This window comes from Ascaphus truei, chromosome 1 (genome assembly GCF_040206685.1).
Source record: "Ascaphus truei isolate aAscTru1 chromosome 1, aAscTru1.hap1, whole genome shotgun sequence".
Lineage (NCBI taxonomy): Eukaryota > Metazoa > Chordata > Amphibia > Anura > Ascaphidae > Ascaphus > Ascaphus truei.
Window position 1 is genome coordinate 113,836,061 of NC_134483.1, and position 144,179 is coordinate 113,980,239.

General features: G+C 43.9%; 1 protein-coding gene across 1 annotated transcript; it reads right to left on the reverse strand.

Annotated features, from left to right (window-relative positions):
- Window positions 1-24,474: 24,474 nt before the first annotated feature.
- Window positions 24,475-90,926, reverse strand: LOC142486795 (uncharacterized). Its single transcript, XM_075585291.1, has 7 exons — window positions 90,875-90,926; window positions 90,411-90,521; window positions 65,118-65,423; window positions 63,647-63,724; window positions 62,549-63,283; window positions 38,068-38,151; window positions 24,475-24,695 (listed from the first exon to the last, which is right to left on the reverse strand). Exons 1-7 carry the CDS (start codon window positions 90,924-90,926, stop codon window positions 24,475-24,477), a joined length of 1,587 nt encoding a protein of 528 aa, XP_075441406.1.
- Between the last annotated feature and the right edge of the window lie 53,253 nt (window positions 90,927-144,179).

Here is a 144,179-nt window from a genome sequence, read left to right on the forward strand (position 1 = left end):
GGTCACAACCTGAATAACGAAGAGCAAAGGAAGAGCCAGAAAAGACGTCCGTAAGCAGAGGCTATGTCGAGCGATGTGGGAATGGCAAGACAGGCATTTTATAGTGCGGCTGGCGAATAGGAAGAGGAGGCAGACCTGGAGGAGTTTATGGAGCTGTTCTGGATAGGCTGCCTATATAACAATGCAGGTGAGCAGTCTTAGGGCATGATTGTAGGCTGTGTGTGTGTTGGGGGCGGGTCCTCACTGCAGGAGCAGTGAATAAATTAACTAGATCCGGCGCGCGCTCCGTAACGAGGGGAAGCGCGCGCCCGTGAGCAGCAGCAGCCGTCATAGCCCAAGCCGCCTGCGCAACAGCTGCCGCCCGCCGGGAATGAGGAGGGAGTCCCCTAACCACGGGGATCAGATGGGACCGGCGAGGGGGACGCCCTGCAGCAGCGAGTGCAACATGAGGTTAGGGGAGGTCACGCTGCGGCCATCGTGACCCCCGAATCCTCACAGTCCCGCTGTCACGGCAACAGGTTATCATTTAAGAGAAGGTGGCAACCCTGTTGGTGCCGCTGTGTTTTGCTTTTTTTTTTTTTGTTACTCAGGGGACAGTTAGTCTGACTACGTGTGTGTATATGTATTACTGTTACATCTATAGCTGAACAGAACCTCCTACTGCATGCATGTCAAACTCCAGTCCTCGAGGGCCACAAACAGGCCAGATTTTCTGGATATGCCTACTTCAAGATACTCTGTATTTAACAACTATTGACATAACATCTGTCTAAAGTCACCTAGAACTAGGATCTATCCACCTAAACATTAAGGGCCTCATGCAGTAAGCCCCGATACAAAATTTTCGGCACGAATTGCGAAAATGTTTTTTTTGGGCGATTTGCCCTCGCAGTATTCAGTAAGGGCCGAATCCTTCCGATCCCTGCTGAAGCACTGCGATAGCAAAGCTGCCGATGAGCTGTGGCGATACAGCCTGGCTCCCGATAAGGCTCCCGATAAGCCTTTGGTGCCGATAGATGTTTGCAGCTGAGAGAGACAAGCCGCTCTCTCAGCGCAAACTTCGGCACCAAAAAAAGTATTTAAAAACAAATTTTATTTATACTGTACATGTGCAGGGGGTCTTCGGAGCTGAACCGCGTTGGTTTGAGGTCCGGGGACCCCCTGCCCCCCGAGATACAGGCCCCTTTATGAGGTGCCGGTATCCCTCTGCGTTTAAAGGTCCCGATCACGTGACCGCGACCTGTAAACAAACCAGAGGGATACCGGCACCCCATAAAGGGGCCTGTATCTCGGGGGGCAGGGGGTCCCCGGACCTCAAACCAACGCTGTTCTGCTCCGGAGACCCTCTGCACATGTACAGTATAAATAAAACACACACACATCAATAAAGACTCGTTCCTTACCTTGGCGGCTATGTGCAACGGTAATGAAGCAGCATGAATGTCTTTTTAATTATACTGTACAGTGAGCAGGGGGTCCCCTGAGCTGAACCGCATTGCTTTGTGGAGCAGGGACCCCCTGCTTCCCGAGTTACAGGCCCCGGTATGTGTCATCGGGTGGCAGTGTCGCCGCCATGTTTATAGCGTCCCCGCAATAAACATGGCCTCCACACTGTAACCGATGGCCCAAACCGGGGCCTGTAACTCGGGAGGCAGGGGGTCTCTGAGCCACAAATAAATGCGCTTCAGCTCAGGGGGCCTCTTGCTTCCGCACAATAATATTAAAATACATTAATGCTGCTTCATTACCATAGCGGATAGCCGCTAAGGCAATGAAGGGGTTAACGCATAGTAGCATGTTTATTGGGGACAAATGCCCCCAATAAACATAGCATCAATACACAACATACAGTATAGTAATGGGCAGAATGACTATTATCCACAAATGGATAATAGTGCAGTTGTCCATTTACAATACATACACAACAATAAAGACTTTAAATACATATAGCACTCACCCATGTCCCACTGCCACGATGAAGGCCATCCTCATCTTCATCCTGCCCATGCCCCATCCGCTTCTGCAAAACAAACACAAGAATTACAACATCCAAATTAATGTCCCCTAACCCCTTAATCACCATAGCGGTTATTAACCGCTACAGTTATTAAGGGGTTAAGCCACCATCACCCACATACCCTCCCCCACAAAGCCCCCCAACCACCCTCACCCAATACCCACAGGGGAGTCCTACCAAATACCCTTGGGCCTAATACCCCCTCCCCCAGCACATACAGTACAATAATGTGCCAAATAACTATTATCCACATAGGGATAATACATTATTTGGCCATTATTAAACACATTCAATAACGTTAAAATGTAAAGAAACTTGTACTAACCTCATCAATAAGAAGTCTCCGTCGCCAGCATCATCCTTGGGGTCCGTTGCCAACATTAGAAATAGCCACAACATTTCAATATCATTTACATAACACTGAACCCCTTAATCACCTTATCGGGTACTAACCTGAAAGGTAATTAAGGGGTGAAGCCATCCTGCAATGCCTACAACAGTTATGCATAACATCCTCAGTGAAATAAAAACCAATTGCCTAACCAAATTCCATTTAATCATTCAATCTGTAAGCTCACATGCCTCATAAAACATTGCATTTACAGTGTATACATGTAGCATAACATGTAAACTGCATGTACACGCTGCAAATCAATGTTAACAATACAATAATGCCACTCAAATCGCCATACATCACAAGAAGTATATTATTTAATACAATAAACTCACCATCAATGAATTACCACACATCAATTACATCCCTAAACAATTAAAATACCATCCATACCAATTACACAATGAACTAAAGCTATCCTAACAGAGAACAACTTCAAAACATAGTCAAAAGTACACCAACAATTACAATATAATAAAGCAAGGCTTTCCATATCCTACTGTACGGCCTGGAAGCCCAAAACTTACATCTGTCTAAAAATACAATACATTTAGCACACATCAATGCATAGCCACAATGATTAACAATACAGAATTAGAAGCTTTAACAACACTATCATTTCTTACCCTGTATATATATCTGTACACATACATACAGACATACATACAGTGGGAAGAAATGATATGCATTGTAAAAAATGAAAACATGAAAAAGCAACACAAAAAACAGTTACATTAAGAACATTTCTTTATTTAACTTACCATTACTTGCCCCCACCGACTCCCGTTGATCAGCTTACTCACGAACCAATCCACGACACCATCCACGACACCATCCAGGAACAAATCCACGACACAATCCAGGAACAAATCCACGAACCAAACCAGGAACCAATCCAAGAACAAGTGCAGGAACCAATCCAGGAAGCAAGCCACGAAGAAATCCAAGAAACAATCCACGACACGATCCAGGAACAGGAACCCATAAAAGAAAAAAACATAACAAATTAAACATTAAAATAATAAAACATGACAATCAAGGGTTGTACTAGTTTTATTCTTAGTGAATCTGTATTACAATACCTTGTTCCGGGGTCTTCTTGACGTCCGGTGCCACGCCCTGGTCTTCAATCTTCAGGAGGAGGTCCGTCCTCCTCGGCATCTGCCTTCAAAATGAGACGACATAGGCTTTTATAGGCCTATGACGTCACATTTGTCGTCATATGGTTCCCACGGCCCTGATTGGGCCGTGAAAACCATGTGTTTTGGCCGATGTAAAAAAATTGATGACGTCACTTAAAGGCAATGCCAGCACAGCCAATCAGAATGGCTTTGCTGCTATTGCCTTTAAGAAAACGTCATGAAATGACACATGGCCGGACTCACATGGTAAGCCAGCCAATCAGAGCGTGGGAACTCCATCCCTACTCTGATTGGTTCAAGTACCATGTGAGTCCGGCCATGTGTCATTTCATGACGTTTTCTTAAAGGCAATAGCAGCAAAGCCATTCTGATTGGCTGTGCTGGCATTGCCTTTAAGTGACGTCATCAATTTTTTTACATCGGCCAAAACACATGGTTTTCACGGCCCAATCAGGGCCGTGGGAACCATATGACGACAAATGTGACGTCATAGGCCTATAAAAGCCTATGTCGTCTCATTTTGAAGGCAGATGCCGAGGAGGACGGACCTCCTCCTGAAGATTGAAGACCAGGGCGTGGCACCGGACGTCAAGAAGACCCCGGAACAAGGTATTGTAATACAGATTCACTAAGAATAAAACTAGTACAACCCTTGATTGTCATGTTTTATTATTTTAATGTTTAATTTGTTATGTTTTTTTCTTTTATGGGTTCCTGTTCCTGGATCGTGTCGTGGATTGTTTCTTGTATTTCTTCGTGCCTTGCTTCCTGGATTGGTTCCTGCACTTGTTCTTGGATTGGTTCCTGGTTTGGTTCGTGGATTTGTTCCTGGATTGTGTCGTGGATTTGTTCCTGGATGGTGTCGTGGATGGTGTCGTGGATTGGTTCGTGAGTAAGCTGATCAACGGGAGTCGGTGGGGGCAAGTAATGGTAAGTTAAATAAAGAAATGTTCTTAATGTAACTGTTTTTTGTGTTGCTTTTTCATGTTTTCATTTTTTACAATGCATATCATTTCTTCCCACTGTATGTATGTCTGTATGTATGTGTACAGATATATATACAGGGTAAGAAATGATAGTGTTGTTAAAGCTTCTAATTCTGTATTGTTAATCATTGTGGCTATGCATTGATGTGTGCTAAATGTATTGTATTTTTAGACAGATGTAAGTTTTGGGCTTCCAGGCCGTAAAGTAGGATATGGAAAGCCTTGCTTTATTATATTGTAATTGTTGGTGTACTTTTGACTATGTTTTGAAGTTGTTCTCTGTTAGGATAGCTTTAGTTCATTGTGTAATTGGTATGGATGGTATTTTAATTGTTTAGGGATGTAATTGATGTGTGGTAATTCATTGATGGTGAGTTTATTGTATTAAATAATATACTTCTTGTGATGTATGGCGATTTGAGTGGCATTATTGTATTGTTAACATTGATTTGCAGCGTGTACATGCAGTTTACATGTTATGCTACATGTATACACTGTAAATGCAATGTTTTATGAGGCATGTGAGCCTACAGATTGAATGATTAAATGGAATTTGGTTAGGCAATTGGTTTTTATTTCACTGAGGATGTTATGCATAACTGTTGTAGGCATTGCAGGATGGCTTCACCCCTTAATTACCTTTCAGGTTAGTACCCGATAAGGTGATTAAGGGGTTCAGTGTTATGTAAATGATATTGAAATGTTGTGGCTATTTCTAATGTTGGCAACGGACCCCAAGGATGATGCTGGCGACGGAGACTTCTTATTGATGAGGTTAGTACAAGTTTCTTTACATTTTAACGTTATTGAATGTGTTTAATAATGGCCAAATAATGTATTATCCCTATGTGGATAATAGTTATTTGGCACATTATTGTACTGTATGTGCTGGGGGAGGGGGTATTAGGCCCAAGGGTATTTGGTAGGACTCCCCTGTGGGTATTGGGTGAGGGTGGTTGGGGGGCTTTGTGGGGGAGGGTATGTGGGTGATGGTGGCTTAACCCCTTAATAACTGTAGCGGTTAATAACCGCTATGGTGATTAAGGGGTTAGGGGACATTAATTTGGATGTTGTAATTCTTGTGTTTGTTTTGCAGAAGCGGATGGGGCATGGGCAGGATGAAGATGAGGATGGCCTTCATCGTGGCAGTGGGACATGGGTGAGTGCTATATGTATTTAAAGTCTTTATTGTTGTGTATGTATTGTAAATGGACAACTGCACTATTATCCATTTGTGGATAATAGTCATTCTGCCCATTACTATACTGTATGTTAGGGGGGTATAGGTGTTGTTGGGTATATATATATATATATATATATAATTATTTAATTATTTATTTAATTCGTTATTGTGGGGCTGGGGTGTGTTTTTTTTATTATTGTGGGTAGTGGGGGTGTGTGAAGGGGGCATTAGCCCCAACGGTGGTTGTTTAGGACTTGCGGGTGGGTAGCGGGAGGCCTTAACCCCTTCAGGACCGTAGCGGTATTAACCGCTACGGTCGTGAAGGGGTTAAGTGCCCCCGCATCCCCCCCGCAAGTCCTAAACTCACACCCAGGGCCAAATACCCCCCTCACCCATCCCCGCTACCCACAATAACGCTGGCACGGTGGGTTAACCCCTTCATTGCCTTAGCGGTTAGCCGCTAAGGTAATGAAGTGGCTTTTAAATGCCTTTTTCCTGCCTCGGATGCATGCCGGGGGGCTCCGGTGCGGGTATCAGCTCCGGAGACCCCCGGCATCAATCACAGGCAGGAAAAAGGGCTGATTTTTCCTAAGTGTCGCCCTTGCCGATGCTTCTCCTTCAGCAAGTTGCCAACTTTAGTTGGCGGGCTGGATTGGCCATAAAATCTCCAATCTGGCCTGCCGATCAGCACCAAAAAGCTGATCGGGGCTTACTGAATTCAGGCGGGAAAAAAAAGTCCCGATAAGTGGCTTATCGGCAGCCGGGTGGCGAAAAATTTTTTTTCGGAAGAAAAGTTGCCGATAATTCCCACTTATCGGGGCTTACTGAATCAGGAGGGCAAAAAACGGCTATAAAATGCCGAAAAAGCCTTATCGGGGCTTACTGCATGAGGCCCTAAGTGTTTTGATCAGTGACCATATAAATTATGAGGAACTGATATAAACTCTCCCCTGTCTTTACCTTACTCCCGATTCATTATGAAATCAATCACTATATGAATACTGTGCGTGAAGCACACCTTGGCTGTACTTCACTTTAATCAGTGAATAAGTACATTTTAATTGAACCGCCCACCACTGGGTATATAACCAACGGGTTCTAACCTAATTTCCACCTCCTACCTTGAGAAAGCGCCAGTCCCGTAGCGCGAAACGTACGTCAGGTATGACGTCATCGCATTGACGTCGTGGAGGTCACGAGTTACGGGTGAGTCTGTTCCGGCTTGCTAGGGGGTAGATGTGTCGGATGGGTGGTGGGTGTTTGTAGTGCCGATGTGAATCGCGGCGATCAGACAGGAATTGGCTACGACCATAGAAGGTATTGCTGTATATTGCTATATACCACCAATAACACTGTGATCACTGCACACTACCCATAACATTGTGATAACTGTAATTTACTGTGATTTACTGTGACACACTGCCGCGTAGTGACTTACCTAGGTATATATACACTGATATACACTGACAACTGTGGAAGTAGGAAGAAAGTGTATTATGCCTGGTTATCCTATATCCTTATATCTGGGTCTGAGATATATGTGATTACATCCACCGTGATATCGAGGCTATGGGAATATATACCAATGTTCAATTACTTATATTGCATTCTGTATGATCTGATACTTCCACATGACTGAATGTGAATCTACATACTCTATATGCACCCACTACCTACATGCAAAGTGAGGATAACTTTTTAGTGATACCAAAGTTACTCCTATTTTTCGATACATCTCCTAATCTTTGCATCTAAAGGGTTCAATAGAACACCCACATTAACATTCACATACTTACCTCCCTAGTGAGTAATTCATATGGAACGTCCTAGTATCTATTAACAGGATTACATATATGGCTACTTGGAGACTTCTCCTTGCTCCCTGTTGAAGTTACTACATCACCCATTTTTTAACTGAATTTTATGAGTTTGCGCCGTTGTTTTTGGTTTAATAAAACTTTATTATTTTCGACCTATTTAGGTTTTTAGTGGTACTGTCCTCCCACAGTGTTGGGAGCAATTACTTTATGTACTTATACAAGCCAACTTGACATTATGTTGAGGAGTATTTGAAACTCTCTCTATTATAGCAGCTACAGAGTGCAATTATTAGGGATCTTTGGGAGACCCTGTGATCTTTTGACTTGTGTTTATCCCTACTTCAGCACAGCTGGCTCAATTAGTGGCTCAGTATGACTGTGCTGAAGTAGGGATATCCAGAAAATCTGGCCAGTTTGCGGCCCTCAAGGACTGGAGTTTGACATGCATGTCCTACTGCTTTAGTGAGAAAAAGCTAAATATAGCACATTTAATAAGAACAAATGTTATTGGTCAGTTTACGTCTCAGAAACAGGACAGATATAGAGACATAAATAAGTTGGGATGAATTGGAGTAGTTATAAATATAATTTTGAAAGTGCTAATCAGTGCAAATTCTTTCTCCTGCCTCTCCTTGCAAATTATGGTGAAGGTGCCTTGCCTTTTCCTAACTGATTTCGGGAACTGGGGAAGGGAAAATTGCTTTGGTATAGGTACATTACGCCCTGCTTTATGTTGCTTACAATCTTAAAGAAGTTATGCAGGGTCACATAATGTACCATCAATATATAGTGGACATGATATACTATGATGTAATCAGAAATCAAATGTAGCCTAGTGCCCCATGCTACAGTAGAGGCAACGTTTATTCTAACATTTGCTGTAAACTAGACGGGTTACATTCTGGGTATGTGCTGGGTATGTGCTGGGTATGTTCTGGGCTAGTTTGAGGCACGTTTAAGGCATTTCTGCATTGACTAACGACCCATAGGATTAACACAGCAGGGATCCCTGGCAGTCCAATTCAGTTTGAATGGGACTGCCAGGGACCCCCGCTGTTAATCTGATAGGCCATTAATCAATGCAGAAATGCTGGGGCTAGTTTAAGGAAAGTTTAAGGCATGTATTCAGAATGTACCTGGGTGTTTCCTGGGTCTTTTGGGGAATTGCCACTGGTTTTTGTTAGAATAAGAGTTGCCTCTACTGTATGTGTTTCCTGGCCCTAGCATTGTAAGTCATGGTAAGGTGCAGGCAGTGTTAGGGTTAAATCCCTCTCACATGGGCCAACATGTGAGTTCCTTAGGCCTCTGGTTAATTTGTTGCTGCATCCAGGTGCAGGCCTTAACGGCAGTTGGAAGTGTCATGCCTGGGAGGTTGCTAAATGGGTCACATATAGCATGGTGTGATGCCTGTCAATCATTTAAACCTATATACAACAGTAACTGTGGCGCTCCCAGGATATATATGTTATCCACACTACTCGTGGTATGGACAAATATCCAAATACAATAAAGCGAGAGATAAAACCAGAAACAATATTTGATGTACTGGCCCCTCTGTTGATATGCTGCTCGGCCAGATTGAGGATCTTCCCTGGATCCTTATTGGGCAGTGGAATTGGAGTGTTTGTGGTCAGTGCAAGAAGATATCATGTATATGCGAATAATATATCAAATAAAAAAATAATTAATACCATATATATATGGCTGAATCTGTTTAAACATACATACTGTAAGCACACAATACATAGGTTATGGGGGAAGATGTGGGATACAATATAATAAACAACTACTCACACGGCCATGTAAGTTCTTCGTCAGCTGTTCCTGTCTGACGTGCATCACCAGGATCCTAAACAGCCACCGTAGCCCAGAAAGGTCTCAGACGAGCAGGCCCACCGACGGACGTGGAAGTGGGAGCAACCTGCAGCCGACGACCAGAAAGGGCTACAAGAGAGCTGCAGCTGCCTTTTTTATATGTGAGTCACTATAATCTATGTTTGTTATTACATTAAAGCACCTTTTTCTTATACATTGCCTATGACTGTCATCCTAACCGGGTCACGGGAGAGGAGCAGGCTCACCATCAAGATACAGAGGGTATTCCATATACATGCTACGGAGGAGAAACACTAGGTGCCTAGCTGTCTAAAGATAACTGTGCTGGGATTCTTACTCACACATGGCCGTGTGAGTAGTTGTTTATTATATTGTATCCCACATCTTCCCCCATGTAATCTATGTATTGTGTGTTTGTGTGTTTAAACAGATTCAGCCATATATATGTATTAATTATTTTTTTATTTTATATATTATTTGCATATGTAGCCCTTTTTGTGAATCCCTGCTTTAAAGGAACTACGGGTGTTGTGTATACCTGTGGGTTCAGGAGCTCTGAGCCTCCGCTGTTGGGGAGCCTGGGGTCATACCCTTACTTATCATGGTGCAGCGCGTCCACTTACCCAGGATCCCCGTGTTAGAGAATCTACCCTGAGCAAGAAACATAACAACGGTATTGTGCAACAGGCAACCTTTTACTATTGAGATTAACTAACGGAAGCTTGCAAAGCATATATGACATGTATAAGATCCTTATACTCTACATAACATAACGTAACACACACACAGTGGCTCGGCCACACCTTGCTAGGAATAATGTTCTGTACACATGTGGCTCTGCCACTCTCCCAAGGAGTATGTCCTGCTCTATTAGCTGTATGGAATAGTGTGATGGCACACTAGTGACCCCAATTAGTTAGTGGGAGGCGGGATCAGCGCCTGATGACCGGTGTAGGTGCACTTGTTGACTACCGATACCTTCCGGTCACTACGGTGACCACACCACTTCACACACAGGGTTCCTAGGGTTGCTCCAGCCTTGCGCCGACACTCCGCTATGCTGCGCGGTCTGTTCTCCAGACCAAGATGGCGTCCGCAATTCCGCAGCTGAACCCGCACTAAAGGGATACGTCCCTAACTGCTACGGCCGTCCCTACAAAAGCTGCACCCTACGATGACAGGGGTAATGCTCCTCGGGGCTGGGGAATGTCTCTCACCTAAGCGGAAGGGTCACTGACCCTCCGCTCGCGCACACGAGGTTCCGCCACCTTCCTCCTTCACCTCTCACTCGTGTGCCCCACCGCCCACACGCATCCTGTCTCTCCATCCAGAGTCTCGCACCCTATTGGTCCTCAGCCTCAGCTGACTCTCCCCCAGTTCAGAGTTCAGAGTGCAATCCCCAAAGTCCCTCCAGATTGGTTGCCTTTCGCGCGCTTCCCTCGCACATGCGCAGCCTGACTAATCACACAGTGACCTTACTGGCAAAAGAACAGTATGGTGCTTCCTTTATTAGTGACAGCGCAGAACCCTTATATATATGTATACACATCCTTACACATATAAAGTACATGATATCTTCTTGCGCTGACCACAAACACTCCAATTCCAATCATCTAAACCTGCCCAGTTTTCGGGCAGGGTTACTAACCCCTCCCGAGGTATAAAAGATGGCTCCCTACCCAAATTGTGTGCTAGTTCCAGTGTAGCCTGCTCCTTATGGAGTAGGGCAATATTTCTACCCTACTCCATCAGGGGGTGGGGGGCGTTGGGACTAGCCTCAGGGGCCACAAGCCCCTGGGGGTCCTAGTCAGGGAAGATGACCATGCAAGCTGTGAGGGAAGCGTTCCATGAATGCTGTGTGTAAAGTACCTCTCTTGCATGAGAAGGAAGGATCAGGACTGGCCTGCCAATACACGGGGAACTGTTCCTTGCCTGAGTGTATATTACTGGAAGGGGTTCCTGTAGATACTACTTCCTGCCTCTGGCAGAGCCTTGCAGGATGGAGGCGCTGTACCAATGAACCCACAAGCCTGTCCTGTTGATGCTCCCTCTACCATCTGCGGAGATTCAGGCCTCCTGGAAGACCACAGGTGAACTATACAGCACCACAACCATACCATGTAACTACAGATGTCCCTTAGGGAGCCATTTAAAGGATAATTTATCAGAATAAAATCAAGAATTAGCAGTAGCTGGGTGGTTTCCCTCAGGGGATACTTTGCCAGACAATAGTGAACAATTATACCGTAGTATAATAAGTAGGACAAATTGACAATATCACTGCACAGTATAACATGCACGCCAGGTTTTAATGGGGCATATAAAGAAAACAGCACGAGTCACTGAAGTAATCTAACAAAAAATGTAGATAGTCTTATATTTTACTTGTAGAATTAGAAATTAAGTTAACCAGAATCTTACAAAAATGCACTGAAACAAATCTATGAGCATAAGTCATTAGGATAACAGTTCTTTTTCTCACTAGGTCAGCTGAAATCCATCTGTTCATACAGTACATTGTAGAGTTTGTGACTTACGTCTCAGTGGAAGAATTTCTGGTTTGTCACAGCTGCATATGGATAGATAAATCTTTGTGTGGTTTTGTGAGAGAAGCCTTGCTATGGGCATCCACAGCTGTGCAGTAGTGAGTGGGTGTAGTTGGACACAGGGGACCCTGTTCTCTTTCTCTCTTGTGCTGAAACAGGGTTAGAATGGAATTGAGCATTAAGTTCAAAGGCTACCATTTTCCCACTGAAATTAGGACAGAAAATATAGCTACAGTGTTAAATAAAATAATGTACATGTACCTGTAATTTTATACCTTATTAAGAAGAATATTGTCATGGTTATAATGGCACAAATTAATTTTGTTGTAAATATATTTTCTCGTTATTACCTGCTGTTTGCAAATGAAGACATCTAGCTAATGCTATGCATAGGAATAGAAAAAGCAATTGCATATAAAATTGCTGCATAGTGATATGGAAGTCTCAAAAGCAGTGAAGCAGATGGCAAAACATCAAAAGTGAGGCCATAATGAGCAAAGCAATAGCAATCATAAAGTTATTCACTTCCATCTGCAGGAAATGAACATAACTCCACATTGTTCATTATGCCTGTTCCATGACTTTACATTATACTGCCATGCAGTGCTGAATGGCACTTTCCCTCTACATCTGGAGCTGTGACAATTGGTTTGATCTAATATGGCTTTTCCTTAACATGGCTCATCTCAACATAAATAGTGTTAGCCAAGCCACAATAAAAACATGACATTGACCCAGATTTCAAATTAAACAGGCTTGTCCACCTTCAGTTCATACTATGGTGACCATGACTTTATTACTGCATGTAGTGATAGCATTGAAATAAAGGAGTGCCTGTGTAATGTCATTCTGCTATAACCAACATACTTAACCTTTTAAGCTATTCTGTAAATTAATTGTACTGGTTCATTCTGTAGGTATAATTAAAACTGTGCATTAAATTATTGATGCAACATCAGCAACATCTACTAATGCATGACTTGTATAATGCTGTTTGTACTGTAAAAAGTATGTTGTGGTCTGATAATAAATACAGATGTAGCAGGTGTAATTTCTCCTGCTGGTACACGCCAGCAGGTGCAGTAGCATGTTAGCCCCACCCCTTTTCCACACACATGTCAATGCCATTACAATGGCAGCTGCTCCCGTGGGTGCTTTGTGTGCATCCTGCTTCAATGCACCAGTGGGATTAATTAACTGCTGCTACATCTGTATAGGTAAAGTTGTTTACACTGGACTCTAGACTACTTATAATTGTGACTGCATTTTGCTGCTAATTAAAATGTTAGGCTGCAGTCCCAGTACCTTCTACAGCACACGCCGAGGCCGAGGTGTGCGCTGTGCGTACAAAAACGCCCCCCAATCAGACTGGGCCCAGTATTTACCTTGGCGCGCATTTAGCAGCCGTGCTCTACGACGAGTTTTTGTAAATACAACAAAATTGTATTTACAAGTGAGGGAGGGGTGGTTCAGCCAATGAGGGCGAAGCAGCTGCGCGAGGTCATGGCCACGCCCCTGGAAAACCCCAGCCACATCCACCCATCGCAAACTCCTTCATCTTCTCCCAGACGGCAGATTGCGGTGAAGCGCTGGGCACGCGACTCCCCTCTCCCCCCCGCCGGGCGCGCGTACTACAGTGCACACTGAGACCGCGGCCTTATCATGCTGCTTTTACTACATACAGGCTCATTATCTGTAATACTAATATGCACCTACAGTATTTTAACAGAAAGACAGTCAGTTAGGAAATACACTCTCAAATATTAGCTGCTGGACAGATACACTTTTAGTATACAGGCTGCAAAAACTGTCTTCTAAACATTTTCAAATAAGCCACATATGCCATGTTCATGCATCAGTTCAATACAATAAGCGTGTGAACAAAGGAATACATAAGTAAATATATGCAGTTCTGTTCAATTCAACAATATGGTTCATTCCATTCCATAGCTGATACAGAGCTTCCTGATAACTGAGACAGAGACGGGGAGAACTCTGATGGGAATTATTGTGATTATCTGGAAAGGCCTCTTGGTGTGCAAGGGTACCAGCAGAAGTAGAAGTTTCCGTGTCAGACTCGGAGTCAGAAACATTTTCCTCATGAAGAATTTGCAAGGATGGATAATAAACTGACTTTAGCTCTTATATTTCAAGACTCAGGAGATGGACGAGGAAGAGAAGGATGTTTGCGGGAAGAATTGAGGCAGAGATGGAGGAGTTAGGTCAATGTTCTCCAAATTGTGGACGGGCACAGAATTTTGACGGGTCCACGGAAGACCCCCGATTGCACACACCTGGCCAGGGACAAACATTTTAAGCAGGGCCCCCACATTTCACACCTCACGAGCCCCCCTCTCCTCCAGCAGGAGTTTGTGCTATGTTTATTTTTGAATACAAGTTTTCTTACTTACCTTTGAGTGCTGTCTTGTGTCTGCTCCTGCTGGAGTGGATTACTGTTCTCTTACTATTAGTATAGGACATGCACCGCAAACTGTTTATGGTATTGGGAGTGCCGGCTGCCCCCATTTGTTATATATATATATCGGGTTTCTTGATGTACCACTAATTTCACCAATACACTTTGTGAAGTTTTCTACAATTGAGTGCTGTCTCTTGCTTTACCAGACCTTGGAACGGTAACGTATGTGTATATTATCCATATGGGGCAAGCACCTACAGCTTATCAGCACCTAAGGAGTGCCAACTATTCTATTTGACTATATATATATATATATATATATATATATATATATATATATATATATATATATATATATATATATATATTATATACACACACATATACACACCAAAAAAATACTCAACCCCCCCAATACATATAAAAAATACCCCAACCCCCCCAATACATCTAAAAAATACCACAACCCCCACACTAATACATATAAAAAATACCCCAACCCCCACACCAATACATATAAAAAATACCCCGACCCCCCATATATATATATATATGCAAATATAACTGTATGCTCATCTGCATGTCTTAGGCAGGTCTGCAACCCCCCCATCATATATATATATATCAGACAATCAGACTTACCTTGGGGATAATCGGTCAGGCCTGTGGCTGCAGGGGGTGGGCGCGGCGTGCTGGTGGTGCTGCGGGGGAGGGGGCGCGATGGCTGCGGGGCGCCCCGATGCTGTGGGGGCTGGGGGGCACGGCCCGGTGCAGCGTGGGGTGGGGACGGGATGTCCTTGTGCTGCGGGGGAGTGGCAGGAGTCGCAGGATGACCCTGCGTTGCGGCCGGGGGGCATTCCTGCGGGCAGAGCGGGGGGCCCTGTTCTGCGGCGGGGGGGGCGGTCTTACGGAGGGGAGGTGGGGGGATCCTGTCCTGCGGGGGGCTGGCGGGGGGATCCTGTCCTGCGGGGGGTGGCTGGGGGGATCCTGTCCTGTGGGGGGGTGGCATGAGGGTCCGGTACTGCGAGGGGGGTTGGTGGAGGTGCTGGGGGAGCCTGGCGGCTGATCACAGCAGTTGCCGCTGACCCCGCTGCAGGCACCTGTGCCACCACAATGCTTATCCCGCACGTGCCTGGCCAATGCCGGTGCAGTTTTTAAAAAATATATATATATTAAATTAACGGCCGCGCAGGGGGCCCAGGTGGCCGGGCCCCCCTGACCTACGGGGCCCGGGACGCCAGTGCCATTTGTCCCTCCCTGATGGCGGCCCTGCACCTGGCTGCTCCAGTCCTGGGACAATTCCTTCTGCCCTGCCTGTTTCCCTGGTTGGCTTCGGAAGTTGGGCTCAATTCTGCCCAGCTCTGCAGTACTGCAGCTTCCGACGAGGCAGGGGCCCAGTCGAGCGGGCCTATTCCCCCGCCCCCCAAGGTAAAATTCTTAGTTTGTGTCATTGAGTGTGTGTGTATGGGGGGGTTGATTGTGTGTGTGAGGGGGGGGGGGTGAAGTCATGGCGGGGAAGGGGTTAATTGAGCATGTGTGTGGGAGATGATTTAAAGTGTGCTTGTGGGCAGATTGAGTGCATGTGGGCAGATTGAGTACGTGTAAGGGGGGATTGAGTGTGTGTGGGGGAGAATTAAGAATTGAGTGTGAGATTGGAGGGTTAAGTGAGAGGGAGGCAGATTGAATGTGAGGAGACGGGTTGCGTGAGAGTGAGAGACTGAGTGTGAGGAGGAGCTGGGGTTGAGTGAGAGGAGGCGGGTTAAGTGAGAGGGATGGGGATTGTGTGATAGAGGGTGTTTCGGTGAATGTAAAACTTTCTTTATTTGATTGTAATAAAAATGTATGATTTATTTTACCTTTTTTATCTGGGGAAGCCAACATTTGTAGTTATGCCACTGTATCCAAAACTGCTTCTGTAACCACGTGGCTCGGACCTACAGTGCAGTCCGATCTGGATCAGACTGCTGGGGAGTCTCGGCGGAGAGATACAGGAACCAGAGCCATGATTCAGTGGGATCAGCTTGAAAGATATGATCGATGGACAGCTAAACCCTGAAACCCCAACGAATACAAATGGGGCCGAGGGAGAGGGCTAGAGAGAAGAAAGAAGAGGAAAGCTTTGTTAAACCCAGCTTGATGTCATCCAAGTGAGGGGAGTGCAGGATGTTCACAGCGTGGATATGAAAAAATAAGATAAACAAATACAATAGTGTGACCAATATGATGATGAGGTCCAATGTAAATCAGTTCCACTCACAAATTCTCCTTAGGGATATGGCATTTCAGAGACTCATTCTCTCTCTGATTGGACCAAATGATGGGAAGGACCTCAGTATGTGTTCCACGGGAATAGTGCAGAAGTATTCCCGTTTTTCTCAATAAATGATGAAAGAAACTATCATGGTGCAGTAAATCTAATATTTTTATTGTAAATGACAAAAACGGGTAGAAATACACTCACAATTCACATATGAGGAAAGCGCATTGTACGAGTGTTGAGTCTGTGGCATCTCAATAGCCGGAACACGTACCTTTTCCGCGTTCATTTGTCACTTCCGGTGACGTCTCAATTATGGGCAGAAGCCGTTTGACGCAACTCCTTCGGTTGCCAGGACTTCACTGTCTTGTTCTTCCATCTTGCCTGTAGTGCAGATGAAGGCCCCCTCTGTCCTCTGATCATTCCCCATATCTAAGAGGAGATAAGAATGTATAGACTGATTGATCTCAGAGACCACAGTGAAAAAGGTACAAACCCTACCTTTCTATCGACCTCACATACCGTATGGACACCACACTTATATAATCCATTCAAGATTCCTAACATGTAGTTTTTATTAACAGTGTGCAATAATGATGTTTTTTTATTTGGTGTTGAAAGTTATTAGTAAATAAGTCCAAACAAAGTTCCGTATTTCAATTTATGATTAGAAGTCCTATTTGCAGATATGAAAATGTTGCACTTAAGGAAAATACCACAATGCATACACTTGAAGAAAATGCAACTGTAAGTATTATGAAAGAATTCAAGCTAAAAGATACCGAAAGTATTTCACACGCAAATACGACAACATTTATATCAAACTCGGTTTCACAGAAATGAATAAAATGTGTGCCACTACCACAGTTATTTAAATTGATGTGAGAAAATCATCAAAATTATCCAGACACTTACAAAAGTAAACATGCCAATCACATATCAAAACCACCAGAATATTTTGAGTGAAAACGTGATAAATTAAAGGGAATAAAGAAACAAATCTTCATAGTTTCCCACACCAATGTCGCATCTTTAAGAGCTTCATAAACAGTGGCACTTTGTGTAGCGCAATAAAAAAAATGAATTTAGAATTGCTAAAGAGTTGATGATAATGCCGTGTACAGTATCAATGACATATGTGGTTACATGTTGGGTGCAGCTGCTGTAAATAAAGTAAGACGTGTGCCTGTCTCTAGCAATACAATGAACAGAAGAGTTAATGATATGGCGGAGGACATTGAATTAATGCTTATTCCAGAAATAAAACTGAATAATTATTATTTTCTACAGATTGATTAATCCACAGATATTTAAAATTTAGCGATACTGCTCGTATATGTTCATTATGAACATGATGTGGATCATAAAAAGGAAGTACTTTGCAGCACTTCACTCCCTACCAACTGTGCCTGATTGGACATTTTCAGGCTCTCAACGATTACGTTTCAAAATATGAGATTCAGTGGCGCTCCTGCATAGGCCGGCAATCAGGATAATTAGTGGTAAAAATTAAATCTATAGCTCCCGACTGCTTATCCACTCATTGTTTTATTCATTATGAAGAGTTAGCCACAAAAGAGATATCTGTAGCGCTCAACAATATTCTTACTAAAACAGTAAACATTTTAAATTATGTTTAAGCCAATGCACTCAATTCTCGCTCGTTCGTATCTCTGTGTGAGGATATGGGTTCAGAACACCAGGAATTATTACTACATGCAGAGGTTCGCTGGTCATCAACAGGGAAATGTTTTTGAACTGTGTGAGGAACTCACTGGGGAACTGCAACTCAATAGATGAAACATAATATGAAAATAAGGGGGTATGTAGTCGATACAGCCCCAGAGCTCGGTATTACCCAGACCCTTACTTCCTAATCTGAGCAGATTTTCATCTGATTTAGCTCACCTAGTACCTATGGTATGATTGGAATTTAACCCCTTATATACTTATACCCCCACCCCCCCCCCCATACCAATTAGCCTTCTCATTTAGAGTGCTACATGGCAGTATTTTATTATTCAATTGTTTATAATTATCACTAACATTTCAATATTTTAATTTGTGTTTTAAAAGTCAAGGTTTATGGACTGAACAGTACAGTGTATAATTTCCCCTTATTTATGCATCCTAAAACCACCGGAGTGCATCTCTATAAATAGGTACTTTTATTTCTCTCAGTACCTTGTTCTCATCGCTAGGAACCTACAGTACATACACATTGGCCTTAGTGGGCCCTATTTTTATGTCGGTAGGCACCTTGTATGTTTGAGTTCTCTATGGCTGTAACATATTACATGTTTTTATAGTGTACAGTAAGTTGGGTATAGAGACTATTTAAGAATGCCCACTGGTTTTGTGGGGAGGAGACACCTGATTGTATTTAAATAGCACCCAAAATGTACTTACCACGGTACACAAGAGACAGTACAGTACAGTCCTCGCATCTGTGCCAAAATGCTTCTAACAGCTCACCCCTTTTGAAGCATATATCTTACTTCCTGTTAGATGGGGTATGAATAAAGACAAAGATGTCCAAAGCCTGAAACCCCATGGATTCCTTCAGTAGGTCTCTGCCAATAAAGCATTTGTCAGGGATTTCCCAGTACCTTTATATCGCATTCTCACCACAATAATCCGCTTGGCTGTGGGGTTTGGAAACTGGGGGTAACTGGTAGACTTTGGGCCAGTCCCGCACCTCTCCATGTGGACAGCGGGGGTCCCTGGCAGTCCCATTCAAACTTAATGAGACTGCCAGGGACCCCCGCTGTGTTAATCCGATGGGCCATTATTCTGTTTGCAGAAATGTCACAGAAATGTTGCAGCATTACTGGGAGATTGCCCCAGATTTTCAAAGGCAAGTGTTCAGATACTCTTTCTGAATCTGTAGCAATTTTTATTCCCTCTGTTGGCTGAGTCAGCTGCATCAGTAGCAAGTTTATAAGCGTCATGCAGCTGTTCTTTAAACCTTTCTATATACTGAAGATATCTCGTAGGCGAAGTTTCGTGAGCAGATACGCCAAAACAAATCAATATAGAATTGGAACTTAAACATTTTTTGACAAATTAATAGTTCCAATTCGAAGTGTTTATGGTGTATAGATCACTGTTTGGTTGTCTTTCATGTTCTCTATATATGTTATGTACAAAATGTTTATCTTTTTGCAGTTTTTGGAGTTGGCTTACATTATATCCTATCATGGTTTAATATTAAATATTAATTATTAATGATACATTTATCTATTTTTATTTTTTAGATTTAGATTTGCGCTCCATGTTATGTAGTTTAATTTATTTTTCTATAATTATAAATATTATTTGTTTAGTTTATTATATGAGTCTATATAAGTTTATTTGGATTTATGTAGTTTTCTAATATTTTGGAATCATAATATATTTAAATAATTTCATGGTCTGTATATTTGTTGCTTTTTATAATACTCATTGCCATTTTTACTGGTTGTATTTAGTTGTTGACCTTTAAAATATCTATCTTAGATGGTAGTGGTCACATTAGAATGTGTTTTTTTAAATGTATGTCATGTTTATATTTGCGCATATTGTTTGTTGTTTTTTCAGCTTCTAGGTGATTCCTTATTATGATTTATTCAGTTATTTGAGTTATACAGTTTTTTCAAATGCATGGGTTGGATTCATTATCTAACAGGTGAGTTTTTTTTGACACACCTCTCATGTTTAAACCAATTATGTACTGGATACACCTATTTAAAGATCACCTGGTTGATAGACCAGCTACTCTTTGACAAAGTCCCATGGGACGAAACGCGTCAGTTATTTTCTGTGTATGATCGCGTTTGCATATTACATTTTCCATTTTTCTATTGATTGCACTTGGTTATTCTCCAATTCCTACCGGACAGCAGTGAACCGCCATTGCAGAAGGTTTTTTTCTACCTTTCGGGCAGAAGCATGCTGAGTCCCGGTTATACTTCTACTACGTTTATGTCGGCATTAACATCATGACTAGATCGTGAGTACATGCCTGCCAGGATACCATATTGTTGTGTGGGACACCAGGGCTAAGTGAGGGCAGCGGTGGAGAGGTTTTGAGATTGCCATGGGACACACTTAACGGTGCGTTCACTGGCATCTCTGTCTCCTCATACCGCCTAATAGTACCCCCGTCCTGACGGTGAGTCCGGATACATACTGGGAGTCTAATAAGCTAATATATTTAATATAGTCTGATCACATGCAGTTTATGTTGTGACTTTATCTCTGAAGATTAGTTTTCCTGATTGTTTTTGAGCATCAATTTCGGAGGGTTGTTCCTCTTTTTTTCTGACGGGTAATTCATAATGCACTTAATACTGATCCCACAGCACTTTAACGACGGTTTTCGTGCATTGATCTTTTGTTGGAAAGGCTTGAGCATATCGCATGAAATGACCAGTGACAATCAGAATACTGCTAGTGTTTCGACTGTCCTGCTCCTATGATAAGAAGTCCATGCACACCATGTCTAGGGTCCCAATGCTGGTTATATACAAGAGATGCTGCCGTCTTGGGAAGGGTCTTCCTAGGTACACACCGGCCACCATTTTTACACATCCTGGGACATATGTGGCCAATAGAAATGATCCCATACCAGCCCTAGCATTTTGTTGATTCCCAGGTGGCCATGGTCATTGTGAAGTGACTTCAGAACTATTTGACATTATTTATAGTGAAGCACCAATTGTTTGGTAATCAAGTTCTGTAATGTTTTTATGATCCTGAACAATACTTCATCACTAGATTATTCCACTGCCTCAATAGCGGAGGGACATCCGGATCTACCTTCCTGACAGCCAACATAGCGTGTCCATTATGCAAGGCCAACCAAATTTCTTTTATCCTAGGATCAGACTGCTGAGCCTATCAGTGATCCTGACAGTTCAACAGGGGCAGTCCCGCCATAGTCAGCACAGTTAGTTATGGGGTATGCCAAGGCTGTCCACTACTCGATCAATGTTGGCAGAAGTCACAGAGCAGGGCCTTCAATTCTCCTCCACATGGCCTGTACTCTGGTGTGGGTATTTCCTCTCACTGTTACACCGGTGCTGTGGTGGATCCTTAACAATGCATCGGCATCTATGTTTTATTTGTCTGCTCTATTCTTCAGGCTGAAGTTGTAGGTAGCCATTGCAGCTAACCAATGGTGTCCCGTAGCATCCAGTTTAGCAGAGGATAGGATATAGGTAAGATGGTATTGTCAGTGTGCACTACAAATGATGCCCAATAAAGATAGTCATATAGATTGTCAACCACAACCCATTTCAGTGTCAAGAACTCGAGCTTATGGACCAGGTCATTCTTCTAGGATGGCGCAAGACCCTGGCTTATAAAGGCAACAGGCTTTGGCCCCTCCGCATGTTCTTGGTACAATACTCCTCCTAGTTCATCCTGGCTTGCAACTACATGCAATATATATGGCTTCCTTGGATCAGCAAACACCAGCACTGGAGAATTGGTGAGGTGGGTTTTGATCTCTTGGAATGCCACCTCAAACGTTTTATTCCATCGGGATCCGAATGGATCTCTGGCTTTGAAATAGTATCTTTCACTAGCGCCTTTGCTCAAGCTGCCATCGCAAGTTGGGGGATAGCCCTTAGTCAATTGTGTCAGGGCCTGTACTATGGCTGTAAAGTTATCCTCAAACCTTTGATAGTACCCACAGAAACCCAAAAAGTATCTCAATTCAGGTAATTTCTTCAGCCTTGGCCAGAATGGGATGGCCTCCAGCTTGGAAGGATCAGTGGCCACTCCTTCCTCGGAGACACTATGACCCACATAGGTAATCGATGTCTGGCAAAACGAGCACTTATCCACCGACAGGTTCTATCCACTCTTGCTTAAGCGATCCAGTACTTTCATCAGTCGACTCTCACGTTCTTCCAAAGTTTTCTCAAACTATCAGGTCATCTAAATACACAAGTACCTCCAATAAATTCATATCCCCTAAAACTCGCTCCATTAGTCTCTGGAATGTAGCAGGTGCTCCTGATACTTCTTAGGGCATACGTTCAAATTGGTTGAATCCCAGAGGGCATATGAAGGCCGTCTTCTCCTTGTCTCCTTCATGCATGGGGATTTGGTAGTAACCACTTCGAAGGTCAAGAACTGAGAACCACTTGCATCCCATGAGGCAGTCCTATGCCTCTTCTATGCATGGCATAGTATACTGATCAAGAGCGGCCCATTTGTTTAGGGGGCTGTAGTCGATGAACATCCTTACTGCACCACTCTTTTTCCGAGCCACCCCAATTGGGGAAGTATAGGGGCTTCTTGATTCGGATATTATACCTGCTTTCAGTAACTGTTGCAGATGACGCGTCACATCCTCAACATCAGCTGGATCCAGTCTCCTTGACCACTCTCTAAAGGGACGGGTATCGTGAAGGCGTATTTAATGGTTCACTCCATGTGCATGTGCTACATCCCATTCATGGGTGGAAAATACCTCAGACCTTCTGGCCATCTTTTCACTTAGGTGTCTCTTCTATTCCTCAGGGACTAGGCTGTCCCAAAAATTGAACATATCTGTAGTCAACTTCTTCATATTATTCTTTATTTCTTGGGTTTGCCCCATCACTTCAAGATTGTATAGGTAAGCTATCACAGTGCCCTTCTTCACATTTACAGTACATCATGGGTGGTCTAGTTCCTCACCTCGACTATTATTTTTCCTAACCTTTTAGCAGACACTTTTATTATCCCACTCTTCACTAACAGTCCACCTGGAAATCCCCCCTGGGCAGGGTCTTCTATCATCACCTCGGAGTCTTCTATTTCTTGATGGAGTGTCAACTTTTCTTTAATTTGACATATATGGTGGGGAGGCACTCTTTTTGATCGGGGACTGGCCAAACAGAATTCTTCTATTGGGCCATCCAACCTAGTACCAGTTTCTTTCTCAGCCCACCGGTAAGCCATCAAAAACACAGTGGGTGAATGGTCAACATCCGGCTGTAGTCATCCCTCCCAACAGTCTGACATCCCATTTAACTAGTCAGTAGAAAATATTTGCATTTCTCCCTATTATGGCCTAGACTTCTTCCCTCTCACGGGCCTCTGGGTATATTAGTGCCACTACTTCATGGTGTCCGGCTACCCTGGTGACTTCCTTGGGAAATTCTAACTTCACTACCATGTTATCCAAATACGGGTAGCTAGAATTACTAATGCCCTACACGACGTCCATCCAGTGGCTGCAGAGGCAGGTGTCTCAGGTATCGGTTGTACCATGACTGGAAGATTATAGAAACCTGTGATCCACTGTCCAAAAGAACCTTGCACTCCTTCGCTTCAATAGAAGCTTTCACTCTGGCAGATGGGCCAAGAATCCCAGCCGGCAAGTTGGGACGCCCATATGTGTACATGGGGTGTTATTCATGGAGCTTCTCTTTGCGTGGGACCTAGCATGCTCCTTTACCAGGTCCCTCTGTTGTTTTCCTGCTTCTTTCTCCTTCAGCACCCTAGAGTAACCAGCCCGATGTCCACACTCTCCGCACTGGAAACAAACCATACCTAGGTCTTTTGAAAACCAGTCCAGGTCATATGTTCGGGGTGTATTTTGAGTGGTGGAGGCTGGAACTTTCTCTTTCTGGGCTACAGCTATCAGCAATGCATTCATTTGTTCCTTTAGCTCCTGAATTTGTTGCTTGAGCTCCACTAGTGGTGGTCTCCTCATGATCTACTGCACTTGACACAACAACACTGGCTCGGGTAGTTGCAATCCCAAGCGTGGTTCGGGCTTCTTGCTTGTCTTCTTCCGCACGCACTTCCCGAACTAGCTGCGCAAACGTAGGGGGATCCTCCTTCCTTTCTCTAACCCGTAATCATATAACGGTGAGGTTGTCCAGTAATGCACCTCAGTCGACTTGTTCTAATCTCACCTTGTCTGCTTGGCCAGCCTCAATTTTTCCCCTCAACACCACACGATGTAGTAACTTCTCTATTCTATGAAGGTATTCTGACAACTGTTCCCCATCCTGTTGCAATGAATTCCTAAATTTATAGTACAGGTCGTCAGCACTCTCTGCTGCCCCATAAGCACTGTCCAGCACGTCCAGGTAATTGGTTACGGTTATGTCTGCGAATCGCAAGTCTAACGCTCTTATGGTGTTTAACACTGGGCCTCTCAAACTCTCAGTAAGCCTCTTTCACTTCTCCCCAGAACACTGCCAGTCGCGCATAATTTGTGTAGCAGTGTCCATCCAATTTTCAAAATCGTCCTCCACTATAGGGATAGGCTTCACTCCAGAGAATGTCCTTAATATATGGAATGTCCATTTATAGGGGCTGTTCTCACTGATCGGTTTAATTACTTTGTCTAGTTCTGGCCCCAAAGCTTGTAAGAGGGCCTCGGGAAATGGGGGTGGAAATTTCGTTCAAGGGTTTTGGTGTGAATGCACCCATCTCACTCAAACTCGTCAAGTCTTCCCTTCCTTTAGTAGTAGTTATTTTACCCTATCTACAAATCTGGTAGGGGGTCGGGTCATTAACTGCAATAGCGAGACTATGTCATGTAATGATACTACACACCTTAGTGGCATCTACCCCAGGTATACCTGTGGGTACCATCTGCGGGTCAAGGGTTTTAGAGCATACGCAGAATATAATAACATCTTTGGTATCATAATGTAACATGTCCACGTTTATCCATGCTTCCCCACACTTGCAAATGTTAATCACCCCATTAATAGCTATATCATCATCAGTGTCAGGGATTACCACTACTAAAAAGGCCTTGTCACAATCTAGTCCCTTCCTGGAGCACCAGTCAGTTAAAATGGTGGCACTCATAGTGAAGTAAGGCCTTGTGCACTCCACAAAAATGCCACTTTTACTTTTGGCAGGCAATTGTCTGACCATCATAATCTTCTGGTGAGAGATGATTTCTGTGTCCCATAACACTAGATTGTAGAAATCTCAGCAGCGCCTCCAATTTAACCCTTCTATTTTTCCCCTCTAGCAAAGCAAGTCAAACCTCTCACAGACATGTTTCAACCTTGATGGGTATCATCAGTGTGAGGATGGTTTATACGTGATTTGCAATATTTCTAAAGCAAGTATAAACCAACCTCACACTGATGATACCCGTCAAGGTTGAAACATGTCTGTGAGTGGTTTGACTTGCTTTGCTAGTCCCATTCTGTGCTTAAAAGCTGTGTGAACGCCGATGCATTTGCTTAAATGGGCTCCATGTGAATGGATATTCCAGGCAAAAGGTGACACATTTTGTGCTTATTTGCATGTCATTTCCCAGAATCCCATGCTGCAGGGGGAGCACTGTATGCAAGGTGATAATGGCTGAAAGGCAGGGTTGCAGACCTGTCTGAGACATGTGAATGTGCTCACAAGTGATATTCTTTATTGGCTACACTGGCGACCAACTTTATTCTTAGTTGGCTAGCTCCGCGAATTTCAGAGTATCCCGGTGATGTGCTGTTTTGTATCATTTTCTCCCGGGGTATATAGCGTTATTTCCGCGGCAGTGATTTAAGCATTTTATTCCGGCTGGCTGCAATACTGCAATGCCGTGTAAAAACCCATGGGGGCGTTTGCGAGCTGTTGTCTTTGAAGCCGAGAAATTCATGAATTGTAATGCAGTATATACTGTACATATACAGTATATACTGTATAACAACAAACCCTATAACCCCTAACATACACATACAGTACTATATATGCACATCAATGATACTATAGGCCGGGGGGGCGAGATGTGTTTGCAGCAGAGAGAGAACCGCTGCTCTCTCTGCGCAAACATCGGCACATTAAAAATTATTTAAAATACATTTTTATTGATAGTGTAGATGTGCAGGGGGTCTCCGGAGCTGAACCGCGTTGGTTTCAGGTCGGGGGACCCCCTGCTTCCCGAGATACAGCCCCCTTTATGAGGTGCCGGTATCCCTCTGCGTTTAAAGGGCCCGATCACGTGATCGCGGCCTGTAAACCAAGCAGAGCAGAGGGATACCGGCACCCCCTAAAGGGGCCTGTATCTCGGGGAGCAGGGGTTCCCCGGACTTAAAACAAAAACGTTTCTGCTCCAGAGACCCTCTGCACATGTACAGTATAAATAAAACACATATATAAATAAACACTCGTTCCTTACCTTAGCGCTATGTGCTATGGTAACGAAGCAGCATTTCTGTATTTTAATAATATTGTACAGTGAGCAGGGGGTTCCCTGAGCCAGAAATCAAAGCTCAGGGGACCCCCTGCTCCTGCACAATATTATTAAAAATACAGAAATGCTCCTTCATTACCATAGCGGATAGCCGCTAAGGCAATGAAGGGGTTAACTCACCGTGCCCGCTTTATTGTGGGTAGCGGGGGTGGGTGAAGGGGGTATTTGGCCCTTGGTGTGAGTTTAGGACTTGCGGGGGGTTTGCGGGTGCACTTAACCCCTTCACGGCCGTAGCAGTTAATACCGCTACGGTCATGAAGGGGTTAAGCCCTCCCGCTACCCCCCGCAAGCCCTAAACAGCCACCGTTGGGGCTAATACCCCCTTCACCCACCCCCGCTACCCACAATAAAAAAAAACTCACACACAGCAGCCGCCAAAAAATAAATAAATAAATCTAAATAAATAAATAAATAAATGACTATAAATAAATACCTTTGAAATACATTTTTTATTTATAGTGTAGATGTGCAGGGGGTCTCCGGAGCTGAACCGCATTGGTTTCAGGTCGGGGGAACCCCTGCTCCCCGAGATACAGCCCCCTTTATGAGGTGCCGGTATCCCTCTGCGTTTAAAGGGCCCAATCACGTGATCGCGGCCTGTAAACCAAGCAGAGCAGAGGGATACCGGCACCCCCTAAAGGGGCCTGTATCTCGGGGAGCAGGGGGTCCCCAGACCTAAAACTACAGCGGTTCAGCTCCGGAGACCCTCTGCACATCTACACTATCAATAAAAATGTATTTTAAATGTATTTATTTATATTCATTTATTTATTTAGATTTATTTATTAATTGTGCTGCTGCTGCTGTGTGTGAATTTTTTTTTATTGTGGGTAGTGGGGGTGGGTGAAGGGGGTATTAGCCCCATCGGTGGTTGTTTAGGGCTTGCGGGGGGGGTAGCGGGTGCACTTAACTCCTTCACGACCGTAGCGGTACTAACTGCTACGGCCGTGAAGGGGTTAAGTGCACCCGCAACCCCCCCGCAAGTCCCCCCGCAAGTCCTAAACTCACACCAAGGGCCAAACACCCCCTTCACGCATCCCCACTACCCACAATAAAAAAAATTCACGCACAGCAGCCCCACAATTAATAAATAAATCTAAATAAATAAATAAATACATGAAGAGAAATAAATATATACTGTATATATATACTGTATATATACAGTATATATATAATAACAATCCCTATACATATACAGTATATACTGTGTATATATATACTGTATATATATATATATATATATACACACACAGTATATACACACAGTATATACACACACATGATGAACCAATATACAAATAAATGTAGAATGGTTATCAAAATCATACTGTCCTACAAATAACACTTCTCCATACAGACAATAATAATAATAATAATCCATTTAATAATCCTAACTGATCTTACAATATAAAACATAACATTCCAATCCACACAGTACATTGCATTTACATTGTATAAATGATGCATAAAATCTAAGCACCATATACATTCTGCAAATGAATGTTAACAATATCATTGCAAGCTACTGTACCAGTAAATACAAACACTTCCAAACAAGTCAACTATTTTAACCAATCAAGTAAACAAAAATCAATATATACTGTAAGTACCAACCAGAAAACACAATTTTAAACCAAAGCTAACCCTTACAATACCAAGGATTACATCTATCTAATTGTAAAAAACATTATACATTATACACACATTGAAGCATTGCAATAAACAACATACAGTACAGTACATCCCCTGTATCTCCCTGCCTTCAGTGTAATCTGTTTAAAGCCCCCTCCCCCCTAATGTTTCTGTTAAATCTTTCTGCCTTCAGTGTAATCTGTTTAAAGCCCCCTCCCCCCTAATGTTTCTGTTAAACAGATTACACTGAAGGCAGAGAGATTTAACAGAAACATTAGGGGGGAGGGGGCTTTAAACAGATTTAAACGCAGAGGGATACCGGCACCTCATAAAGGGGGCTGTATCTCGGGGAGCAGGGGGTCCCCCGACCTGAAACCAATGTGTTTCAGCTCCGGAGACCCCCTGCACATCTACACTATAAATAAAAATGTATTTCAAATGTATTTATTTATAGTCATTTATTTATTTATTTATTTAGATTTATTTATTTATTTTTTGGCGGCTGCTGTGTGTGAGTTTTTTTTATTGTGGGTAGCGGGGGTGGGTGAAGGGGGTATTAGCCCCAATCGTGGCTGTTTAGGGATTGCGGGGGGTCCGGGGACCCCCTGCTCCCCGAGATACAGGCCCCTTTAGGGGGTGCCGGTATCCCTCTGCTTTGTTTACAGGCCGCGATCACGTGATCGGGCCCTTTAAACGCAGAGGGATACCGGCACCTCATAAAGGGGGCTGTATCTCGGGGAGCAGGGGGTCCACCGAACTGAAACCAACGCGGTTCAGCTCCGGAGACCCCCTGCACATCTTCACTATCAATAAAAATGTATTTTAAATAATTTTTAATGTGCCGATGTTTGCGCAGAGAGAGCAGCGGTTCTCTCTCTGCTGCAAACACATCTCGCCCCCCCGGCCTGTAGTATCATTGATGTGCATATACAGTACTGTATGTGTATGTTAGGGGTTATAGGGGTTGTTGTTATACAGTATATATATATATATATATATATATATATATATATATATATATACATATACATATATATACTGCATTACAATTCATGAATTTATGCCATCTGGCGGTCACGCAAAGCATTGCAGCCTAGTAAATCCTGAACCATTATTAATTAACACATCAACCGCGCGTCAGCCATGTAATGCGCCTGGCTGGGAAGGCAAAAGGAGCCTGGCATGCTCCGGGTGAACAGAGTGGCATTCCAGGAACATGCCAGGTACATGCCAGTGATTACTAAGAATAAATGCTGCCGCAGCAGTATATGCTAACTGTGGAGGTTTTTTGTTTCCTTTTTCACCCACCATAACTTAAAATGTATATGATATATATATATAGAGGGTGGGGGCGTGAGTCCTGCCTCCCCTTATTAATCTTGCTATAACAGTGCACTCAAATCAGACATCAAACTAGACACAGACGTTGGGGTTAAACTTTCTTTTATATAGAAAAATTGGGGAAGGAGGGCCAGGCCATACCCGTGGGTGAGAGGCCACTGCCCTATAACCTTAACATAGATTTAAACACAATTTATAAAATGACACTTCACAGTGCCCAGCTCTTGCACAACTTTCCCACTAGTGTCCCAGCGATATCCTTGGGGCCACAGTTAACAGGTATCACTTATGTGTGATGAGCAACGTTGCAGGCCTGTTTTGTGATAAACTGAGGGGGGCCAGCTGCTTATATGCTGAGATCCTCATAGGCAATTGTCCCTTGTGTCATGTTACTCACACTTCTCCTGCCCTTTGTGGGCTCGGGCGGTCCCGTTCTGTGGGGAGCGGCCAATCTGCAGTTTTATACAGTTGGTGAATCTATGCCTCTTAGCAAGCTTTCTGTATTGCAGTCCTTGTTGAAAATCAGAGCTTCTTGCAGTTAGGATTTAGATGCTGTTTTGTTCTCTGGGATGAGTCTTATGTCTCTCTCTTGATTCACTTCCTCACACTTTGCTCCTCTCAGACTAACTGCCCTTTCTGACCAACTGCATAACTGACTTTGTGCCTAATTCTCAGTCATTGGTCTGCCCATGTCACATGCTTTTATTACAGCAGCAAAGGTGTAGGCGGACGCTCACAGAGGTATGCAACGGAGACTGGTTATAGTGAAATTAAATAAGGCTTTTATTGCGCCTGTTTCCTTAACATCAGGAAACCCTCCAAACAAGGGGTAAACAAAGCTTCAATTCACTTGGGAGTATTTCTAGTGAAATACTATTTAGTCCACAACTCCCTTTAGATAAGCATGTCTCCCAGCCCCAAACATATATCATGAAATGAGCAGATATAAAAAGACTTATAAATGAAAGTCTTATCTGTTCCTTGTGGTTTGGAGGGAAAATCTTCTCTGTTCCTGATTGCTACATTTTCTTCAGGGTTTGTCAGCATTCAGGTTTAGAAGTTTCCCCTGTGTCTTGCAAGCAGCCTCTTCTGGTAGACTCAAGACGCCTATCCCCATGTCAGTCTCACAAGTTGTGAGAGTAAGGGACAATCTTCCTTCCTGTCTCAAAAGACAGGCTTTTCTAAGCAATCTAATCAGGCAGGTGGTGTTTGTTAATTGACTACCAGCAGTTAACCACCACACTGCTGGATTAGAGGCACATGACCTGAACAGGGATAACTCCCCTGTTACAAAAGGCTACTGGGAGTTGCAGTCTATCTGCTGCTGCTTTGTGATTGATCCATTCCCAGCAGCACACACACAGTCCATACTGTACACTGGCGACACAATTTATTCGAGCTCGGCTAGTCCCACGAATTCGGGTATACCCGGGTGTATTGAGGGTTGTGACTGTTTTCTGCCCGAGTGCATTGGGTTATTTTCCAGGCAGGGATTGAAGCATTTTATTCCTGCTGGCTGCAATACTGCACAGTATATATATATATATACTGCATTACAATTCATGAATTTATGCCATCTGGTAGACACGCGAAGCATTGCAGCCTATTAAATCCTAATCATTATCATTTAACAGATCAGCTGCCCGTCAGCCAGGCATGAACCCAGGCTGGGAAGGCAAATGCAACGGGGCTTGTCAGAGGTGAGGAGCGGCGCATTCCAGGTATCTGCCAGGTACATACTGGGTATTTGCTCGAATAAAGTGTGTCGGTGCAGTATCTCTCCCTGCTGCTGCTGTTGTTGTCAACTGGGCAGCCGAGAGCAGGTTCGGGCCTCAGTGAAAAAAATGTTTTGGGTACCGCCAGCAAGAGCGGACAGGCAAAAATTCTTTACACAGGTTTTGTATTCATGTGCAAAAAACAAACAATTATGCCCTGCAGACAAATGAAAATGAGAGGAAATGGTAAAACTGAGACATTCAAGAGTTCTTCGACCTTTTTTCTGTCTTTCTTTTTGTTCTTTCTAGGGTTTCTTTGCACCAGATTTGCGATGATAATCCATGGTAAGAATTAAAAAGGGGTAAAAAAAAAAACGTTGTCGAAAATTTAAAAATATATTATAGTTATTTAAAATTCACTGCAATATAAAATAAATGTGTGATCTAATTTTTATGTTAATAATAAATATTATATTTGTACCTCTTGTGAATATTAAGATCTTAATGACTAATATCAATAATATAAGCACCCACACGATTGTTGCTGAACTAACCATACACTTTAAATGTTACACATTGTGTTGTGTTACACATACAAGTTTATCATACAACGACTTTGTTGTATTCGCACGGTGTTCACTTACAAAAACATACAAATGTGACTGCGCATAATAAGATAAGACTGCGCTGTCATATGTCAAACCGCAGTAGTGAATGTTCATAAAGAGTCGGAAGCTGTTATTCAGAATTGTGCGTGAATTGAACATAAAATATAATTTTGTTAAGAAGAACATTAAAATATTATTATATCCTGTTCTTAATATGTAATTAGTAGTTCTTTGGTTGATTAGAGTCTATATTGGCCGATAACTGATTGAATTTTGTATGTCATTATTATTTTCTTTGAAATTCACAGATTTTACAATGGATGTCAAAAACAATAGACAAATGATGATACTACCGAGAAAGACAAAAACATAAGCAACACAGTCTGGCCTCGGGCCCCCTTTCGGACCGCTGGGCCCTGGTAATTTGTACTGGCTCCCCCCCCCCCCCATCCTTCCCCCTCTCGTCGGCCCTGGTTGTCAAGGTACTGAGGGCTGTGATAGTTTAATCAATACACACAGATATACTCAAGGATGCTACATAGAAATACAGAACATTACAGAAAAGGAAGGATAAAATAATCAGCTCACGTCATGTTAAATTGCATTAATGCAATCGTAAAGGAACTTATATATGATTATAGCACACTTTTACAGCCATTCAAATTCACAATCCCCCAAATAGGAACTGATTGCTGTATATATTTCAGTCCCTTTAACAAAAGAAAGCTGTAGCGTTAAACTAAACTAGATGTGGGAAAACTTTATTGTGATAGCATACTTTTGAGCACTACAGCTCACACCTGTAGCCCCATCCCCCTAACATCCTTTAATTCCACTTCCTGGTTTCAGTTCAATGTGCATTGGAGCACACCTGAGAAAACTGGGAGATATGTGACAGTGGAGTTTCCCAGCATCTGATTTCCTCCTCCTCTTCTTCCCCCTTTTCCCACTTCCCCCAAAGGATATATTTCATATTTGGATGGAACTTGCACCTATCTCGCCTTTTTGAGGTGGCAAGAGTTTGTTTGGGTTGTATAAAGTGCCTTATGCACTTAACGAAGCTACTAGAATTTAGCTAGTTGTCAAAAAATACGAGTTTGGTCATTGTGCCAGGAATTTCAGATCCGTAATGAAACCGCTTCTAAAACAGCTTTTTCTGCACGGTTTGGACATGCGAGAATGACTTAGAGAATAGCAAAACATGCAAATCCAATCGGAAAGGGCACTTTCCGCATAGATTGGCACATTTCGGAGCTACTAGAATATGCCCCTATGCCTTCTGAGGTTCACCGAGAAGCTGAAGATGTTTAAGTTTGTTAAAAGGAAGAATATCCATGGTACAAGTGGTAACTTCAACACTTCAATACGTGTTTCATGGTAGAATGTTTTTTTATTATTATTATTGGTATTATTAATAAACATTGTACGTACGGCACACTATATGGCAAGAAAAGGCATTGCAATCAGTGAAAGCAAAATAAATAATAATTATAAAAAAAAGATACAATAAATAACAAAAATATATTATAACAAATGTAATCTACTGTAAACAAACACACCACCCCCCTGTCCCTTCCCCCCAAAAGGACTACAAAATTCTAGTAAACAAAACGGCAAAGTACAAGTTAAAAAAAAGTTTAAAAAAAGAACTTACCATCTAATTCCAGAACCCTCCCTCCCCAAAACTACAGTAGACCCACCTCTGTCTGTCCCCTGGATGTGACTGGTTAAATAGGAATCACTCAGAAGGTGGTACAGGGCTTTGCTGTCTTCAGCCATACTTTATGAATACAACAGCTCCAGGGGGGTAGGTTGTTTGTAAGGGCCTTTTTTAATGTTATTTTTTTGTGTATGTTATTTTTTAGACTTCTTTTCTTTGCTAGTTACAAAATATGATTAAAATGTTGAACCCAATACTATTTCCGTCAATTCCTGAGCAATGTGAACTTTTGCAAAATTTAAGAAAATAACACGGGTTGTGAAGAAGTTTAGAAAAATGTGTTTTGCACATCTCTGCTTGGCAGGTGGTACAGTCTGACATGGGGTGTCTTTTTTTTTTTTAATGTTGTATAAATGTTAATGCTGCTCTTGTCATTAACCTCCAACAATACATGTACATTTTTTTTTTTATAGATGATGCATAAAAAGAGTGAATTTAAATGATGCTTCTTGCAGCATCTATTGTGTACTAACTGGTTTTATTATAACTGTACAGTGTTTCCAGGAAGCGGTGCTAGCAGAGCCTGTGCTATGCATGCTGTGTGTGACCTGCCTCTCTAGGGAAACAGTGCTAGTTGCTCTCAGCGCTCACAAACATTGTTACATGTTCTTCTAGATTTTTATAATTGGAAACCTGTCATTTTTATTTATTGGAAGACACATACATTACAGCTGTGACCTACACATAATAACAGAAGGACACAAAAGACAAACACCTTGTTGGAAAGCTATTGCGGCAAAAAAACAGCATCAGCTATATCAACGGGTTAAATTGCATTTATTTGTTTTACAAATATGTGTATTTTGGTTGATGTTGAAAATAAAGTATTAAATAAAATGTGAGGCTAAATTTTTAAATGATTTTATCCTGTTGATAGTTGTTCATGAGATTAACTATTGTATTTGATTTGCTTTTATTTTACATTTCTACTGGGTCGGGGGGGGGGGGGTGTTAACACCTACTATAAATAAAATCATACTTCTCTTTCCCTTTGGTTTCTAGAAAAAAAAATATCACTTTTTTTAAGTCATCACTTGATTTGTTTATCTTAATCTGCATTTCAAAATCATTTTCTTGTAATACAATGCTTTAGAGACGTAGGGATTGTGGTTCTGTGCTCAATTACAGTGGAATGCAGTTAATATGTTGGCTCCCACAGAGAATTTAATACACCACTCTATAACTTCCTGAACTGAAAGACAGGATACTGAGGATTTTATTGAAAACAAATTGTTTGGATAATCCCTCTCTCCTGACAATTAAAAAAAAAAAAAAGTCGACAAAGTCATGTCCTGAGTGTTCGTAACACACACAGAGTGAAAATTTATTTGATGCACTTTAAACAAGTACTTTGATTGCTAAGTAATAAAAAATACCACAAAACTTCTGTTTCAAAATGAGAACAGGAGTGGGCATATGGTTCAAGTCTCAGAGGTAGACAAAGATTTAAGTTAGTATAATATGATGAGGTTTAGAAAAGAACAGATAAACAAATGCATGTCTGTTTTCTACTTCAGCCATTTGGCTTTTGGGGTCAAATTCACAGTATTGGTATAAAAGTAAACTGTGCATGCTAAATGTGCACTTGACTCTGTGTTTTGGTTCTAACATTTTTCTGTGTCTTGGGTTTGAATTATGGGGAAAATGTGAATTTGATTTAAAAAAAAATCATAACATCATGCAATCTGCAGCTGGTTCTTGCTTCTTCCGTAAGTATTTATGCCATTTGCAAGCTATTTATTAATGATAATAAATAATAATGTGGTTTATGTTTGTTTCTAAGTCCAGCAAAGAGCATGAAGGGGTAAAACAAACACAGGATAAGACTAGTTAGAAAGAGACTATCTAGAAAGACCCTTTCAAGTTAAGTATATTATGTTGGAGAGTAAGGATGTTTACCCAACAACAGCTGGTTGACAGACAAATGTTGAAATACATTTTATTATTTGTTGTAAAACCCTGTGGGTGAAAAACCCTTTCAGTTGAAATATATATATATATATATATATATATATATATATATATATATATATATATATATATATATATATATATATATATATATAGTCAGTCTCTGCCTCTCTGCCTCTCTGCCTCTCTGCCTCTCTGCCTCTCTGCCTCACTGCCTCTCTGCCTCTCTGCCTCTCTGCCTCTCTGCCTCTCTGCCTCTCTGCCTCTCTGTCTCTCTGTCTCTCTCTCCCCCACCCCCATCCTGAAATTATACACACACAGTACTCCTCTACCCCACAATACCCAACTCCCCAACAATACTTCCCTCTGCCACACACACAAAATATCCATCTACCCTCCCCTCTCCAAAAAAAATTCCCCACAATACCCCTTCTCCTACAATACACACACAGGCCACCACCTCTCCCTTACAATACACACACACTACTTCAGCTCCCCCACAATACACACACACAATTTCCCCCTCCCCATACTAACTTCATTCTTCCCTCCCCCACAAACAATACCCCTGTTCCCCCACAATACCCCCCCATACACTCTCACAATACCCAACCCTCCCCACAATACCCACACAATACCCCTCTCTCGCACAATACCCAACCCACACCCACATCTCCCCCACAATACACACACAATATTACCCTCCCCTACAATACACACAATATTCCCCTCCCCACAATACACACACTTTGTTTTTCTTTTACCTTGGTGGGAGCCTTCAGTGCAAGTGGTCACGGACGTTGGGTTCAACTTCCGTCCGACCCTACTTCTTGTACACGGGGGGAAAGAAGGCCTCAATGAGCAGGGTGAAAGGAGGCCCGGCAGACATCAGAAGCATGGCAGCCAGAGGCAAATTTAAATGCTGGACAGCTGGGCCTCCGCAGCCACCAGGCTCGGGATAGTTTTCCCAACTCTTCTCTCCTGATTCCAGTGCAATCTCTGTCTGACAAGCGGGCGTGGGCCAAATGGCGACACCTTACACTTTTTTGTTGAGCTTTCCTTATTAGAAATATGTAAACATCTCTCGTACCTCTCTCTCCAGCACCCTCCACTCTCTCTGTCCCCATCCCCTCTCTCCCTCCCCATCCCCTCTCTAACTCTCCCCATCCAGGGAAGTCTCTGGAGAAGAGGACACAGAATCCTGGCAAGTGGCCTTGAGAGAGGGGGGACAGGGAGACTGTCTCTTCCCCCTCTTGTTTCTCACCTACCCTCACAATACACACACACACACACACACACTACCCCTCTCCCCAACAATATGCACATACCACCACCCCTCCCCCACACAACACACACATTACCCCAGCAATAAATTCTCTCCAGAAGGAATTTGATAGACTGGAAACTTGGGCAAGTAAATGGCAGATGAGGTTTAATACAGATAAATGTAAGGTTATGCATTTGGGAAACAAGAATAAACAGGCAATTTACAACCTAAATGGGGATAAATTAGGAGAATCCTTGATGGAGTAGGATTTAGAAGTGCTTGTATATTTTATTTATGAATACAAATGTTTTACCAGGAAGTAATACATTGAGAGTTACCTCTCGTTTTCAAGTATGACCTGGCACAGAGTTATAAAAATATATGGTTACAGTAAAAGAACAGGGTTATACAGTGAATGCACAGACATTTCATGGACAGATAGAGTTGGAAAATTGGGTACAGGGGATAAAGGGCTTGTGAGTTTTAGATTGAAAAAGAGCAGCTTTAACATCACCAAACATCAGCGAACGGCAGCAAACGGCTCACACCCTTTGGCTGCCCTTCGGCTGCATCAAAGGCTGTCTGCCTTTGGGGCAACGCAGATGTACACTGGGTTGGTTGAGATTGAATCTGTTGCAGCTGTGAACAAAAAGTTCTTTGTGTCCTCTTGGCTCATTAACATTCTAGTGGGTGGGGTTGACGTTCCACAAAGTTCAAGCACATGTTAACCCTTAGCACGCTGGTCCTGTGCAGAGGGAGCAGTTCTTGGGGAGCCCCATCAGACTGTCCGCCTTTGGGGCAACGCAGATGTACACTGCATATGTATATAGCAGGCATAGCAATAGTGCCCAAAGTCATGCAGTAGCTGCAAAGGCAAACAAGATCTTATCTTGCATTAAACGTGCAATGGATGGAATGGAAGTAAACATTATGATGCCCCTTTATAAAGCATTAGTAAGACCACACCTTGAATATGGAGTACAATTTTGGGCACCAATCCTTAGAAAAGACATTGTGGTTGAACAGAGAGTGGTGTGTGTGTGTCCGCTCCAAGATACAAACTTTTTATCTCCAATACCTGCAGAGATATCTATTCGCACATCCGTCTCCGCATTCGCGACCAGTTTTTTTACCAGCTGCACGATACGTGGTATGACAGCAACTGTTTATAATCAAGACCAATGAGTTAAGTAGAGACATCTCAGTGCTACTGGAATTCTACTGGGACATACTAAGGACCTGAAGCCAGGTCTCCACTACCAGGAAAGGTGGTGGTGGGGGTTGATTTCCTCTTCGAGCCCCTGCTTTTTAATCTGACAGTGTGGGCTCGGATGTTGGATTTTCCCTATATCCTTCACCGACTAATCCTGGCACGAGTGACAAGAGTCAAGGATCTCCTGGAATACGAGCATCAAAACTTGGTAGAGGCAGGTGTACTTGTGTACCGTATCTGTCTGTCTACTGCCGACATCCCTCGACATCTGATCCAGGAGTTTAAAGATGTAATTTCACCCAACTCGCACACCTTCATCGAGGGAGTATTGCAGACCAGAGAGCCTTGCCAACCTTTAGGTCTCTGGATTGTTGCGTGGGACCAAAGCCATGGCAACCCCCTCAGACTCCAAGCTCAGCAAGTTGGAGGACATGTCCCTGGCATGTTTCCATGGCATGCTGAAGAAATTACTTTACTCTCTTGTGCTCCATATAGTGCACTACCTCAACCTTGTCATCTGCCAAGATACCATCTGGAAGCGGTACTACCAGCAAACGATGGCGAGGCACCGGTGGAGAGAACTCTATTCACAGTTGGTTCCCCACCCCACCAGGGATCTGAGATGGAGAGTTCTCCATGGTGCACTGAGCACAGGAGAGTATCTGGTCCACTGCACTGATTCCCTCACCTCCTGCCCATTTTGTGATGAAAGGGAGTCTGTACCATACAGATAGTATGTGGTGAAGGTTCATAGAATAGATGGAATACTAAAATGTACTAGGTGCAAGGGAACAAATGGAGAGACCCCAAATCTCTCCTGTACAAACTATGTAATACTCCTGGTGTTCCCAGCACTCCAAAAGACAACAATAGGACTGATGATATGCCAATAAAGCTTGTGTATTGCAAGACACAACATCAACATGCAACAATATGCAAAGGCAAACAGGGATATAAAAAATGACCGCAGGTACAGCCTGGAAGGAAATGGGGGAGGAAAGGGGGTTGGGGAGGGAAATGTGAACTCACAGGGAAATGGAAAAAGGATAGGAGAAACCCTAACGGGGAAGGAGATGCGGGGGAAAAAAGATGCGTTTGGCAACATTAATATTTTGGGGTGAAACACCCCTTCATCTGGCCCATTCCCGTAGTCTCTATGAGGGGACTATGGTACTTCCCTGCACCCTCAAGACCCAATAAATAAACCTAACAGAATGCAGAGGATAGCTAAGAAAGAAAATCCTGTAACTAAGACACCAACGGCATCAATACAGCTTTAGACAGTTCTTCTAAGACCAGAGAAATCTCTGTGTCTGTCAATGAAACCAGCAGTAGGTAGGCAACAGGTCATATGTCAGCCTGAAGCACAGAGATAAGCACAGTGTCTACATTACGTGCCCGTGTCCATGGCAGTTTGCAACGGAGGCTACGGGAACGGGCCAGATGAAGGGGTGTTTGACCCCGAAATGTTAACGTTGCCCCCACATCTTTTTTTTCACTCATCTTCCCCATTAGGGTTTCTACCATTTCCCTGTGATTTCACATTTCCCTCCCCCACCCCCTTTGCTCCCCCATTTCCATCCAGGATGTACCTGTGGTAATTTTGTAAATCCCTGTTTGCCTTTTCATATTGTTGCATGTTGATGTTGTGTCTTGCAATACACAAGCGTTATTGACATATCATCAGTCCTCTTGTTGTCTTTTAGAGTGCTGGGAATACCATGAGTGTTACAGAGTCTGTACCATATTTATTTTAGCTGTACTAGACTGCAACCCCTCTCATCCACCTTGAGGGGCCTTCCCTTGCAGTTCTGGCTGCACTTTTCCCTAACATTTTTATTTTTGGGTGCCCACTGTCCCGGGACAATAAGCCCAGGGATCTCCTCATCAACCTGCTTCTGGCATTGACTAAGCAAGCCCTTTATAAGACCAGGAAGCAGTGTTTGGAAGGGGGAGGTCCCAATAAACATTGTGGCCATGTTCCGTACTGGTGCGCTCCCATATCCGGGCAGAGTACATGTGCACAGAATCCGTTGGGAGGGTCTCAGATTTCGCCTCCGATTGGCCATAAGGTGGGGTGCTCTGTTCGGCGTCTCCCACTCTGGATTTTTTATACTCACCCTGCTTATTTAGTGCATTTTTTATTTACAGTGCACTGATTACCTGTTTTTGTTTATATTTGTTTTTGCGGCTCTATTTTTCTCATTTATATGAGAATGTCGTTCATTTGATTGGTCAGCTTCGCTGTCCAATCAGTTAAAAGCCAGTCAAAATAGTCCTTCTCCTAGGTCCTCGTCCACCTCCACCACGCAAACATCCTACTTCAGGCTCTGGAGTGAAATCGCAATTCCTATCTCACCGCTTTGAGGTGGAGAGAAAAAAATGCGAGTTTATGAACTTTTTGGAACGGCCAGAATACAGGAAGTTTGAAAAAAAATGGCAGGTTGGTCATTCCACATGGATTTGCACAGCCAGAATGAAAACACTTCTTAAATAAAGCTTATTTCACATGGTTTGGACATGTGAGAAGGGCTTACAGAATAGCAAAGTATACAATAACGCTTCTAACGTGCACTTTAAAAACAGTTTGTCACAATTCGGAGCTACTAGAATAGTCTGTTCTCACCCTGAAAGATTAATCATAATATTTTGCAAGTCACCAGCATAAGGGTTGGCTTCTTTTTGTGTCCTTGGAATGTGTTATGCCGGTGCTGCCCGCAGACCAGACTTGTCCCTTGTACTGAGGTGGTAACGTATATGTGCATGCACCCACAGCAGAAGGAGCGTGTCCGGAGTGTGGTGTTTTGGCTTTGCCAGGCCAGGTGTGAATAGGTGTAGCAATACTTAAAGGTACCGGTACAGAAGAGACGAAGTTGTTGCCATTAGCCACGGTCAGGGAGAGAGAGATCCGGGAGGTCGAGGTCCAAGCTGTAGTCGAGGGATGAGAGAAGCTGCAAGGTCAAGTGGGAGCAGGGTCCAGAGCCAGAGAGGAACGTCTGCCAAGCCGGGTCTCAACCTGAATAAATGAAGAGCAAAGGGAGAGCCAGAATAGACGTCCGTAAGCAGAGACTATGTCGAGCGATGTGGGAATGTCAAGACAGGCATTATGTAGTGCGGCTGGCGAAGAGGAAGAGGAGGCAGACCTGGAGGAGTGTGTGGAGCTGTCCTGGATAGGCTGCCTAGAGAAGAATGCAGGTGAGCAGTCGTAGAGCATGATTGTAGGCTGTATGTGTGTTGGGGGCGGGGCCTCACTACAGGAGCAGTGAATAAATTAACTAGATCAGGTGCACGCTCCGTAACGAGGGGGAGCGCGTGCCCATGAGCAGCAGCAGCCACCATAGCACCAGCCGCCTGCGGAACAGCGGCCGCCCGACGGGGACGAGGAGGGAGTCCCCCAACCACGGGGACTGGACAGGACCGGCGAGGGGGATGCCCTGCAGCAGCAGGCACAACATGAGGTGAGGGGAGGTCACGCTGTGGCCGTCGTGACCCCCGAATCCTCACAGTACCCCCCCCCCCTTCAGGGTCGGCCTCAGGACGATCCTCCCATGGTTTAGACGGAAACTTCTTTCGGAAAAGTTTGAGAAGCCCAGGTGCATGAATGTCTTTAAGAGATACCCATGATCTCTCTTCGGGTCCAAAGCCCTTCCAATGGACCAAGAATTGAACCTTACCTCTCGAGAGGCAGGAATCCAGTATGGCTTGGACCTCGTACTCTTCGTTGCCCTGTATGATAACTTGGTCTGGTCTCAGAGTGTGGTCCAGAATGAGAGAACTGGAAGCGAATGGCTTGAGATGAGATGTGTGAAAAACATTAGGAATTCTCATGCTTTGAGGTAATTGAAGACGGAAGGCCACCGAGTTTACCTGCTCCATGATAGGAAATGGCCCCAGAAACCTAGGTGCCAATTTAGGGGAAGGGGTTTTGAGGTGGGTATTTTTAGTAGACAACCAAACCTTGTCCCCTGGTTTGTAGTTGGGTGCAGGTCGGCGACGGAGGTCAGCCTGAATTTTAGAAGACAGGGAGGCCTTTTGAAGTGCCGATTGAATTCTAGCCCAAGAGTCCTGAAGGAGGGAGATGTGTTCATCCACAGCTGGCACTCCAGAGGAGATATTGGAAATAGGAAGGCGAGCCGGGTGAAAGTCGTAATTAATAAAGAAAGGTGTCTCACCAGTGGATTCATTCCTGGAAGAATTAAAGGCATACTCAGCCCAGGAAAGTAATTCCGCCCAGTTATCCTGGGAGTCAGAGATGAAGCAACTTAAATACTTCTCGAGAGATTGATTAACCCTCTCTGTCTGTCCATTAGATTGAGGGCGATATCCCAAAGAGAAGGAGGAAGCAATGCACAGTCTTCTGGTGAAGGTCCTCCAGAATCTGGAAACGTATTGAGAGCCACGATCCGATACGATGGATGTGGGTATGCCATGGATCCGGAAAATTTCTTTGGAGAAAATATCGGCTTAATCCTTTGAGAGAAATAAAATGTGCCATCTTGGAAAACCGATCCACCACTACTAGAATGGTGTTCATGCCCTTCGACCTAGGCAATTCGACAATAAAATCCATGGATATGTGGGACCAGGGGCTCTCCGGGATGGGTAAGGGCAAAAGAAGACCATGGGATCTCTGGCGAGGAATCTTATTGCGTGCACATACCGGACAGGCACGAGTAAATTCAAGGATGGTTTTGGCCATATTGGGCCACCAGAAGGTGCGAAGGATGAGATCCAAAGTCTTCTTGAAACCCGGATGTCCTGCCGAACGGGAAGCATGCCCCCATTCCAGAATATCAGGAATAAACTTGGCCTCCACGTATAAGGTGTCCTTCGGGATCTCAAGATCTCTAGGAAGGTGTCTTTGAGACTTGATGATCTTCTCAAGATTCTTGAATGTAGCGACTGCGATGATCTTTTGGGAAGGATAGGATCTTGGGAAGGATAGACTCTGTAGTTTTCTCCAGTCTCTCTTCAGAAGAATATTGTCTAGAGAGAGCATCCACCTTGACGTTCTTAGTGCCAGGAATATAAGACATAAGCGGCGGGCATTCTCAATGTTTAAAAGATTTTTGTGGTCCGTGAGAATAGTGAACGGCTCTTTTGACCCCTCCAACAGATGCCTCCATTCCTGAAGGGTCAACTTGACGGCCAAAAGTTCCCTATTGCCCACATCATAGTTCCTCTCAGCTGGGGAAAACTTCTTAGAGAAAAAACCGCTAGGGTGAAGTTTATCCTGGGGAGAAAATCTCTGGGATAGGACTGCGTCGGCCCCGCAGTCCGAAGTGTCTACCTCTAGGGTGAATGAAAAATTGGTGTCCGGGTGTCGGAGGATGGGAGCTGAGACAAATGCTTGTTTCAATGTTTCGAAAGCTGTGACTGGCTCAGGAGACCAAGACGAAGGATCAGCTCCTTTTTGGGTCAGATCGGAGCGTGATCGGAGCGATGATGGTGGAGAAGTTGCGAACAAACTTCCGGTAATTATTGGAAAAGCCTAGGAACCGCTGAATAGACTTGTGGAAGTCGGGTTGCGGCCAATCCACTACGGCTTTAAGTTTCTCAGGATCCATGGCCAATCCCGTGTTGGAAATAATATAACCAAGAAAAGATGTGGTAGACTGGTGAAAGAGACATTTCTCCATCTTGGCAAACAATCGGTTCTCTCGGAGGCGGGAGAGTACAAACTTAGTATGGATGATATGATCCTGTAGATTCTTGGAAAAAATAAGGATGTCATCCAGATAAACAATTACAAAACGATTAAGGACATCCCGAAAGATGTTATTGATAAAGTCCTGAAAAACCGCTGGGGCATTGCATAAGCTGAAGGGCATCACGAGATATTCGTAGTGGTCGCTACGGGTGTTGAAGGCGGTCTTCCATTCGTCGCCCTCCCGGATGCGAATAAGATTATACGCCCCGCGAAGGTCAAGCTTGGAGAACAGGTTAGCACCTTGAAGTCTGTCGAAGAGTTCAGAGATGAGTGGAAGTGGGTAACGGCTCTTCACCGTAATGCGGTTCAGTCCCCGGTAGTCTATACACAGTCTGAGAGTACTGTCCTTTTTCTTGACGAAAAAGAATCCAGCCCCCGCGGCCGAATTGGAATGCCGTATAAAGCCCCGTTACAGGTTCTCGCAGATATATTCGTTCATGGCTTCCGTCTCAGGTAGAGAGAGGGGATAGGATTTGGGCAATATGTATCCAGGTACCAAGTCTATCGGACAATCGTATGATCTGTGAGGAGGTAGTAATTCGGATTGAGTTTTGCAGAAGACATCCAGAAAATCAGTATACGGAGCGGGTAAATCTCCCTTAGGGTTGGATGTATTGGCCAGCAGTTGAGGCGGAAGTACAGCTGGTGGAGATGACTCCTCTGACCTTGACCTCCAGATAATGGGATCCTGGGATGTCCAGTTGATGTGAGGATTGTGCTTCTGCAACCAAGGTAAGCCAAGGGTGACTGGTGTTCTGTGAGCATGGATTGCCTCAAAGGCCAGGGTCTCCTTGTGGAAATGAGAGGAAAGGGTGAGGGGGCAAGTCTCCAAGGAAATGTATGCCGACCAAGGCAATGGGAGACTTCTTCCTAAAGAGTGGAAACTGGTTCTCTTCAGAGAAGGTTTGGTCCACGAAATTTCCTCCCGTGCCGGAATTGATAAATGCCGCAGTGGAGGTGCGGAAGGTAGGACCCGAGAGGGAGACGGGAATGGTCAACTTTTTGGGAAGTTCCTTCCTGGAAAGGGGACAAGGAGATTTAGCACCCAGGGAGAGCCCCTTCGTACTCACTGGGTTTGGTCGTTTCCCGGGCATAGTCGAGATTCACGGACTAGATGCTCAGATGATCCGCAGTAAGAACATAACCCACCGGCTTGGTGAGCTTGTCGTATCGGTGCCCGGGGACGCTGGACTCCAAGTTGCATCGGCTCCGGATCCTCCAGAGCGGGCAGCGGGGAGACGGCAGGTCCTGTGGTTGGAGAGAATCTGAGAAAAGGAGCACGGAAGGGCATAAATCAGGGATGCTGGTACTGAGCGCGTCGTGCCTGAAGGCGCTGATCCACTCGATTGACTTGGGAGATGAGTTCCTCCAGAAGCCCTGGCCTGGGTTGTGAGGCGAGCTCGTCCTTCACAGAATCCGTTAAGCCCCGCCAGAAGACTGAGACTAAAGCCTTCTGGTCCCATCGTGTCTCAGCTGCTATGGTCCTGAACTCCAAGGCGTACTGGGCCACAGAACGACGTCCCTGAGAAAGCTCATGCAAAGAGTCAGAGGCAGTTTCTTGGCGTGCTGAGGTATCGAAGACCTGTCAAAAGTCTCGTCTAAAGGCCGCGTAATCGCAGGCGATTTTTGGACGTAGTTCCCATATCGGGGAGGCCCATGCCAACGCATTCCCTGTGAGTAGGCTGTACACATATGCCACTTTCTTACGACCAGTGGAATACTGCTGCGGGGCCATCTCAAACTGGATCTCGCATTGATTGAGAAAACCGCGACAGGTATGCGGATCCCCCACGTACGGTTTAGGTGCCGGGATCTTCGGGCTTGAGGTCGCGGCGAAAACTGGTTCTGCCGACAGCGGCGGTGCGGCCACAGGTGGTGCCTGAAATGAAAGGTCCTGTACCTGTTGAGTGAGGAGAGCCATTTGATCAGCTAGGGCCTGGACTTGTTGATACATGGCCGTCATCATGGAAGCCATGTCAGTCTGGTCTGCGTCTTATGGGCTCGACATAATGTTACGCCGGTGCTGCCCGCAGACCAGACTCGTCCCTTGTACTGAGGTGGGGATGTATATGTGCACGCACCCGCAGCAGAAGGAGCGTGTCCGGAGTGTGGTGTTTTGGCGTTGCCAGGCCAGGTGTGAATAGATGTAGCAATACTTACTGGTACCGGTACAGAAGAGACGAAGTTGTTGCCGTTAGCCAAGGTCAGGGAGAGAGAGATCCGGGAGGTCGAGGTCCAACCTGTAGTCGAGGGATGAGAGAAGCTGCAAGGTCAAGTGGGAGCCGGGGTCCAGAGCCAGAGAGGAACGTCCGCCAAGCCGAGTCTCAACCTGAATAAATGAAGAGCAAAGGGAGAGCCAGAATAGACATCCGTAAGCAGAGACTATGTCGAGCGATGTGGGAATGGCAAGACAGGCATTATATAGTGCGGCTGGCGAAGAGGAAGAGGAGGCATACCTGGAGGAGTGTGTGGACCTGTCCTGGATAAGCTGCCTAGAGAAGAATGCAGGTGAGCAGTCTTAGAGCATGATTGTAGGCTGTATGTGTGTTGGGGGCAGGGCCTCGCTGTAGGAGCAGTGAATAAATTAACTAGATCTGGCGCACGCTCCGTAACGAGGGGGAGCGCGCGCCCATGAGCAGCAGCAGCCGCCATAGCCCCAGCCGCCTGCGGAAAAGCGGCCGCCCGCTGGGGACGAGAAGGGAGTCACCCAACCACGGGGACCGGACGGAACAGCGAGGGGGACGCCCTGCAGCAGCGGGCGCAACATGAGGTGAGGGAAGGTCATGCTGCGGCCGTCGTGACCCCCAAATCCTCACAGAATGTAAACTTTCACGTCAGTCAAGGTTAAACTGACCAGCTGCCTTTGTGTCAGTTATCACTCAATGAAAGATTACACAAGACAAATGCAAGGTATTCAGAATCAACATATTCTTTCCTAGTTTTTTCTTCTTCTTTCATTACAGTTGCTTTGTACTAAATAAATCATAGTGCAAACTGCTACTAAGAGGGACATACAGTACAAACACTAGACAAACAACAAAGACAGCTACAGGCAAGGCTGACTTAAATGAAAGAGCTAATTTAAATACAAAAGTGGTTACAAAATACAGTTGAGAACACAACAGCAGGCATCTGGTCCGGTTGATCTAAAACCAAAATCCTACTCACGACAAATTAGAAGTAAATGCGCGGTGGATTGTGGACATCTGAATGTAGCAGCTTGTCCACCAGTGACGTCGGGCTGATTTGAAAACCGCTCCAGCGCTGCAACACCTCCTAGTTCGATCGGCCATCGCTGGAGGTGTGCTTGGGGGCAAAATCCAACGCGTTTCATGCGCATGTCACACCACCTGATGAAGAGCGCATGCACACAAAACTCGTTGAATTTTACTTCCTGAGCTTCCGTTACGAACACTTGCAGGCTGTGTGTCACGCATATCCGTTTTGTAGCAGTAAGAAAAGGATTTGCCCCCAAACACACCTCCAGCGATGGACGATCGAACCAGGAGGTGTTGCAGCACCAGAGCGGTTTTCAAATCAGCCCGACGCCACTGGTGGACAAGCTGCTACATTCCTATGTCCACAATCCACCTAACATTTACTTCTGATTTGTCGTGAGTAGGATTTTGGTTTTAGATCAACCGGACCAGCTGCCTGCTGTTGTGTTCTCAACTGTATTTTGTAACCATTTGTTGTATTAAAATTAGCTCTTTCATTTAAGTCAGCCTAGCCTGTATCTGTCTTTGTTGTTTGTCTAGTGTTTGTACTGTATGTCCCTCTTAGTAGCAGTTTGCACTATGATTTAATTTTCTGCTTGATTACACATATTACGTTACATCTGGTCGTGGTCACAACTTTGGAAGTACAAGACTGGAGGTGGAGCTGTGTTTTCCGGTCCAATTGGATCCCCAATAGACTATATTTGGACATTTTTAGGCGCCGGTTTGTATTTGTTTTTTTGTGTATTATAACTGACTTTGTTTTTGTGTCAGCATCTCTTGGCAGCCTTGCCTTATTATTTTAAGGGATCTAAGTGTTTATATTGTTGTACACTAATAATTATTGTTTAGCTCTTAGCGCTATTATCACCATTTTTTTTAAATCTTTTGTACTGCTTGTGTCTATTTCCCAGAATTGCTTGCTGCAGTGGAAGCACTGTATGCTTGGGATAATGGTGAAAGGCAGGGTTGCAGACCTGCCTAAGACATGTGAATGTGCTCACAAGTAATATTTTTATTTGCTTTATGCAATACGGTGGAGGTTTCTTGTTGCCTTTTTCACCCACCATAACTTAAAACGTATATATATATGTAGCCCCGGTAAGAGATGGGGGTTATATGTCTTTCTCCTACTGGTGTAAGTCCTGCTAAGGCAGGCTGCCAGTAAATATCATGAGTTTCCCCAGCTTCAAGTCCTGCCAGGATTGGTGGAGGTAGGCACCTGACTCTGTGGCTAATGCAAGAGACACAGGGGAGGGGCCTGCTGACATCATGATGGGCAGGACTGTCTCAATTTAGTTGCAGTTCCTGTGTGTTCTGTGTTCAGTCTGTTGGAGTTAGTGTTGGAGTGTCTGACTGTGTGAGCTAGCCAGGTTCCAGAGGAGTAGGGCCTAGTTAGCGAGAGGTGGACCAGTGCCCCTCACCCTGCCTAGGGGGTGAGGGAAGAGCTAGCCCCACCCTGAGCGCCTGCGGCTTGGGGTGGTGGCAGGGACACAGTGAGCACCCACAGACTATCCTGAGGGTATGCAGTCTGGGGAGAGAAGAGACCCTGTACCTGATACCAGCGTGTTGCTGTGAGTATTGCTGCTGCTGTGTGCTGTGTGCTGCTACTGATCTGCTGTGAGTACAATAAAGAAAGACACTGCTGCTTTTATAAAGACTGACTGAGACTGGAATCTCTCTTCCCTGAGTGGGAATTCTCTGTAAGGGTTCCACCCCATATCCCTGGGGCTTATAGAGATGGAGGCATTGCACCACTAGAACCAGATGAAGGCATACACCCCAGAAGCCTGTCCCTGTTATCCCCGATACCACCGTGGGAGACTCAGGCCCTCCTGTTCCTCACAGGTACGCACCACCTACATGCATATAGCCAGCCCTCACTACACCCTAGAGGTCCAGTCTGCGACCGGGGGGGGGGGCATGGGTTACATTTGGAGGCGCTGCTGAGAGCCAGAACAGGACAGGCAGAGCGGGAAGAGTGAAGTGCACCTTCCGTGCAAGTACTGGAGAGAGTAGGGAATGTAATACCAGAGGTAGTCAGGGGAGCATGGATACCTACACAGTACGCTCTGGGTGCCCTAAGAGGGTGTTGTAAGATGGATGTGGAGCTATAGCTGTCCTAGTCCCTTGAGGCAGATAGTGTGAGGCAACTGGGGGGGTTAGCCTGTTAACTAGTCCAGGGACCATGGCCCAGGGCCCGCACTATGAGTGGCCAAAAGTAGGAGACGCCCGTACCTTAGGGAGATGCCCGGGTACACTAGCCAGCACCCACATAAAACACACCACAGAGTACTTGAAGGAACCGTTTGCGAGTGCGGTGCACAGAGAAAGATTTCTGCCTAGCCTGGGGTATGCCACATCATATCAGTGGGTAAAGCATCAGTGAGAGTATGCAGAGAGCATCAGAGAGTGTCAGTGAGAGCAGTCAGTGTCTAGGAACGAGCTATACAATAGACACTGAGAATAGTGCAATTATACATTTGGAGGGCTCATCAAATATGGCGGCCGTCACTACATGTGCTCCGCGGAGCATGAAAGAGTTAAAAATGGCAACTCCCACCAATCCTGGATCGCGCACGTGAAGCGTGCAAAGAGACTGTCAGAGAAATGTGGAGGGAGATGTGCAGGGGTTTGGCGCCAAACCCAGATCCCCTGCAAAAGGAGCGGAGTGGCACGAAAGCCGAAAGTCCACCCACCTGTGCTGTGACTGGCCAACAGACATGGCCACGTCACACTGAGAGAAGGAGTGCCCCCCCTCTTGTTTCCACCAGAGGGAGGGGGCACAAGGAGAGTCAATCAGGAGCATCCTCCCCAGGGAAGGGAGGGACAGGAAGTGAGAGCAAGGAACTTCACTTCTGTCTGGCATTCGAAGAGCAAGGAGCTGAAACATTGAACTGTTCCACCCCTGAGCAAATCATGTCAGAACTGAGCACGACGGTCTTCCAACTCCTAGGAGGCTTCTTGGTGGAGATCGGGGGCCGGGAGTACCTCTGGTGCCTGTGCGTCCACTTCAGGACACCCAGAACGGCCGCAAGCACCAAGCACGATGCCCTCAATGTGGCACGTACTACCTATGGCCTAACGAACCATGGCCTATGCTAAAGACCCCTCGGGGTGCCTCTCCGGGAACCCTAACGGAGGTGGCGGAGACAACAGACGAGGCTGCCCTAGTTCCCTGCACCCCTGCTGAGGTGGGAACCAAGGCCCAGCCAACTACCGAGCCGAGAGAAATTCCGGCGGAGAAGAGCGCGACCGCAGTGGAGGTACCGGAGCGGGCCCATTTCGTACCACTACCCACTAATGGGGCCGCAAAAGACCCAGGTGACTCCCTAGCGGAGGATCCGACCAAGTTGTCTTCGGAGGAAGAAGATGTCGTTTCATCGGTGGCGATGCGCCTACCTGCGAACCACCCCAGCTGTAAGAAAGATGTTGGTCCACTTACCGGAGAGAGGGAGCAGACGAGTCCGGACACCCACCGACGGCGAGCGCTGGTGCGGCCTGAGGCCAATAGAAGTCCCACGGCCGTGGTGACTCCCAGTGCGGCGGAGACGGGATCCGAGACGGCTCCGGAGGAACCAGATGTCATCAGCCGGCAGCGTAGCGGTAAGGAGACTCCACCACCCCCTTACTCCCGCCAGGCAAAGAAGGATCCTGCAGAGGGTGAGAAGGAGAGGCTTGCGGCCTACTTACCGTCCGCAGACCCGATGATCCACCACCGCCCCTTCCGGTCTTCGACACACTTCCGGTGCGTGACCACGGAGCGGATGGAAATTCCGCGGCCGGCCATGATGACGACACTTCCTGTTCCGGCTGGCACGGAGGACCGGCGGCCATCTTTGCGGCCCGAGGAGCCGCTATGGCGGCTGCACTTGCCAACCTTGATTGCCACGGCGCTCGCAAAGGAGCACGAAGCACACCGGAGAGGGCAGGCAAGAAAGTACCCAGCGGTCGTGGCATTACCCGCTTGCTGGACATTGATACGGACATTGCCCCAGCCCCTAGCGCCATTGCCCCGGCCACTGCCCCTGCCCCGTCACGAGTCATCACACCGGGACCTAGCGGGGATAAGTTAAGTAAGAACCCCAAGTACTCCAAGGATTTGAGAAATTGGGAACTAAGTGATGAGGGATCTGATGGGGAAGCACCATATGACAATGTGATTCGTGTGTCTAACCCTGTAACCTTTTCTCCTGTGTCTAGAGGGAGGGCCCGAGGGTCCCACACTACTGCGGAGGCAGGGCCTGTAAGCAAAGTGGTCCATAAAATGAACCCCACCATCTACACCGATACAAGAGGTAGACGCAGAGGCTCGCACTCTACTGAGGCGGTCCCGTCAGGTGTGTCATCCCAAACAGAGTCAGAGACAGGTATTTCCAGTGCAGTGTCAGAGTACGAGCACCGTGACAAGTGGTGGGCACCCCTATTTACTGGGTACCACAAGGGTATGGACCGTACCAGGTTCCTGCTAATCAGGAACAACATAGTTGACCATTGGTGGGCGGTAGGTGCCTTTTCTCCCCAGGAGGTGGCGGATGAGTTAGAGCACAGATACCAGGAGATAGAGCAAAAGAACATCCTTTCTAAGGGGCCTAGTATTTTGTACGATAATATTGCCCCAGTGGAGCCTGAGTTTTAGGTACTGCCAAGCAGGGCAGGTAACCGTAAACTAACAAAACTAAGCAGAGCAGACAGAGCCATAGTGGCCAGGTATAGACAGTCTCATGGCTATGAGTACCCCTATGTGTCTGAGCCTATAATGCAAGAGATTGAGGAGCAAAGGGATAGCTGGCTCCGAGAAGCTGCTATGGAGTATCTACGGACTAGGTTTGGTAGGGCTGCTTATCTGCGTGAAGACGAAATCTGTGATGTAATAAGCGCCTGGAGTACCGGGAGGAGTATTTACATGAATAGTGTGGTGTATAGGCTGGAGTATGGGTCGGTACAGCCCTATTCTGTAAAAGTTACAGGACACAATGGGTGGGAAGTTAGAAAGCCTGACCCACGCCATTATTACTAGTTAGGTTCTCCACGTTGGGAGGTACTTCTGTATTGTAACACCATCTGCAAGATGGTCTGATTATCTGCACTAATCATTGTGTTTTGTTTCCCAGATGTTTATCTGCAGGATGGTGCTGCTAAATTAGGTCCAAGTGGGAACCATTGGATTCCACCTGAGGGAGAGTGTAGCCCCGGTAAAAGATGGGAGCTATATGTCTTTCTCCTACTGGTGTAAGTCCTGCTAAGGCAGGCCGCCAGTAGTTATCATGGGTTTCCCCAGCTTCAAGCCCTGCCAGGATTGGTGGAGGTAGGCACCTGACTCTGTGGCTAATGCAAGAGACACAGGGGAGGGGCCTGCTGACATCATGATGGGCAGGGCTGTCTCAATTTAGTTGCAGTTCCTGGGTGTTCCGTGTTCAGTCTGTTGGAGTTAGTGTTGGAGTGTCTGACTGGACAGTCAGACTGTGTGAGCTAGCCAGGTTCCAGAGGAGTAGGGCCTAGTTAGCGAGAGGTGGACCAGTGCCCCTCACCCTGCCTAGGGGGTGAGGGAAGAGCTAGCCCCACCCTGAGCGCCTGCGGCTTGGGGTGGTGGCAGGGACACAGTGAGCACCCACAGACTATCCTGAGGGTGTGCAGTCTGGGGAGAGAAGAGACCCTGTACCTGATACCAGCGTGTTGCTGTGAGTACTGCTGCTGCTGTGTGCTGTGTGCTGCTACTGATCTGCTGTGAGTACAATAAAGAAAGACACTGCTGCTTTTATAAAGACTGACTTAGACTGGAATCTCTCTTCCCTGAGTGGGAATTCTCTGTAAGGGTTCCACCCCATATCCCTGGGGCTTATAGAGATGGAGGCGTTGCACCACTAGAACCAGATGAAGGCATACATCTCAGAAGCCTGTCCCTGTTATCCCCGATACAACCGCGGGAGACTCATGCCCTCCTGTTCCTCACAGGTACGCACCACCTACATGCATGTAGCCAGCCCTCACTACACCCTAGAGGTCCAGTCTGCGACCGGGGGGGGGGGGGGGGACATGGGTTACATATATATTTTAGTCCTAGAGCTATATATATTTGATGATAATTACATTAATATTCAAACCCTTTATTGGATGATTCTAATCAAGTCATGATAATCTTTTATTTTAGATCTGCAGACTAATAATGAGAGATTTTCACAGTATAATTTCCTAAAAAAATATACAAGTGTTGTGAAACCTAACCATTTATATAAATGAATATAAAGTAGTTACCACAGGTGAACTTACGAGATAACAATAGTCTTGTAGTAAATGGAATCAGGTAATAGTAAACTAATGGGACATTGTTTTGAATGTTGTTACACATGGCCCAAAATCATAGCAAAGCACATTAATGTAGGGATGTTGAGAAATGCAAGCTGAGATGTATGCCAACTGAGAAGAATGTTTTTGTACTGCAACCCACAAAATGAAATGTGAATTCCACAGGTTAGTTCCCATTTAAGCAGGTAAAGATAGAGGAGGTTTAAATTCAAGGTACACAAACATTGGCTCTAAATCCCCAAACTGACAACTTTTTTTAGCAACGCTGCTTTGAGGGGATTTAGGATGGAGGGATTCTCAGGAGAGATTTATATGAATTAGTCTTGCACTGAAAGTAAAGTTAGTTACCGTGGACCTCTATGGACAGACTTTCCTTGTCACTAGTATCGAGGCTGAAAGTATTCAGCATTGACTTATGTTTTCTTAAAGTAGCCAAATTAACAATATAAATACATTCTCCTTTCAAGATATTTCATTCATAAATCGTGACGCAAAAAAATGATCTCAGCTGAGAACATAACAAGAAGATAAATATATTGATGATTAACTCATTTTGAATGAACAGGGATAAAAAAAAAGTTCAGGCAGTCCTCGTTTTACAATGCTTCATTTTACAACGAATGACTTATCCAACGCTATGCAATGCATACCTATATTCATTTTAAAACGCCAAAACAGCTTATCCAACGCTCTTACGACGTTTTGAAAATTTGTTTATGTGTATATAAAATATATATTATACTATATTATACTATATAATATATTATATTTTTATATTATATTATATATTATGTAATATTATATATATAATACAGTATATGCACTATATAATTTATGTGTATGCTGCATATCTTATTGTCTGCGTAAAATATTTTGTGTATTTTAGCATTAAAATGCCTTCAGGAACAGAACCTTTCATTTAAGAAGTGTTCCTATGGGAAAACATGTTTCGCTTACCAACGTTTCACTATCCAATGCCATTTTGAGTAACGCATTGTGTCGGATAATCGAGGACTGCCTGTAAAGTGAATTACTATTTCATCTGACAATGCAATGGCATGCAAATGAATACACACTGTCCCTTTTTTCTTCCAATCCATTCTGACATGGACCAGTATAAGCTTATGCATTGTTGCCAGGCTTATGTTTCTTGAAATGGTGTGCTACCGGCTGATGTTTAAGGTCTTCGTCATCCTCTATGCTCAATAGAAAAAAAATCTACAAGCTCAGGACTATGGGCCTCATGCAGTAAGCGTTGATAAGGGAAATATGGCCATGTTATTGCCAAAATTGGGTTTGAGATTCAGTAAGCGCCGATAAGTGCTTCATATCGCCAGGTTTCGGAGCCAATAATTTGGTTATGGCCAGTCGCCTGCCGATAAGCCTGTTTTCGACACTGATCGCCACTTTTTTAAATCGGCTGGATTCAACAAAAAAAAACAGCTTATCGGGGCTGATCGGCACTACGAAATTGAGATGTTATGGCCGATTTCTCCCGCCAACTAAAGTTGGCAGTTTGGACGGGAGAACGATCGCTAAGGCTGCCGGAACGGCACTTAGAAAAAAAACATCTTCTGTACATCAATGGAAGTCAATGGAGCGGGGACGTATAACAGTATAGTACTGTTTACGTTTCATTGCTCACAATACAAGGGGGATTTGCATTACAGTGTGGGGGCATTCCCTGCATTGTGTCACAGCTGATGTGTCTTATTTGCATAACATTCGACTTTTACATGTTTTCAGCATTTGCGGGTCACATTACTCATCATGTGATGATGTGGCAAGGGAAAATACTATACTACACTCTTAAAGGAGAACCTCACATCATATCACACATTTTACTCAACTCAGCGACAATTATTTACATGATGTCACACATGTCACACATGTCACACATACACAGTATATTCATCTTCCTTTACATTACACAATGCTTGTAATGTGACACGCATCTTTAAACGTTCATGTACATCTGTCTTCTCATGTTTACATATACTTTTGGGTCCTCCCTATTTTCATGACGTCACTTATTGGACGCTCAATCACATTGCATGTTTACATTGTAACCGTTGCATTACAAGCACTTCAACCTAACTTATACACACATGTACAGTAATTCAGCATTGGGACACCTTGTAAACTCATTCTATACCAACTATCCTCCTTACACAAATGCATGCATATGCACACGACTATTCATTGTTGCCAACATGTCACAATAACATGGATAATTACACATGTTACACAAAACTTTTCCCACGTCAATCTCAGCCTTTTTGTCTCATTACATGACTGACTCTTGCGTTCACAAGTGTTACATGCATTGCACATGTAACTATTTATTTGCAAGCAATCTTTGTACAAAGCTTCACGTCACATCATTGCCAAATATCATCATTCCCTGCAGAATACACACAACAAATACTTAGAACAACAAGTGCACACAGCTTGCCACAGAAGTACTTTATTATGTTAATGTAACACCTTGCATTTTACTATGTCACCTGACATCATCACATACCTATTTAAAGGACGCACATTACCTGCTCATTCACAGCTACTCATTTCAAAATGTTGCGAATGTTTAGGAGACGCAGGAACATTCTTTTCTATGACATGCTTGCTGATCAAGAGAATGATATAGGGCAAGGTAGGGACACACCGAGGGACAGTGACAGTGACGCGGATACGACAGGGACAGGGAGAGGGACAGGCCGAGGGACAGGTAGAGGGACAGGAGATCAGAGGAGAAGACAGAGGAGACAACTTGTGCCTCGTCCGCGTCTGTACAGGGAGAGAACCCTGTTAGATGGGATGAGTGAGGAGGAGATTGTAAGTCGCTATCGTTTGAGTTCAGCAGCAATCTTAGCTCTTTATGAGGAGATAAGGGGGGATTTAGATTTTTTCACAGCCAGAGGTCGTGCAGTCCCTGGGCTTGTTAAAATGCTGTGCTCATTACATTATCTTGCTTCCGCGTCATACCAGACAACTGTGGGCATAGTGGGCGGGGTCTCGCAATCTACATTCTCGCGGGCCTTGACCCAGTTTCTCTATGCACTCAATAGACGCGCTAGGAATTATATTCATTTTCCTACAGAGGCAACAGAGTGGCTGGAAGTCAGGACTGGCTTTTATAATATAGCAGGGATACCATCTGTGCTGGGTGCAATCGATTGCACACATGTTGCTTTGATTGCACCTAGTCAGAGTGAGCATGTGTACCGCAATCGGAAGCACTACCATTCACTCAATGTACAGGTGGTATGTGATGCCACGATGAGGATAATGCATGTGGTACCCAAGTTCCCTGGTTCCAGTCACGATTCCTCTATCCTGAGGAACTCTTCAGTCTTCCATGCGTTCGAAGAGGGACATTTTGAACCTGGTTGGCTGCTGGGTGAGTACATATTTACATGTTCTAACACAAAACACATGTTGATTTAGGAATGTTGGCATTGTACAATTTGATCACTAATGTCAGCTTATGTGTGCTCCATTCATTATAGGTGACTCAGGATACGGAATTAGGCCGTGGCTCTTGACTCCGGTGCTAAACCCTCAAACTGAAGCAGAGGACAGGTACAATGCAGCCCATATATCTACAAGATCTGTTATAGAGAGGACATTTGGCCTACTCAAGACCAGGTTTAGGTGTCTGGACAGAACTGGTGGGGCTCTTCTATACAAGCCTCAAAAAGTGTCTGATATTATCCTTGCCTGTTGCATTTTGCACAATGTTGCACTCAGGCACAATGTACAGTCAGACCTAGCTGAGGCTTTGGTAGACGAGCATCCCACCCATGTAGCTGCTGAAAATGAACAAACAGCCAGTGGTGGCCAGACACGACAGAATCTCATCAATTCATTTTTTTCTTGTAAGTACAAACTCATATGTTCCTAGTACTACTTTTATAGTTTAATTATGTTATATTAACAATAATGTTTCTTTATATAACCTTCTGTTAGGACACAGATGAATATGGGTTGCACACCTTTCTTTTCTCTGCTGTGTGCACAAAGGGATGTGGCACCGGTATGTTATTGTTGCACAGGTTATATAATCCCTCTTCAATTGTACTTTAGTTGTGTGTATGTGAATACAACTTGGGTAACAAAGCAATAATATTTTAGCATTGTGTTATTCCTTATGCTAAGACAAAACACATATTATGCCCATAATCATTCATGCTTCTAGTATGCTTACATACAATGTTATTGGTGCAGTGTAACATGTACATCCATATGATGTGTACACCAGGCAGATTTACATTTTGAATGTCATGAAATATACATGGTGTTGTACATTTAACACCAAATACACACTTTGCTGTGTTGTTTACGGTACTGAAGATGGCATGTCAATGTTTGCAATTTATATATTGTTCCTTTGCATTATAGGTATATCTCCAGTATGACTGATCATGGTATGTATATTTGCTGACATCTCTCATAAGATGTGGCTACCTCAATCTTCCTATAATTATTGGAACTAAAAACCCAACATATTGGTTTAAACACAAATGTTACATATATGTACTTTCTGTATCATGTATATGCATTTAGCTACTCTTGAGCTTTCATGTGCATTGTATTACAAAATGATTACTCACATTTCATCACATTTTATGTATGTTTCCTTATAATTTCCATTAATGTAATATAGAGGTGGTTGGAGAAAAGGGGATAACTGTACTTATTTGTTTACTTACGGGAGCACATTCATCACTAGCATAGACACACTTTTTAAGACAACTGTTTGTGTCTCTATCAATTGGTGTAGGATCCATGTATAACACCGACAAATGATAACACCAGCTTTATTATGGTAGCTTATATCATCATATTGACTATACTATGTATTTCTAAACGATTAATAAACACAGTAAACTATAGTTAGTTAGGTTAATGAAATATACACAGAAACGTACTTCATAACATGATGGTGATGTCATATTCAGAACATCATGCATTGGAGGGGACCATAACATCTGGCCAGTAACATTATTTGCTACAGTCCCAAACCATTTTATCTACATACCCATGTAACAAGAGATTTTAAAAATAAATGGCTACTTGGTTGTAAGTGTCCTTTACATTGGGAGAAGGAGTGGCTCAGTGAGTAAAGACACACACTGGCACTGATAGTTTGAAGCAGGGGAGTCTGGTTCAATTCCCGGTGTGGGCTCCTTGTGACCTTGGCCAAGTCACTTTATCTCCCTGTGCCTCATGCGGCAAAAAAACATTTGTACGTTCCACGGGCCAGGGACCTCAGGCTGAAACATGTGTCTGTAAATCGCTGCGTACAACTAGCAGCCCTATACATGAACATGCTCATATTATTATTATTATTGTTACATAGTTTCGACAGTCATACGTTCCATTACATATTATAATACACAAATGTGTTAGCAGAGTGGGAATGGTTGTTATATATAAAACACACCATGTCATAAAATGTTAGTAGTCATTAAAGAACACTCAATAAAAATTCATGAGGCACTCTTTTGCAACATCATTATGTTAATTAAGTGCTTATGCAATATAGGCATAAGGGTATCACATTTTTAATTGTTTGTTAATAAGCGCTGCAAGCAATATAAAATTAGTTCCATATGTAGTATAGTAGTCGGTGGCTCCTCCTCACAATCATCTCATATAAAGGTAGACTCTTCTGAAATCATACATTGATCCGATTGTATCTTCCCCGACATCTCTGAAATACAGCAAACACATGATGGTCAAAGATGGCACCTTACTAGATATGCATCCGTGACAACGCGTTACGCAGCTCTATATGATTGTGTAGATACACACGTCAGTCACTTATATGTTAGAAGTAAAACTGTTCATCAGTATGTAATGTTTCTTTAAATTTGTAGCAGGCATAACTATGTATAAGAAGTGAACGTTGCCTGTATACTGAAAGATGTGCGTGCACATCTTTGTGTGCGCACGCACTTCATGCTTGGCTCCACTAACTGTTAGCGCATGCGCAAAACAAAGCGTACGTTGTGCGTTCAATACATGTTGAAAATACCAGTAAACATAACATCTTTATTTCAAATACAATGAAGACGAAACTACATTCGTTCTAAACGAGTACATCTGTATTCTTTTTAAACAGACGTGTTTGAACAGAAAGCACGGCCGATAACACAATGCGCAAATGCAATACGTGTGACGTCATGTTAAGCCAGCGTGAAACGCACGCTAACACTCCTCCCACTCAATTAACATTCGGCTAACGCCCAGGGTACGCCTACAAACACTGAGCCGCACGCATCACACACTGCAGTTACCGTTACTATAACAAAACATGACAGCCAATAGGCTTTGAGGCGCGCACGTCGCTTGGGGGCGGGACTTACATCACTAATCCTTTTTAAGGACGCCTTGGCCCATGACAAGGGTCCCACGTCATACGTGGTGGACCCGGTTTTCAATGTTGTAGATGTTGCATGATAACAAAACAGGTATGTGTTAGAGTAATGGTAAAATGTTGCTAATATGTTTAAAGGGATAGGAAAGTACGTATATTTATTCCGTCAGCAATGTGTACTACTCTTTCAGGTCCTACTATATTGTATTAGGAAACAATTTGTTTGTGATCGCTACATGTTATGCAGTCTGCAATGTTACGCTGTATCCACGCATTGAAAGTGAAAATGGTGGTTACAAAAAAAAAAAAAATTTAAACGCAGAGTCAACGCATAACGATTGTTATATTTACCATTCTTCTAGAATTAACTCTTCGCCTGGCTGCAACTGGTCGCTCCAGAAATGCAAGCCATTTTCATCCACGCTTAACCCAACCGCTGAATCCAGTATGGCACATATCTCCTCCAGGATGCGCTCATAGGAATCGCCACTGCTTTCTTCAAATAATTGGTCTGGAGGTAGGTTCATTTCTTCCGGTTCCCATTCCAATGCAATTTCAGCTGAAAGGCTTGGTACATAATCATAGTACTTTTGTTCTTGTACAATGTGGGTTTCAGGAATGGAGGCTGCAGATATTGCAGCACGTATCGATTCAAACGGATCAGTAGTAGCGGATACATTGCTATTGCCATTAGGAATAAATATGCCTTTCACGACAATATAAGTGCCGTCTTTCAGGAGAAATTGTTTTTCCGGGGCAATCTTCCAGAAACCATAGGTGTGTTGTAGCTTATCCTGGTCACGTTCAAAAAAGTCATTACTTGATAAAGTGAATCTTATTGAGGAATTAAAATTCCGTGCATGCTTACGGTCTTGGTAATAAGGATATTTTGCTCGAATGAAATCATCGATTTGGCGTGTGCTTGCTTTCTGTCCGCGACTGTTCAAGATGGCTTCACAGATCATGTACTTATACCCTAAAAGGGGATTAATATTGTTAACGAATTCATCAGCCATGTCTGAGTAGCACAAAAGCTGTGTGCAGGTCTGTGTTATTTGCTCATCAAAATGAATGTGCTGAATGGCTAACAAACTCCTGTTTTTCCTTGTCAAGGTCAACAAAACTAACTACTTTGACTCCTTATTTCAAACGCCAATTGGATTTGTTTGTCTAATTGGGTTAACAGTTGTGGTTCGTGATATGGGACTGTGGGAGAAACATTTCTCCTTCTTTTACCTCGTTTGTGAAAAACATCCCTAGACTGTGAATGCGTTCACATAGTGTTTTTTTGAAAACTAACAAAGACCAGTGTGTGAAAATATTTCTTAGCCAGGCATATCAGTAAAAACACACCTGCAAAAAGAAATGTTTTTTCCCCGCTTACATTTCTGTGTGTATGTGAAAGTCTGGTTAACTCCCTGTCTGCATGAGTTTAAATACGTGTGTATATAAATATATCTCTTATAAAAATATATATATATTTATATATAATATTTTATTTTTTTTTATATTGCAGGAGTACACACAACATTGATGGCATTAAGTATACCTTGTATGAAACCTATTTAAATGGTGAGAAACATGATTGAATTAAGTAATAAACATTTGTTTAAGCACAATACTGTTAGAGTCTCATACTTAGGATATTTCTCAAACATTAGGCCTGTATTATTAAAATAGTGTTTTCACAAGGAAGCATGAAGTGTATTAGTTTGTGTATACCAGTTTATATAGTACTATATATATATATATATATATATATATATATATATATATATATATACATATACACACTCACACACTCACACTCACACTCACTCAGTGTGTGTGTGTGTGTGTGTGTGTGTGTGTATATATATATATATATATACACACTCACACACTCACACTCACACTCACTCAGTGTGTGTGTGTGTGTGTGTGTGTGTGTGTGTATATATATTATTATACATTCTGAGATGTTATAGAAACGAACACACAACTGATTAAAGGACAAAATTACAATGGCCAAGCAAGGCAAAGGTAAGTAATAATTTACACATAATCCTGCTGTACACGTACAAGAAAGATGTTTGCACTTACTTAGGTGTTTTAATAATTGCATGTGACTAATATGCATATGCAATTCTTACATCAATTAACACACCCAAATGCAATGTTTTGCTGCAAAGTCAATGGCAGCTTCTCTAAACTTAGCAACTGGCTCCTGGTGGACCATTACTGAACAGACGATTACAACATAAATATTTATAACACAATTAATTATGAGTGTTAACATTTCCAAAACTTCACGTGTACAAGAACATAGTTGAAAGTTTGGAAACAACACAGTCTTCAGCATACATACAATAGTAATTAGATAATCTGAAGTCAACAAAACAAGGCCAAAGACATATTTTCTGAATTATAACATTTATTTTTTTTGTTCCTTTTGCGAGCGAGTAACAGGCCTGCTTGTTGTCTCTTGAATTTTCCTTTTTCTTTTGCCACCAACTTTAGGCACAACAGAGCCACTTTGAGTGGCCTCTGGCACTTCACGGGCAGGGCTTGTGGCCAGTGACTGTTCACCTACGGGGCTTGTGGCCAGTGACTCACCTACAGGGCTTGTGGCCAGTGACTCACCTACAGGGCTTTTGGGCAGTGATTCACCTACAGGGCTTTTGGGCAGCGATTCACCTACAGGGCTTTTGGGCAGCGATTCACCTACAGGGCTTTTGGGCAGCGACTCACCTACAGGGCTTTTGGGCAGCGATTCACCTACAGGGCTTTTGGGCAGCGACTCACCTACAGGGCTTTTGGGTAGTGACTGTTCACGGACAGGGCTTGTGCCCAGTGACACATGTGAGCAAGTTGGTAGACACTGCACAAGTGATGGTTGGTCTGTTTCATGTGTGTCTTGTTTTGTTTTTGTCGCCTCCTTTGTAGGTGTCTGCTGCTGAATTTGTACAGATGGCAGCGGTAGGATGTCATCAGGAACCTGCACAGCAATGTCTGCTACTTGACCGGTAACATTTGGGCCTGGTGAATGAATATCAGATGAATGTGGTGAAAACTGACCTGCATGAACAGATCCTGGCTGGGAGGTGTTGAATTGTGGTACATTAGTCATTCTCCAGTAATTAGCTTGTGTTTGCTGAACAACTAATGCTTCGAATGAGGTGTTGATTTTTTGCAACTGTTTAGGCACTTCAATGAAGACTCTGTGGAGATGTGCCAATTGTGATACTGTTTCTTCCTGCAGTCCAATCATCCTTTCCAGCACTGTCATCATGTCTGAATGGCGACGATTTTCTGCGTCCACTATTTTTCCCTCTGAAGCTACAATTGCATCGTATGTGGAAGTTGATGGACGATTTGGCGGTACAACAGTTTCTATTGGCACCTCTTCATGGTCACATGATTGTATTTCAGTCTCTTCTGTGGCGTCATCCTCATCATACTCATCATCCTCATCACCATGATGTTCTAAAAAGAAATGTACACATTATTAAATGGCATGTTAATGTATGCTGTGTTACTATGTAATTGTACTGTGTCCTAAGTAACACCTAACATGTTAGCATACGTTTTATAACCTCATTAAAAACTACCTTGACTTACGAATAATGTTTGGACTCAGTATGAAATATGAATGAATGAAAAGTTGCTCTAAACTCAGAAGTCCTACATGATAATTAACATCACTAACACAATACATGTTGCCTTACACTTAATTTTCACTGACACTAAGTAATCCTATTTAAAGAAGATGTGCAAAACAAATAATGCACATGACAACATAACATATAGAAGAGCACATATTATATGGCCAGCAAATGATACACTCACCTTCTAGTAGTGTTGAGCTGGCTGACCCAGGTGAAGACACTTGTTCCATCTCAGGTGACACATGTCCTCCAGGGGCAACTATATATAACAATAACATTAGTTTTACATTTACATGTGTAAATATTGAACAAACAGTTATTGTATGTTCTGTATTTATGAGTATCTAACAGCATCATTTCCTTAACCCAAAATGTGTGTGTGAAAGTGAACATAAATAGTTGTAATAACAATGTACATGCCTGTGTACTTAGAACTTTTGAGTTCCCTAACATACAACATACTATGGTTCTGCAGTAATGCGTGAGGAAAAATACATTAAATTTGTACCTAAAAATCATATGTTGTGTAGTGATATCAGTATCATAATGTACATAACTATCATGAGATGACCATTCACAATAGTTATCATGAAGGTGGTCATATTGCAAAAAGTGTTGTTTTTGGTAGAGGATATGTGTGGTACATTAATCGAAGATGTGGCACACCTGAATGTGGCTGTGACTCAACAAGACAACACATGCAGTGTGTGATAATGTGTCTTTCATAGTAGTTCAACTATAGATATGAGTGAACTAATGTGTGACGTACGCTTTGATAAGTAATGAGTTGTTGGGGCATTTAGTAGCTAGAGTTAAGCTTTCAAATGAGTGTGATTAACTTCAGTTGTGCTATTCAGGTTGTAAGAAAGGTATTCCCTTCCCCAAAAAGCCTAATCAGCCACACCTTTCAATGACTTGAAACAGGTGCAAATGGTGTGAACTAAGTTGACCGTGAAATGAGGCTGTAATTAGTGTGTGTGCTGAACCCCACCCCCTCTGTTGAAGTGTATGCTGTGATGAGATATTAATTGCAGCTGCTTTAACACAATGGTAGATGAGCTAAGTAGTCATCTGCAGTGTTTAAGTTATGAAAACAATGACATAACATATGATACGTGTGCCTCATTATGCTGTCTGTATATGACATAAAGCAAAAATGGACCTTTTCATAAGCAACTATAGATGTGTTAGTGCCAGTGATGTTTGTAGGCCGTTACATGCAATTTCTTTGATGCATGCTTAAAATAGGCAGTAATGTCATGTTTGTCGGAGTAAAATCAATAAAATACACAATAATATGATACATATTTCTGTTCTGTACCTGTAGCTACTAATAATTTCTCATGAACATGTGTTACACATGTGTACTACCCTGTTGTTCCCCAGCTTCGCCCACCATCAATTGCTTCCACTGCAGCTATGCATTTTGGGAATTCACATGTAAATGAGCACGCAATGGCACGTGCTATATTAGTTACTGCTTTTAGTAGGACTACTACATATATGTCTATTTTGAGATATATATATACAGAATCAGACATATACATATATAGATGCAGGTATGCTTATATTGTGAAGACAGTATAAAAAGCAGTGTAAATATGCAAAATAACTGTAAGCAACGACACGCCTAGTACAGTAATATTTATCACCTGCTGGAAATTGTGACGGATAAATTCCAATGTCACGGTCACCAGCCAAGCCTTCCACGACGACGGTAAGTAATTTTGGCCGAAGCAGCTCCTCCAATGGAGTCAATATGAGACGTTGTGGTGTGGGCCCACCTCCAGTGCCAGTAGCATGCACGCGTTGGTCTTGTATTTTCTTTTTCAATTTGGACCTAATATCATCAAATCTTTTCCGACAATGATACTTGTCCCTGACACTATTCCCACAGGCATTGACACCAATGACTATTGTGTCCCACATTTCTTTTTTGCTTGCTGCACTTGTCCGCCCTTGAAAAACATATAAAAGATATGAGGTAAATTAATAATAATATAAGCACCAGTTTCCTACACTGCTAGCTGTTCCAAGAGATAGCAAACATGCTGTTTTATGTGTAATATGTGCAGCACATGAGCATTCACTACTAAACCTATACATGTAAGCAAGGTTGCATTCATATTGTATGCAGTTCTGGCAAATTGACCGCCTGTGTTTATTTGTCCTTGTAAGGCATGATAAAAAGCTGTGTTTCCACACTAATGAACATAGAAAGATATTGTGTACCCATATTTGCATATGAACAAAACTCAGATGACCTAGGATCACATGTATTTGAATAATAAATGTAAAGTTACACTTACCTACTAAATGTCCATAGAGACTGTCATAGTGCTCCAGAATGCCAGTGACAAGAGCCCTATTTTCCTGGTCATTGAAGCGAGGATTACGTGGCTTCTCCACACGTTTTTTCCGAGCAGGTTTAGGGTCAGAGCTTGGCTGGTGCTGACTGGACTCTCCTTCTTCCAATGGAAGAGCCTCCAAAAGCTGGCCACCAGCAAGCACGCCACCACCAGACACCCCATCAGCAACTGCGCCACCAGCAGCACTCCCAGCACCAGCACTCCCACTCCTAGCACCAGCACTCACACTCCTAGCACCAGCACTCCCACTCCTAGCACCAGCACTCACACTCCTAGCACCAGCACTCACACTCCTAGCACCAGCACTCCCACTCCCAGCAACAGCACTCCCACTCCCAGCAACAGCACTCCCACTCCCAGCAACAGCACTCCCACTCCCAGCAACAGCACTCCCACTCCCAGCAACAGCACTCCCACTCCCAGCAACAGCACTCCCACTCCCAGCAACAGCACTCCCACTCCCAGCAACAGCACTCACACTCCCAGCAACAGCACTCCCACTCCCAGCAACAGCACTCCCACTCCCAGCAACACCACTCGGTGCACCAGCAACATCACTCCCCTGAACAGTACGTTCACTCCGACGCGTACTCCCATGAGTAGCACTCCCACTCCCACCAGCATCACTCTTCCCACGCTTTGCGGGCATACTTCCAGCACTCACAAAAAACAGACAAGAAATGTACAGGCAATCACACGACCCACTTCCACATATAAAACAAGACAAAGATGTAAACAAAACAACAAAGGACAAAGCTCACCCAATACACAACAAGTCTCTCAGTCAATATGCAAATCTTCAATCGTCCAGCTCTGTGCGTCTCTCTCTCTCTCTCACTCCCAACAACACAGAGAATGATTAGCAGTACACGTTGCCTTTAAATATGGCGCGCAATCAAAAACATGCTTGTTTCGCCTGATTCAGCAAGATTTGTGATTGTGCAACCTAACAGCACCCCGCCACGCACGCCGATACACCTGTGTGTGATCGGCTCATCATCGTGAGAGTGGGCGGATTTGTTTTCTGGTTGATTTTGCATGTATTCGGCACTTACTGCATACGGAGAGGGAAAAACGCCAATAACATGACTAATCGATAAGCTTGCCGATTTCACATAATCGTCGCTTACTGCATGAGGCCCTATGACACCTACAGGGATAAATGAAGACTTTAAGTTGAGTTGCTTTCTTTAAAGATCGGGTTCATATATACAGTACGTAGGAAATAAATAAAGAATGTCATATGTAGCCACAACGATATTCTAACATAATCAAACATTATCTAATCGACTCCCTTAACGCAGATTAAAGCAGCTTATCCCATTCAGTATCCATCTAATTTATTACAGTATTTGTACTGAATCGTCCATTGGAGCTGAACCCCCCTATTTCAGCTCTGGTGGCCTCCTAATTCATGAGGTACTTACAGTTTTTGATGCCAGTGAACTGTATGGATTTTTAAAAATTGCAGCCTCAGAAAGATGCAACGTCAGATTTTTCGGCTTCCCATTGGCCCGTTGTTTGGCCATTTCCAATCACCCAGGAAGAAGAGGAGACAATAGCCCCCAAAGTATCTCAGGAACCAGGGGTGTCCCTGGAGATGAAAATTGTGTCGTTCAAATAATATAAAAAAATTATACGAGAATAAACAGAGGAGCTTTATGAAGCGTTACTGCGTTAAGAATATAGAAAATATGGAGTCATGTTAGTAAATTGTCCTTAGTATATATTACCAGATACTTGCTAACTTTCAGCCCTTTGACCTAAAACAATTACATCATACTGTATTTTTTAATGACCAATATTTACATTTTCTTACCTGTCTTCATGCTGTTTCAAATGTAACCCCAACAATATGAGAAGAAGAGAAAAACAGTACTTATTTATTAGGATGCAAAAAGAACAGTGCTGACATTTTAATCATCAGGTGACCTACTACATATGGGACTAATGAGCTCGGCAGTCTATTAAATAAACAATTTCATTCATTAGGAATTCTAAAACCATTGAAACTATAGAAAAATAATATGTATACACTGGAAAGGTCCAAGATCATACTGTACATCATGGCCTTTTCTTTACAAGTACATACATTTTATATAACCGCACATTGTTTTTTTATACCTTTTATATTTACAACCTCCTTCATATTTGTAATCTAAATGTTCAGATGTAACAGGCGTTATTGTGCACCCCATCTCTCTCTCTCTGTCTGATTGGGGGGTGACTGACTGACTGGGGGGTTACTGACTGACTGACTGGGAGGTGACTGACTGGGGGAGTGACTGACTGACTGGGGGGTTGACTGACTGACTGGGGGGTGACTGACTGACTGGGGGGGTGAATGACTGACTGGGAGGGGTGACTGGGGGGTGACTGGGTGGGGAGGAGGTACCTGACTGGGTTACTGGGTGGGGAGGGGATGACTGATTGGGGGGTACCTCTGGTGTCCTACACACATACACACACACACACACACACACAATGTCTGTAACACACACACACACACACACACACACACAGTCTGTCACACACACACACACACACACACACACACACACACACACACACACACACACACACACACACACACACACACACACACACACACACACACACACACACACACACACACACACACACACACACTGTCTATCACACACACACTGTCTGTCACACAAACACACACACACACACAAACACACACACACACACACACACACTGTCTGTCACACACACACACACACACGCACACTGTCTGTCACACACACACACACACACACTGTCTGTCACACACACACACACACAACGTTGAGCAGAAGAAGCAGCATCTCCCCCCAGCCCCCACACCTCCCGTAGCTCACTAGAAAGTTTATACGGAAGAAGCCGACACCACAGATGACACCCCGCCCCCCTCTCCCTCAGCTCACAGGAAGGAGGCAGCGAGGACTGCACTTGCGCTCCTAGGAGGGAGGAGGAGGAGAATGGGCACCGGGGGGAACACCCCCGCTACCATCACCCACCCCACGGGCAGACACGGGGACCGGGAGGGGAAGTGGGGACCGGGGGGAGCGGGGATGCAATGGAGGGCTAACCTCTTCAAGCAGCAGAAAGGAAGAGGATGTGCCTGCGTAGCCTGAGCCTGGGTGAAAAAAAATTCTTGGCTACTGCCAAGTCCTGTCAGCACGAGCAGGGGAATTTTTAAAAAAATGCGTGTGCTGCTTGGGAGGCCATGAGGAGGTCGCCACGAGGTCAAATCCACTCGCCCGGGGCCTGCAGGTGACTGGGTTTGTCGAACACTGTATATATATATATATATATAGATATATATATATCTAGAGAGAGAGAGAGAGAGAGAGAGAGAGAGAGAGACTAGCATGTTCTGTTGTAGAGACTGTGGACACAGGAGCATGCTGTGTCACATATTTTGGACATGTCCACAAGTTATTCCTTTCTGGGTGAAAATGAAAGCACTGATCCATCAAACCCTAAGGATTGAAATCCTGATTGATCCTCTGACAATGATCCTGGGTAAAACAATCCCAGATATCCCTTCCTACACTAATAAATGAATGGCACATCTCCTGACGGCTGCATGGTTTACAAATATGCCATCACCTTCAATTTGTATGGAAAAGGTGAGAAGTGCTAAAAATGGAAAAACTCGCTGCAATATTCCATGATTACGTTTGCGAGGATATGATCCCCATGGATTTTAGCCTTCCCGAAAGACATTTAATCCATACAGGATAAGTGAGTTTAGCCCTATTAAAGATGCAGGTTAGTCGAGGACCTGCCTAGCAATTTGTCAATAGATTTTCATGAGAATCTTGTTTAATCTTAACCTTACTAAATGATTGACTCCCCCCCCCCTTATATTATTTGTTGCCCAATTCTCCCTACACACTACTTTTTTTTCTGTACCCCATACTATATAATATAACATAATAAATAACATTTTTTTTTTAAAGCAGATAGATTTGGGTGGCCAACGATAAAAACAGACGTTACTGTCTAAGATGATTTATGGTACTGTCCTGTGTCAATCCTGTTGCCATGACAATGGTATAATACACAACGAATACATCCTTCACCCAGTACAGTAGAGTACTTTTTAGTCCACATCTTTGCTATATGTACACAAATGTCCCTTTGGCCAGCTGTATGTTGGATAGACTATTAACACTACTACTTCCTCACAAACCTGGCCCTACTACCTCCTTCCACATTACTGTTGGAACTACAATCATTCACCCAGTAGCCCAAGCACGCTGCTTAGGGGTCACACTCAACTCCTCTCTCACATTCACCCTCATATTCAAAACATTTCTAAAACTTGTCGCTTTTTCCTCCGCAATATAACAAAGATACGCCCTTTCCTCTGTTGCTCGACTGCTAAAACTCTGACTCAGGCCCTCATTCTCTCCCGTCTTGATTACTGTAACCTCCTGCTGTCCGGCCTTCCTGCCTCTCACCTGTCTCCCCTACAATCTATCCTAAACGCTGCTGCCAGAATCACTCTACTCTTTCCTAGATCTGTCTCAGCATCTCCCCTCATGAAATCCCTCTCCTGGCTTCCGATCAAATCCCGCATCTCACATTCCATTCTTCTCCTCACTTTTAAAGCTTTACATTCTTCTGCCCCTCCGTACATCTCATCCCTAATTTCTCGTTATGCACCATCCAGACTCTTGCGTTCTTCTCAAGGATGTCTTCTTTCTACCCCCTTTGTATCTAAAGCCCTCTCCCGCCTTAAACCTTTCTCACTTTCTGCCACACACCTCTGGAATGCCCTTCCCCTCAGTACCAGACTAGCACCCTCTCTATCCACCTTTAAGACCCACCTTAAGACACACTTGCTTAAAGAAGCATATGAATAGCACTGTGGATATTCTGAACACAATACATAAAGCTTGGCTCCCTGCAGACGTACTTACCAGAACTCCCTCCTACTGTCTCTGTACGTTCTACCTACCAATTAGACTGTAAGCTCCTCGGGGCAGGGACTCCTCTTCCGAAATGTTACTTTTATGTCTAAAGCACTTATTCCCATGATCTGTTATTTATATTATCTGTTATTTATTTGATTACCACATGTATTACTAATGTGAAGCGCTATGTACATTAATGGCGCTATATAAATAAAGACATACAATACAATACATTGAGGAAAAGGCTTTATAAACATAAACATCATATTAGGAAGAGAAAAGCAACCTCCTCTGGCGCTGAGGTGGGGACTTGAATTTTCTTCGTATAGACTGTGACCTCAGGAAAAACAAAAGACAAAACATGCAGGAAGCCTGCAATAGTGTATTACCCAAGGGATACAAAACATATATAAGGAGCAATTTATTAATTGAATTATCTATAAAATATACATAAAAATATACATAAAAATTATATAAAATATATGAACCAGTGCTTGGCACTGACTGGTGATGTGAACAAGCTGCTTGCACACTATCACAGTGGGAGGCTTGAAATTTGTGTCCAAGACTTCTGATCTTTGCTCCGCCTGGTAAAAATTGATCTACAAAGACCACCTGGTCGCCCAATAATATCGGGTATAGGATCATTGACCTCATCCCTATCAGAATTCATTGACCATCATCTGCAGCAGTATGTAGTTAAGTTACGATCCCATATTAGAGACACTACCCATATTCTACAAATTTTAGGGGACATGGAGTGGCATGAAGAATACATAATGGTGACGGCAGACGTAACCTCCCTCTATACTGTAATATCACATCAGAAGGGCTGTGATGCTGTAGCATCCAAGTTACAACATTATAAAATAATATCACTAAAACTAGCAAAATTCTTATTAGTTTCAATTGATTTTATTTTAAAACACAACTATTTTCTTTTTATGGACAAATTTTATTTACAGGTATGTGGCACCGCCATGGGGACCAAATTTGCTCCCAGCTATGTGAACCTATTTATGGGGCAGTGGGAGGACGATTTCATCTGGTCCAACCTAGAGCTGGGGGCGAATTTGGTCCTATGGCGGCGCTACATAGACGACGTTATCTTTATTTGGAGGGGGTCCATTTTAGAATTGAATGTATTTAAACTTTTTTTTTGAATAATAACAATAGAAATCTTCAATTCACCTTCAAAGAGAGCAAAACCAGTATTGAATTCCTAGACCTTCAATTATATGTTGAAAATAACACTCTACATACAAAAACGTACTACAAACCAGTCCAGTCCAATAATTATCTCCTAGCCAGCAGTAACCATAATCCTAATTGGATAAAAAATATCCCCAAAGGTCAGCTGGTTAGGATCAAAAGAAACTGCTCTGATCCCTGTATGTTTGAACAACAGGCACAAGATCTCAAACAAAAATTTTTAGATCGTGACTATAATAAACATCAATTAGATTTAGCAGTAGAAACTGTGAGAAACATGACAAGATCTGACCTAATAAAATATAAACCAAAAGAACAACATGAAAATAGTGAAGGTACAGTAGCATTTATTACACAGTATAACACGTTAGCACCTGAAATTATTAAATTTTTTCCAAACATTGGGGTTTATTAAAACAAGATGAATTATTAAATAAATACCTTAGAGATAAGCCCGAAATATACTTCAGAAGAGCTAACAATCTAAAAACATATTTGTCACCTAGCTGCCCCTTTAGTAATAAAGACAACACCACCAAACACAACATCAGGGGATACTATCCTTGTGCCAAATGCATAGCCTGTCAGTATAGCATCAGAACCCAACATTTTGTATCAAACAACACACATAAAAAATACCCCATTAAAACCCTTATTAATTGTCATAGCCAATTCGTGATCTACCTGTTAGAATGCCCGTGCGGTCTACAATATGTGGGCCGTACGGGTAGAACACTGCAGAGAAGATTAGGAGAACATATCTACAATATAAAAAGGGGATTTGAATTACATAATGTATCTCTGCATTTTAAAACATTCCACTCTCAGAGCCCCACAGGTCTTAAGTGTCATGCCATTGAGTGTCCCAATTTCAGCAATAGAGGTGGAGATAAAATTAACCTCATCTCGAAAAGGGAATCATTCTGGATATTCGAATTAAAAACACTTAGTCCATTGGGTCTAAACATCGAATTTGATCTATCAGCTTTTCTATAATCAATAACTACAAAACATGTTGTCTGCCGACTAGACTACAGTTCCATAATATTGCTTCTCCTCATATGGCTTCTCCTCATAGAGTAACTGAAGGTTTTCCATATATATATAATAAAATTGTTCACTTAATAAAATTGTTCACTTTTTATTTTTATTTTTTTTCATATATAATAAAAAAATTGTTCACTTAAAAAAATTTCCTTTTTAAATAAATTTCTTAAAAATAATTTATCACTTTATATAAATTTATATACATTTCTTTCACCAAATTTTCAATAACTCATCAAATAGTGATGGAACAATTGTAAAATAATCACATTATATAATATTATAATTTAATAAACACCTATAATGTTTAGTTATGAATTAGTTCATCACATATTTTATAGACACATACTAATCTAATTTAGCACTATCACCATTCAATAGCACTGTACATACATATATTTGCCATTTTTCCTTCCTTGATGGTATCTATTTATGGATCTATTTATGGATCTAATTTATGAATATACCCATGACTGTGGTCACCATACCAAGTACCGCACTCTTTCGTTATAACTACTGTGTTATCATATGATCTACTTTGTGATTATGTCTCTAACTATGTTTAATGTATTTTTTCAACTAATCAATGTATTTTCAATCCATATGTATTTATATTCCACATGTATTTCCATTCTACATCCACTATGATTTGTTTGGTATGATTGGGTTAATTTGACTGTACATAATATGTGCATGGCAATATGCCCTATATGACACCATGATATGCATTACATCATGATAATTTCCAACAGACATCTCTGTGTAGGTTATGAACATGTATGACTTAAATAATTAGTCACTTAATTAACAACAAATATGTTTGTTAATACAACATCGTATTAGATACATGTTCATTTTCACACAGAGAAGATCAATTCATCTATAGTCTACATGTGAAAGATTCCCAATTGTATTAACATTCTTGCAGTGTATTAATATTCTTGCAGTCTGTTTTCCATCTCTATTTTAAATCATGTATACTCTTTCAAATATCTGAATCAAGAGACATTGATATCACACTGTTTTAATTTAATCACACCAATCATGGACCGTTTGCAATCAAAAACTGAGATATAAAGCAGCATAGATGCTTTCAGCACATATCCCTGACGAAGAAAGACACCAATAGAGCTTTCGAAACACGTTGGATGGTTTTTGGTACTGTTGGGACACCGTAGCAGTGGACGAGAATTGGTGACGTCATTGCGCGAGCGGATCGGGTGCATTCCATGAAGTGATTCACGACGGAGCACAAGATAGGATCCCGGCAGCAGGAGACGCAAACACCGCCAGGCGGACGGTGCATCCCGGCCTTAAAGACCAGTAACCAGTGCATTTGACCTATTCACATCTGGTGAGTAGGTTTTCAATTTTTACCAGGCGGAGCAAAGATCAGAAGTCTTGGACACAAATTTCAAGCCTCCCACTGTGATAGTGTGCAAGCAGCTTGTTCACATCACCAGTCAGTGCCAAGCACTGGTTCATATATTTTATATAATTTTTATGTATATTTTTATGTATATTTTATAGATAATTCAATTAATAAATTGCTCCTTATATATGTTTTGTATCCCTTGGGTAATACACTATTGCAGGCTTCCTGCATGTTTTGTCTTTTGTTTTTCCTGAGGTCACAGTCTATACGAAGAAAATTCAAGTCCCCACCTCAGCGCCAGAGGAGGTTGCTTTTGTCCACAAATTCAAGTCTGGGTGCAAGATACCAGAACAATCTCAACAGGCAGCTCCAGGACTACCATTCGGACAATTTATCTAAGGTTTTATCATTTGTTGATTGTATAAGCGCTGTTTGTACACCTTTTGTTCTACATATCATATTAGGAAGAGAGATGACTTTGCTGTGTATATCAGGATAATTACATGTTTCCGTGCATTTAAGGTTAATGAAACACATTTCACAACTAGGTTATCAGAATGTGGGTTGGATTCACCAAGCGGTGGAGATAAAACACCACAGAGATAATTCTATTGAGTCTGAAAATGGACCGAAAGGCTACTTCCGGCAATATAGAATAAGTCACTTAAGCCTAAACAAAGACAAACATATTGGACCTATAAATTAGATACAACTGCTTCTAGGGGTTTAAATTATATGTCTGATTACAATTTTTCCATTAGAGTATTGGGTGTCGGCTGCCACCACTGGTTGTTCTCTCATTCTTTGTTGAGGACACGTTATTTATATATAGTACATATTTTTTATATTTGTTTTTACTGCACTTGTTCACTTTGTTCCCCACTTTGTTTATAATTTAACTTTTTTACCCCTTTCCCGGATTTTTTTGATTAGCTTTTTTGTTGCTGTCTTCACTCCTCTTGAAAAAGATTATATTGAAACTTATGAAGTGTGTTCCTTTGTGCCTGTTAATAAATGTTACATTGGCGGGGGTTTAGCCATTTGGAAAACAGCTGGGTACAATTCAAATATAATTAGTTGTGCATTAGATCATTATTTCCCTGATAGTCACTTCCTTTTCATTTATTTTCTGTCAATTATTTTTCATTCACATTTTTTTTAACATATTTGCATATCATGAAACTGTATTTGCTTTTGATGGGCTCCCCGCTGTGATTTACTCTTGTTTTTTCTTACCCCTGGCCAGGAAATGGGGAAGTGGGCGGGTTATTTAAATATTGACTCCAAGGCTACCATACAGGGGGAAGAGTCGGGGCAAATGTTTCTTTGCCATCGACCAATGGCTCTAGGGGGCCTGGCTGGTCGATGGTGAAAGTTCAGTTCAACATCCGCCTTGGAGCCTGAGCTCCCCTCCATTGCGGGGCAAGAGCTCCCTTCCATTGTGGGGCATTCTCTAACCAACGTACCCCCTCAAGTCGGTCGGCAGGCCGATGTCGGAAGTTCAGCTGGCCCAGAAGTTGGGCACAACTTTTGCCTCCGGCCGGCGCATAATACCCCTCCTAATAGGAGGCCACCAGGTAAGATTTCGAGAGGAGGAGGGGAGTGAGAGAAAGGGTGTGGTTATAGGGGGAAGAATGAGAGAAGGGAGTAAGGAGATATGTGAGAAAGAGGTGCAGAGTGAGAGGGGGAGTGTGAGAAAGGGAGTAGAGAAATAAAGGGGTAGTGACAGAGAACGGGGGCAGGGTGAGAGAGAGGGTGAAGAGTAAAAGAGAGGCAGGGAGGATAGAGAGGGAGACTGTGAGAGAGAGTGAGAATGGGGGCAGTGAGAGAGAGGGAGGAGTGGCAAAAGGACAGGATGAGAGAGAGTAAGAGAGTGAGTGAAAGAGAATGGGGATAGATAGAATGGGTGAGAGAGGGTGGAGAGACTCACATGGCTGTTGACAGGAGAAGTGCAAAAATCCCCCTTTCCCATCTGCTCAACAACCTAGGACCAGGTGGGGACCCTAGTCCTGCGTCCTGGGAAAGACTGTAAGACTGTAAGTAAAAGTAATATCTTCACAGTGTCCACTAACTATAGAAGGTCAGCTGCCTGAAAAGTCTTGGTAGGAGGACTGTCTCCGCTCTGACATTCATATTCTATTTGGCAGTGTTAATATACTCCTATTGGAGAATTGTTGTGAATAAATATACATTCAGTAACGGTTTGCTTTGCAGTAATATGCTACTTTGGTGTGCACACTGTTTTGCAGTATTGTGATTTGTCCCAGTTCTCAATATCGCCTGAAGTAGACACAGACTAACATATTGAAGTAGGACATATATTTACATTTTCCAATAGCAGAATTTCACCAAAATGGGGTAAGTGAAAAAAAGTTGTGAGATTCAATCTGTGCCTATCTATTTTACGGATTGTTGAATACTTAATATTGCGAAATGTGTGCAATTAAATGAATAGGCATCTTTTTTTTTTTTTATATATCAGTATCTTGTTCCTAGACCCTGCTGGCACTGACAGCCTTAATAAAGGCTGCTGCTATACACTAAGATATGTATAGTACCAGTTTTAATTGAGAAGATTGCTGCTTATCAATTGTTATCTGTGTAAGTCTGTATAAGGAGGAGGATGCTTAGGAACTGAAAGGCCATTTTCTTCATTTTGCTAGCCCTTTCACTGCAGTGTGAACAAAAGTATTGGGGCTTCACCCTCATTAATACCCTCTCATGTTTCTGTCCTGTATTTTTCTAACAATAGTACTCTTATTATTACTCACTACTGTGACTTTTGTAGCTATGTCTTGGCTACTAATCTATCCTGCCTGACATGTAAGTCCTGGTACAGTGCAGGCAGTGTTAGACCCAATCCAGGTTTTCCCCAGCAGTAAGCAGCTCCCTTGACTGACAAGGGGGGAGGCGGGCTGAGGCTTGTGTTCTGCCCAATCAGGGGCTCAGCCCTTTGACCCTCCCCCAGGGTACTTAAAGGGCTGCACTTCCTAAATGTAGCCAGTGTTGTCTCTCCCCTGGTCCCATAGAAGAGTGTGCGCAGTGCTCTGGCCACCTTCTATCCCCTCCCTTAGGGGAGTGGGAGTGAGGACTATACCTCCTGCTCCATCAGGGAGTAGGGGTAGAGCAAGGACCGACCTTTGGGACCCATGCCTAGGGGCTTGAGTCCAGGGACCATCACAAGGCTGGAGTGCTAGAGTATGCAGTTGCTGCATTCTTTGCTGAGAGAATAATAAAGCTGTTCAGTTTATACAATATACTCCTACCCAAGTCTGCAGTCTATCAGGGGGAGTATCAGAGAGTTCTCCTGCAGGGATTGCCTCCAGCAGTCCTGGAGCCTGCAAGTGATGGAAGCGCTGACACCAAGACTAAGAAAAAAACACCTATCACCCCAGAAGCCTGTCCTGTCTTCCCCAATAACAACGGCGGAACCTCAGAGCTTCTGTGAGCCAACAGGTACTCAGCACTACACACCTAGTAACAGGGAAATCTCCCAGAGGGTGGGGGAAACAGTTACACATTCTCCAGATCATACAGCCCAAGCTGATTTAAGGACTCCTTACACATGGCTCCCATGTTCTCTCCACCTTGCCATCAACTTATTTTACAGCTCTCTGCACAAGCTTGGTTGGCTACAATGTTTGTTCCAAATACCCTTGTCCTCATTGCAATGCTCCTCTATTTGTTATTGTGAATCTCACTAATCCAAATGTGTGTAGAGATAGAATATTATCCATGTCACATCATTGCTATACTCTATCTCCCATTCAGAATAGGCTATGATCCTGGCCCTCAGATTTTTATTTGTAACTCAAAAACCTTTTTTTCCAAGTTCGATATTCTTATTGGCAAATCTTCTGTCTGATAATATATTGTAGTGAATTTTTAGAGCATGTAATTCATAGCCTTCCCTTTAAGAGCATATAAACAAACGTTAATACAATGCTAAAGTTTTTTTAATGTTTATCTTACCAGATCTAGTTTAACATTTTAGGTTACCTCCACTTATTACAAGGTAGTTGATCCAGTATTGCAAAAAAATTCTCAGGGATTTTCTCTGTGCATTTATTTGTCTTGTATGTTGCCTTCTTTGAGCAAAAGGGCCTTCTTACTTCAGTCTGTTTTTTATATCCAAGGTCCAGTAGGAATGGGAAAGGTCAAACCAGTTACTGCAAACCAGATATTTGTACGATTTATAGCTATGCATTGTTAGAACAGAGATGTCAAACTAAAGTCAGAACATTTTTAGCGGCTCTTCTCTGAATGTTTTTAAACGTAAACTCATCCTTCTTGTACAGTACATTGGAGACCAGGACTATCAGAATAAAATCTCACAGAAATGTGACACCAAGTGGATTAGTCATGAAACTATGAATAGTGCCAATTGAGCACTATTGCACTTAAACTACCATTGATTTTAATAGTTTGATAAATGACCCCCCAAAACGTAATTCTTTCTACATGAGATACAGTGTCATACGTTATAATATTACAGCGACCATTTGTTATCACCAATCTTATCTATAACTCTCAGGTGTTTTCCCTTATCTTGATTCATGCTACAGTAGAATTATATTCTATTTTTTTCACTCTTAATGGCAGTTAACCATTTTCAGAAATCTATCTCACCTCTGCCTTACTCACAACACTATCTAATGTGTGTGTCATCTGTAACTGTTATGAGCATAGTCCTTGTTTGTGTGCAAAGATCCATAGCCAATATGTAAAGCCCATGCAGCATCCTATTAGTAAAAGCCCCAAAGTGAAGTGGAAACAGTGCCGCACTCCTAGAGGTTACACAAAATAAATGTACTATTCATGCAATCACTCACACAAAATACAAGTCTTTCCAGGTTATAACAGAAACATTTATTCACCAATATTTTCTTTCTGGAACACATCAGAGCCCTTTAATGCATGTGTGAACCTTATTGCATAGACACTTCTGCATTGTAATCTATTATTTAGGTTATGGAAATAGTAACAATATTAACTCTTCATTTCAAAGCTTACAACAATATTAAATATTGCAGAGCTTTAACCTAACATTACTCTGATGCTGTCAGTAAAGAGCAAGTTACAATATAACCTAACAGAACAGACATAATACTAGTACCCACTCACACAGTCGACACAGAGTGAAGCTATTCACATTCACTGGCGCCTTGCTGGGCCATGTTGCTCACTCAATGCGCGTCTGTGCTCTGAACAACAGATGTTTTTTCACTTCTATTTATGCTTTATTGAAATGCCTGATTGTTTATTAACGCACATGCATGTTAAAGCTAGGTAATGCGCGTGGCCAGCACGACATGCCTAGCACATGGGTGGTTATAGCAGTTAACGTGCATGTGTGGCTGTTTTTGTTAAGGGCGTGCACAATATTTCTCTGATTGCGCACGTGTGCAACATTTGGTTGACAAAAATGCGCTAAGATGTTTAACGAATATAGGCACTAAAGGTTTCTAACGTGAGGTTCAGCCTATACAAAACAGAAGTATTTCGGCAGTTCTTTTTGCAAATGGTTAGTTTTGTGGGTACACGTTGACCCCAGGAGAAAGATCGTCTCTGACTGATTTCGGTAATAAGGTGCAGTTATAAGCCCTGAGTTAACACAGCCGTGTGAATCTGGCCCAAAAGTATTATTACAGTAAATATATCTAAAATGATATCACAATACTCTTGGGGCCCTTTTTTCTGACTAGGCAACAGCTGAGACAAGTGTTTTCTTGTTTATATTGCTACAACATTATTATATGCTTTCATGTGCAAAAAAGTACAAGCGTTGATTGTAAAATTTACCTTGTTATGAAAGATAACATGTGTAATGCATTATTTAGACTGCTGAACTCGGTATGTGCTACACTTCTGTTTTTTTTCCACAATAATAAAAACCCCAAATGCACTGTATACAGTAAGTAGAAAGTGTATCCGACCATTTGCTCTAGAGGTGTAAACGCAAAATCTAATGTAGGACAGCCACCTGTGCTCCAACAGTGCTTCCTCAGTTCTCTAAGTGTATTTTCAGTTTGTGCTTGCGATTACACCAGCAGTATTTGTATCCATCTGGCTTGTGCTATGTCACTCTGCTGGAATTCTCTCTTGCCAATATGCTGCTCCAATTCATTTTTTTTCTGCAATTATTGTTTTAGCTGCCAGACTGCTAAAGGATGTGCAGCTCTGTTTTTACAAGCTGTGACATCCTCTGTTGAGTAGATGTTTTAGCAGCTGAAAGTTGCTGGTCTGTAGAAGCCATTTAAACAGATTTATTTTGTAGATGTCTTTAACATAGGTTATTCTTCTATTAAACATGACAATAACACATAATAAACAAAACAAAATAATATGTGTTCTATGACAAACATAAATAGGACATTTGTAATATGTACAATAAGCTTTCCAATATTTCACATATGTTTCTACTTGTACATGTATTCAATGTCTATTTTTATTGATTTAACAGTATTGCATTATTTTAGGGGACAGTTTTATTCATGCATTGAAATCTAAATTGACCCTTAAAGCCTATAAATAAGCCTATTTATTTTAATTAGTAGCATCTGCCTGAAGGTATTTCAGACCTGTAAGTCACTCTGACACAAGATTATGTAAAGCTACAATAATGCAAATAATGTCATTTTAAGTGACAAACTACTCATGGGGTATTGAAACTTACCACCAATGTGATACACACCCCATTAAATAGTTTCAGTTATTAATTACATCTAACGAACATATTAATCAATTATTGTGGTGTATTCAAAATAGCAGAGATATACTGGGCCGTATTTACTCAGATGTGCTGCTCTATGTTACCTTCCAGCACAGCTAAGTAAATACCGGGTATGGCTAATTCAAGCTGTCCCCCAGCCCAGAAGATGTCTTCTAGAGTAACACTTCTTCGTAAATATGACCCATATTGTCTATCTTGTGTAAATGTACAGTAATTAATACACTGTGAGCTCTCTACAAATATACAGTTGTTTATAGTTAAAACCATTGTATTTTCAATAATCAGCGTCATTTTGGGAATTTTTTGTCAGAGTAAAATCTGGCAAATTGATTAGCAAATCAATGAGTATCAATAAATGTGTATAAAGCTTAGTCCGTAGTAGGAGTTACGATAGTTGAGGGAAATGTATATATTAAGTATGCATGTGTATATTTAAATAGGAGAATGCTTGTATGCATTGCTTTACAAAATAAACAATAATACTTGCCAACTAATGGCAATCTTATTTACAAACCTGTTACTGTAAGGTGCTGTAACATATGTCCAAGAAGTTAATGTGTATATTGAAATAAGTTTTTTTTTTTTTTTACACACTATTATATTTAGTATTCATAGAAGATATCTTTTTGAGGGGACAATTTATTTTCCAGTGTGTCAATACGTTAACATATTTAACTCAACAGTTTTTCTTCTTCAAGCAACTGGGAATCTTGTACATGGAGCACTGAAACAATAGACATACATTATCTCATAAGTCCTGTGTCAAGAGTGAAGCTGTCAAAACTCACTGCGTTGGTTCCCATGGAGAACGATTTGCAAATTGAATGATACAGCAGATTTCATCCTCTATGAGCATGGTTTACATAAGGGGTGAGGGGGTCATCACTGTAAACTCCAAAATGGTTCTGCTGCTTACAGTATTATTATTTTTAAATGAATAATTCCACTCATCAAAAACTAGATAATGTTACGTATAATCAACATTTAATAAAAGGAAATATTTAACACACAAAATATATCATTACATAAACTTTATTAGATGAAAAACACCACAAATGTTTAAATCAAGGATTTTGGACGTAGTAAAACATTGTACAGGAAATTAATACAGAACACTTAAAAAAAATCAATTTTTTATATTTGACCCTTACCACAATAATTATTTGTATCTTTATCCAGTCTCACTGTCTATCAGTTCATCTCTATCAATGACCCATAATTCACTAGATATTAATAAATAAGGATAATATTATTATAATATTTATTTTTTAAACATAAATGAAAAATTAACATTAATATCAGAGATCAACAAGTCCGAACTCTGGAAATTCGACACACATGAACCTCTGGAATAAAATCTCCATCTTAGGCCAAAGGCGAAATCAAGGAAAAATAAGTTTTTGGTTTTCTCCTTCACCTCAGATCCCGTCCCCTTTCCTGATAAAGTGGCCTCTCCCTTCCCCTGCTATTTGGTAGCGGCATTGGCCGGAGAAGGAAGGGTGGGATAAGCCAGAGAGGCATAAAATACATAAATAATAATAATATCACTTAATTATATTGTATGTACAGCAGGGCCCCGCTTCTCGGCGCTCCGCTTTTTGGCGATCCGCTGATACGGCGGCACCAAGAAGGGAGCCACCATGTTGGATTTTAAGTCGCGCATATGCAGAATGGGCGGGTGCGCCTGGCGCACACGCACAGACCGCAGTTTGCGCGCGCATAACGTAGTTTGCGCGCGCAGAGCATTGGTCGCACATGCGCAGAACGGCAAAAATGCCGGTTTGCGCATGCGCTGAACTGAAAATCGCCGGATCCGTTTTCCGGCGATTTTCACTATACGGCGGGCCTCTGGAACGGAACCCGCCGTATACCCGGGGCCCTGCTGTAAAAGTAACAATTCATTTGACTGGTTAGATAACTGTATTTAGTATTAAGCAGAGAAAGGCAACTAACCATCTGACTTATCTCAGTCAATCAATCCAGACTTGTCCTTCCATTTCAGTTTAGTTTCCTGGGGCAAGGTAATATTAAGATTTCATTTTTTGCTTTTATCACCACCATCTGACCTGTCTCCCGGCTATCTGTAAACCAGTCAATCAGGCCCAGCTGGGTAGAATAACAGCTGAACTACCGTCATAAATAACACATTTATATCTAAATAAAATATAAATATATTTTAAATGTAATTCTAATCTAGCAATCTAAACAAGGAAAATAACCTGAACTTTCTTAATTCCCATGCCCTCCTAGACCCTTTACAATCTGGGTTTCATATAGCTCACTCTAAAGAGACTGTGCTCACTAAAGTAGCCAATAATCTACATGAAGTCAAATCCCAGGGTCATTTTCCCCTACTAATCCTGCTCCATCTGTCTGCTGCCTTTGATACTCTCAATCCCCATTTTCTCCTTCATATTCTAAACTCCCTTAGTATCCGCAACAAAGCTCTATTCTGGTTCTCGTCATACCTCTCCCATCACACATTTTTGGTCTCTGTTGAGAACATATCTTCATCTTCTGTCGATCTGTCTGTTGGTGTACCTCAGGGCTCTGTTCTGTGCCCCCTCCTTTTCTATCTCTACACACTATCACTTTATAACCTCATCAACTCTTTTGGCCTCAGATATCATCTCCATGCAGATGATACGCAGATGTATCTATTCACCCCTACCCCCACTCCTGCAATCCAGTCCTGAGTCTCTGATTGCCTCCTGGCTATATCTTCGTGGACTGTGCTCCGCTGCCTTAAACTTAATATGGCTAAAACTGTGCTCCTCATAATTCCCCCTAAACCTTGCCAAATATCCTTTTTTTCATCACCATAAATGGTTCTACTCTCTATCCTGTCACCAAAGCACATTGCGTAGGAGTGATATTTGACTCTTTTCTTCTCTATTAACATTGAAGTCGTGTCTAAAGCTTGTCGCTTCTTCCTCCATAATATTGCTAAGATCCACTTTTTTGTCACGCTTTTGCTAAATTCTAATGCATGCCCTTATCCTATCCCGTCTGAATAATTGTATTATAACAGGCCTCCCTGCCTCAGAACTTTCTCCCTGGCAATCGATCAAACATTCTGCTGCTAGAATAATTTCTCTTGCTCCCAAAACAGTCAATGCTTATCTCCTCCTTAAATCCCTCTCCTGGCTTCCCATCAAGTTTCGGATCATCCACAAGTTCTCCTCCTTACCATCAAGGCCCTCCACTCATCTGCTCCTCCCTACATATCAGCTCTGATCTCTCGCTATGCCCCTGCTCATCTCCTGCGTTCTATCCAAAGTCTACTTTCCAGTGGCACTGCCATCCTGAAAAATCTCATAGGGAAAAAAACTGAAAATTGGAACGAAAGAAGTAACGGAAGTGAGTGACTGCGCATGTGCAGAATCAGCCTGAACTAGTACTACGCATGCGCAGACACTGTAGCCAATGAGCGCACATATACAAATTGCCTCCCTGGGAGCACAGTGCCTCTGCCTGTGATCATCTCTAACTTTGCAGTTGGCGGAAGTATGAGCCCCAGCCCTCCTCAAACACTCACCTCACTGGCCCTGCAACCAGAACGTGCACTGCAGCACCACTCCGGAGCTGCATGACTAGGAGGTGAACCTCACGGTCACGCGTGGCTCTTCTGGCATGGTCATCCTTGGCCTAGTCACTGCCGGGGTAATGTGCACGCTAGGCAATGTGCGCACATGTGCAAACCGGCTCCCCAGCAACACAGTGTCAATGCCTGTGACCAGTTTCCAGGGCTTCCGGATCGGGTGTGAGTTGGGAGCAGACCGTAGGTACCGGCACTCACCTCGCAGGCTCTGTACCTCACCTCAAGTGCCTGCTCCGCCATGGTCATCCCGGCCCTGATCACTGCCGGGGGAGATGGTGTCAAGGGGATGGTGTTGTTGCCCTTTGTTGTCTAATACACATACTCTGACACATGTACACATGCACACACATATACACACAGTTACACACACATAAACCCATTCACACACCTACAGACTATAAATATAGATTTGTAAATACAGCTAAACCCCATTATAACGCGGGTCTCGGGGTCCACCCCGAGACCACCGCGTTACTAACGGGGTCGCGGGAAAAAAAATGGCCGCCGCTTTAATGCAGATTCATCCCGCGGGACAGGAGATGGGAGCGGGCATGTCCCTCCGCTCCCCGCTTCCCCCTGTCACCGCGGGACAGCCCGCGGGGCAGGAGATGGGAGCGGGGATGTCCCTCCGGTCCCCGCTTCCCCCTGTCACCGCGTGACAGGCCGCGGGGCAGGAGATGGGAGCGGGCATGTCCCTCCGCTCCCCGCTTCCCCCTGTCACCGCAGGACAGCCCACGGGGAAGGAGATGGGAGCGGGGATGTCCCTCCGGTCCCCGCTTACCTCTGATCCCTCCACGTGCCCGGTGCTCCCGCTGCCTGCATGGAACAGGTAGCGGGGGGTTTCTTCTCCCCACCGCTGTCCCTGGCGCTCCCGCTGCCTGCGCGGGAGGAGGGGGGGGAGCGGGTGGTGGTGCTGGTCGCGGCCTTTCCTCTGCTCCGACCCCACCCCCCGTCTGTGTAGAGTGAGAGAATGTGTGTGTGTATGTATATATGGGAGAGAAAGTGTGTGTATGTGGGTGTGAGTGTGTGTAAGTGTCTGTGAGTGTGTGTAAGTGTCTGAGTGTGTGTGTAAGTGTGTGTAAGTGTCTGTGAGTGTGTGTAAGTGTGTGTAAGTGTGTGTGAGTGTCTGTGAGTGTCTGTGAGTGTCTGTGAGTGTGTGCAGTGTGCAGTGTGTGTGCAGTGTGTCAGTGTGTGCAGTGTGAGCAATGAGCAGTGTGTGTGCAGTGTGCAGTGTGTCAGTGTGTGCAGTGTGAGCAATGAGCAGTGTGTGTGCAGTGTGCAGTGTGTGTGCAGTGTGTCAGTGTGTGCAGTGTGCAGTGTGTCAGTGTGTGCCGTGTGAGCAATGAGCAGTGTGTGTGCAGTGTGCAGTGTGTGTGCAGTGTGTCAGTGTGTGCAGTGTGAGCAATGAGCAGTGTGTGTGCAGTGTGCAGTGTGTGTGCAGTGTGTGTGCAGTGTGTGAGTGTGTGCAGTGTGAGCAATGAGCAGTGTGTGTGCAGTGTGCAGTGTGTGTGCAGTGTGTGTGCAGTGTGTCAATGTGTGCAGTGTGAGCAATGAGCAGTGTGTGTGCAGTGTGCAGTGTGTGTGCAGTGTGGCAGTGTGAGCAATGAGCAGTGTGTGTGCAGTGAGTGTGTGCAGTGTTTTTTTTTAAAACGGGAGCCACGGGAAAACCGCGTTATAACCGAATCGCGGTATAACGAGGCGCGTTATAACAGGGTTTAGCTGTAGTAACAACAGTAAAAATACAACATTAAAGTCATGCCAACCATGCCGCACCTTTACCTACCGAACATGAGCTAATGACCATTGTTGAGCAATGTACACATGTACACATAGAGACACACACGAAAAGGGAAAACATCTTGACGCATGAATTTGGACCTGATTAAATATTAGAAGCAATACTGGTATGACCGAGATTTCTAAAGAAAAATGTATGCAGTCTCAATCATAAAAATGTAATAAAAAAAAAATACAATTAAATGAATACTAACATTGGTATTGAATTTTATATACCTAAACCTAGATTGAGCTCGATCAAATACCTGATTCCACAAGATTCAGAGGACTATTGGAAAAAATATGATATTCCTTAAATGTAGAAAATTTCATCCAAAATGTCCTGAATACTACTTGGTCTTGCAGTTGATCAGTGCTTGGCACTATGGCCCAGATAAACGTTAGAAAGGGTTATTACCTTTCTTTTTGTATTTGAGTCACTCTAATATTACCCTCCTTCTTGGTTAACGTGTGATCTCAAGAATTGTGCTGATGTTGTGCACCTTTTGGTGATATATACAAATTTGTTTAATTGTTTTGTATCCACAGTAGTAGTGTGTCTCACTTACTGAGCGGTATATGCAGGATACCTCTTTTTAGGATGGTTGCGTTCCTGCTGTTTGCTTGAAGGTAAAATATAGCTGGGCTGCTCCTGCTGTCTGTGTATCGGGTCTGTGACTTGGTATAATGGCAAAGAAACATACAGGCTTACCCCGGGGCTCCGCTGTATGGACCAGGGAAGAGATGTTTGCAGTCGTCACGTCCTCACGGTGCTATACTAATGCCTCTCCTGGTCTGACTGGTTAGTTGTCAAACACAGCAGCCCTGCCGTCGGCTCCCTGGGACTCCGCTACCACTAAGCAGAGTCAGACCAGGAGAGGCATTAGTACAGCACCGGGAGGACGCGAACGCAAACTTCTCTTCCCTGTTCCATGCAGTGGAGCCCCGGGGTAAACCTGTATGTTTCTGCCGTTATACCAACCCACAGACCCGATACACAGACAGCAGGAGCAGCCCAGCTAGATTTACAACCCCCCTTTTTTTGCGCTCTCTTTTATGTATGTATGTGTTATATTTGGCCCCGTTTTTAATCACGGGCGAAAGATTGGAGCTGCAGGAGGGACTATTTGAATACTGGTGGTCTGCGCACACCCTATTTCTTGTTAATATATTAGCGCCTTAATTCTTTCCCTTTTCATACAGACACACACCTACACACTTAGATAGATACACATGTACACACTTACACACACACACTTACACAATATAAATATTTAAGTATAATAGGACAACCATTCAAAATGTAACATGTAAATTAAAAACGACACAAGTGCTAAACATGCATGTTATCTATACATATACCATATGCTATATATATACATTACTGTACTATAGCAAATGTAATGTTTTTATGTACAGTATCAAATAGGGTTATGTCGGGCAAGTACGTGCATTGAAAGTCAAATTTGTTTGCATGTTATCAATGACATTGTACTTTGATTTTTAGTATTTTAATGTAAATAAACAGATTTCAGATTGACAAAACTCAAAGAAGTTTCACTTATAACATGCGTACTTGGCACCCCCCCCCCCCCCTCCACTTTTTTTGTACTATAATTCGCTGTGCTGTATTCTCTCCCTTGCAAAGTGCTAAGTACAGCTGTGGGCACTATATATACAGTATAAAGATATACATACATACATACGAAAATACATGTGTGGCACAATAGTTATATAAACAATGAAAAACAGGATTCCAAAAAAATACAAAGTTGAGTCCTACTTATAGTCTGTTGAATATTTTTCCATTTGTTTTTGGAACAGTGGAGAGGGCAACATTTCAGGAACAAAACTGACCTTTCAGCAATTATACATAACTGTTGAAAGCACAAATACTGTATAAAACCAACTTTGGAGCCAAAACATGAACAGGAAGTGTCAATAATGCATACTAAAAAAATGCAATACAATGATTGATCAACCCATATTAAAAGTGATTATGTGAATGTGAAATAATGTCAGCGATTACGGAAGCCAGAATTGCCCCAATTACATAGTCTGGACCATGCACCAATTCGTATACTACTGAAAACCACTGAATGTTACTCACTAGACAATGTAATTAGAGATTAAATGACTCATTGTTATAATACACCCAGGATTAATAAAAAAAGGTGATAGACTCCCTAGGAGATCACTTTCAAATCAATTTAGGTAGTGTTGACTCTACATCCTCCTTATGTGCTTCTTTATAAGGGGCACGTTTATTTTAATAGCCTCTCATACAAAAAAAACAAGGCTCAGTTAATAAAAGTCCTTACAAAGGAAATGTCTAAATGTGAACAGATTCATAAGGTATTGTATTAAAAAAAAACTATACAATAAATGAATCGCTGATCTTAGAAAGATCCAATAAGAAAATACGGAAAAAGCACTGCAATGGATTAAGCAGTTATGCTACGATAAAGTTAACAAAGCAGATAAACTCGTGACCAGGGAGGCGCGAGTATCCCCCCCTACCCCTTTAAGCTAATTACCGGTAATGACCGAATGACAAGAGGACAACGTTTTGGAGGTATAAAGGCCGGGGCTTTGTTTATTTACAATAACAACTGGAGATAGCTACTGTCCCGGTCCACGCCGGAAGTGCTCGGTGCTGGTAACGCAACAGGGGGGCACCCGGAAGTATGTCCCAGTGACCTGCCCCCTCGCTTCAACCCGCTTTACCAGCCTTGAGCCCCTTCCGGCAGGACGAGCACCTACCCCCACCCCCCAACTGCCGCCGCGATGATGCAAATTGGCCCAACTTTGACCCTTCCATCTGGATCTTTCCGTCTTTGTTTTTCGACATCGATATATCTTGGCTTCTGTGAAATAAAGAGACGTTACACTGGCCCCCGTAATTGTGATGATCCTTAACTAAAAAACGGGATGGGTGGGAATCTGTTGAGAGCCAGGAACAAGTGGCCGATCCATGCTCCTGGCCGCAGGTTTACCCCCTTCTGGCCCCTCCCCTGGCTTGCCCCTGGCCACTCCTGTGGCCCACCTGGTTCGGGGAGGCCGTGCCCCCCGGTCACTGGCTGTGCCGCCCAATTGGGCTTGCACGCTCTATGACCAGGGAGGCGTGAGTATCCCCCCTACCCCTTTAAGCTAATTACCGGTAATGACAGAATGACGAGAGGACAACGTTTTGGAGGTATAAAGGCCGCGGCTTTGTTTATTTACAATGACAACTGGAGATAGCTACTGTTCCAGTCCACGACGGAAGTGCTCGATGCTGGTAACGCAACGGGGGGCACCCAGAAGTGTGTCCAGTGACCTGCCCCTCGCTTCAACCCGCTTTACCAGCCCCGAGCCCCTTCCGGCAGGACGAGCACCTACCCCCCCCCAACTGCCGCCACCGACGGGCCTATTTAAACCCCTTAAATTAGGCCCGTACCGCCATACCCCCGATAACCTCTTCCAATCCCTCCTGTAGGTTGTTATTCAGAATGTCTGCCCCTATGTCAGACAGATGTACCCCGTCCTCCCTGAACCAACCGCCTACCTCGAAGCTAAACTGTGGGTGATGGATTACCCATCCCCCGCATTGCTTCACAAACTTCCCCACCTTTCTGTTCAACCGTTTTCGCATCTTGTTTACCCGCCCTGGATTCCGCGCCCCTCTCCAAACACGCCTGCAAATGATGTCCGACCATACTACCTGCATCCCTGGCCAAAAAGCCATGATGCGTGACAGATCCTGCTTGATCTGGTGGAATAATTCCGTGGACCGCACTGCCGCCAAGTCGTTACCCCCTTCATGGATAACGGTGATGTCTGGTGCCCTCCTGTCCCTGGCCCGCGAAATAAGCAGTGGGAACAGCTGTCCCCATCGCATCCCTCTCATCCCCCACCATGTTACCTCCGCCTGCTCCGTGCCCAACCCCAGATTTCCCCCGTACGGTCGTGAAAATGCCCTTTTTCCAGCCAAGTGCACCAGTGAATCCCCCACGATTCCAGGTCTCCGCAGAACCTGAGGAAGCACAGAGGGGAGGGGAAAAGACCCGGTTGTAGGAGTTCTAGGCTAACGTGTTCTGGCTCCCTGCCAGGTCCGGTCTAATGTATCCCCGGTAACTGTCAGATTTCCACCGCCCAATCTCTGTATTCTGGTTATTGAGAGCCCCAAGCGCGCAGCCTCTGTCGCTGCCCCAATGCTAAACGAATGTGTTCCGTACTGTCCCTCTTCCATCCCTAGTTCCTTGAGGCACTTGCGAAAAATGCACACGAACTGCAATCTCGACACTGCCCCCCCCCCCCGTCCTCATGCACCAGCAGTGGCACCCCTTCCTTTGGCCTGCGGTTCAGGTATTCTCCTACTGCTTTTACCGGACAGGTCGAGTTCCCTGGTAAGCCCTTCAGCGTGATCCATGCCTCCCATCCTGCCTGATCTGTCTCTGACTAGCGAATTAGCAGGCTCTGCGCCCCTCCTGCTAACCTTACATCTGCCAGCTGCAAGCCCCCCCCCCTCCTTGTTTGGACGCGCAAACCAGCTCCCCCACCCGCAACGCTGCGAAGAATGCCACCACGAATGTGCCCTAAAGAGCGTGGCTTCAAAGCTGGAGGAGAATACCACATCCATGACGCACACCAAGCCCCTAGAATCGCTGGTGTCACTGGTCTTCTGCTATCCCTGGTGGTTGCTCCCCTAACCATTCCCACCAGCGCCCTTTTCACTATGAAGTTCTTGGTCGAGTCTACCCTGCCGTTCAGCCTTAAGAAGAAGGATATCTCTGCCATCTTTCTACCAATGGTCCCTCCTGCCAGACCCCTGTCTTTTAAGCCCAACATGTAGCTGAGCAGCGTGTCCGCGTCTGAGGAATTCGCTCCCGCTGCCCCTTCGTATACTATAAAGTCCCGCCATGCTGCTGTGTATGCCCCCCACGTACCCGGGGTGAGTGATGTCCTGACTAACTCCATCACGCCGCTGACCCCAGCTCCCACAAGGCCGCTGGGCACTGCTCGCCGTGAATCTCCGCCCCTGGTGCCAAACTCCGAAACTGCTCCATCTGCAAACGTGATAATGCATCAGCTATGCTGTTCTCCACCCCTGGTACATGCCTGGCCCTGAATGCGATGTTCAGCTGCAGACACCGCAGCATGAATTGCCGCAGTAGCGCCAGCACAGGTGGAGACCGTGATCCGAAGTTGTTCAGCGCCTCCACTATGCCCATATTGTCTGACCAAAACATAACCTACCGGTTAGCGAACCGGGACCCCCCTAAGTGCACAGCAACTAACAGTGGGAACAGTTCCAGGAATGTCAGGTTTTTGATAAGGTGGATCCTCTCCATTCTACCGGCCATGCCTCTGTGCACCATGCCCCCCTGAAATATGCGCAAAAACCCACTGCTCCAGATGCGTCGGTGAAGAGCTGCAGCTCGGAGTTCCAAACCGGCTGTCCCCACCATAACGTCTTCCCGTTGTATTTACCAAGAATTCGAGCCACACCACCAAATCCCTCCGGATCTCCTCTGTGACTCGAATGAAGTGGCTGGGGTGTTTTACTCCTCCTGTGGCTGCAGAAAAACACCTGGATAACACCCTCCCTACCGGCATAATGTGTGCTGCAAACAACAGGTGGCCTGTCAGGGACTGAAAATGCCGTACTGAGGTCTTTCTTAGCCGCATAAACTCCTTGATCATCTTTTCTAACGCTACTAGCTTCTCGGGAGGCAACCTGTATTCCCTTTGGATGGAATCTATCTCTATGTCCAGGAAACTCAGGGTGGTGGTGGGCGCCACGGTCTTCTCGGCCGCCAGCGGAACCCTGAATTCGTGAGCCATGGCTGAAAATTGACCCAGCCATCTGGCGCACAAACGGGACCCTTTGGGCCCCACAAATAGGAAATCATCTACAAGATCCCTACTGCCTGCACTCTTTCCCGGACCACCCATTCCAGAAATGTGCTGAAAGTTTCGAAGTAGAAACATGACAGTGCACACCCCATTGGTATATGCTGTGTGTGTGTGTATTTTTTTTATTGTGGGTAGCGGGGGTGGGTGAATGGGGTATTAGCCCCAACGGTGCTTGTTTAGGGCTTGCGGGGGGGTAGCGGGAGGACTTAACCCCTTCATGACCGTAGCGGTATTAACTGCTACGGTCGTGAAGGGGTTAAGTGCACCCGCAACCCCCCCGCAAGTCCTAAACTCACACCAAGGGCCAAATACCCCCCTCACCCATCCCCACTACCCACAATAAAGCGGGCAAGGTGGGTTAACCCCTTCATTGCCTTAGCGGCTATCCGCTATGGTAATGAAGCAGCATTTCTGTATTTTTAATAATATTGAGCAGGAGCAGGGGGGGTCCCTGAGCATTAACTTCTGGCTCAGGGAACCCCCTGCTCACTGTACAATATTATTAAAATACAGAAATGCTGCTTCTTTACCATAGCGCATAGCCGCTAAGGTAAAGAACGAGTGTTTATTTATACTGTATACTGTATGTGTTTTATTGATACTGTACATGTGCAGAGGGTCTCCAGAGCAGAACCGCACTGGTTTCAGGTCTGGGGACCCCCTGCTTCCCGAGATACAGGCCCCTTTAGGGGGTGCCGGTATCCCTCTGCTCTGCTTGGTTTACAGGCCGCGATCATGTGGTCGGGCCCTTTAAACCAAGCAGAGTGATACCGGCACCCCCTAAAGGGGGCTGTATCTCGGGGAGCAGGGGGTCCCCAGACCTGAAACCAACGCGGTTCAGCTCCGGAGACCCCCTGCACATGTACACTATCAATAAAAATGTATTTCAAATGTATTTATTGTCATTTATTTATTTATTTATTTAGATTTATTTATTTATTTTTTGGCGGCTGCTGTGTGTGTGTGTATTTTTTTTATTGTGGGTAGCGGGGGTGGGTGAATGGGGTATTAGCCCCAACGGTGCTTGTTTAGGGCTTGCGGGGGGTAGCGGGAGGGCTTAACCCCTTCATGACCGTAGCGGTATTAACTGCTACGGTCGTGAAGGGGTTAAGTGCACCCGCAACCCCCCCGCAAGTCCTAAACTCACACCAAGGGCCAAATACCCCCCTCACCCATCCCCACTACCCACAATAAAGCGGGCACGGTGGGTTAACCCCTTCATTGCCTTAGCGGCTATCCGCTATGGTAATGTAGCAGCAATTCTGTATTTTTAATAATATTGAGCAGGAGCAGGGGGGGTCCCTGAGCATTAATTTCTGGCTTAGGGAACCCCCTGCTCACTGTACAATATTATTAAAATACAGAAATGCTGCTTCTTTACCATAGCGCATAGCCGCTAAGGTAAAGAACGAGTGTTTATTTATACTGTATACTGTATGTGTTTTATTGATACTGTACATGTGCAGAGGGTCTCCAGAGCAGAACCGCACTGGTTTCAGGTCTGGGGACCCCCTGCTCCCTGAGATACAGGCCTCTTTAGGGGGTGCCGGTATCCCTCTGCTCTGCTTGGTTTACAGGCCGCGATCACGTGGTCGGGCCCTTTAAACCAAGCAGAGGGAAACCGGCACCCCCTAAAGGGGGCTGTATCTCGGGGAGCAGGGGGTACCCAGACCTGAAACCAACGCGGTTCAGCTCCGGAGACCCCCTGCACATGTACACTATCAATAAAAATGTATTTTAAATAATTTTTAATGTGCGGATGTTTGCGCAGAGAGAGAGCAGCGGATCTCTCTCTGCTGCAAACACATCTCGCCCCCGCCGCCCATACAGTAGTATCATTTATGTATGTGCATATACAGTACTGTATGTGTACAGTACTGTATGTTAGGGCTTATAGGGGTTGTTGTTATACAGTATATATATATATATATATATATATATACTGTGTATATACAGTACTGTATATATATATACTGCATTACAATTCATGAATTTATGCCATCTGGTGGACACGCGAAGCATTGCAGCTTATTAAATCCTGATCATTATCATTTAACAGATCAGGCCCCCGTGAGCCAGGCATGAACCGTGGCTGGGAAGGCAAACGCAACGGGGCTTGTCAGAGGTGAGGAGCGGCGCATTCCAGGTATCTGCCAGGTACAAACTGGGCATTTGCTCGAATAAAGTGTGTCGATGCTGTAAGCAGAGGTCAACAAAGTAGTTCCCTTCCAACCTGCACCCCAATAGATGGAAACAGTCTGGGTGTACCGGCAAGAGCCTGAAAGCCGACTTAATGTCCGCCTTCCCCATCAGTGCTCCCTGTCCCATCTGCCCCACCAGCGCCGCCACCTGGTCAAAAGTGGCATGGCTCACTGAGCATAATTCCCTATCTATCTGGTCGTTGACCGACGACCCTTTGAGGTAGGATAGATGAACTCCCGTTCCTCCTTCTTGGGAACCACCCCCAGTGGTGACACCCTCAGGTTGCTAAGAGGAGGTGACCTGATAGGGCTTGCCATCCTGCCCAACTCAATCTCCTTTTCGATTTTCTCCCTTGCTACCGCCCCGTTCAGCCTGACTGACTTTAAGTTCCTCTCACCGGCCCCCCTATCCCCGGAACCCACCTGATTATCGAAAGGGATCCGGAAACCCACCCTGAACCCATCCCGAAATAACCCGCTGCCTCCTTATTGGGGTATTTTTCCAGCCACGGCGCCATTGCCTCGGCCAAAATTGGCGTACGTGCCATCCTGCCCACCCTGCTGTCCTGCTCCCCTAAACCCCTTATTGTCTCTTTTGAAGCATTTAACCTTGGGGTGCTGGCCTCCACACCCGGCACAGGTATGTTGGAATCGACAATTGTCGAATCTGCATTTGGCCTCGTTGAAGCCCCAACACACTCCTGGCTGCTTATTGGATGCGCGTCCCTTCCCCGCTGCGCGTGCCTGAAAACCCCTGCCATGTGCTCCAAATACAGATCGACGTCCTTACAATTCCAAGTTACCACTCCTTTATTAGCCGCCATACTCCATCTAAAATCCTCGTTGTAACTCCATCAGCGCATACCCTCGTGTTTTTGAAACACTCTCCTGATTGTGTCCTGGTACTTGAACAAGGCAGAGCTTAACTGTGGCTCCTTTTCGCCCGCTATGCCCACCAATATCCCGAATGCCTGTGACAAGTTGGAAAAGTGTGCGGGAACAAACGTTTTTCAACGTCCTCCTTCCTAGCCTCCAATTTCTTGTCTGATTTAGCTACTGCCTCGTTATACCCCGGAAGTAGAGACAGTATGTCGACGTAATCTCCCGCCCAAATAGTTTCTTTGACCTCTGGTGATAAATGTGACCCCAGTGATCGCAAAACTGCAGTGTACGAGTCTCCGTATGCCGTATCCGTAAACCGTTTTGATGTTGCCCCAGTCCCCGCCCCTGTGGTTTCAGCCAAACTCCCCCCTTGCCCCAACAATTTGTTTGTGGCTGAACCCACTCCTACTACGCCAACTGCCGCCACCTGGCCCTTTCCCTGTTCGTGTGCCTGCGCGGGCCCTACCGCGGTTGCCGCCGCTTCCTGACTGACTGGCAGTGCGGTGCTATCTACGCACCCCCTGGGGCCTTCGCTCCCTCCAGCCACCAGCCCAGGTCCCTGAGTTGCTGATACTGGTCTTGCCCCGGCCCTGCTAATGCCCTCTTGCGCTTCGCTTGACATCCTAAGCCTGCTGCCAATAACGCCACCTGGACGCCCTTTACTACCGCGTTGATCAATCTCGCCTCGGCATCGTTCGTCCCCCCCAAGTCCGACAATGGCGTCGTTGGAGAACTGGCAATGCCTGGCAAGGTACCATCTTCCTTGTTTGCACCTGACTTTTTGCGCTTACCTTGTGACGCCCCCGTCCCCGTCGGCGATGCGAACCGCCTGTCGGGATCAGCCCCCGGGCGCGCTCCCTTCTTCCCTTCCTTTGACGATATGACGGGGCGGCCAGCACGCTTGCGAGATGTGGACAACGTACCAGCGCCTTGAAGCAAAGTCGATCGTGTCCCGACAGCTCCAGATTTTCCTGTAAGAGAAGACGAGATTGCCCCCCCAAAGGCTTGTCAGCTATTACTAGTAACCTTGCCCCCCTCCCCCTATGCCTTGAGACAACTCGAGTTCCGGCGGATAACCAACTGGGGCTTGTCTGTCTCCCCCGCAACGTGCCCGCTGGTGGCCTCACGTGCTCCACCACTCTTCCCCTCGGTTGGTGCCGTCCACCACACCCGGCCCACCTGCTGTTCAGACTGCGGCCGGACCCCCTCTTTTTTTTTTGTGTGTGTGGCCACCCACACCCAAGCTGTCCCTGCCTTCAGGCTGCGTCCCCTTCACCACGGCCTCTCCCCCGACAGGCTGTGGCTTCCCTCATGGACGCTGACGTACCCTTATGTAGCGCTGTTGTGTGTCGTGCTCCACCGCTGGGACCTCCTTCGTCACTTGATGACGGCCACGCCTCAATGCACGTAGCCTCGGAACCACCTTGCGTGCTTTCACCCCCGCTCGCCCCAGCTTCCCGCACCAGTGCTTGCAGCTGCCGTTGAAACCACCCCTCCTCGTGCTTATGTGCCTCCGCGAGGAGCTGCATGGTACTGGTCTGTAGGGCCATCCCTGCTAATGCTGTATGTGTACTGGTAGCTTAGCGTATATCCTGGCCTTATTGAGCTATTTTGTTAAATGCTAAGTCTGCTCCTGGCCCTAGCGCGACCTCTCGTCTGACCAATCTGTCCGATAAAGCCGGGGTCCTATGACTTGTTGCCAGACCACTTTTCACAGCTGCAATAAGATAAAATGCATGTTAATGAATGTCTTGACTGCCATGACCCATCCGCCCAAATTTTTATTTTATTTTTATCATATACCCGCATGCCTCCCTCTGCATGCCCATCCCGCACCAGTATCTGCTAGTGATCATGCCTGAATGTACCCTTCCTCCACTGCCCCAGTATACCACCATGTCTTAATACATGTAACGTGCCCTGAAATGTCACCTGGCCCGGCCACCATGACGCGTTCTTGGCCTGGCTGCCCTAGCTCCCCCCCCCTTCCGTCACAGCAACCACGACGAGTGTCCTGAACCCCGTGACTACACCCGGAAAAAAAACCTTTCCGGGTTTTTTGTTTTTTTGGGGGGGGAGGGGGCAGCATGGTCTGGGGGCAGCAGCCATTGTAATAACTGGGTGCTGCGTGGCATGCCCAAAATCTATATATGTCTACCCCCATACACATGTCCCTACCGTCCATACCTACATCTAACCACCTATAACTACCTACATATGAACCCCTATCCACGCATGACTGCGCACGCGTACCCGTATATAATAACCATGTCTATGCATCCCTATAAACGCCTACCACATGACTATGCACAGCTTGCCCATGTGCCTGCAACATATATGCCCGTTTATAATACCTATGAACGCCTAACGATCCCCGTCATCCATACGTGATTTCTGGCGTTAATGAACCATGAAATACCGCATGGTGAACTGTTTAATATTGACAACATGATAACGCCTATCTGGCCCATATCTCTATTGACCTACTATATAATACCTGGTGACTTCTAATAACGACCTGAAATAGCACATGGTGACTTTTTATAATATCAAGCACATGCATACCACATATCTGGCCCATGTTTCTATTGACATGCTATATAACGCCTGGTGACTTTCTAAACATAACATGATGAATTTTATAAAAACAACAACATGCATAACACATTCTCTGGCCCATGTTTCTAATGACGTATTATATAACACATGGTGACTTTCTAATAATACCAACATGAAATAACACATCTGGCCCATCTTTTTATTAACATAATATAAATCCCCGTACCGCATGAGCGGGGGAGGGGGGGGAAAGGCCCTGCAGGCTCCCCCGCCGGTCCAACCCCGCTATACATGATTTAAATCCCCCACGTTGCGCTTCGCTGCGAGACCAGACCCCGCTGTACGTGATTTATACCCCCTAAGGGAAACTTCCGCAGTATAAACACTCCCCCCAGCGTTACGCTTCGCTGCAAGAGATGGGGGGGAGCGCCGGCCGTATGCCCCAGCGGGCCAACCTTGCCCCTGATCCTTTCACGCCCTGCGCTACCGCGTGCGGTTGTCTGCGAGGCACCCCCCTCCATTCCCTGCTGCTCCCTTTCTGAGGGTGAAGGGGGAAGCTGCGCAACGAAGGGTTGATGCCGTTCCCTGCGGGAGCACCACGTGGGCACCGGGGGAAGGAGTATGGCACGTTAATGGCTGTCCCTCTGTGCAGACCACCGCACTAGAAGCCGGGCACCCGCCGCCGCCCGGGATGCGCCCGCGCGTCATAACTTCGACCCCTCTGGGTGGAGCCGCGTGCCCCGCCGATGGCTTAACTCTGACCCCCCCCCAGCGGCATAACTTCGTCCACCCAGGGTGGAACCGCCTTCCTGCGCCGATCGCTCCATGCTGCACGCCGCAGATGGAGGATGGGGACGGCCAGCCGCACTACGGAGTCCCTCTCCTCCCTGCATCCCGCCGCCCCCCTCGCCGCCGATTCAAAAAGCATGGCTATACAGGAGGAGGGAGTGCCTGGGAATTGGCCCCTTTTCGGGGCCTTACCTTAACTTGTAGGAGAGGAGAGGGACGTCCGAATCTATTGCGAGCCAGGAACAAGTGGCCGATCATTGCTCCTGGCCGCAGGTTTACCCCCTTCTGGCCCCTCCCCTGGCTTGCCCCTGGCCACTCCTGTGGCCCACCTGGTTCGGGGAGGCCGCTCCCCCCGGTCACTGGCTGTGCCGCCCAATTGGGCTGGCCCGCTCTATAATAACGAAATTGAGAGAATTATAAACGTAAAACAAACATCACAGCAATTAAGACATATAAGGGAGAGGTGACATATAATCCCCTGCTGATTGCTAAATAATTCACAAGATATTATTCTAAATTATGACTTTGAACCTGCCTCCAACATGGATAAATTCCTAAATGCCAAAATTTACAATTACTTAGGAAAGTGTAGCCTCCCGAAATTGTCACGAGGAACTTATGGAGTTAAATACCAGAATCACAGATTTGGAACTAAGAGAAGTTATTAAAACTCTAAAATCATCTAAATCCCCTGCTCCAGATGGACTCCCAAATATTTATAATAAGAAATACATAAATATTCTGGCTCACATCTTTTGAAATTATATAACTCTTTAATGGAAGTTTCCCAAATCCCTCAGCAAATGTCCAAAGCTAATATAGCAAGTATCCACAGAGAGGGGAAAGAACTACAGTACTTTAGTGTGATAGTTATATACCAATATCCCATCTTAATTCAGATTTAAAGATCAATAGCAAAATTCTATCAAAAAGACTTAGGGCCTCATGCAGTAAGCGTCGATTATGTGAAATCGGCAATCTTACCGATTAGTCATGTTATTGGCGTTTTTTCCTCTCCGTATGCAGTAAGTGCCGAATACATTCAAAATCAACCCGAAAACAAATCCGCCCACTCTCACGATGATTAGCCGATCACACACAGGTGTATCGGCGTGCGTGGCGGGGTGCTGATAGGTTGCCCAATCACAAATCTTGCTGAATCAGGCGAAACAAGCATGTTTTGGATTGCGCGCCATATTTAAAGGCAACGTGTACTGCTATTCATTCTCTGTGTTGTTGGGAGTGAGAGAGAGAGAGACGCACAGAGCTGGCTGTTTGAACATTTGCATATTGACTGAGAGACTTGTTGTGTATTGGGTGATCTTTGTCCATTGTTGTTTTGTTTACATCTTTGTCTTGTTTTATATGTGGAAGTGTTTCGTGTGATTGGCTGTACATTTCTTGTCTGTTTTTTGTGAGTGCTGGAAGTATGCCCACAAAGCGTGGGAAGAGTGATGCTGGTGGGAGTGGGAGTGCTACTCGTGGGAGTACGCGTCGGAGTGAACGTACTGTTCAGGGGAGTGATGTTGCTGAGAGTGAGAGTGGTGTTGCAGGGAGTGGGAGTGCTGGTGCTGCGAGTGGTGTTGCTGGGAGTGTGAGTGCTGTTGCTGGGAGTGTGAGTGCTGTTGCTGGGAGTGGGAGTGCTGTTGCTGGGAGTGGGAGTGCTGGTGCTGGGAGTGCTGGTGCTGGGAGTGCTGGTGCTAGGAGTGTGAGTGCTGGTGCTAGGAGTGTGAGTGCTGGTGCTAGGAGTGGGAGTGCTGGTGCTGGGAGTGGGAGTGCTGGTGCTGGGAGTGGGAGTGCTGTTGCTGGGAGTGGGAGTGCTGGTGCTAGGAGTGGGAGTGCTGGTGCTGGGTGTGCTGCTGGTGGCGCAGTTGCTGATGGGGTGGATGGTGGTGGCGTGCTTGCTGGTGGGCAGCTTTTGGAGGCTCTTCCATTGGAAGAAGGAGAGTCCAGTCAGCACCAGCCAAGCTCTGACCCTAAACCTGCTCGGAAGAAATGTGTGGAGAAGCCACGTAATCCTCGCTTCAATGACCAGGAAAATACAGCTCTTGTCACTGGCATTCTGGAGTACTATGACAGTATATATGGACATTTACTAGGTAAGTGTACATTTACATTTATTATTCAAATACATGTGATCCTAGGTCATCTGAGTTTTGTTCATATGCAAATATGGCTTCACAATATCTTTCTATGTTAATTAGTCTGGAAACACAGCTTTTTATCATGCCTTACAAGGACAACTAAACACAGGCGGTCAATTTGCCATAACTGCATACAATATGAATGCAACCTTGCTTACATGTATAGGTTTAGTAGTGAATGCTCATGTGCTTCACATATTACACATAAAACAGCATGTTTGCTATCTCTTGGAACAGCTAGCAGTGTAGGAAACTGGTGCTTATATTATTATTCATTTACCTCATATATTTTATATGTTTTTCAAGGGCGGACAAGTTCAGCAAGCAGAAAAGAAATGTGGGACACAATAGTCATTGGTGTCAATGCGTGTGGGAATCATGTGAGGGACAAGCGGAATTGTCACAAGAGATTTGATGATATTAGGTCCAAATTGAAAAAGAAAATACAACACCAACGCGTGCATGCTACTGGCACTGGAGGTGGGCCCACACCACAACGTCTCATATTAAGTCCATTGGAGGAGCTGCTTCGGGCAAAATTACTTCCCGTCGTCGTGGAAGGCTTACCTGGTGACCGTGATATAGGAATTTACCCCTCACAATTTCCACCAGGTGAGAAATATTACTGTACTAGGCGTGTCGTTGCTTACAGTTATTTTGCATAGTTACACTGCTTTTTATACTGTCTTCACAATATAAGCATACCTGCATCTATATATGTATATGTCTGATTCTGTATACATATATATCTCAAAATAGACATATATGTTGTAGTCCTACTAAAAGCAGTAACTAATATAGCACGTGCCATTGCGTGCTCATTTACATGTGAATTCCCAAAATGCATTGCTGCAGTGGAAGCAATTGATGGTGGGCGAAGATGGGGAACAACAGGGTAGTACACATGTGTAACACATGTTAATGAGAAATTATTACTAGCTACAGGTACAGAACAGAAATATGTAGAATATTATTGTGTATTTTATTTATTTTACTCCGACAAACATGACATTACTGCCTATTTTAAGCATGCATCAAATATATTGCATGCAACGGCCTACAAACATCACTTGCACTAACACATCTATAGTTGTTAATGAAAAGGTCCATTTTTGATTTAAGTCATATACAGACAGCATAATGAGGCACACGTATCATATTTTATGTCATTGTTTTCATAACTTAAAAACTGCACACGACTATTTAGCTCATCTACCATTGTGTTAAAGCAGCTGCAATTAATATCTCATCACAGCATACACTTCAACAGAGGGGGTGGGGTTCAGCACACACACTAATTACAGCCTCATTTTAGGGGCAACTTAGTTCACACCATTTTCACCTGTTTCAAGTAATTGAAAGGTGTGGCTGATTAGGCTTTTTGGGGAAGGGAAAACCGTTCTTACAACCTCACTAGCACAACTGAAGTTAATCACACTCATTTGAAAGCTTCACTTTAGCTACTAAATGCCCCAACAACTCATTACTTATCAAACCGTACGTCACACATTAGTTCACTCATATCTATAGTTGAACTACTATCAACGACACATTATCACACACTGCATGTGTTGTCTTGTTTAGTCACAGCCACATTCAGGTGTGCCACATCTTATATTAATGTACCACACATATCCTCTACCAAAAACAACACTTTTTGCAATATGACCACCTTCATGATAACCATTGTGAATGGTCATCTCATGATAGTTATGTACATTATGATACTGATATCACTACACAACATATGATTTTTATGTAAAAATGTAATGTATTTTTCCTCACGCATTACTGCAGAACCATAGTATGTTGTATGTTAGGGAACTCAAAACTTCTAAGTACACAGGCATGTACATTGTTATTACAACTATTTATGTTCACTTTCACACACACATTTTGGGTTAAGGAAATGATGCTGTTAGATACTCATAAATACAGAACATACAATAACTGTTTGTTCAATATTTACACATGTAAATGTAAAACTTATGTTATTGTTATATATAGTTGCCCCTGAAGGACATGTGTCACCTGAGACTGAACAAGTGTCTTCACCTGGGTCAGCCAGCTCAACACACCTAGAAGGTGAGTGTATCAGTTGGTGGCCATATAATATGTGCTCTTCTATATGTTATGTTGTCATGTTCATTATTTGTTTTGCACATCTTCTTTAAATAGGATTACTTAGTGTCAGTGAAAATGAAGTGTAAGGCAACTTGTATTGTGTTAGTGATGTTAACTATCATGTAGGAGTTTTGAGTTTACAGCAAGTTTTCATTCACTCATATTTCATACTGAGTCCAAACATTATTCTTAAGTCAAGGTAGTTTTTAATGTGAGGTTATAAAACGTATGGAAACATGTTAGTTGTTACTTATGACACAGTACAATTACATAGTAACACAGCAGAGATTAACATGACATTTAATAATTTGTACATTTATTTGTAGAACATGATGAAGAGGATTATGATGATGATGATGATGACGCCACCGCCATACACACACAAATAGAAGCAAGTGACCATGAAGACGTTCCAATTGAAACTGTTTTACCGGCAAAACGTCCAGCAAATACGACATACGATGCAATTGTAGCTTCTGAGGGAAAAATTGTGGAAGCAGAAAATCGTCGCCATTCTGACTTCATGACAGTGCTGGAAAGGATGATTGCACTGCAGGAAGAAACAGTTTCACAATTGGCACATCTCCACAGAGTCTTCATTGAAGTGCCGAAACAGTTGCAAAAAATCAACACCTCATTCGAAGCATTAGTTGTTCAGCAAACACAAGCTAATTACTGGAGAATGACTAATGTACCACAATTCAACACCTCCCAGCCAGGATCTGTTCATGCAGGTCAGTTTTCACCACATTCATCTGATATTCATTCACCAGGCCCAAATGTTACCGGTCAAGTAGCAGACATTGCTGTGCAGGTTCCTGATGACATCCTACCGCTGCCATCTGTACAAATTCAGCAGCAGACACCTACAAAGGAGCCCACAAAAACAAAACACAAGCAGTTACTACTGACCAGTTTTTGGTCAAAAACAACAAAAGACACACATGAAACAGACCAACCATCACTTGTGCAGTGTCTACCAACTTGCTCACAGTCACTACCCAAAAGCCCTGTAGGTGAGTCACTGGCCAAAAGCCCTGTAGGTGAATCGCTGCCCAAAAGCCCTGTAGGTGAATCACTGCCCAAAAGCCCTGTAGGTGAATCACTGCCCAAAAGCCCTGTAGGTGAATCACTGCCCAAAAGCCCTGTAGGTGAATCATTGCCCAAAAGCCCTGTAGGTGAATCACTGCCCAAAAGCCCTGTAGGTGAGTCACTGGCCACAAGCCCCGTAGGTGAACAGTCACTGCCCAAAAGCCCTGTAGGTGAGTCACTGGCCACAAGCCCTGCCCGTGAAGTGCCAGAGGCCAGTCAAAGTGGCTCTGTTGTGCCTAAAGTTGGTGGCAAAAGAAAAAGGAAAATTCAAGAGACAACAAGCAGGCCTGTTACTCGCTCGCAAAAGGAACAAAAAAAAAAAATGTTATAATTCAGAAAATATGTCTTTGGCCTTGTTTTGTTGACTTCAGATTATCTAATTACTATTGTATGTATGCTGAAGACTGTGTTGTTTCCAAACTTTCAAGTATGTTCTTGTACACGTGAAGTTTTGGAAATGTGAACACTCCTAATTAATGAATAGTGTTATAAATATTTATGTTTTAATCGTCTGTTCAGTAATGGTCCACCAGGAGCCAGTTGCTAAGTTTAGAGAAGCTGCCATTGACTTAGCAGCAAAACATTGCATTTGGGTGTGTTAATTGATGTAATCATTGCATGTGCATATTATTTTCATGCAATTATAAAAGCACCTATTTAACTGCAAACATCTTTCTTGTACGTGTACAGCAGGATTTTGTGTTAAATATTACTTACCTTTGCTGGCCATTGTAATGTTGTCCTTTAATCATTTATGTGTTCTTGTTTCAAGAACATCTCTGAATTGATACTAATATATATGTAGTATGTATTGATATATGCACACACACACACACAGACACACACTGTGTGTGTGTGTGTGTGTGTGTGTATATATATAGTGCTATCTAAACTGGTATAGATGTATTTACAAAAAACATACACTTCATGCTTCCTTGTGAAAACACAGTATTTTTATAATACAGGCCTAATGTTTGACAACTATACTAAGTGTGAGCCTCTAACATTATTGGGTGCAAACAAATGTTTATTACTTAATTCACTCATGTTTATCACCATTTAAATAGGTTTCATACAAGGCCTACTTACTGCCATCAATATGTTGTGTGTACTCCAGCAATATTTAAAAAAAAAAAAAAAATATTACTTTTTATATATATATATAATATATATATAAAAAAAAAAAAAATAATATTTTTTTATATATAATATATATATATATATATATACATATACACATACACATACACATACACATACACACAATATACATATAGTACAATATACACTTTATATATATATATATTTATGAGATAGATATATTTATATATATATATAGATACACACGTATTTAAACTCATGCAGACAGGGACTTAACCAGACTTTCAAATACACACAGAAATGTATGTGGGAAAAAAACATTTCATTTTGCAGGTGTGTGTATTTACTGATATGGCTGTCTAAGCACTATTTTCACACAGTGGTCTTTGTTATTTTGCAAGAAAACTCAATGTTACTGAATGAAAAGTGTACTAATGTTTTCAAAAACGAGATAAAAAAAGGATACATGTTTGTCCCACATGCGGCTATCACTAACCACAAATGTTCAAGCAATTATAACTAGAAATCCAATTGGCGTTTGAAATAAGGAGTTACAGTTTATACTTTTGTTGACCTTGAAAAGGAAACACAGCAATTTGTTAGCCACTGAGCAGTTTCATTTTGATGAGCAAAGAACAGATACCTGCACACATCTTTTGTGCTACTCTGCAATGGCTGATGAATTGGTGACAATTATGAATCCGAATTTAGGTTATAAATACATGATTTCAGAAGCTATTTTATCAACTTGCGGACATCAAGCAAGCACACGCCAAATCTATGATTTGATTCGAGCAAAATATCCTTATTACCAAAACCGTCGGCATGCGCGCAATTTTAATTCATCAATAAGATTCACTTTATCAACAAATGACTTTTTTGAACGTGTGCAGGATAAGCTAGAACACAACTATGGTTTCTGGAAGATTGCCAAAGAAAAACATTTCACCGTGAAAGAAGGCACATATATTGTGGTTAAAGGCATATTTATTCCTAATGCCAATAGCAATGGATCCGCTACTACTGTTCCGTGTGAATCGATAGCTGCTGCAATATCTGCACCCTCCATTCCTGAAACCCACATTGTACATGAACATAACTACTATGATTCTGTACCAAGCCTTTCAGCTGAAAATGCATTGGAATGGGTACCCGAAGAAATGAACATACCTCCCGACCAATTGTTTGAAGAAAGCAGTGGCGATTCCTATGAGCGCTTCATGGAGGAGATGTGTTTCATACTGGATTCAGCGTTTGGGTCAAGCGTGGATGAAAATGCCTTGCATTTCTGGAGTGACCAGTTGCAGGCAGACGAAGAGTTAATTCTAGAAGAATGGTAAATATAACAATCGTTATGCGTTGACTCTGCGTTTACATTTTTTTTTTTTGTCTAACCACCATTTTCCCTTTCAATGCGTGGATACAGCGTAACATAGCAGACTGCATAACATGTAGCGATCACAAACAAATTGTTTCCGAATACAATATAGTAGAACCTGAAAGAGTAGTACACATTGCTGACGGAATAAATATACGTACTTTCCTATCACTTTAAACATATTAGCAACATTTTACCATAACTCTAACACATACCTGTTTTGTTATCATGCTACATCTACAACATTTAAAAGCGGGTCCACCACGTATGACGTGGGACCCTTGTCATGGCCCAAGGCGTCCTTAAAAAGGATTACGGATGTAAGTCCCGCCCCCAAGCGACGTGCGCGCCTCAAAGCCTATTGGCTGTCATGTTTTGTTATAGTAACGGTAACTGCAGTGTGTCATACAGTGGGGGCGTACACTGGGCGTTAGCCGAATGTTAATTGAGTGGGAGGAGTGTTAGCGTGCGTTTCACGCTGGTTTAACATGACGTCACACGTATTGCATTTGCGCATTGTGTTATCGGCCGTCCTTTCTGTCCAAACACGTCTGTTTAAAAAGAATACAGATGTACTCGTTTAGAACTAATGTAGTTTCGTATTCATTGTATTTGAAATAAAGATTGTATGTTTAATCATATTTTCAACCTGTATTGAACGCACAACGTACGCTTTGTTTTGCGCATGCGCAAACAGTTAGTGCAGCCAAGCCTGAAGTGCGTGCGCACACTAAGATGTGCGCGCACATTTTTCAGTATACAGGCAACGTTCACATCATATACATAGTTATGCCTGCTACAAATTTAAGGAAACATTACATACTGATGTACACTTGTACTTCTAAAATATAAGTGAGTGACGTGTGTATGTACACAATCATATAGAGCTGTGTAACGCGTTGTCACGGATACATATATAGTAAGGTGCCATCTTTGACCATCATGTGTTTGCTGTATTTCAGAGATGTCGGGGAAGATACAATCGGATCAATGTATGATTTCAGAAGAGTCTACCTTTATATGAGATGATTGTGAGGAGGAGCCACCGACTACTATACTACATATGGAACTAATTTTATATTGCTTGCAGCGCTTATTAACAAACAATTAAAAATGTGATACACTTATGCCTATATTGCATAAGCACTTAATTAACATAATGATGTTGCAAAATAGTGCCTCATGAATTTTTATTGAGTGTTCTTTAATGACTACTATCATTTTATGGCATGGTGTGTTTTATATATAACAACCATTCCCACTCTGCTAACACATTTGTGTATTCTATTGTGTAATGGAACGTATGACTGTCGAAACTATGTAACAATAATAATAAGAATAATAAGAATAATAAGAATAATTATAATATGAGCATGTTCATGTATAGCGCTGCTAGTTGTACACAGCGCTTTACAGACACATTTTTCAGGCTCAGGTCCCTGGCCCGTGGAACTTACAATTTATTTTTGGCCGCCTGAGGCACAGGGAGATAAAGTGATTTGGCCAAGATCACAAAGAGCCGACACCGGGAATTGAACCAGACTCCCCTGCTTCAAACTCTCAGTGCCAGTGTGTGTCTTTACTCACTGAGCCACTCCTTCTCCCAATGTAAAGGACACTTACAACCAACTAGCCCTTTATTGTTAAAAATCTCTTGTTACATGGGTATGTTGATAAAATGGTTTGGGACTGTAGCAATTAATGTTATTGGCCAGATGTTGTGGTCCCCTACAATGCATGATGTTCTGAATATGACATCAACATCATGTAATGAAGTACGTTTCTGTGTATATTTCATTAACCTAACTAACTATAGTTTACTGTGTTTATTAAACTTTCTAAAAATACATCGTATAGTCAATATGATGATATAAGCTACCATAATAAAGCTGGTGTTATCATTTGTCGGTGTTATACATGGATCCTACACAAATTGATTCAGACACAAACAGTTGTCTTAAAAAGTGTGTCTATGCTAATGTGCACGTGATTGACGTTACAATTGTGAGAATACTTGATAATTATCATCATGATAATGATGAAGTGACGTGAATTATATAGCAAAAATATTACCAACATTGTCATATAGGTAAATTAGAAATGCTAAATGACAGTAACATTTGCAACAAAATAGTGTTTTCTGTTCACAGTTTTACACTTGGTACATGTAGGACACATCCACACACGTGTGACTTATACATACACATGTCACAAATTTAAATTCATGTTGACTATTAATTCCTAGCATTAAAAAACACCTACATTGCTAAATATGAGATGTAGTACGCATTGTTGTGATTACAGGCATTCATGCATGGAGTGTTATGATCAGTCAATTTCATCCGTGATGAATGAGCTCCCGTAAGTAAACAAATAAGTACAGTTATCCCCTTTTCTCCAAACAGCTCTATATTACATGAATGGAATTTATAAGGAAACATACATAAAATGTGATAAAATGTGAGTAATCATTTTCTAATACAATGCACATGAAAGCTCAAGAGTAGCTAAATGCATATACATGATACAGAAAGTACATGTATGTTACATTTGTCTTTAAAACAATATGTTGTGTTTTTACTTCAAATAATTATAGGAAGATTGAGGTAGGCACATCTTATGAGAGATGTCAGCAAATATACATACCATGATCAGTCATACTGGAGATATACCTATAATGCAAAGGAACAATATATAAATTGCAAACATTGACATGCCATCTTCAGTACCGTAAACAACACAGCAAAGTGTGTATTTGGTGTTAAATGTGCAACACCATGTATATTTAATCACATTCAAAATGTAAATGAGCCTGGTGTACACATCATATGGATGTACATGTTACACTGCACCAATAACATTGTATGTAAGCATACTAGAAGCATGAATGAGTATGGGCATAATATGTGTATTGTGTTAGCATAAGGAACAACACAATGCTAAAATATTAGTGCTTTGTTACCCCAGTTGTATTCACATACACACAACTAAAGTACAATTGAAGAGGGATTATATAACCTGTGCAACAATAACATACCGGTGCCACATCCCTTTGTGCACACAGCAGAGAAAAGAAAGGTGTGCAACCCATATTCATCTGTGTCCTAACAGAAGGTTATATAAAAAAACATTATTGTTAAGATAACATAATTTAAGTATAAAAGTAGAACTTGGAACATATGTGTTTTTACTTACAAGAAAAAAATGAATTGATGAGATTCTGGCGTGTCTGGCCACCACTGGCTTTTTGTTCATTTTCAGCAGCTACATGGGTGGGATGCTCGTCTACCAAAGGCTCAGCTAGGTCTGATTGTACATTGTGCCTGAGTGCAACATTGTGCAAAATGCAACAGGCAAGGATAATATCAGAGACTTTTTGAGGCTTGTATAGAAGAGCCCCACCAGTTCTGTCCAGACACCTAAATCTGGTCTTGAGTAGGCCAAATGTCCTCTCTATAACAGATCTTGTAGATATATGGGCTGCATTGTACCTCTCCTCTGCTTCAGTTTGAGGGTTTAGCACCGGAGTCAAGAGCCACGGCCTAATTCCGTATCCTGAGTCACCTATAATGAATGGAGCACACATAAGCTGACATTAGTGATCAAATTGTACAATGCCAACATTCCTAAATAAAAATGTGTTTTGTGTTATAACATGTAAATGTGTACTCACCCAGCAGCCAACCATGTTCAAAATGTCCCTCTTCGAACGCATGGAAGACTGAAGAGTTCCTCAGGATAGAGGAATCGTGACTGGAACCAGGGAATTTGGGTACCACATGCATTATCCTCATCGTCGCATCACATACCACCTGTACATTGAGTGAATGGTAGTGCTTCCGATTGCGGTACACATGCTCACTCTGACTAGGTGCAATCAAAGCAACATGTGTGCAATCGATTGCACCCAGCACACATGGTATCCCTGCTATATTATAAAAGCCAGTCCTGACTTCCAGCCACTCTGTCGCCTCTGTAGGAAAATGAATATAATTCCTAGCGCGTCTATTGAGTGCATAGAGAAACTGGGTCAAGGCCCGCGAGAATGTAGATTGCGAGACCCCGCCCACTATGCCCACAGTTGTCTGGTATGACGCGGAAGCAAGATAATGTAATGAGCACAGCATTTTAACAAGCCCAGGGACTGCACGACCTCTGGCTGTGAAAAAATCTAAATCTCCCCTTATCTCCTGATAAAGAGCTAAGATTGCTGCTGAACTCAAACGATAGCGACTTACAATCTCCTCCTCACTCATCCCATCTAACAGGGTTCTCTCCCTGTACAGACGCGGACGAGGCACAACTTGTCTCCTCTGTCTTCTCCTCTGATCTCCTGTCCCTCTCCCTGTCCCTCGGCCTGTCCCTCTCCCTGTCCCTGTCGTATCCGCGTCACTGTCCCTGTCACTGTCCCTCGGTGTGTCCCTCCCTTGCCCTATATGATTGTCTTCATCATCAAGCATGTCATAGAAAAGAATGTTCCTCCGTCTCCTAAACAATCTCAACATTTTGAAATGAGTAGCTGTGAATGAGCAGGTAATGGGCGTCCTTTAAATAGGTATGTGATGATGTCAGGTGACATAGTAAAATGCAAGGTTTTACATTAACATAATAAAGTACTTGTGTGGCAAGCTGTGTGCAGTTGTTGTGTGTATTCTGCAGGGAATGATGATATTTGCCAATGATGTGACGTGATGCTTTGTACAAACATTGCTTGCAAATAAATAGTTGCATGTGCAATGCATGTAAAACTTGTGAACGCAAGAGTCAGTCATGTAATGAGACAAAAAGGCTGAGATTGATGTGGGAAAAGTTTTGTGTAACATGTGTAATTAGCCATGTTATTGTGACATGTTGCCAACAATGAATAGTCGTGTGCATATGCATGCATTTCTGTAATGAGGATAGTTGCTATAGAATGAGTTTACAAGGTGTCCCAATGATGAATTACTGTACATGTGCGTATAAGTTAGGTTGAAGTGCTTGTAATGCAACGGTTATAATGTAAATATGCAATGTGATTGCGCGTCCAATAAGTGACGTCATGAAAATAGGGAGGACCAAACCTAGATGTAAACATGAGAATTTAGATGTACATGAAGGTTTAAAGATGCGTGACACATTACAAGCATTGTGTAATGTAAAGGAACATGAATATACGGTGTATGTGTGACATGTGTGACATGTGTAACATCATGTAAACAATTGTCGATCAATTCAGTAAAATGTGTGCTATGATGTGAGGTTCTCCTTTAAGAGTTGAGTATAGTATTTTCCCTTGCCACATCATCACATGATGAGTAATGTGACCCGCAAATGCTGAAAACATGTAAAAGTATAATGTTATGCAAATAATACACGTCAGCCGTGACACAATGCCCCCCACATTGGAATGCCCCCCACACTGTAATGCAAATGACGTTTGTATTGTGAGCAATGAAACGTAAACAGTACTATACTGTTATATGGAAAATAGCTGAAGCGCTCAAATGCAGGTATGTATCTTGTGGATAATACTTCATATTTTATAATGGTTGTATTTCCCTGGTTCCTATGATTTAGGTACACAATCTGTGTTATGCAGTATGTATGTGTAATATGTCTTTAAATTTACTTTTCTTGCACATTTTTTTAATCATGTCTAGAGGTTTTTATTTTTAACTTTTTTTTTTTTTTTTGTATATAAGTTAGTTGCAACACAGCTCGTTTTTTAATCCACCTTGTTCATGTTTTTCCTTGATATAATAGTACCCTTTATTAAGCATTAGTTTAGTTTAATATAGCTTTATTTCGTTTAAATATGCTTGTCCAGTTAGCAGCAATGTATTTTGTTCTGCTGGAATGGTCAATAAAGCTTTGTTATTGTGTTCCTATGTTTGCCCACATCCAAAATGGCCACACTGCCTTTGGTACTTCCTTTTGCCCTTAGATCGGCACTGAGTCGCTCTGTTATGACGTCATCAGGTTCTGATTTTTGGCGCGAAATGGCCCACAGGTAAGAGGGTATATAATGGATGTTATCACATTGTGTTTTATCCTTGAAAAAGAACGCTGCGACGTTCGAAATGCATTGGATGGGTCTTTTGCCACATTAAAGTGCCCTTTTTTTTTTTTTTTTTTTTCAACTTTATTTTTATTAGTTTTTTGTGCATACACATCATAGCGTACAGAATATTGTCAAGTGTTTCAGGTATACACCAAACTTACGGAAACAAATTACGAAGAACAGACGGACATTGGGGGGACCACAGGACAGGACAAAGACCGACTGATAACATCTAGGGACAGGGCAAAAAGGGGAAGGATGGCGGGGAGGGGGGGGGGGGGTAAGGATGGGGGGGGCGGTCTGGGAGAATCGCTGTTCCCTCGTTTCTCAGGAGTCCTGCACCACAACTGCCGTTGCTCTGCTCCAGTCCACCTCACAAAGGAGCCTAAACCCGGTTCACCTCGTTTTTCCGATGATCAATAAATCGGTCCACCGCTATACCTCGGGGGGAGCCCTACTGTCAGATCGTCCCATCAAGCTCCCAGCCCGACATCCAAGGAGAGCCCACCTATCTCTATCAAAGCCATATTGTGGCCTCATTCATCCCCTGAATATCAGTCTGAGCAAGCCATAATGACCACACTTTTTCAAATTTGTCGGCTGAGTCGTTAACTAAACTCGTTAACTTCTCCATTCTGCAAATGAACCAAATTCTGTTTCTGATTTTATCAATAGACGGAATCGCATTCTGATTCCACAGTGCTGCGGTCTCGCACCTCATAGCGGTAGCAAAATGTGCTATCAGCTTGTTACCCGATCTAGATACCTCATTTGTAGGTTTACCTAATAAAAATAGCCACGGGTCCAGCTGGATGTTGAGCCCTAAAAAGATCCTCTGCAGCCAATCTCGGATCTGGGTCCAGACCGGCACTAATCTCGGGCAAGACCACAGCATGTGCACCAGATCCCCCTGTTCCCCGCACTGCCTGGGGCAGAGCGGGGAAGCACCCCGGACGAATTTAGCTAATCTGATTGGGGTGAGATACCACCTTAATAATACCTTATATGAGTTCTCCTTCAATGTCGTGCATATGGAGCTTGAGGCCGCGGCTTTAAACACCGCGGCCCAGTCCTCGTCCTCTAGTTGAGCCTGGAGATCCTCTTCCCATTGTGCCATGAAACGGGGTTTGACTGTCCTGTCAGAGTCAGTATTCACCACCTCTCTGTACAAGGCAGAGATCAGTCCCCGCGTGTCGGCTCCGCGCACGCAGAGCTGTTCGAATTTAGTCAACGGTGGTCTCACCGGGTGTGCGTTATAGAATGCCCGAACCTGGAGGTACCTCATGAAATCAGTGTTAGGTATGTCCGTTTCTGACTGTAATAGTTCAAAAGATTTGATCTTGCCCTTAACCTCCAGGTCCTTCAATCGACTAATCCCTAATTGCCGCCAGCGCGGGAAGCATTTTTCTGCCAGCCCAGGAGCAAAGTCCGGGTTGCCATATAAAGGAGCCATCAGTGTGTGTTTGGAGGTCAAAGAGCAGCTACTTTTAGAAGCCTCCCAGACCGAGAGTGAGTTGCGCACAGAGGACAGAGAAATGAGCACATCCTTCACCCGTGTCCTCGGGTACCAGATCAGGTCCCTGAGCTCCAGTGGGGCGCACACCTCCCTCTCCAGAGCCACCCACCTCCTGAGCCCCGGGTCCCCATGCCACTGCGTGATTTGGCACAATTGTGCCGCTTTATAGTAGGATATGACGCTCGGAACTGCCAGGCCGCCAGCTTCCTTAGCTTTCTGCGTAATTTTTACTTTAATCCGTGGTTTTTTATCTTTCCAAATAAATTGAGAAATAGCTTTTTGGAGCCCTGCAATGTCTGCTCTAACCACGGCAACTGGGAGAGTTTGGAACAGATATAGAATTCGGGGAAGGATGTTCATCTTGACACTATAGATCCTCCCCAACCAAGAAATACCATATGCCTTCCACTCCTGTAGCTCTTTTTTGAGAGTCCTCAACAGTTTGGGATAATTTGCCGAATATAAGGAGCTCGTCTTTTTGGTGATCTGCACTCCTAGGTATTTCATGGAGGAGGGGCGCCATCTAAACTCAAAGTTCAGTTCTATCAGCTTCTCCATTTCTCTTGGCATGTAAAGGCTTAGGGCCTCTGATTTAGATTGATTTATTTTGAAACCAGAGATCTGGGCAAAACGCTCTAGAAGCTCGAACAGATTGGGCAACGAGATGAGCGGCTTGGCAAGGGTTAGAATGATATCATCTGCGTACAGAGCCACTTTGTGCTCCTGCGAATGGATCTGTACCCCAGAGATATCAGCGTTGTTCCGAATTTGTGCTGCGAGTGGTTCGATGCATAAGGCGAATAGCAGGGGCGAAAGCGGACATCCCTGTCTCGTACCACTTTGAATTGGGAATAGTTCCGAGGGGAATCCCTGGTGAACCACCCTGGCTGAAGGTGCCGTGTATAATGCCTTAACAGCCTGTTGGAATATGCCTCCAAACCCAAATGCGCCAAGCGTGGACTCCAGGTATGGCCAATCAATCCTGTCAAAGGCCTTTTCCGCATCTAAGCTTAGGGCTATACCCCGAATCTCGTTGGCTCCCATAAAGTCTATTATATCCACTATTCTCCTAGTATTGTCGGCCGCTTGTCTACCTCTAATGAAGCCAACTTGATCCGGGTGGATGAGCCCTGGCAGGATTATATTTAATCTATTGGCCAGTAATTTAGAGTAGATTTTTACATCTGTGTTAATTAATGATATTGGCCGGTAACTTTGGCAGCTAGTGGGATCTTTGTCCTCTTTATGGATTACTGAAATCGACGCCTGGAGCATCTGTCCCGGGAAGGGCTCCCCTGCTAATACTCCATTAAACAGCTGGAGCATGTGCGGAGCCAGAACCCCGATAAATTTTTTATAGTACAGGTTGGAGAACCCATCCGGGCCTGGGGCTTTTGATGCTTTTAAGGTTTTTACTACCGCCTCTAATTCTTCCCTTGTGAAGTCTTTTTGAAGAGCCTCTCGCTCCCTCCTGTTCACTTGTGGCAAGTCTGCATCCGCTAGGAATTTCTGTAGATTACTACTTGTCCTAGCATTGTGTACAACCTTCTCTCCGTTATATAGCTGTGCGTAGAATTTCGCAAACTCCCCTACTATGACTTTAGGGTTTGAGGAACTCTGGCCTCCAGCTGTCTTAATTGATTGAATATTAAAATTTGGTTTCCGATTACGGAGTCTGGTGGCTAGCATAGTGTCCGGTTTATTAGCTTTCTCATAGAACTTCCTCTGTGTCCAACTCATGTCTTTCTCCGCTCGGGAAGTAAGGAGGAGGTTTAGCTGAATTCTAACATCCTTCAACTCCTTCAGAGCGTCATCTCTACCTGTCCGGTTATGTAGAATAGAGAGCTCATGTAACCTGTGATATAGCTGGGATAATTTGGCTTCCTTTTTCTTTTTCCTATTTGCAGCTATCCCGATTAGTACCCCCCGAATCGTGGCCTTATGAGCCTCCCATAACAGTGATTGGGACTCCACACTGCCACTATTTATCCGGAAATAATCTGATATTTCAGACTTCACTTTTTTTTGTATCTCCGGAATTTTAATTATTGATTCATTTAGCTTCCAGTTTGCTCCTGGTCTGGCACTACCAAATTGACTGCATCTCAGCTCTACTGATGCATGGTCCGACCAAGTGATATCATGTATGCTTGTATCGGAAATTTGTGGGACCATTCTGCTCGACACAAAGAAGTGGTCAATCCTACTGTAGCTGTCATGTGGGTGGGAGTAAAAAGAATAACTGCGGTCTCCCTGGTGCTGCTCTCTCCAGATGTCCACCAGGCTAATCTGTTTGAGGCCTCTCAGTAGTGGAATATTCCCCTCTCTCTTATTTGTTTTCTGGGACGTGGTTCTATCTACACTCGCGTTCATGACTGTGTTAAAGTCGCCACCCAGAACTATTTGGCCCTCGGCCCATAGCTGAAGCTTCTGAAAAAATGCGTTGTAAAAGTCTGATTGACCTTCATTTGGCGCATATATACAGGCTAACGTCATTCTGACCTGCTTAAGGATCCCTATCAGAACTAGGTATCTCCCCTTCGGGTCCCTTTTAACCTTTTCAACCTGGAAGGGGGTGTTATTTTGAAACAGTATAGCTACACCTTTCTTTTTCTCCTCCCCTGATGCTAGGAAAAACTTTCGGAAGTTAGAATCGAGGAATTTCGGGTTATTGCGCGAGCTGAAGTGGGTCTCCTGGAGGAAGACCACGTCAGCCCGTCTCCTCTTGAACTCAGTAAAAGCGACTCTTCGCTTGTGGGGACTGTTGAGCCCTTTGGCATTTTGCGAGATAAAAATTACCTCCATTTTATACAGTAGTGTCTGTGTGGTCCTAATATGTAAGCCGGTGTGATCTTACCCCGGGCCCTGGGCATGTTCTGTGCGTGGAATTCGTAGTGCAGACTCCCAGATCGCCTATTCAACCAACCGCCTTTCGGAACCATATCCAAGATCTCTCGGCAGACTTGCGTGTTGTAGAGCTGACATCTGTAGGACTCGCCCTGCCTTCCGCCTTTTGGAGTGTGGAAGGGGTGAAACATGAGGGAAGGACACATAAACAAAACACATACATAAACAGAAAGAACCATTGTGGTCCCTTTGGACCTCTGGTTCATTGCCCGGTGGATATCTTCTGCCTCTGGACCCCCCTCCCTCCTGGTCCAGATCCATGGCCCACCGTCTCGGCCATGCCCATCCGGGTCTTTGCCAGGGAAACAGTTCAAGCCCACCTCCCTGGTAACGGCGCCCATGCCTGCAGGTAGAGTGGCCTTCCGCCCCCCTCCCGCCGACACTTCATGATAACCCAAACCTACTTACTATCTTGTAATCTATCCCCAACTTTGTCCCTAACTAGCCCTGATTGCCCTCCCTCACCCCCCTAACGCCCCCTGTTAAACGAAAACTGAATACCCCGAACATTCTTTGCCCCCCCCTCTCGCCTTATTTAGCCCGCTAATCCCCTTAGCCTGGGTCCCCTCCCTTTTGTATGGGCTCTAATACACCGTTCCTGTGTTTATCCCCCTGCCGGCTGGCTATGTCGCGCCCTCCTCCCTTTATCTAGACTCTCCTTGTGCCCATATCTACCACACTGCTGTTCGTGGGCCACCTTCTCTGTCCCTCCCTGGCTGCTGTTACTCCCCATGCCTCTCCCCGGGTGACACCTGACACTATAGATGCCTCTCCCCGGCGGCGGAATTCGCGCACCCCCGCCAGGGAGGTCCTTTGCTGTTCCGGGTCCCCAAGACATCCGGGCATTCCCCCCTGCGTCTTCCGCTTCCGGTCCGTCTGACCGAACTCCCGCTCTCGCGAGATCCGGCTCAGTGATGTCGTCAGACTGGGCGAAGCGGACGCATTCAGAGGCAGCTCCTCGCGGGAAGAAGGTGTGTCCGGAGGCAGCTCCATGGGCGGGTCCCCCTCACGGAGCAGTCGATCCCGCCAAGATCTTGGCCGCCATTGGTGTCTCTGCGCCTCGACTCCTTCGTCTACTTCAGGTAAGCCTGTGGTGGCCATTTTGGCGGCAATAAATGTGGCAAGGAAGTCTTTGGGCGATTTTCGTCTTTCTGAGCTTTCTTGTGCTACACCCTTGGTATTGGTACTGAGGGGCTGTTCATGTCAGAGGGTTAAAACTGGGGAGAACGAGCAGCTCCTGTGGCAACTTCGAACTTTAAGAGCTGCAATCAACTTTGGAACTGTTGGGCAGTTATGGACTCTTGTCCCCTCCTGCTACCTTCTCTTGCCGTTTTTCTTTCGGGGAGGAGGATCCCGGACGCCGCGGTGGTATATCCACTGTGAGCTCCTCCTGCGTCCCCCGCGGGCCGGAGGCTGGGGTCCCTCTGACTCCCAGCTTCTTCAGGAAGCTCATCCCCTCCGACGGGTGTTTAAGCACATGCGGTCGGCCATTTTTTATCGCCACTAGGGCAAACGGGAATGCCCACCGGTAGCGAATCTCCCGATCCCTCAGCTCCTTAGTTATATGCCCCACCGCTCTCCTTCTGGCCAGTGTGATGGGGGATATATCCTGGTATACTGTCAATGTTATCCCTTCAAATGTAATGTGAGGGGTGGCCCGTGCGATCCTGCTCACCTCCTCCTTCACTGAGAAATAGTGGAGTCTCAGGATGACATCCCTAGGGGGGTTTGACGGCAATGGTCGCGATCTCAGCGCCCTGTGGCACCTATCCATCCGCAGGTCTGATTCTGCCTTGCCCGGGAGAATAGATGCCATCCACCTCGTCAGTAGCGCCTCTGGGTCTAGAATTTCCTCTGGGATGCCCCGAACCCTCAGGTTATTTCTCCTGTCTCTATTTTCGGCATCCTCTTGGCGGGACTCCATCTCAGAGATCCGATCCTCCAGGGCCTGTACCCGTGTGTGTGTTTCTTGATGCCTCTTGGAGCTTTCCTCCATTTGCTCCTCCAGTACATTTGTTCGCGTGCCGATTTGTAGCATGTCTTTCCGTAGCCCCTCCATTTCGCCCCTGAAAAATGCTTTCAAGTCAACGAGTAATCGGGAAATCTCTTTTTTTATTATACGGGACTGTCCTGCTGCTGCCGCGGCCCCCTCCGTATCATGTGCCGAGTCTGAATCCGACATTGCTGACATCTCTGCAGCTCCGGATTTGCCCTGGCCGGTGAAATAGGCCCGCACATCAGACTTTCGCCGTGCCTTTTGTCTGGTCGCTGCCATCCCTCCTCTAGTTAAAGAATGTTATCTGGGGTATATAAGGTGATGCTGGAGATAGTTTTTAAATATCTCGGTTTGGTTTTTTATTGATTATTTGCTAATCTCTGCCGGCGGTTGGAGGAGCTGTGCGGTTACACTTCCATCTCCAACCTGCCGCGCATGCGCACCCATTAAAGTGCCCTTTTAATCATTTTTTTGTTCTGGTTTCTTCCTGCTCCGTTTGTGCTGGTGCGCTTTTTGGTCTCCCTTTTCCCAGTACTATACTGTTATACGTCCCCGCTCCATTGACTCCATTGATGTACAGAAGATTTTTTTTTTCTAAGTGCCGTTCCGGCAGCCTTAGCGATCGTTCTCCCGTCCAAACTGCCAACTTTAGTTGGCGGGAGAAATCGGCCATAACATCTCAATTTCGTAGTGCCGATCAGCCCCGATAAGCTGATTTTTTTTGTTGAATCCAGCCGATTTAAAAAAGTGGCGATCAGTGGCGAAAACAGGCTTATCGGCAGCCGACTGGCCATAACAAAATAATCGGCTCCGAAACCTGGCGAAATCAAGCACTTATCGGCGCTTACTGAATCTCAAACCCAATTTTGGCTATAAAATGGTGATAATTCCCTTATCAACGCTTACTGCATGAGGCCCTTAGAGGCCTATGCAGTAAGCAGTGAGAAGCCAAAAAAGCCTACTGCAGTAAGCCCCGATAAATCGGTGATAAGAGAGATTTTCGGCCAATTTTTATGCCGAAACAAAAATTGTCAAACGCGCGACGAGAAGCCACTTATCGCCAGCTTGCAATTTGTGCTATTCTAGTAGCCCCGATTAGCTTATCAAGGCTAATCGCCGCTCTAGAATTGAGATTTCCTCTCCAAAACCTCCCGCCAGGAAAAGTTGGCAAGAGGGTGGTGGGAAGCTGCAGAAATGCATTTTTCCTGTATCAGATTGATGCCGGGAGTCTCCGGAGCTGATATCCATTAATATCAGCACCGTAGACCCCAGGCATCAATCCCATGCAGTAAAAATGCATTTACTGTCAACTTCATTACCTTAGCGGCTAACCGCTAAGGCAATGAAGGGGTTAATGGAGAACAGAAGCTTTAATGGTGGCACAGGGGGTGAGTGAAGGAGGTATTTGGCCCCACAATCACCCCCTCTGCCCCAATAAACATTACAATATGTTAGAATCACCAATACACAACCCACCAACTGTGCTCACACATAAAATCATCATTTATTTATTTTTAAACAGGATTGATACCAGAGGCCTGCGGGGCACCGGATGGTCCCTGCAGTTGTCCGGGGGCCCCAACAGGGTCCTTGGGTGATCCCTGTGGGTGTCCGTGGGCCTCCAGGTGGTCCCCACAGGTATCAGGGAGCCCCAAGAGGGTCCCCGGGTGGTCCACGCGAGTGTCTGGGGGTCCCTGGGTCATCCCTATGGGTGTCTACGGGTTTTCAGGTGGTCCCCGTGGGATTCCGGGGGTCCTTGGGTGGTTTCCGTGGGTCTGGGGGTCCTCAGGCGGTTCCCGTGTGTGTCCGGGGGTCCTCGGGTTGTCCCCGTGAGTCCCCGCTGACCTGCGATACAAATCCTGTTTTAAAAAAAATAAATGTGGCATACATTTCAATAAATACACCTCCCTCCCCCCTTCCCCCCACCAAACACATACAGTACACTAATGTGCAAAATAATTATTATCCAGATATGGATAATAGCTCCATTGCCAATTATTAAAACACATTTTAGACAGTCAGCATAAATAAAGTAAATCAAAACCATTCTACTTACTCCTGCCATCATGAAGGGCGTCCTCATCAGTATACTGCAGGGCCATGCCCTACGTTGCCAGAAAACAAAAGTGCTTCTTTAACTTTATATGGAAGAACGAAAGACACAGAGTTGCCAAAGCCGTTCTTATAACTCCAAAATAATGGGGCAGTTTGATGGCACGGACACTCAACTGTACTATTTAGCCACCGAACTCATAAAAATGATATATTAGCACTTAAGTCTCAATTTATATAGACTGATACTGATACTGAACGTGGCAAATGTATATAACAAAAGACAGGGGTGGTTACACCCTTTGGCCAAAGCGTCGTAAGCTCACCCCTCCCCACCTTTTTAACTTGGGAGGTTCTGGCATTTTGCTGAATTGACAAGACTCCCTAGTTGCTTCCCCTCATACAGAGGCAAAAGGAAGGGTTCACAGTTTTAGTGTTAGTACCTACATTTTTTGTTATACCTTGACGTTTGGTATGCAGGCTTACGACGCTTTGGCAAAAGGGTTTAACTAAATAACCAAGTAATTACTATTATTATTGAAGTTTTTCAACTTTATACTTATTACCATATATGTTTTGTCAATTTGATGCAGCATTTTGCACCCCTGTCTTTTGTTGTATTTATTTGCCACGCTCAGTAGCACTCATTTTGGCATATATATTCATGATGTGGTGGGTGTAGGAGTTTGAGCTAGCTGGGAATGTGTGTGTGTTAATCCATTTCTGACTGGTAACAATTAAATGGAGGTAGGTGGCACCTCCCCCCAGAGCTCCCCCCTCCCCACCTTTTTAACTTGGGAGGTTCTGGCATTTTGCTGAATGGACAAGACTCACTGTAGTTGCTTCCCCTCATAAAGAGGTAAAAGGAAGGGTTCACAGTTTTAGTGTTAGTACCTGCATTTTTGGTTATACCTTGACGTTTGGTATGCAAGCTTACGACGCTTTAGCCAAAGGGTTTAACTAAATAACCAAGTAATTACTATTATTATTGAAGTATTTAAACTTTATACTTATTACCATATATGTTTTGTCAATTGGATGTAGCATTGGGCACCCCTGTCTTTTGTTGTATACATTTGCCACGCTCATTAGCACTCATTTTGGCATAAATATATATTCATGATGTGGTGGGTGTAGGAGTTTGAGCTAGCTGGGAATGTGTGTGGGGTCTAGAGTATGTAAGTTTCTGTATGCACGTGTGGAAGTAGTTGTTGTGGAAGATACATAGGATAGAGTGAGATTAAAGGTTAGGATGTGATGATCAGAGAGAGGAAAGGGTGTTTTAGAGGGTTAGAGGGTTAGAGATGGGAGTAAACAAAGTCAAGGGAGTGGCGGCCATTGCAGTGGATAGGAGAGGTGGTCGACTGGGAGAGACCATTGGAGGAGGTTAGAGAGATAAGAAGCTGAGGTGGCAGTAGTATGGGTATGTTAAAGTCTCCCAGTATGACAGTAGGTGTGTCAGATGAGAGGAAGTGAGGGAACCAGGCTGAAAAATTGTCAAAACATTGGGATGTAGGTTCAGGGGACGATAGAGGACAGTGGTACTATGGGAAATGGGGAAAAGAGACAGACAGCGTGAACTTCGGAGGATGACATGCAGAGGGAGGGAAATGGGGATATGGAATGAAATGTGCAGCGTTGGGAAAGTAGTATGCAAATTTCTCCACTCTGTCTATTCCCTGGTCTGGGGTATCGCTAAAGAGAGATCAACTTAGGAGAGCGCAGCAGTAGAGGCAGTGTCTGAAGGGGCGAGCCATGTTTCTGTAATGGCTAAAAGGTTGTGAGGGTTGTAAATGAACAGGTCATTTATTGCAGTGAGTTTGTTGCAGACAGATCGTGAGTTTCATAGGTATGGGAAAAAGGGTAGGGAAGGAAGAGGTGTAATGATGATGAACTTGGAGTGATCTGCAGTGTGTGGTCAGGAGATTTTGGGGTATGGTGTGGGAAGAGAGAAGATTGGTATGTGGACCAGCAATGGGAGGCATGTTGCCACAGAGTAGGAGTAGTAGTTAAAGAGGAATAGAGAGTAGGATAGGGGGTTTGACTTTTTGGGGCCTATTCACTAAACTTCAATAAAATCAGTGCTTTACAGATCAATTTTGCATTGTTTTATCGCAGTATAAAACATGTTGGTAAAAACGGTCTTCACTAAGAAAATATCCAAGTTTTTTAAAGTTCGATAAAAAATGCAGCATCAAATTATTTGTTTTATTTCTAAGTGCGATCGCGGTATACTCCTATCGATCAGCAACCGATTGAAATTGCGGCCTTGAACAGCTGCATTGAGACTCTGCATCTCCAATAACGGCTCTTACAGGCGATTGTACGGTTTCAATATTAATTTTAAAACTAGTGTGCAGGAGCAGGGGGTCTCCTGAGCTGAACCGCATTGATTTCAGCCTCGGGGACCCCCTACTTCCTGAGATACAGGCCCCGTTATGGGGTCCCGGTATCCCCACAATGTTAAAATCCTCTGAGTCACGTGACCGGGGGATTTAAATCCTGCAGGGGGATACCGGCACCCCATGCTGGGGTCTATATCTCTGGAAGTAGGGTGTCCCCGAGGCAGAAATCAATGAGGTTCAGATCAGAAGACCCCCTGCTCCCACACACTAGTATGAAAAAAAATAAAATCAAAATGTATCATAACCGTAGCGGCTAGCTTTAATTTAACTTTTACTAATAGTGTACGTGAGCAGGGGGTCTCCTGAGCTGATCCACATTGATTTCAGCCTCGGGACCCACTGCTTCCCGAGATATAGGCCCCGGTATGGGGTGCCACGATTCCGTGGGTTTAAATCTCCCACGTCAAAGCAACTTCCTTACTGAACAACAAGTAAGTAAGTGAGTAACAAGGAAATGAGTAACTTTGCGATAGATTCATTTACATGTTAAAATCCATATTGAAGTATCAATGTCGAAGTGGCCCAATTCCTGGTTCCTTGCATGATATTATCAAATAACGACCTGCGCATCACTACCAAAGCTGCTCCAGTACCCATAACCGGAGAGAAGAGGGGAACCAGCAAGTGAGCTGCGCATGAAAAAACTGCTACTGCATCCTATTGTATTGCCTTTTCTACCATATTTTTATATCTATGTGTTTTTCTCCATTAACTTCATCTTTCTTTCACATCCCAAAGTTACATACTGTAAATAAACCTGCACCACTCATGTTATGGTCTTTTTCTTCCAATATGTTATTAATCACCCAATCCTGGACCTACCTCTATTTTATAACTCCAGGCCACACCATGGCCCTATTAAACCGGACTGGGCAGTTTGGCCACTGGGACACTTCACTGCAGGGCAGCTCGCCACGGGACACTTTGCCGCGAAGTCCGGTCCGCTGTGCACCTGAACCAACATGCCAAGCCAGGTCTGCCGCTCTGAAAACTACATGTTTAAAATGTCCCGCGAGAGACCGCTACACTGCCAAGACAGGCTGCTCCGATGTGCCATCGTGGCATGTTGGAGTGGCTTGTCTAGGCAGTGTAGCAGTCCCGCACGGGACATTTAAACATGCAGTTGTTGGAGCGGGTGGTTGGGCATGGCAGACCTGAGTTGTCAGGTCAGGCGTGTGGCGGACGATGGTCGGCCGCAGGAGTGGACATCATGGCGAAGTGTCCCACGGAGAAATGTACCTGCGTTGAAGTGTCCCGGCGGTGGGTCCCCGGTGATGTTTGGTCGTCATAGACCACTACTCAACATGCAGTAAATGTATCTACCCGGAAGATTCCAGCCCCGTTCATATTAAAAATCATATGTTTCTTTATTCTGACAGAGCAATACTCCCTGTCTATTTATACTTATCTGCTTTTTGTCTATCGGCTATATTTAGTCTACTAAAAAGACCAATGTCCTTAGTTCATGTTTGTCCCAGGAAGGCACGAATCATCTTTATTCATCATCCATGCTTTTCAAAGTCCATATTATTCGTTTTTTTCATTTCACATTATATATACAGATTGAAATGAAGCTCACAATGAACCTGACAGTGAATGGATGCCATTACCGTTAAAGTAGACTAATGTAATTACAGTGCATTCTACCCATTCACACAGGAAATGCAATTAAATTCTAGTTAATAAAGGTTGACCAATGCATGTTTCCATAAAAAGAAAAAAATCTACTGATCTTCTGGGTAGTAAAAATTGATAACCCTTGGAATAGCTTACCAATGCTCTACCTCTTTTTAAAGGTCCTAATTCATAATTAATAATATCCTTGACATTTTCTTTTTTAATGGATGTGGTTCATGTTTTTTTTTAAATATCACATAGAGCTGGCATTAATGACTATAGCTTCTGACTCTTTTGGTCATCAAATTAACTTTTACTGCTGTTGTCTCCATGTTACCTGACCTTTGAAACAATCACAATGTAATACAATATCACTGACTCCAGGTAATTAAGGAATAAAGTAGTCTATATGGGCTATTTGTCAAAGTACATTAGCAAAACTGGGGCAGTACAACTACAGACAAACAGGACCAAATGTATCAAAGAAAAGTCACTCCTGTTGCTGCACATCTGGAAAGCAGGGTGGCTGATCCATTCTGTCTGAAAACACACTGGTGAGCCAGATAGTCTACAAGTGATTGGAATAACATAAGGGAAAGTGCTTTCTCTTCAGCTAAAAATAAGCCTTCACAATGCATACATGGTCAAAAAATGACCTAACAAGAGGTTTCAGCCCATCTTGTTGACTAAGCATAACTCAACATTTTAGAGTGCTTTTGGTAGCTGTATTGTAAATGTCATGGTTTCATACATGTCACACAGGGATGCGCAAACTTATTGCCTTGCGCCCTCCTGACTGCTCTCCCCACTGCTCGTGGCCCTCTTACCTGGTCTGAAGCATCAAATGAGGCCGCGGGGTCTTATGACATCATGTCACGTGACCACACGGCATCATTTGATGCCGCGTCACCGACTGAGTCACGGTAAGTGAAGTTGCAGAGGCCTCGCATGGTACCCTGGCATTTAATTTAAATGCCTTGGGGAAGAGTGCGGGACCTCTGTAACCGCCGCGGCTCCCCAAAAACATCTTGTGCCCCCCAGTTTTCGAACCCCTGATGTAACATGTGGTAAAGCAAATTCATTTATTGTGTATATTTTATAACTATGTTATGTCACAGAGATCTATTTCTTAGAGCTGGCTAATGTGGAAGAAATAAAACGCCACCCTCAAGACTTTTATGGTATCCGTCTGTCAGAAGACTTCTATTACATATTGTGTAGCTATCACTAGAGTACATATAATATTCAAACCTGAGTCTGAATATAATGCGCACTGAGATCTCAGCCCAAAACAGTCTATTTTATACACTAAGCAAGGAGATGTGAATGCATAATTTCACATTGTCATAATGTCTTACAACACTGGGCATGTACTTGCTGGTCCGACATCTAAAAAGTTATTTGTTATACAAATTGTCATATATTCTAGCTGTAGCCAGGTCCCCTTTGGCTCCCTGGTTCACCATTGAGAAGGCAGAGAGGCAGGAAGGCCCTCTAGAGGTCGCGCAGGCGCATTTAAGCATAGCGGCGGCCATTACAAATTCGCACAGGTGCAGTAAAGATCGCGCACGTGGCCCCCATAGGAAAGAGCTGTACCAAGGACTATGATTCCCAGCAGCCTCTGGGACTGCCCTTTCACCCACATCACGTGCAGCCAGCCAGCAAATAGGGTTTGCAGATTCTCCTGTGGGAGAAGGATACAATGTTGCGGGGACCACACTAGCTAGTTGGAGCTGGGAGAAGGAAGGCGGAGGAAGTGTGTAAGGAGCAAGTGGCTTCTTACACTAGGCCAGGTTACCCCCAGGCCCCAGGTTGGTCCCACTCCCCACTAGGTTAGTGGGTAAGTTCTTAGGGAAGGCCCTTAGGTAGGGACCCTGCCCTTAGGTGTGTGTAAGTCTAGTCAGTGACACAGCTGCAGTGCTGTGTGCTCTGACTAGAAGAGACAGTGTGGCTTTGGAGGGCAGCCACAGCAGTTAGTTTGGCTGTATCAGTGAGAGGTCCTCATAGGAAGAAGGGGGGTTGCTTTCCAAGTTATTCAGTGTGTAATATCACCAGTGCCAGTTGCACGTGGTGAGCTGCCAGAGTCTGGGATCAGACAGAAGCTACAGGGAGAGTTCTTCTGCGTGCAGGGACTAGGGTAGAGGTATACCCCAGGGCCCAGTTAGTCCCCGGAGACACTGCAGAGGGATACTGAATGTGATAGGGATTGCCTTAAGATAGGGACTCCATCATAGCCAGAAGAGAAAGAGGAATGCTGCCTGACTGTCAGTACAGCATATAGCAGAGACTGTGTTAAAGGATCATTCCGGCTGGAGATCTTTTCCCTGTGGAGTCAGCGAGTGCATCCATTCCTGCATGAGAGCAGTGCAGCACGGCATGGGATCACTGTGCGGTGTTGCTGAGTTCCAATGATTTTCCTGACCAGGACTGGTAAGGGAGGTAGTATATATTAAGTGCACCACCGGGCCCCAACACAGGGAAGCGCTATCCCTCACACTCACACTGGTCTTTATTGTTGTGGACACTCAAGGGACTGAGGGGGATGTGTTCATGGACATGTGGGTGAGGGGATGGTATGCATTCAGGGTGATGCAAATGTTATTCATATGATGTAGTGATGTTATGCAAAGAGAGTTTCATGGAAGTTATCGTTCATGCTCAGTAAATACTGTTATTTCACACTGTGTGTATTTACTGTATGGTTGTTCTGGTGAGGGCACACTCCCACCCCGTTGGGATCCCTCATCAGTGGAGGCGCTGCACCGAGTATAAGTACATACCCCAGGTTCCCCGTGGCGGAAGCTCAGCTCTCCTAGTTGCCAAACAGGTATCGCACCACACTGATTAGTAGTCAGATACACCTACCCACCTCAATCTCACTTAGGGTGGAGGAAAGAGGGCTACATAGCAGTCTAAGCAAAAAAGTAAAGATATAATACATGGCAGACTCATCTCCCCCCTCCTCTCCCAAGGCCAATAGATGCATATCTTTTTCTAACCCTACAAGAGGGCGTAAATAGATAAGGTAGCGAAGAGGCCAGACAGGGACCGTTAGCGAGGACAAAGAAACAGTAGTCTATGCAATTTATATGGTAAAGCAAAGTTAAGGGAACCTAACAGAGATTCCTTTAGAGAACCCCTATACAGGTAGTCCTCGTTATCCAACGTTTCACTTTACAACGAATGGCATATCCAACGCTTTACAATGCAACCCTAAGGGCCGTTTTTCGATGTCATAATGCGTTATCCAAAGCTCATCGCCACTGATTAACATTGGACTCGCTTTACAACAGTTTCACTATCCAACGCTACTTCCAGAACGGATTCCGTTGGATAACCGAGGACTGCCTGTAATATCTTTCCGACACTCAGATTCCCTGAATCACCTGGGTATTCTTGTTTGGGAAACCAGTCAACAAATATGCCAGTCCATCTTGGTAAATGAACATATCAAATCCCACACTGTCCTGAAGCAGCAGCATGGAAATAAATGCCTTCCTTTTTAAACTTGAACTTTAAAAAATTGAAACATGATGTCTATGGAAAACACACTTGGCCCACTTACTTTTTCAGATATTTTAATGGGAATAACACAAATAACCAGCATATAAAAAATAATGCATGTAAACTAATATCCCCCGTAATTTCCCCTGGGACATTAATGGTGATTATAAATATTTCAGGCTATTTTCAAGCTAAACTAATGCATTTAATCCAACCCTATTCATTTTCATATTACTTTCTTTGATAACTTGTGCTACTTAGATCTGGTAGCATTGTTTTGAATGTCAAAGTATGAATGTTTACATATCTCTTCCTAGGTAATGGGTTAGAGACACAATGCAAGTTTTGCATTTTCCTGCTTATTTTAGATATTTTTTCCATTATTTAGAATGAATAAAATTAATCATTCACTGTGGCATGGGCTGCAAAATAAACATTAAATGTATACTGTACATGTAGCAAAATGTCAAAGACACAGCAGATAAAAATCACCCTGACACTGAGATATATGCAATAAATAATGTATCAGTTAACTCCAAGGGACTAATTCTATAAACGCCAAATGTGTTATTCGTCCTGTAGGGTGTTGTTGAGTGGCTATTCAGACATTTGTATGCAGTCAATTCATATGAAATACAAAATAGCAAACAATATAAAACTGGTAAAGCATTTAATATCCCCTTACTGCCACCATTCAGCACACAGTCCCAAAATCAGCTCAATGTTTAGTTTCAGCACAGTTGGGGCACTTACATTGGGATAATAAAGCTGCTTGGGGACCATTAGAATAGGGAATAGTGTATATACTTTTATTTACAAAGCAAGCATTCTAAGGGCCTCATGCAGAGAGCAGCGCTATGCAGAATTGGAGAGGGGGAAAATTTTTACCTTTTTTGGAGAGTTTTTATGTCCATATGCAGAAAGGGCAGAAAACTGCCTTTCTGCATATGGAGAGTTTCAACCAGCGCTATTAGCGCTGTTGAAACTACTGGGGAAAAAATCGCGTTTTTTTTTTTTTTTCCCTCTCCACCGGCCGCGGAGCGCCAGCTGCTTGGTGGAGAGGGAAAATGTTGAAAATCGCGCCATTTTTTTGCCGCGAACAGCCACTAGATGGCGATCGCGGCTCTCTGCATACGGCAGAGAAAAAAACTGGAGAGAATTTAAACTCTCCAGGCGCGCGGCGAATTTGAAGGGGAAAAAAAAAAAAATGGCGCTTTTTTTTAAACTTGCCGGTTTCTGCCTTTCTGAAGGCAGAATCCGCCAATTAATGCCGCTTTCCATGTTAGCGCTGCTCTCTGCATGAGGCCCTTAATTGCTTAAAGTACAGAATAAAGGGGTATTTTACCTTCAAAGCTAACTTAGTGCTAGATTGCTTATGCAAGTCAAAGAATGGAAATGAACCACTGCTGTGCCCTTATGACATACGCTGTATGTCATGGCCTTTTTCTCCTTTTCTAGGAGACGTTGACAGCCCACCCCGCACCGTTAACAACACCACTCCCTTATTTTTTCTTTTGCTGGTTAATTAACCATTCTCAGGGACAGCAGGGTTGTGGACTTGGGTACTGGGAAGAGGGAGTCATTTATTTTAAGAGTATGGTAAAAATTAGTACAGTAAATGGTTTAAAAGTAAATACTACTACTAGCTGGCAACAATCTCTAAGTTGTTTTATGCTGAGCCCACAATCAAGTTTGGTAAGTGACCTAAAACTTCAGTTGAGTATGCAATTGCGGTCTACTCAGTAGTGGTGAGCAAAGGCAAATATTGGAAGGCTTCAGTGTATCTCAGGCCTCTGTTAAAAGAAAGCTTTACAAAGTTAAAGGTATAGATGTCCTTTTGATAATTGTTATACAGTAACACCATGTTAATTTTTTTCTCCTCCATGAACAGTTCTTCAGATCCTAAAAGTTTTTATCAAACTCCATTTTTTATATACCTTACTAAATCAGTAGATCATCATAGCCATTTCTAACAGCTTTCAGATGATCCTAGGGTTTATAAGAACTTTGATTTTCCAGCTTTCCCAAAGAATACTAAACCACATAGGCTCCAATTGAAAATAATTATTTAATAGTTTTCATATCAAGTTTCTACTTTAATTCTGCTGCTCTACTGTACTGTATATCATCACAATACGGAGACGTTGAGGTCCTCCTCCTAAGATGGATGTTATGACCATGGGAAATTTGCCCTCGTGAAATAGTACTGGATTTGTATTCTCGTACAGTATGTATGTCTTTATTTATATAGCGCCCACAGCTGTACTTAGTGCTTTACAAGACAGACAATACATACAGGGATTTATAATACAATAAGTGCAAGAAACAAGATCGGACAATAGGAAAGGAGGTGTACCTGCCCTCGAGAGCTTACAATCTAAGTGGTATGATGGGGAAAGGATTAAGGCGAGATAGAGCAGTAGAGGTGAAAGGGTTGGAAAGGAAACCGTTGTGGGTAAAACGCAGGAGATGAGCAGGGGCATACCAAGAGATAAAAGCTGATATGTATGGAGGAGAAAATGAGTGGAGCGCCTTGAAGGTAAGGAGAACTTTGTGGGTGATTCGTAACTTGAGGGAAAGCCAGGAGAGGGATTTAAGTAGGAGATGATCAGAGACTGTTTTGGGAGAAAGTTAAATTATTCTAACAGAATTTTAGTTAGAGTGCAAAGGAGAAATTTGTGAGGCAGGGAGGCCTGTTAGCAATATGTTACATGAATCCAGATGGGAGAGGTTAAGGGCATGTACAGTAATAGAGTTTTGGCAGCAGCATGACAGAGTAAAGAGCGGATCTTGGCAATATTACATAGGAAGAAGCGACAAGTTTTAGCTATGCCATGAATTGCTAAAACATGTTAATGTATCCTATTATGATAAGCTGAGGATGCTCAATATTACCTTTTTCCAATCTAATTAGTTAGTAAATTATGATACCGTAGCTGTGAACATTTTACTCCATATTTTGTGTCTGCATATTAGTTCAATGACAGAAACTAATAATGTAGCTTCCTTGGGGGACTACTATGGTAGTGTAAGGGTTAAGGGACCTAGAGTGTGTGAGGATTTGGGGATCGCGTCCCTTGCGGCGCGGTCCCTCCTCTCTACATACCAGTGCTGCAGCGGCTGCTGCCTCCGATCCGCCCCCCCCCCCCTCTGGTGCGCGCACCCCCGCTCTGTTTACAGAGCATGCACGCACCCGCTCCTCTTCTACTAGGTCACGGACCTTAGCTCCACCCCCTCGGCCGCGCCGCGACGCCGCTGCGTGCACACGTGACGTCGCGCAACGAACCCCAGCTGCGAGTCAAGATTGGTATGAGCCCTTGTATTCCTGCAGCCTATCCCTGTCTCCGCTGGGGCCACGCCTCCGCTCCGCCTCCTGCCTCATAGGTCACTTCCTGTATAAGAACCTGCTCAGTGCTCAGTCTCATTGCTGAGCATAATTTTGTGTAGCCTTTGCGTGTGCCTGTCTTGTCCAGCCCAGTCTTGTCTTGTCTTGTTCTCTGCAGTTAACCTCTCATGTACCGACCTGGCTTTGCATTTGGATTCTCTCTGGCTCTTGACCCCTGACTTACGGATAACGACTACGAGTACCTCTCCAACCCCAGACCACAGGCTTACGGACTTCAACTACGTGTACCTCTCCAACCCATGGACCCCGGCAAGTATTTGATTAACCCTTTCTTCATACCCAGACCCAGCAACGCTACAAACCACCTTCTGGGCCCGCCCCCGCTACTGTGGGTGTGTGGCCTAGTCCTTCCCACCTCAGTGCCGGGTCAGATCTTATTTGTGGGCTCACGCAAGCGTTACATAGTGTTAACTGTGTGGGCTCACAACGAGTAACTCCCCTCTCCCATTACATGATACAGGGTGACTTGGTAGAAACTAAGCCATACCCACTTTATGTCTGGTGATAGTGACGTAACCACTGGAGTATATATATCCAGGTAGACTGTTCTAGAATCAGGTTCCTTGGGAGGAGAAGTTGGAGAGCGTCACACTGTAACTTATGTAAATATGTTTAAGTGCTTATTTATGTGTAGTAAGGATGTCCTGACACCAATTAAGGAACGTTTACAGACAGAGCCCATAGTAATGAACAGAGATTGTTCTCTAACCAGAAAAGGAGCAGGATAGAGCAAAAAGTTCTCAGAGTCTGCTCAGCAGAGAGTTCTCAGAGTCGAAACTCTGGAGCATAATTGGATCGGGCCCACTGGAGGGTCCTTAGTGAAGCCCCATCCAAGAGGCATGGACGAGGAAAGCAGTGCACAAAGTGATGGAATACTGATCCCTGAAGATAGCGTGTACTCCCACCGACAGGTCCTCTGTAAACTCTTGATCTGATAAGCATAGACTAAGAATGCTGTGTACAGTAAAGGGATACTGATTCCCGAGAGTATAGTAGAGTATGTCCCCCAATCAGAGTCCACCAGATACAGGGCATTGAGGAAGCTATACAAGAGATTGCCAATCTAACATTACTAAAGGACACAAGTATACTGTAAGTACCTTCTCAGCATATTAGTAAGAGCTACCAAGGGGATGAAATCCTAAAGAAGCCTAAGTACCTCCCTAAGGCCTCGTCCATGGTTGTTGCTTGCTGGCGGAGGCGCGCCGAGGCGCGCTTACCCTCAGCACTGAGCCCATACAGCTGCAATTAGAGCGGCTTTAGTAGGGGCTCGCCTACACTTCCGCGCGCTTGCGGAAGCGTAGTCTTAGGGAAATTTAAAATTTCCCCGCTTGCCGGAGCGCAGGGCCGGTCACGTGAGCGGTTCGCCCAATGAGGGCAAATCAGCTCCGTGACGTCACTGGCCCGCCCCCGGCCCGCCCCCGGCCCGCCCCCGGCCCGCCCCCGGCCCGCCCCCGGCCCTCCCCCTGATGGCGCGCAGGGAAAGCACCCGCAAGGCCAGGGACAGCACCCGCTTTCCCTGAGCCTCAGCGCGCCTCAGCACGCCAGCGGGAAGCTTGGCCGAGGCCTAAGACTGCGACCCCGGCTGGCACTGAGCATGCTGTGCGGTCAGCGCTTGCCGCTTTTACTTATTGGAATCTTAATACTCACGTCCCCGCTCACGTGGCACACGAGCAAGCTTGGAGCTTGAGGAGACAAAAAAAGTGACTTTGAAGAATGCTCAACATGCCTCCAATGCCCCACGCGTGCACTTGCAAAATAAACAGGACACCCGGCGCTCATGCTTAGAGAGTTGGTGACGTCACCACTCTCAAGCATGAGCGCGGTCAGCACCAGTGGGGACGCAGCCTAATGTAGCAGAAGCACAGAGTAACTATATTGTTTGACACCAGTGTAACGGGGACTTATCCCTGTCTCAATGAGGCTTCAATAGAAGGCCTCTGGTGGTCTGAGTAATCCAGCAGGGAGCTGGTTAATTGCAAACAAAGTCAATTAACAAGTATCCACTTGGCTAATCAGACAGGTTAAAAAGCTTCCTGCTGGAAACTGCAAAGAGAGACTCATCAGCACAGTCACATCTGTGCTGCAAAAGGAGCTGATTGTCATGAGCACACAGAAGTGTGCTGACAACAAGACCCCAGGGACCAGACCTCTATTCCAGGTGCAGCAAAGCTGGGAACCAGACAGAGGCTGGGCCCTCAATGGATACCAATCCAGACCAAGAGACTGACATGAATGGCACCTGCTTTGAGGTACCTCTTTTAGACTTTGGGGTCTTGGGTTGGTAAGAGGCTTATCCTCCCAGCACTGCAGATAGGGACTGGGGATGTGAGTTAGTCCTTACAAAGGGATAGGCTATTTATTTATACATTAAATATTTATATATATATATATATATATATATATATATATAGCAAATGTAAATATACTAAATATATGTAAATATATACAGTATATATATATATATATATATATATATATATATATATATATATATATATATATATATATATATATATATATATATATAGCCTTAAACTGTACAACCTAAAGTGATGGGTTTAATAAAAGCCATTGTTTAATTTCCAAATAACTGTCTTCCTGGTCATACCTCTCCAAATGTCTCTTACAACCAGTTAATGTCTATGTGAAGCTTGCCCTTTGTATGTGAAGCATTATCAACGGATATTAATAAAGCTCTTTGTTTGTACTATAAATGTTCCTGGCGCCCATCCTTATTCTATCTGCATATCCATGCCCAGCCTACATGGATCCAGCACACTGAAAAGGTATAGTACACTGAGCACAGCCATGTAAATAGTCTATCTGATGTAAACTCCTACAGAGCTGAGCATGGAGCGTTGCCATAACAAAGGCATCAGCAATTCTAAAGTTATTATTAGCGGCTAAATGTAAGTACCAATATAAAACAGGACCATCATTGTAAAATAAAATAAATAAAAAACACTTTTGCATGTAATATTTTGAGTTATGTAAATGTGATGCGATCAGATGCATTTCTTTTAAATATTGTACTAATAGTTACAGGAAAAGGTTTGAGGCTATATTAATCAAACTGCACCTTTTTTCAAAGGAAAGGAAAGTGTGAAGTAATATTTTAGTATGCAGTGTAACAATAAAATTATAATGTAAAAGAAAGCAAAGTGAAACCAGATAGATACAGACAAATTAAAACCTGATGAAGTATAATGTGGCTTTGGCTCCTCTCAATTATCCTGGAGCTTTTAGAGTCTGAGCTACAGATGAGTCCCACAGCCTTTCAAAAGTGTGATTAGATCACATGAATGGCACCCTCTGGAGCTCCCTTATTTATATTCTTTTTTTATATATGCAGTTGCACTCATTAATATTTTACGTAAAATGCTGGAAGGTGCCAATTATTTTCGGAATCCTTAGAATATAATCAATTCCCTAAGAATAACTGAGATCATCAGAGCAGTGGTCAACCAGTGACCTTGTCTCCTTTATGTCATTTAGGGAATCAACCCATCAACTATATATGATTCTAAAAGGATTAATTAAACATAGATATGTTAATAAAATAAGCCTGAAAGAACACAGCAATATTGTGGTGTTTTTGTGAGATTTGGGCCTATATTTTAGAAACGGAGTTAATGAAGTGCGCTAGACCTTGCAAACATAAAGTGGTTTTAACACAGGTATGGCATTTCTTACCATGAAACAAGTAAAACGTGGAAACAAATAGTAGTTCAAATTGGTATGGCTCTGTAATATAGTTTCATTTTCCTTTTTATATTAAGATAAACAATGGTTATACAGTATACAGAATATGAAATCATTTAACTGATCATACGCAATCTACAAAGTATTATTAATATATTTTATTTATTTATAAAATATTTTACCAGGAAGTAATACATTGAGAGTTACCTCTCGTTTTCAAGTATGTCCTGGGCTTCTATATATATATATTGGCTTCTAGTTACATACGGTAGCACCGACCACATACACAGCACTTTACATATTTATAAAATATATTTTACCTGGAAAGATACGAGAGAATCTATAGAACAGAGAGAACAGACATTAACAGATGTAAAGCTTGTGTTCACGTATGTCCCAGGATACAAAATAGAGAAATAGTTTTATGGCGAAGTCTTGCCCTTAATACAGTATAATGTTACTTTATGTTAATGCTCCTTAAACAGTGACACATTAAATGAACATTGTTTCTTATAGTTAAGTTGAAGAATATACAGGACTGCTTCAGCAGACCTAAATCATTGGTACCATGATTTGGTACTAAATAACCAGTGACATCAAACTGCAAAGGTTTCTAATTCTAAGGAAACTAACTGAGTATAATAACAAATTACTTGTAAATGGGTCATGCTTTTGTTGCTTTGTAGAGTAGCCAAATGAGACTTTTACAACATCTTTTGGGGGGAAGTTCTAGTGAATTTGCAATTCGGGTATCAGTGTATTTGAAGAGCAATCCAGTTTAGAGACTCCTTCAGTGCCGCTTGGCTGTAAATGCATTGGCAATCACTAGCTTGTACAGTATACGTCTGTAACTCCCCTGTTGGGTTACTAGTTGTTATATAAAGGGTAATGTTTTGTGAGTTGCTGTAAAGTGGTGACATTTATATGTTTGTTGCCAATAGTGTAACAGAAGAAGTTGGTCCGCCTCCATTATAGAAGGAGCTCACTCTGTCACATGGGGTGGGGTGATGTACTAAGTAGTCCAAAGACTCCCTCTGTAGCCATGGTGACCAGTGAGGTCATCATGAAGTATAAATAATGGAATGTAGGAGGTTGGGCCTAGACCCCAGGAGTGCCCCAATACCAACAGGAGGATTTCAGGAAGACTAACAGAAGGGGGTCTCTTACTGTGTCTATGTAGTCTTTATTAGTGTGTAACTTTCTGTTAGATGTGGGGTCACCTTTGTTATTTTCTTAGTGAGGGAACAGTGCCCTTTACTGTATGTTAGTAGGTTCACTACCAATTGTAAGATGTATTGCTAGCTCTTTGCCTAGGATATAAAGTGATGAGGTGGCATTATGCCCTGGGGGCCCGAGAACAGAGACACACTGGGGGTAGCACCATATTGGGAGTTGCCACAGCCGCAACTCCTATGCCTGAAGCACGCCAGACCCCCTGTACTGGGGTTTGTGATTAACTGTTGGCATTAAACAATATGAACGACAAGTTCCAAATGCTGTGGAAAGTATAAAGATGTGACCAAAGCCATGTGGGCCTCTCTGTGGAGCTGTGTGGAGCCCCAGGGGAGATTCATGCTAGTGTGACTGTATCAGAATAAACTTGTCCTGTTTGTGAATAAAGTTCCTGGTGCCCTATCGTACTACCCTTTAGAGTTTACACCACCAGCCAGCCCGATCACCAGCACCCTGGGAGAAAGGTGCAAGAGTCTGCACCTATTTACATCACTACCTCACACATTTGTGACCCTCCTTAGTAAGAGCCGGGCAAGGAGGTGTTACACTTCTGTTATTTACACAGGGTTAATGATCAAATTTAATATTAGTGTTAATATAGGTTTAACCTTACACTGGCAATTGATTTTTCAGTTTCTTGTGTGCTGTGCTAAAATAGTCTGTTTAAAAGTTAGCTTAAAGGTCATCATTGCATATAAAACGTTTTTGCTTTTCACATCGTATAAACACAATAATTACATAAGCACTAGGGAGCCAAAAAATGACTATGTATATTGGTTATACAGTATGTGCGGTTCACCCAGTAGCCAGAAGTTCTGGTTATTTCTTTAGTACAAGTAATATCTGCCAGACCGAGATAATTTTCTGGATATTGGATGGACTGGGATTATATCAAAAGTAGAAATCATGTTTGCATTTTTATTTCTAAAAGAATGATTTCCTTATTTTTGTCTAATCTACCTTTAACCCCCATGTTGGGATTACTATTTTCATTCAAAAATGTAACTATTGTGGGTTGTTGCAAAGTAGTGACCTTTCTATATTGTTGCTAAATAGTGTAACAGACGTTCAGCCCCGCTAGAAGGTGTCTGGTCTGTCATCTGAGGTGGGAGTATACTAAGGAACCCAACCATGCCTCCAGTAGCTATGGTTATCCTATTATGTCACTATGAAGTAGAGATATGGGAATAGAGGATTCTGGTCCCTAGACTCCAAGAAAAACAAAGAGGAGTAAGAGGGGGTCTCATACTATTATACTGCAACACTTCCCCCGCCAGAGAGATTTGGCTGTTACGGTTGTACCTTGGTGCTGTATTAGCTCACCTGTTGTATATCAGGAAGCCTGAGTCTCCGTGTTGGAATGGGGAAGGGCAAGGGAATTACTTCTGATTTGCCTGGTGCAACGCCTCGATCCTATAGGGAACTGCCAGGAGCAGAGAGTGACCACACAGGAACCCCTTTCCAGTAAGTCAGACAGGAGATATGGAATTTTGTACCATTTATTGCAGGCCAGCTGATTCCATCTCCCACGCAAGAGAGGTACTCTGTGACACCCTGCTGATTATCACCTTCCTTCGCATCTTGCTGTTGCTTTGTCCCTGACTAGGCCCCCAAGGTTTCAGGCCCTTGGAGATAGTCATCACCCTCTCACCCCCCTGATGGGGTGAGGCAGAACCACCTCACTCACTATGGACCAGGCTACATCCTGGAACAGAACACAGGGAGAGATGGGGGAGCACAGTATGAGGGGTGGTAAATAAAACTTGTATTTCCTTCCGCTGAAGATCAAATGTGGTGTAAAACACCTCTATTGTATCTTCAGTTTGTGAAGAGAATTTCTGGGGTGTAAGCATACGTGGAATAAAGTGTATACGTAAATAAAGCAATGACTCACACGGCCTTGTGTGAGTTCTGTCACATCAAGGTTTCTTTGACTGCTGGGTCTTCCTTTGGAATGCGGATCCTTCTTCTTCTTCTCGTCTTCGTTCCTCGATGTCTCTTAGGTATTCTTTGATGGAAACGTGGCTCCTTCACGATAATTTTTCTCTCATGGAAATAAAAAGGCAGTTAGGTATACATATGTAAATCCTAACTGTGACACAGGGGGAGGCTGTGAGATGATATGTTATCACAAGTAAATACTATTGATAATAATAATATTATCTCACTCACACGGCCTAGCGTGAGTGTTCTCCTATAGCAGTGTCTTTTTATCCCTCTGGTCAGGGATTACAGCTGAATGCAAGAAGTATATCTAGAGGTCACCTGGTATTCTGGGTGAGGGAAGGGATGGGAGGAATTAATGAATAATAACAAATACTCACACGGGCCAGTGTGAGTACACACTTGTAGAAGTATCTTTTGGACCGCCTGTGTTCTGATGTTCAGGGTATATATACAGACTATGGGACACTGAAGTCTAGGAATAATGAACTTTAATAAATCAAATACAATGGTACACAAAGGAAAAATAAATAAATAAAAGCTAAAAACAAAGAAGCAACTACTTGCCCCTATAGAAGGTGCAAACAGCAAGGGGAGTCATTAAGTGGTAAGTGGTGAAGGAACCCAGATCTCCGCGTTCGGATTGGGGGATACCACGTCACCTCTGTCTCCTCTGTGATGGCTGCAAATGGTTCTGGATGAAGAGCAACGCATTTCACCCTATACAGGGCTTCCTCAGGCTCAAATGATGTTTAATGGCTGAGTGCTGGCCGTTAAGAATCTATGGAAGTATTAGAATTATACATTCAAAGTGACTACTGACACTTTACTGAACATTTTTTACCATTCTTATGTTCATTATCCTGGAGGGTATCCACACTACCTCAAATACACATCGTGGGCTCATATTCCCACTCCTTTAAGCCCATACACACCTCGGGATGGTCTTTTTTAATTATTTATTTGTGGGAATCAATTTCTTCTGCAATCGCACTGAAGACTAGAGGACATGCGGCGTCAGCCGCCAGGACACTAGCGCAAGGCACATGCGCGACCAGATAGAAAGAAAACAAGCTGAGATCATGGAGGGCGTCACTGGAAATCCATTACGAGTGACGCCTATGGAACTCCCCACAGGATGCGCGCGCATCTACCAAGATGGCGGCGATCCGTCGCGTAGAGATGACCTTTCTGCATCAGAAGATCAGAGTGATTGGCCAGAGACCGTATAAAACGGCCAGCACTCAGCCATTAAACATCATTTGAGCCCGAGGAAGCCCTGTATAGGGTAAAACGCGTTGCTCTGAATCCAGAACCATTTGCAGCCATCTCAGAGGAGACAGAGGTGACGTGGTATCCCCCAATCTGGACGCGGAGATCAGGGTTCCTTCACCACTTACCACTTAATGACTCCCCTTGCTGTTTGCACCTTCTATAGGGGCAAGTAGTTGCTTCTTTGTTTTTAGCTTTTATTTATTTATTTTTCCTTTGTGTACCATTGTATTTGATTTATTAAAGTTCATTATTCCTAGACTTCAGTATCCCATAGTCTGTATATATACCCCGAACATCAGAACACAGGCGGTCCAAAAGATACTTCTACAAGTGTGTACTCACACTGGCCCTTGTGAGTATTTGTTATTATTCATTCATTCCTCCCATCCCTTCCCTCACCCAGAATACCAGGTGACCTCTAGATATACTTCTTGCATTCAGCTGTAATCCCTGACCAGAGGGATAAAAAGACACTGCTATAGGAGAACACCCACGCTAGGCCGTGTGAGTGAGATAATATTATTATTATCAATAGTATTTACTTGTGATAACATATCATCTCACAGCCTCCCCCTGTGTTGCAGTTAGGATTTACATATGTGTACCTAACTGCCTTTTTATTACCAAGAGAGAAAAATTATCGTGAAGGAGCCACTTTCCATCAAAGAATACCTAAGAGACATCGAGGAACGAAGACAAGAAGAAGAAGGATCTGCATTCCAAAGGAAGACCCAGCAGTCAAAGAAACCTTGATGTGACAGAACTCACACAAGGCCGTGTGAGTCATTGTTTTATTTACATATACACTTTATTCCACGTATGCTTACCACCCCAGAAATTCTCTTCACAAACTGAAGATACAATAGAGGTGTTTTACACCACATTTGATCTTCAGCGGAAGGAAATACAAGTTTTATTTACCATCCCTCATACTGTGCTCCCCTATCTCTCCCTGTGTTCTATTACCGTTAAGGGTCCTTGATAGATCCTGTTGGGGTTTCGATTCATACGAGGACAACGCAAGAATGTTACGAATAACTGAAAAGCTGTATCACACCCTTTTTACTCCTTTATAGCCACTTATAGACATACTACTTATCACAGATAGAGATAGCGCCCGGGGATTTTTCTAACTATAATCCTGGAAAACACTCTTCAATTTGGGAAGGAAGTATCTTATATATCTGGGGGAGGGGTTATTGACTGCCCCACAATTTGGCAGGTCTGGGGATGGAATAGGCATCACCCCATGGTGCTGACACCTATAACCACCCCCCATGCATGATGCTTCCAACTTCCACTAGCCTGCACCTGGCAATGGATATAATAATATGCAATTAATAGTGTGCTGCCGGACTTTCATGCTGGCTCATAAGGAAGGATTTAACCCTAACACTGTCTGCACTTACCAGGACTTATGTGCCAGGGCCGGGAAAACCCATAGCCCAAACCCTTAGGCTACAGGCTCCCCCTGGGGAAATCCCTCACGGCCCCGCCTGAGGCACCCTATTATATACTACCAATAAATGTGTGATAACTTTGGCATATATAAACATTGTACACATACTGAACTTTTATAACTGGGCACTCCTATCCAGGAGTGCCCATACCTGTGTACCACATATCCTGCTCTGATACTCCCCTTTCACTTTGCAGTACAGCTCCTGCTCTAATAATAATGTTTCCTACACATCGTAGCATTAATGAGAGGTATCCTCATTAACATCCTCCACTCCTGGAGGAACCTCGGGCCCCAACTCCAGACAACTACTGTAGATGTGCATCATTTCTGCTGATTGTTCTGGGGTATATTCCCCTTCCTCCCACCAGTGCGCTACCCTGTGGCCCTTAATAAACATGAACCGGATTTGGCCCAGATGGGGCACGTACCCCTGAAACATAGAATCCCACCAGTCTAATCCCACACTTCCCGCAGCAGATTGATACATAACAGAATGCACAATGGTAAATTTAAAATCCATGGACAACCCTGTGGACAGTGGTCGAAGTGACTGGGGTCTAAGCTTCCCATTTAACCCTAGGGGCTCTTCCCATGGAACTGAGGTAGCAACAGGGAATGTAACACGGTGTTGGGCCGGCACTATTATGTCCTAGGGCCCACCTCTGGCAGATGAGGAAGAAGAAAGTCCCTATCTCATAGTCACCTAAGGGCAGTCTCGGCCGAGGGCTGCAAGCAGCAGAACAGCATCCTCTCTACGTGGCAGTGGGCATTCGGCATCTACAGTCTTGGCATCACTCACCACTAGGGACAAATCGGTCTCTGGAGCAGGAACGATGGAGGTACCGGTCAGTACATCGGAAGTGGACACCTCTGCGCCGCTCTGCTAGGCTGTCGCACCCACGATGATCAGTTGGGCTGATACAGTCACAGGAAACTCCAAGCATGGATGCGGCACCTCCGTCTCCTTGTGAAGATCCTTCGCCGCTACGAGCATTCTCCACTCGGGTGAGGCCACCAAAGAAGCCACCAAAGGATCTTGATGCGCACCCCGACTGGTATTGGTGGTCAAAGAAAAGGGACATCAGACATGGGCATCCCTTCTAGATGACACCACCCCTGACACAAGGCTTGCGTCATAATACTCTATGCACAGGGTAACCCCCGAATTCCTCCGTCGAGGGTGAAAGATCTCATAGATCATGCCCATATAGACCTGATCCACACTTGCTGAAGAATTGTCCATCAACATTTGCAAACGATGAACTAATGGATAGGAGCTCGGCCCTCCGTCCGGATGGAGAGTGGACATAGGCTGGTCCCAAGCCTCCCACACTTGTCGAAGGTAGGACACATTACATCTTTCGTAATGGGACGTGACCTCCAGCCCTCCTCGATGGCACTGCGGGCACAGGAGAAGTAGAGAGTCTTGGCCATGAAGAGATATACACAAGAGTCCTCCAGGCAGCTCGATTAACTGGGCTGGGATGTCACACATTTGGAGATAGCGGGCACTGATCAGACAACAATCTTGAAAAGAGAAACTGCCATGCGCTCCAGGGTATAAGAAAAGAATATATATATATATATATATATATATATATATATATATATATATATATATATATATATAATGTGGGGTCCCACAATTGGAGAAGGGGCTCAAATGGAGGGAGTGAGCACTGAATATTCACAGAGTTCACACCTTTGCGCCATCGTACGCCAACCTTTTTATGGGTTGGTGGGAGCAGTCCCGCGTGTTTGGAGATGAAACCCCTATCGTCACAACATTAAACTATACAAACATTACATTGATGACCTGCTTATCATTTGGCATGGTTCATCCACGGATTTACTTTCTTTTATTCATTACCTCAACGACAACACTTACATTTCTTTTACACACTCCATTCACGGACATCACATTCAGTACTTGGACCTCTATTTATTCATAGATGTCTTTGGTATTATACAAAGTGACATCTTTCGTAAAGAGCATTCGCGTAATGCATTACTCCATGCTGACAGCTGTCACAAGTGCACGAGTTCTCGATAGGGGGTATGCTGCTCATGACCTCAATGAGGGCTTTGCATATGCTTTATCTAGAGACAGGAAGGAACTTATCAGTATGACCAATGCTAGATTGCGAATAGGTCTATTATGCAGCCTGATTTTTTGTATTTAACAATACTGCACTATCAGATATTTCTTTTCTGTTTTCACATGTTTGCGCTTCCCAACGACCACAACTTCAAACTATACGGAACCTGACCTCACCCTCTATGTACAATGGACATTCTTCTCTGAGTCAAGGCAAAGGCTTTTTTCCACATTTAAAGGGTTCACATAAGTGTGGTCATTGCAGCATTTGCTTATATATGCAACGGACATCTACTTTTGAGAATATGGATAAAACTGTAACATTTAATATACAAAGTTTTA

Bases quoted from the DNA above. Each gene is read 5' to 3' on its own strand.
- LOC142486795 (XM_075585291.1), bottom strand. From the start codon at position 90,926: ATGGGAGGCATGGATCACGCTGAAGGGCTTACCAGGGAACTCGACCTG. The intron at 90,522-90,874 runs GTAAAAGCAGTA...GTGCTTCCTCAG, and splicing joins CAGGGAACTCGACCTGTCCG to GTTCTGCGGAGACCTGGAAT. The intron at 65,424-90,410 runs GTAACATGGTGG...ATGTTTTTCAAG, and splicing joins TGGGCACGGAGCAGGCGGAG to GGCGGACAAGTGCAGCAAGC.